Here is a 121,326-nt window from a genome sequence, read left to right on the forward strand (position 1 = left end):
ATTTACACCCACGGAGGGCAAATCCGCACCTGAGCCCCGGAACCTCCTCCCCCGTCTCCGCCTCGTCGTCTGGATCCTCCGCAGGTGCGTCGAACCGTCAGTGGTGTCGATGCCTGACAGGGGCCGCGTCCGACCGCACGCACATCCCGGGAAACACGCCGAATCACGCCCGAAGAAAAGCGTCTCCGCGGGGCATCGACCGTGGTTGGGTCCGCCGCTCGAGGGGAATCCTGCACCGGCGGCTGTGAGTGCGGGCCGGCGCTGCTGCTCCGCCTGGTCTTTGCTAAAATGGAGGCTGGGATCGGAGACAAGCCGCTGTTGTTCTCAATGGCACAGCCAGGGGGCGCCCTAAGCGGCAGGCCTTCACAATAAAACACTGATGTTGAAGATGCAGCTTGAAAGTGCGCAACGCTGTTTTTTTGAGGAGGGTCCTGGTCCATCTGCAGCCGGTAATTTCAGACGGAACGTAAATCCAGACAGGAAGTTGTTTCAGACGAGTGATTTTTTTAAACAGCGCCATTTTTAAATACCTGTTTGCGAGCATGATTTTAAACTAATCTGTAACATATGTAAATGGTAAACATGATTTTCATCGAACGACAAATCGTGATTAAATTTAATTAAACGTGGAGTTAGTTGAACGTTCAACACGTATTTAGTTTATTTATAATTAGAAACAACACAACAAGTTAGTAAACAGCGCTTTAAAGATACTTCTGGCAGATAATGGATGATATAATGATACCTGCTACGTAATGTGACTTAAATAAAAAATAACATGTTTTGAAAACTACCGCGCATGACAGGCACGTATCCAGGTGTGACACGTTCCATTTTTGTTTGTTTTCGTTGTTTATGTCCTGCAGCAAGGGTTACAATAAACAAGTACTTATTGTATTGCTATGAACTATTCACTCACTTGTTTATTGTTACCATTAAAGAGAATCCCTAATGTTTTTTTAGATTAAAAGTTTTGGCGTATTGTCTCAAAATCAAACATAAGAGTGTTTATTGGTATAAAATCCTGAACAGACACTGGAACACTGAACACAATATCTTGTCATTCTTCGTATCTGAATAAAACCTATATAAGGCTTAAATATGAGACACTTTCAACAGTAGTTCTCATCTGATGTATTAATTTTTGTATTGCTTTGAAGATTCATTTAGATGTTAACGACACATATATATTAATGACATTATTGAAAGACACACATAAAACTTTATTTACATAAAACATCCAAACAACAAAAAGGAACAAACAAACATAACCCAAACTATGAAATAAAAAACAAATCTCTCATCATGGTTTTCTGTCCTGCAATGATCTGGTTAGACGTGGATTCTTCACACGGTAATTCAATGTTGTAGGACTTTCATGGAAGTCCCCAAAGTTCTCCCTCAGAACCAGGTCCACAATTTCCTGATTGTTGGAAGGTCAGACTGGAAGACAAATATGTATTGGAAGAACTCAATGTTTGTTTGAGAAAACAACAGAGGTTAATATTTTCATTTGCACATACTGCATCGAAGGTGTTCGGTGCAGCAAGGCGTACTTAAAAAAAAACACTAAAAAAGATAAATTGGAAACAAGTTCAATGATAAACGTGTTAATTAGAACCCGCATTTGAAATGCTTAAACCATATCTCACCATCAGCATGAAGACTCCACAGTCAGGCCCACCAATTTGTTTGTGGAGTGTCCTATATAAATATATTGAAAAATATATATTTTAAAAAAGAAAGAAAGGTAAATGATAATGTGAGCTTTACCACACTTTTATTTGCCAAACCTTGTTTCACATCAACTGCCAGAACATACTTCGGATGATCTTACTGCAAAGACAACAGATTAGTTTGTTAGTGTTGTCTGCAAAAGGTCCATTGAATTTTTAGTACCGAACACACACCAAAGAGTATTAATACTGAATACATGTTTCTATTATTCAACATGTTTTAAAGATACAAACATCCATGCAACATGCAACCATGACAGCTGTATCGCCACAATACCGACAATAGTAGTGAGGTTCATCTGTGTATGGTACAGTCTGTCAAACATAAAAATGGTTAGACTTTTATGATGCAACATATGAGGAACTAACTAAAGATATACTAAACACACCTCCATGATGATTGCCTTTCTGAAGTGGCTTTGTATGTGCTGTTCAATTTTGTCCATCCGTGCTGGTCTGAATTCGCTGACCTCTATAAAAGGTCAGTGATAGAACAAACACTTGTTGCATTTCTCAATGGTCATTTGGTTGTTCATCTGTATTGATCTGTATTATATATAATGGTGTGTATATATATATATATATATATACTGCTTGAACCTTAATTGATTTACAAATAATAATAAGTCACTTCCTTGCAAATTAATAAACAAAAACAATGTTGTAAACCTACATTTGGCTGGGGTTATATATCTAGAAAAACAAGTAAACAGAAGTATTGCTGAAACTACGTGAAAACGTTATGACATGAAATGACGGTAAACATTTTAAAAAGCGTAAAAATAGTCAGTTAACTACTTAAAAAATCTGACATGAAATGACAATAAACATTTTAAAAAGCGTAAAAATAGTCATTTAACTACGTAAAAAATCTGAAATGAAATGACAACAAACATTTTAAAAAGCGTAAAAATAGTCATTTAACTACGTGAAAACATTATGACATGAAATAACAGTAAACATTTAAAAGAAATTTGAAAATTGTCATTTGTTTATTTTACCGTGTTGTCCGCGTGGTTGTCACAGTTTTAATTGTTTTTGTTTCTTGTACAAATTCCTCCATCTTCGTCTTCGATAAGTCTTTAGCGAAATAAAAAAAAGGCGTAGTTAGTCTGTGGCTACTTCCGGAATTGGCCACGCCCCAAATGCTCGTCTAAACCAACTTCCTGTCTGAATCGACGTCGGTCTGAATCCTCTGCCTCTGCAGCTGGATATACTTGGTTATTTTGTGACCGTTATTAGTTGACACTTTTCAAAGCTTGTGAGTTCTAAATGAATTGATTTTTTTTTCACAACAACACACTCAAATAAATTCCAGTTTGAATTGGAAGTGGTATTAATATCGTAAGAGTGAGAAAAACAGTGAACGTTGAAATAACCTAATATTATTCTTTATCATCAGAGTGATTTTCGTTCTGTTCATAGGTTTCATTTTCATCTTTATCATTATTTTCATCTTCATCCTCAACTTTATCACTTTCATCCTCTTCATCACCATTTTCATCATGATTTGGCCGCATTCAGAAATATCGGACTCTGAGATCGAAAAATTGAAAATTTTGCATTAGGCAAGATAGAAACAGACGTGTTACTGGCAGTTAATGCAGATGCCCAGTAGGATGACTAAATCATCCAGTACTACAATTCATGTGGTGCTGGTGACAGATAAATCCAAAATGTCCAATAGTAGGGTTATTGATTTTGGGCTAAGTGACCACTCCTTCATTTTCTATATCTTGGATCCAGAAACCAGCTCTTTGTCACCATAACTCAGTCAGTATGAGATCAATGAAGTCTTATTGTGGAGTGGAATTTAACCAAAAACTGTTGAATATGGATTGGTCTCCGGTCTCAGGAGATAACATCCCAGTTAGATTATCAGGATTTGAACCATCTCATTCTACAGACACTTGTCTCCTGTACTTGACGGACTTTATTAGAAGTTAAATAGATGATGGTAAATATTGTGGGATGGTCCTGTTGGACCTCCAAAAAGCATTTGACAGAGTGAATGTTAGAATTCTTTTGTTTAAACTAAGGGCCTTGAGATTCAACGGTGCCTCTATACAGTGGGTCAGGTCTTAGCTTGAAGAGCGTCATTGAACTTTGTAATTGTTAGGTTAGTTTATATTTTAATATTGTATTTTATTGATACTGGACTTTGTAATTGTGTTCTTATCCGAACAACAGTGTGGAGACACAACCACATATTCCCCCACTTGACATCATACACATGCACTTGCAGACACACACACACTCACACACACACACCCCCACACACACACCCCCACACACACACACACACACACACACACACACACACACACACACACACACACACACACACACACACACACACACACACACTCTCACACAAAGGGACCACAATGGAAATCAGCATTTGCTTTCTTGTGTTTTCATCCCTTTGGCAGCAGGTGTGTCTATGTGTGTTCAAACATTGTACTGTTGTCAATGAAGATCTCAATCAATCAATCAAAACTGTTTGTCTCAAAAGTTGGTCAATACGTTCGTTGCTCTTTCGCTATTTAAGTTCTCGTAAACTTTTAGGGGCGGAACCGAACAGAAAAGCTTCAATATTCATACCCGCCCACAGTTGGAGACATCACCGTATAAGAGCATCGGGTATGTTCCGGGTTTAGGGTCGTGATGGACTGTTGGTTTGTTGCAGTGTCTCTCGGGAGCTGGACTCTGATCGCGTGCGCGGTTGCTTTCCTCCACAGACAGCAGCGGATCCCCGGGAAGTACGGACGATACGTGGAGCCCGAGAGCCGCTGCTGTCCGGCCAGACTGGGATGGTTCCTCCAGGAGGTCCCGTCCTTCTTCTTGCCCCTGGTGCTGCTGCTCCTCACTGACGGGAACCGAGGAACCACTGAGGCGGATCTGGTTCTCTACGCCTTCATCCTGCATTACTTCCAGAGGTGACACAAGTTTAAGTTTAGAGTTGAAGTGCTCTCTAGCGCCCCTAAGTTGTTTTTTTACGTAGCCCAAGGGATGAGAAGGTTAAAAAAAAGGTAGTAATGGTGGAAGAAGTAGTGATGGTCAGATGAAGTTTCATGAAGAAGTGTCATTGTTTTTAAGAGCCCACTTGATGGTGGTCTCTGCACTATTCTACTTTGTTTTTGTATCATCACATCATCACCACCAACAGCTGGCGCCACCTACTGACCTGTAAATAACATGACTCTGTTTTCATGAAGGTTCATCAGACCTTCACTGTCTGGAAGTGCGAATAATCTTTGGTGAAACAAGTTGCAGTTGTGATCAGGGTTGTGTGATAAACATAAAGCCGCTCTAGAAGACGAAACAGAATGAGAAACTTTTCCTACCAGTGTAAACACAGCATAGGATTTTTTTTGTGGTGTCAGTACAGAACCTGGACATGTGTTTGAACATGTATGATTCGTGCATTCTCTTGTGGGGACGGGCTCTCTCACATTGTCTTGTCTTGGTCTGATGAAAGGTTCCGGTGGGGTCGTAGGTTTCCCCACAGGCGCAGTCTGTTATTGACAAAAAAAAGATGTCAAGAGGTTTTGTTATTATTACTCTGAAAGAGGAGCTGTGGTGGGATTAAGTTGTTTCATGTATGAGCTTTAAATATATATGAATAAATAATAAATGACAATAAACATGTATAACTCAAGGTTTTGTTGTTCAACCCGCTGCAGAGCCTTCATCTACAGCTTCCTGACTCGAGGAAGACCGATCCCTCTGTTTATAGTCTTAAGTTCAGCGATCTTCTGTTCCTTCAACGGCCTGCTGCAGGGTCACCACCTCGTCCACTGCTCGCACCTAAACCACCAGCCCTTAACAGGACCATGGAAGTTCAATGTCCGGTTCACTGCAGGTCAGTCATGGTCCTGATGTTCTGGGACAAACAGCTTGGATCGCAGAATAGTAGGTCAGTAAACTCAACATCTTCCACATGACATGAAGCTGAGATGACGGTAATTATTCATAGGGTTTATCAATCGAGCTAACTCGAGTGTGTGTGTGAACGGTTGTCTGTCTTTGCGTGCCCTGCAACAGACTGGCATCCTGTCCAGGGTGTCCCCTGCCTCTCGTCCTATGATTCTGTGATAGGCTCCAGTCTCGCCGCAACCCCGACCCCGGGATAAAGCGGTTGTCAATGAATGAATGAATGAAATCCGCAAACGTGCAGCTGCAGCCTTGAGTTCAATGTAGTCGTGGAAGGTGAACCCACAATGGATGTACTTCGTCTCCACAGGGCTCCTCCTCTTCCTCTGCGGCTTCATCATCAACATCCACAGTGATCATGTCCTCCGCTGCCTTCGCAGACCCGGAGAGGAGGTCTACCGGATACCCTACGGTACCAGAATATGACTCCTGAAGACCTGGCACCATGTTCACGACTATCTACATTTTAGGCGGCATGTTCCAGTGGGTTTCGTGTGCCAACTACTTTGGGGAGATAGTGGAGTGGTTCGGCCTTTTTCTTGCTTCGTGGTCTCTTCCGATCTTCGCCTTCTTCTTCTTCACTCTGTGCTCCATCGGACCGCGGGCTGTCCAGCACCACCGGTCAGTCCTACACAATCTCATGTGAAGATAAGATGAATCTCATTTGCGTTGCTCCTCAGGGACTACCACCGCCGGTTCCCGGACTACCCGTCACACAGAAAGGCCTTTTTGCCGTTCATCCTATGACATGCTGGCTCTGACGCTTTGGCTTCAACAGCCAATCAGCAACACACAATGTGCAGACGTTCAATGTTTACTTATGTAAACGTATGTAAATGTATGTCTGGATTTTTCTTCAAGATTTTTTTTCTCCATCATGAACAGCCACTTGGTCTTCGCTTTTTAGCAGGTTATAGGATAAATAAAGTTTACAATTACACTGTATTTTCTTTTTATTCTCAAAGAACTTTATTAAAATAAATACTATCATTGTAGTTACATAGTCGTTAACGTTGTATTCAAAGTAGGATTAGAGTTATCTCACAGTAAGAAGGTTCATATTTTAACACTGGTATCTGATCGGCATCAGTTGATACTCAAATTGTATCTCTACAATTTTTATTGTAGAGAATTTTTATATTCTAACATATTTTGATCCAACAACAAATTCCAAGAGGTCAAATTTCATTTTTTTTAAACTTGTGGATTACATATCCAAAGGTGTGTGTTATTTTTACAAAATGTCTTTGAACCATTTAATTTATTTTTCACGTATTATTGGCAGCTGTAAACCAGCAAGTACTCATTCAATAAGCAATAGAAAAAGAGAATAAAGCCCCGAATCAGCCATTGTGCGATCAGGAAATTGTGAAATTTTTGCAAAAGCCCGGGGAAAATAGAAAACGCTATAAGTAAACGTCCAAAATACGGAGAAAAAAGAGAAAAATATTAACAAGTAATTTAAGGAGGTGTTAGATACATTTGGATTTCAAATGTATATTAATTAGACATTTCAGTGAGAATGTTATGATTTGGTACCGCAACATCTTCGGCGAAAATAGTTTTAAAAAAGGAGTAAATAACGAGTATACTTTATAATAGCCTATTTATATTACTAACATACTTAATTACTATTAGTAAATGTGAAGAAAACTAGTTCTATGCAAACTCCATACCAGTAGGTGGCGGTAATAAAGCAGTATGTTGTTTGCTAACCGCAATTAAACAAGAAGAAGTGTTTTAAGTCTGAACAAATCTTGCGAAACTAACCCGGATGAATACGACGATATCTCCACATTTACCTGCTAAGCGAATTAATCTTTGAGTTTTATATTCTTCCATAAGTAATTAATTAATATATTAACTTGCCCGAACGTGCTTTTTGTTCTGAAGACAAGTCTGCACCTACGTCATCGATCTACGCCTTTGCGTCATCAAGAGTCACAACAAACATGGCGGACGGTGAGTTCATTGTCACCAATATCTCTTTTTATTAATGCATTGTAAGATGCCGGGGGTCTGTTTCGGGTCAGGTTCAGTGACCTGATCCTTGTTAGACACCCCTTTCCTTTACGTCACGCAATTGGCCTCCTGTAAATGGAAGTGAACACGGATGCTAGTTAAGTTAGCTTCTTCATCCAAAGCAGCGCCAAAATGATGACTTGATGGAAATGGCTTTAGTATTTGAAAAAAAGCATTTTATTTATACATGGAATTATTACTTTTTGCTACAAGTTGGAACCACTTCCTCTCACACTACGTTTGATGGAGTCTTCTGACTCCTACAAGTAGCATCTTAAGACCCTTTTTATTCGTCTTTTCCTAATTTTCTGGGACTCCTGTGTTTGTCTCTATGTTGTCTTGGCCGTTAAGGGTTTTTAAATCTGTATGTATCTTTAACTGTATATTGCTTTTGATTGTTCAAGCGCTTTGTGACCCTGGTCTAGAAAGGCACTTTACAAATAACTGTTACTTACCAGTTTGCCCAACGCTTACCTTGTGTGGTAGAACGCAGAGTAATGAGTATAAACATGACTAATCTGTTTGACATTTTTCTGGGCAACGCACACTGCAAAGAGAAAAGTTTCAGATATTTTTAGCGTTTAAATAAAATGTATATCTTATTCTAGGTGTTTTGTATCTACTCGCCTTTGATGATTCTAATATCCATGCTATCGGCAAAGTTATTTGGTTTGTAGATGCAAAGATAAACAATCAAATATAGGTTTGATTTTAATTCTGTTCCTAATGTGGCACCATTACAAACTGGTTGTGTTGAGCTCATGACTGATGATGATATTGTGTCTCAGATCACACGGATGCAGATACGCCCATGGAGGGACACGCAGCGGTGAGTCACCTAGTGTACTCGTAGTGTGACGTATATTTTTATAAATTTTTTTCCAAACATCCATTTGTACAGGTGACGGAAAATACTGAATTTAATCTTGCGGAGAACCTTCAGGTAACAAACACACACAGGCACCCACAGGATGCAACACGTGACTCACTCCCATCATGTTTTGCTTCCCAAGAGGTCGGTGGACGGTGAGAAAAGTGTTGAAAAGAGCTTGAAGCAAAAGTTGGACCTGCAGGCTCTTCCCACGCGAGCGTACCTTGACCAGACGGTGGTTCCAGTGTTGCTGCAGGGTCTGTCGCTGCTGGCAAAGGAGAGGTCAGTCATGATCACGTCGACCTGAGTGGCCTGTTCTGGACGTTAATTTTTCTTTTCACGTTTCAGACCTCCGAACCCCATCGAGTACCTGGCTGCATTCCTGCTTAAAAACAAGGGTCAGTTTGATGACCGTAGCTGATCGCACAACACACACAAACACGCCACGAAGAGTTTCTTGAATCATGTGACCACAACTGTTTTTAATGTTACAAAATAAAAATTTGGAAAAGCTAGTCATGTTTTATTTTGAAATACATAAATCTTCACATTTCAAGAGTCTGGTGACTTGAAGTTTCAACTTATTCTTTCATTTACCCGGTTGTCTTTCAACCCAGAGACACTGGTTTAATCTGGATGATCCAAAACTATTAGCATAGCATTCAGAAAATTGAAACTTTATTCACGGCCATTCGATAAAAAACGTCTACACTCTCAGCTTTACCTCTGGGGAAATTGCTGTGAAACATCTTAATGTGTTTTGCAGCTACAGTAACAATGACATCACTTCCTGTTTGACTAAACAAACACTGCGCCAAGCCAAAGTTGAAGAAACTTGTCAGATGTAGAACTGGTTGTCGGCCAGGTCATCCATGAACGGTCGCACCAGGAAGTCGGTGGAGAAGTAGAAGATCAGTCCAAAGGTGATGGAGATGGGGAGAGCTGGGAGAGCTTTACGGAACACGGCCAGGAGGAGAAGCGTAACACACAGACCCTAAAACACACACAGGTTCTCATGAAAGTCATATCCTTTGAATTAAAAAAAAAGAATCGAATGACTAAAACTTTTTAAAATGTACCTGGGTACAGTATATCATTCATATCATAGTTAATTTATGGTTGATGCGAACTTTGTTTTTTGATTCAGTTTATTTGCAAATAAAATAATAAAATATTCACAAGTTTTTTCACTATTGTGTTGCACTTAAAATTTCGACCATTAGATGGCAGTCATTAAGATCAAGGCGATGAAAGGGTACAGTCGACTCAAGGAGTTTTTAAAGCTGATTTTGGAAATATTTTGATTTGAAAATAAAATAAAAGCAGTTACGACTTGGTCAAGAGTTATGTGGTCTGTAAAATCTCAACACAGAGTCAAGTACTCAACAATACTACAAATATATACTTGTTACTACAGTATCACCAGCTCGGTCTCTGAGGTCTGTGGATCAGAATCTACTTATGGTTCCACGCACACGGCTCAGGACCAGAGGAGAGAAATCTTTTCAGGCTGTTGCTCCTAAGCTTTGGAACAATCTTCCTCTCTCTTTGCGCTTGATGGAGTCTACTGACTCCTTTAAGAAACATAAGACGTTTCTATTTGTTCAGGCTTTTCCTTGAATTTCTCGAACTCCGGTGTTGTTCTCAGTGTTGTCTTGATCTTTGAAGTATGTACTGTTTTGAGTATTGTTTTGATTGTTAAAGCGCTTTGTGACCCTGGTCTCGAAAAGCGCTATATAAATAAATATTACTTACTTACTTACTTACTTACAATATATCGTATAATATTGCCAGATTCTTGCCAATCCCCCCCCCCCCATTATAGTTGTTTTTGTTGTAAGCTCTGGTGATTATCCATGTCTAGCAGGCTTACAAGCTAGCTCACAACATAACAAGAGAGGTTTCAGTAGCATTTCTTACAATAAGAATGGCGACGAAGCAGGCGAGTGTTGTGTTCCAGTCGCCTCCGTTAGCAGCAGCTTTTCCCACAAGGACGCTGTAGAAGATGAAGTCGCCCAGACCAAGTTTGACACCCCCTGAGAGAGACAACACAGCTTTGTAGCAAACACAGGTGTTTTGGCGATTCAGGAAGTGACATCGTGGTTCGGTAAACCACGCCACTCACGGTCTTCCTCCTCTAGCTCGTCGTCAGGAACACTTCGAGATGGCGCCATCTCTCTGGCCTGCTCTGCCTCTTCATCTGAACATAAAAGGAATTTTGTAAAAGTCTGCCACTCAATGTCGAGCTGACGTCAGTACCCGGCTCTGGTTCTGAGTGCGGAGAGTCCGTCTGGCTCGCCATCGACACCGTCCACATCATGGCAGCTGAGCATCAGGAAAAACTATGAGACAGGTAGTCACGGGGAACAGACCCCCTGCACGGCACTCACATGAGTATATGAGGGCGGGGAAAATGGGCTCATTCCTCTCCTGAGCCGTCTCGACCAGCTGGCGGAGTGGACCTTTGGGACTCAAAACAGCCACCAGGTCTGCATAGAAAAATGAGTCACATGACGCAAGCCAACATGTAATCAATCAATAATCAATAAATGCTGACCGTAGACCGAGATGGATCCCAGGATGACCCAGGCCGACCATTCAGGCAGGTACTTGATGAAGACCAGGGCCATGAGGGCACTGATGAGCACCAGGTAGACCTGCTGCAGCTGCAGAGGACCCTTCCAGTGGATGCAGACCATCCCAACCGCCCCAAAGTTCCAGATCACCATGGCAACAGTCGGGTAGTCCATGGCCACGTTGTAGGTCTTAAAGACCTCGCTGGTACAAAAATAGAAACCCAGTTTAGAGAGCCGGACTAAACTCACAAATGTTTGGAAAATATGTGACATACAACACACACAAAGACACAAAAATGATACTGAAGCACAACTGTGAGCGACAAAGTCTTGCTGGACCTAACTCACCTCAAATACATAAAGCTGAACCAGAACAGCAGCAGCAGCGACGACAGAATTAGCCAGCCGTGGATGAACTGAAACAAAAGCTCAGAGGTTGTGACCCCACACACATTGCAGGTGAGCGGTCAAACAAGAGGAAAAGAGCAGATAAGGGAGATGACAACTGGAGAAGGAGTGAAGAAGAAAGGAAAAGATGGAGACTAGAGAAAAAGATGGAGAAGAGAGGAAAAGATGGAGATGAAAGGAAAAGATCGAGACAAGAGGAAAAGATGGAGACTAGAGAAAAAGATGGAGAAGAGAGGAAAAGATGGAGATGAAAGGAAAAGATGGAGACAAGAGGAAAAGATGGAGACGGGAGGAAAAGATGGATAACAGAGGAAAAATGGAGATGAAAGGAAAAGATGGAGACGGGAGGAAAAGATGGAGACGAGAGGAAAAGATGGATAAGAAAAGAAAAGATGGAGACGAAAGGAAAAGATGGAGACGGGAGGAAAAGATGGAGACGAGAGGAAAAGATGGACACGAAAGGAAAAGATGGATAAGAGAGGAAAAGATGGAGACAAGAGGAAAAGAAGGAGAGGAGAGGAAAATAAGGAGACTAGAGGAAAAGATGGAGACAAGGTGAAAAGACGGGGACGAAAGGAAAAGATGGGAGACGAGAGGAAACGATGGAGACGAGAGGAAAAGATGGAAACGAGAGGAAAGATGGAGACGATGGGAAAAGAAGTAGACGCGAACAGAAGGAGACAAGAGCAGACAAAAGCTGCAGTTGTGATCTTTAGGCTACAGGATGTGACCTCATCACCACTTCCTGTTAGCTGAAAGACTGTAGTACCTTGTAACAGCGATTCTTGTACAGGACCACGAGCAGCACGGTCAACACCACGATGACGCTGATCATGATCAGTGAGTTCAGAACAGAGTTGAGGAGGCGACGGCCGACAGACGCCGTGTTCTCTGTGAATGGCGTGTAGATGCTGCGAGGACAGGGAGTGTTAGAGGTCGAGAGGTTAGGGGGTATGGGACTGTATGGGTGACACTCACAGCTGCTGGTCCGTCTTCTCGCTGTAGAAGCTGACCGACTTGATGGTGGTTACCACGACGACCATGCACAGCGTGACAGGTACGAACAGCATGATGACGTGTTTGGCTCCATACTTCAGCGTCAGCTCCTCCTCATCTTCCTCAGGCTCCGCCTCCTGGTTCGGTCTGGGCTGCCGACCCTGCAGAGAGGTACGGTCAGAGCCAGAACCACACGTGACACACAGACTCCACATACTCGCTTGGCTTGGGAAAAGTTCTGGACGTCTGGCTCGGGCCTGTAGGAGGGCAGCGTTGGGTTCTCAGACTGGACCAGGGCGGTCCTCTCTGTGTAGAAGTCCTCCTCACTGTCCGACACGTTCATGGTTCTGCCTGCAAAGATAATTATGTTTGAGTGACAGCTGACCTTAACCTGGACACCTGTCAATCACAGACCAAACACTGCACACGCGCGCGCGGGCACATACACGCACCAAACGAGGATCATTGAACACACAGTTTTAAGTTTGGACCTTTTTGGTCTGGTTTACACGAAGACACCTAGTCAAGGTTCTGGGAGAACCGGATCTGCGGATCTGAGGCAGGAGACGTTAATTCATCTCTTTTCTCACCGGAAGGAGTTCTTACGACTTCACCGTGTCGAGCAGCAAGTCGCTCGCCAACAAAACGTCCAAAAGGCGGATCTCTGAACCGAATCAAACCGAGTAAACAACAGGCGAAACCAGGAAGTTAGCAGTCAGCTGACCGGCAGATCGCGGGTGACGTCACACCAACGTGACCTCGTCTTTTTTTTTTTTTTACCAAACAAGTTATTCGCGTTCAACCAAAAAATACCACACGTGACTGATTCAAACAGAATCGGAAACATATTTCATAAATTAGAGAGTTTATGAGGTAATGTACACACACTTGACATAAAGACAGTTCGACTCACAAAGGACGAGGATTTAAATGTCTTAAATATTCCGATGTTTAGAAAAAGTTCTTGCCAAGTAGAGCTGGAGGTTTTTTGTGTTTTTATCTGTTGTGCTTCTCGTTGCTACCATTGCCTTCAAATAGTGGCTGATCGATTAAAAATAATTAAATTCTTAATTCTTCATTTTTTAAGAGCGAAACTAAATTCTTTCTGGGATTTTATTATTTATTTACAACTTACGCAAATCGTTCATTCCATACAGATCTTAAAATAAACGCACACCTGATCCGTAAGCTGAATATTTCCTTGTCCCGTCCCCATCAGTCTCATCAAATAATTTCGCAGTTCTGAGTAATAATACGGTAAAAAAAAAAAACTCTACATTATTATAAAGTGTTATCTCACGTTCAATAATCTATAATCAATGAAAATTTCAGACACAAGTGAAACAGCAAGAGTAACATTTTAATAATAGAGAAACATCTTTTATTTACTAAGCATTTCAGAGGAAAAGTATTGGATTTAATATTGGAAATAATTTACACATGTAAAAAACATGTGTGTGTTTTGTTTTCTCAAGATCGTTCCTACATTTACATAAAACAACTCAATGTATAAATAACCACAAGCTTTATGTTTTAGGCAGACAAGAGAGAGAGCAGATGAAGAAGATGAAATATAGGAAACAAGAGCAGATGAAGGAGATGAAATATAGGAAACAAGAGCAGATGAAGGAGATGAAATATAGGAAACAAGAGCAGATGAAGGAGATGAAATATAGGAAACAAGAGCAGATGAAGGACATTAAATATAGGAAACAAGAGCAGATGAAGGAGATGAAATATAGAAACAAGAGCAGATGAAGGAGATGAAATATAGGAAACAAGAGCAGATGAAGGAGATGAGATATTGGAAACAAGAGCAGATGAAGGAGATGAAATATAGGAAACAAGAGCAGATGAAGGAGATGAGATATTGGAAACAAGAGCAGATGAAGGAGATGAAATATAGGAAACAAGAACAGATGAAGGACATTAAATATAGAAACAAGAGCAGATGAAGGAGATGAAATATAGGAAACAAGAGCAGATGAAGGAGATGAAATATAGCAAACAAGAGCAGATGAAGGAGATGAAATATAGGAAACAAGAGCAGATGAAGGAGATGAAATATAGGAAACAAGAGCAGATGAAGGAGATGAAATATAGGAAACAAGAACAGATGAAGGACATTAAATATAGGAAACAAGAGCAGATGAAGGAAATGAAATATAGGAAACAAGAGCAGATGAAGGAGATGAAATATAGGAAACAAGAGCAGATGAAGGAAATGAAATATAGGAAACAAGAGCAGATGAAGGAGATGAAATATAGGAAACAAGAGCAGATGAAGGAGATGAAATATAGGAAACAAGAGCAGATGAAGGAGATGAAATATAGGAAACAAGAGCAGATGAAGGACATTAAATATAGGAAACAAGAGCAGATGAAGGAGATGAAATATAGAAACAAGAGCAGATGAAGGAGATGAAATATAGGAAACAAGAGCAGATGAAGGAGATGAGATATTGGAAACAAGAGCAGATGAAGGAGATGAAATATAGGAAACAAGAGCAGATGAAGGAGATGAAATATAGGAAACAAGAGCAGATGAAGGAGATGAGATATTGGAAACAAGAGCAGATGAAGGAGATGAAATATAGGAAACAAGAACAGATGAAGGACATTAAATATAGAAACAAGAGCAGATGAAGGAGATGAAATATAGGAAACAAGAGCAGATGAAGGAGATTAAATATAGGAAACAAGAGCAGATGAAGGACATGCAATATAGGAAACAAGAGCAGATGAAGGAGATGAAATATAGAAACAAGAGCAGATGAAGGAGATGAAATATAGAAACAAGAGCAGATGAAGGAGATGAAATATAGGAAACAAGAGCAGATGAAGGAGATGAAATATAGAAACAAGAGCAGATGAAGGAGATGAAATATAGAAACAAGAGCAGATGAAGGAGATGAAATATAGAGACAAGAGCAGATGAAGGAAATGAAATATAGGAAACAAGAGCAGATGAAGGAGATGAAATATAGGAAACAAGAGCAGATGAAGGACATGCAATATAGGAAACAAGAGCAGATGAAGGAGATGAAATATAGAAACAAGAGCAGATGAAGGAGATGAAATATAGAAACAAGAGCAGATGAAGGACATGAAATATAGGAAACAAGAGCAGATGGAGGAGATGAAATATAGGAAACAAGAGCAGATGAAGGAGATGAAATATAGGAAACAAGAGCAGATGAAGGAGATGAAATATAGGAAACAAGAGCAGATGAAGGAGATGAAATATAGGAAACAAGAGCAGATGAAGGACATTAAATATAGGAAACAAGAGCAGATGAAGGAGATGAAATATAGAAACAAGAGCAGATGAAGGAGATGAAATATAGGAAACAAGAGCAGATGAAGGAGATGAGATATTGGAAACAAGAGCAGATGAAGGAGATGAAATATAGGAAACAAGAGCAGATGAAGGAGATGAAATATAGGAAACAAGAGCAGATGAAGGAGATGAGATATTGGAAACAAGAGCAGATGAAGGAGATGAAATATAGGAAACAAGAACAGATGAAGGACATTAAATATAGAAACAAGAGCAGATGAAGGAGATGAAATATAGGAAACAAGAGCAGATGAAGGAGATGAAATATAGCAAACAAGAGCAGATGAAGGAGATGAAATATAGGAAACAAGAGCAGATGAAGGAGATGAAATATAGGAAACAAGAGCAGATGAAGGAGATGAAATATAGGAAACAAGAACAGATGAAGGACATTAAATATAGGAAACAAGAGCAGATGAAGGAAATGAAATATAGGAAACAAGAGCAGATGAAGGAGATGAAATATAGGAAACAAGAGCAGATGAAGGAAATGAAATATAGGAAACAAGAGCAGATGAAGGAGATGAAATATAGGAAACAAGAGCAGATGAAGGAGATGAAATATAGGAAACAAGAGCAGATGAAGGAGATGAAATATAGGAAACAAGAGCAGATGAAGGACATTAAATATAGGAAACAAGAGCAGATGAAGGAGATGAAATATAGAAACAAGAGCAGATGAAGGAGATGAAATATAGGAAACAAGAGCAGATGAAGGAGATGAGATATTGGAAACAAGAGCAGATGAAGGAGATGAAATATAGGAAACAAGAGCAGATGAAGGAGATGAAATATAGGAAACAAGAGCAGATGAAGGAGATGAGATATTGGAAACAAGAGCAGATGAAGGAGATGAAATATAGGAAACAAGAACAGATGAAGGACATTAAATATAGAAACAAGAGCAGATGAAGGAGATGAAATATAGGAAACAAGAGCAGATGAAGGAGATTAAATATAGGAAACAAGAGCAGATGAAGGACATGCAATATAGGAAACAAGAGCAGATGAAGGAGATGAAATATAGAAACAAGAGCAGATGAAGGAGATGAAATATAGAAACAAGAGCAGATGAAGGAGATGAAATATAGGAAACAAGAGCAGATGAAGGAGATGAAATATAGAAACAAGAGCAGATGAAGGAGATGAAATATAGAAACAAGAGCAGATGAAGGAGATGAAATATAGAGACAAGAGCAGATGAAGGAAATGAAATATAGGAAACAAGAGCAGATGAAGGAGATGAAATATAGGAAACAAGAGCAGATGAAGGACATGCAATATAGGAAACAAGAGCAGATGAAGGAGATGAAATATAGAAACAAGAGCAGATGAAGGAGATGAAATATAGAAACAAGAGCAGATGAAGGACATGAAATATAGGAAACAAGAGCAGATGGAGGAGATGAAATATAGGAAACAAGAGCAGATGAAGGAGATGAAATATAGGAAACAAGAGCAGATGGAGGAGATGAAATATAGGAACAAGAGCAGATGAAGGAGATGGAATACAGGAAACAAGAGCAGATGGAGGAGATGAAATATAGGAAACAAGAGCAGATGAAGGACATTAAATATAGGAAACAAGAGCAGATGAAGGAGATGAAATATAGAAACAAGAGCAGATGAAGGAGATGAAATATAGGAAACAAGAACAGATGAAGGACATTAAATATAGAAACAAGAGCAGATGAAGGAGATGAAATATAGGAAACAAGAGCAGATGAAGGAGATGAAATATAGCAAACAAGAGCAGATGAAGGAGATGAAATATAGGAAACAAGAGCAGATGAAGGAGATGAAATATAGGAAACAAGAGCAGATGAAGGAGATGAAATATAGGAAACAAGAACAGAAGAAGGACATTAAATATAGGAAACAAGAGCAGATGAAGGAGATGAAATATAGAAACAAGAGCAGATGAAGGACATGAAATATAGGAAACAAGAGCAGATGGAGGAGATGAAATATAGGAAACAAGAGCAGATGAAGGAGATGAAATATTGGAAACAAGAGCAGATGGAGGAGATGAAATATAGGAAACAAGAGCAGATGAAGGAGATGGAATACAGGAAACAAGAGCAGATGGAGGAGATGAAATATAGGAAACAAGAGCAGATGAAGGAGATGAAATATAGGAAACAAGAGCAGATGGAGGAGATGAAATATAGGAAACAAGAGCAGATGGAGGAGATTAAATAAGAAAGGAAGGAGACAAGACCAGATAAAGAGTTGAGAGGATGGAGTGAAGAGCAGACCACTTATTACCTAATAGAAGAAAGCTCGGGTTTGGATCAGGCAAAGGATATTGAGGGAAACAAACAGCTGATAGAATTGTTGTGTTTATTCAGGTTTATACTTCAATTATTACAGTGTTTAAGTGAGATAAGATTTATTTTTTTTAATAGACAAGCGTCAGTGGCTGGTCTGTGGCATATCACACTTCCTGGTTATCCGAACCTTTTAGAATCCTTTGATGTGGCAGTACGCCTCGAGGGATGAGAACACAATGTACATGAGCCACAGACTAAAGAACAGACCAGTGGTCAGGAGCTTGGGAACTCTTGGGCCGCCCAGCTCACCGCCAATGGCAGGCCTACGCCGGTATAAGAGGACAGCGAAGCAGATGAAGGCGAAAATGGTGAAGAGCGTGACAGAGAAAGCCAGTGTCCCCGGATCTACCCGGAAGTCCTGGTTCTGGGTGTAGTGGTACACTGCTGCTATGGACCAGGCGACACCGATGCCCAAGAAGACATTGACGGCGTTACTTCCGGTAACATTGCCGATGGACGCATCGGCATACTGGTCCTGGATGGCGGCCACTTTACTGGCAAACGTGTCTGGGGGAAACAGAAGAACCTACTGAAGTCTGTGTTATAACACTGTGTGAAAAGCTGATACCTGGAACAGATGTGCCCAGAGCGACAAACACAACGGCTGTGACAGAGTCTTTGAGGCCCACAGTACAGCCGAAGTACGACGCCAGGTCACCGATCACCGCAGTCAGAATGCCGATGACTGAGATGGACACACAGAAACACGCCCATCCGCTCCAATAATCAGTGGGTGGCACCAAAGCAAAAAGGACCTTCCAGAAGACAGTGAGGAAGTGGATCACGTAGTCTTTAGCTGTCAGCACTTTTTCCTCCTTTTCATCTTCATCATCATCGTCACCTTTGAGGAGCATCACTGTCATCTTACTTGCTGCAAATCACAACATTACTGCTTCATCTTTACCACCGCCAATGGTAATGGCATCCACAAACTGCTGCCTCCAGCTGTTTGTCCCAACCAGCAACGCCAGATTGGTCTTCTTTATCACTTTGTCAACCACGTTCTGAAACACAATCATCACAAACTTTTAACTTAGGACATCTTGCACTGACGGGACGAGAGGTTCAGTTTAAGGGAAGCAGAAAATGTAAGGCGCAGGTTGTTGGTAAGGAAGAGAGGGGGTTACTTGTAACTTCTTTACAGTTGCAGACCCTCAGGGCAAGCCAGGGATTCTCTGCTGGCCTCAACATACTCAGAAAAGTATATGTATCTTGTTTGTTATGTCATATTATATCCACTTGGATGTGCTGTTTACAGTCTTAAATATAATTTTAGAGTTTTTATCCAATCCTTATTTCTTCTAGTGAGTGATGCCACTGACATTTATCCAATCATGTTCCAGAATAGCTCCATCACCTGTGAGGCCAGAGTGAAAGTTGCTGCCGTACCTGTACTTAAAGTGAATGGAGACAGTCAAATCTGCGGGCTGACACCACGTAAAATGAGATTTATGTGTTCTGTGATTGTATACGCACTTGGTTGGCGCCACACAATATTTCAATATACACACCATGGCTGAAGGAGGAGAACTGATAGTTTTGGTAATGTATACAGAAAAATACTAATTCATAGATGAAAACAGATAAAACGTTTAACAGAGAAATGGATGTCTTGAGAAAAAAAGAAGGATGTATTTTACTTTTAAGAAATCAGGTGATGTGCACTAGATCCATGTTGGTTAGTGCAAGCATTTTATTTGTTTTATTGACTTGGATCATCATTTACATTTTTCTTTAGCATTTTTATCATTTTATTATCAGTTTGTTATCGCCTTGTTCATGTCTTAAATGGCGATTATGTGCATTTAATTTGGACTTTTGTTTGAGGTATCCCTTGTGTTCAACTTGACCCAGAGGTAACTCAAAGAGTACCACAAACAGATTTGTTTTCGGGCCACCGGGTCACCTTGACCCAGAGTTAATACAAAGGTTAAGCTCACATAGTTATGGTGGACTCATTTAATCGACAGATTTATTTGTGTGTGTATGTGTGATTCTGTATGATTCTTAAACTGGGGTGTCATATTTAAGATACTAAGATGTGGATTAATTTAGGTTGCACTAACTATGACATCACTGGTGGCCAAGTGCTGAAATACAAGGCCTGCCACTGCTTTTTTCCTGATGTGTGTCTTCAACACTATCCAACCCACTCTGCTGCAGGACAAACTGACTAAGATGCATGTGGACCCTGGTCTGGTCTCCTGGATTACGGACTATCTTACTGATCGACCACAATATGTCAGGCTGAAGGACATCAAGTCTGACACTGTGGTGTGCAGTACAGGAGCACCTCAGGGGACAGTACTGGCCCCTCTCCTCTTCACCATCTACACTTCAGACTTCTGCTACAACTCAGAGCTGAGTCTCGTCCAGAAGTATGCTGACGACACTGCTATTGTTGGATGCATCAGGGAAAACAGCGAAGACGAGTATAGGAGTCTGATAAGTGACTTTGTGGACTGGAGTGAGAGGAACCACTTGCAGCTGAACACCTCAAAGACCAAGGAGCTGGTCTTGGACTTCGGGAGGTCCAGGACAAAGCCACGTCCAGTGTCCATCAGAGGCGACGAGGTGGAGATAGTGGACAACTATAAGTACCTCGGTGTGTGGATGGACAGTAAACTGGACTGGTCCTGCAATACAGACCATGTATATAAGAAGGTTCAGAGTAGACTGTACTTTCTGAGGAGGCTTCGATCAATTAACATCTGCAAGAAGCTCCTCTGCATGTTCTACCAGTCTGTGGCCAGTGTCATGTTCTATGCTGTGGTGTGTTGGGGTGGAAATGTGTCCAAGAGGAGTGTCAACAGGTTGGACAGGTTGACCAGGAGGGCTGGCTCTGTTGTTGGAATGAAGCTGGACTCACTGGTGACAGTTGCTGAGAGGAGATCATTGAACAAACTACTGTCCATCATGGATGATGACAGTCATCCTCTGAGCACTGTCATCAGTGAGCAGAGAAGCAGAATGAGTGCACGAATGCTCCTACCCAGGTGCAAAACAAATAGACTCAGGGACTCATTCATCCCTCGGGCTATTAAATTGTACAATTCTGTATCTGGATGTTCTGTTCTATGTTAGTCTTTGTATCCTTTGTCTTTGTTGTTTTTCTTTGACCTATGTTCTTTGTCTTTATCTTTAGACTTAGATTGTGTCATCTTGTTCTTCCTCTTTATGTTCTTCTTATTTTATTTTTTATGTATTATTTTTTATTGTTTATGAAAAATTGCTGGCTATTGGTAAAAAACAATTTCAATCAATAAAGTTGAAAATAAAGTTTTACCTTACCTTACCTTACCTTACTAACTATGACATCACTGGTGGCCTAGTGCTGAAATACAAGGCCTGCCACTGCTTTTTTCCTGATGTGTGTAATGGTTGTTATGCTACTTGACATATTACTGACACTGCAGTGGAATAATAAACTTTAAAATCAACCTTCACTTAACCTTAACACTTGAACCTCCTGTGGGGCAACCTTCAAATCCTGAAATAAAATACTCGCCTTAAACTCGTACGACTCCTCAATAAGGACTTCCACTCTGACGTTTTCGCCCAGACAAGGTCGACCCAGTTCAGCCACACTCCACTCATGCTCAGCCTTCTTCCTCCAGAACGCCACCTCCTCCTCTGAGAGACAAGAAGGTCACAGAGTAATGATGAAGATGAGGATGACAAAGAGGTTGGTGTACCTGTGATGTTGATGACTGTGCAAGGGTCTGGGTTTTCTCGCTCCTGAACCCTCCTGTAGCGGTTGTTGGCTGAAAATCACACAAAAATTCACAATACACAACTCTGGCATGTCCTGGTCGTAATGGTTCAGTTTCCTGGTACCTGTTCTGATGAATCCACCTGGAATCACAGAAAAAACACCTCTTGAAAATGGGACGGTACTGTGTGGCACCATATGGAAAGACACAGAAATGAACCTCACTATTTGCGTGACAGAGTGTGAACTTACCGACTTCCTGCAGCAACAGTGCTAAAAATGACAAAAAGGAAGACAATCACCTGACTGGTTAAGGACAATCACATTAGCCTGGAAACATTCTTGAAAGGACGCAGGGATTTGTGGTGAGTGTTGGGAGGGGCTGAGAACTACACTGGTGAGGTGTCATGGTTAATGTCACACTAACAATTGGACTGAATGTTAAAAAAAGTGGAGCCACACAGCAGGACGGGCCACCTTTCCTCCGACTGATCTCCAGAAGTTTGGGTTCTCCAAGTTCCACAAAGAACTTCTTGTTTTTGTCATACTCCTCGTCGTCGATCAGGTTGATTTGAATAACTTTGCTGGACAAAGATGAAGAAATCAACAAGCACATCTACTTCTGACTACCCTGTACAGTGTTATATACGTACCAGATCTCATTGTTGTCAAACTCCAAGACTCCAATGGTATCTTCAAAGTTCTTTCCACCTCCTTTAGCAGTCCCTTCTATGGTTCTATATGGCAGCTGCACAGCACTGCGCATGCCGTTGACTCGGACAACTTTCACCTCCATCATGCCACTGTTCTTAGTCACGGTCAGCGTAGCCTCCTCAAACATGAAGATACCTGAATGGTCGTCATCATGAATTGTGACGGTTGTAGTACAGGACCGTCCTAGACCCATGACGACACCAACCTTGTTTATCTTATCTGATCCCTCTGGTACCACCTGGACCCCACTGAGGTGAACCAGGAAGTGTTCGTCCTCTTCAAATACGTCGTCATCAATGATTTCGATACTGATATTCTTCTCCACCTCGCCAGGCAAAAACACAAGGGTTCCTCTGATAAATCTGTAGTCTGGCCCAGCTAAAGCGGTCCCATCTTCTGTCCAGTAGTCAACCGTGATCGTGCTGGTGAGGTCAGTTCCCCGCCGAACCACACGGAGCTCCACTGTGCCACAGTTCTCCTGGCATTGGTAGGAAGGGGGGTCAAAGAAGACCCTGCAAGGGCAGTCGTTTTCTGTAGCGTTAATGTTGTTCTTGACTTCAGCTACAATAGATCTTGGTTCCTCATTCCTGAAATCCTGTTGTGTATAGCTGAGCATCTTAACGTCCATCTTAATGGTCTGAGGAGGACTTGACTCGCCCTCTGTCTCGATGATTACCCCCCTCCTCTTCCCGACGCGATACCTCTTCTGCACATACTTGTACAGTCGCCGATCTGCAATATATGCAAAACCCACACAAACTGGAAAGAAGGCAAGTGTCACAAGTCCTTCCCATATTTTGACCACTCCAGGAGAAAAGACAGCCAAAATCAGGTAGAGCCATAAATATGCAAAGACACTCCAAGTGGCAGTGACAAAAAAGACACGCAGGTGCTTTACTCGCCGTGTGTCACCGTCAGGAATCACATAAACGCACAAACCGATAATGACAAACATATTGAAGGCTGCACTCCCCACAATGGTGTTAGGGCCCAGCTGACCAGCCTCAAAATTGTGCCCACACACCTCCACGACTGAAAGCAGGATCTCGGGCGCAGATGACCCCAGTGCCATTAGGGTCAAGTTGGACACAGTCTCATTCCAGATTCGAACTGTTGTGGTGACCTTTTCTCCGTTCGGTCTCTTGATAGTGATGCGTCTCTCTTGTGAGGTTATGACCTCTATAGAAGCCATGAAGCGGTCAGCTATGATTGACACTCCTAAGAACATGTAGGCGAGTCCAAGGAAATAGATTGTGGCCCGGGCAATGCGTTCTGGGAGAGCGGGATCTTCTGGTAGCCACACAGGTAGGATGACACCTACTGAGCACTCGGTGCTACCGCCACATTTGGAGGTGCTGTTCAGTGAGCTGTTGGAGGAGTGAGCTGGAGCACCCCATGCTGCTGAGAGATTGGACAGTATGAAGAGACAACCAGGGGCTGTTAGAAGGAGCCTCATGGTTGCAGTAGGTTTTTACCTGCAGGAAGGTGAACACTCAGAATTAGACCCATTTTCACAGACAAATAGACCCTTTTTTTGGACAAAAAAGTATGCATGGACAAACAAGCACTCGCTAATAATTGTATTTCCTGATCACAAATACAATTCATTCAGTCATGATGGCCAATTAATAAAGTGTTTGTGTGTGTCTGTGTGTGTTTAAAAATCTCAAAACATTTTTCACTTAACTGGTGATGAAGATGAAGACTTTAGGGACTCAGACTCGCGGACTTCAGGATCCCACTGGCTCTGCAGCAGAAGAGACGATGTTAAGAGAGCATGTGGTTTTGTAAGTGTGGGTGTTTTAAATGATAACAGGAGGCTCGGTTCCAAACTTGGTTCCAAAACTGGCAACTGGTTCCTTTTTATCAGCTCCCAGAGGACCCCGGGCCTTACAAGGCAGCAGGGGTCCCGGCCAGTCCAGCAGCTCCTCAGCCTGGGGACACTTGAAGAGATAAGGAGGTGTAGAATGTTGTACGGGTGACATGATTCCCCCGGTTCTACCCCCTCACCTCCCAAAAAACTGTTTGAGGAGCAGGAGCGGAGGTCCACAAGAGTAGGTGTATGTGTGAAAGAGAAGTATATGAGAAACAGAGAGGTGGTGCAGGAGTTATTAATGTCCAGATGAAAAAGTCTGAGGGAGCAGAGGTAGAGGCACAAACATGTTTGAGGACAATGACATCTGTGTTTTTTTATTTATTCAGAAGTCAATATCTCCAGTTAAGTTTTTCTTATACTGCTCCCACACGAGGACTCTGGTCCAAGGGCTGTGCTGACTAAGTTCTGGTCAATGGTCATAATGTTATGGCTCACTGTGAAAGTCCAACAACACAACACAGTAACACTTCACTACACACAAACCATAAAATGCAGTAGCTGGCACTTGTTGACACTGTTTTGATCCACAAAGTGCTTTTGTATTTTATTGTTTCGATCCTGGAGAGGCACATCTGTAGGTGTCTGTGTGCGTGATTGTGTGATCTGTGTGTTTTATTTATTGATATAATCTTGTGAGCATTTTTTTAATCTTTTTGTGAGTGTTTCTTTGTGTTTTCTGTTTATTTTATTTTGTGTCTTGTGTTGCCGTTGTTGTGATTCTTTACAATCAGAATCTTTGGAAGTCGTTTTGGTCTGATCCATCCTAGACCTGCTTGAGCTCGAAGTCCACCAGAGGGTCTGAGCGTAGATGTCTGTGGAGGACCAAATCTGGTTAGAAGGATTCAGGTGCATCTAGGCTTGAACTGTGTTGTGGTTCTTACATCCCCTCCTCAACGTCAAGCACATTCTCGGGTAGTGGAACATTGAGAGTCTCTGGCAACAGGAAGACAAACGCCCCACTGGCCACGCCCACTGCAGCAAATATTAGGGGTGGCAGGAGCATCCAGAAGTCATCCAGCAGCATGATGACGGGCGCCAGAGAGCTGCCTATTCTGCATACGCAGGAAGTGAAGCCCAACCCGCTTTGCCTGATGATACAAACCAAACCTGAGCTATTGATCTAAGAGTCAAGTTCTCTGAGTCTAACCTCAGGACAGTTGGGAAGAGTTCAGATGAGTAAAGAAACGCTGTGGTGAATGCGGCCTCTGAAAAACCCTTTGCCACCACGGCGATACTCGTACGAACCAACCAGAACTCTGTGAACACATTTCAGAGTTCAGAACAACATCATGGTAAACAAGGTTTCAGGCCCAACCCTCGTACCCAATGGGATCATGGTATTAATCCCGATCAGCACACCAGTCACAATAAGGAAGCACGCTTGACCGTTTCTGCGTCCGATCCAATCCAGCACAAAGAAAGTAAGAATCTTAGCTGGAACCTCGATGGCGCTGTAGATGAAATGCGTGAGGTAGATGCTAACGCCGAAGCCGGAGATATTGAAGCTGATCCCGTAATAAAGGAAAGCCACAGCAAACCTGAGGAGACGACACACAGACAGTCAAGGATCAGGACGCCGTTGCTTGCCAATCTAGTACCAGAAGAGTCCAGAGATGAGTGTGATCTTCCTGAGCTGAGGAGTTTTGACCAGGTCAAGGTAAGAGTGCGACTTCTTTCCAGCCTCCGTCATCGCCACCTTCACCAGTGTCTGAGAACCCGCAAGGATATTGTTGTGTTTATTTGACTGATCGTACATACTATATGATAGTTGTTATGAAAGGGACTCTCAGAAATATTTTGCTGCACCATTAGCTCATGACTAGTTGAAATCAGGTTGCGTAGGATGGACACACCTCTGTCCCCAGGTCAACGTCAGTTCTTCGATTAATCCTGGCACATTGAGCTAGGTACTTCTGGGCCTTGTCTGTGTGTCCGTTGGCCAGCAGCCAGCGAGCAGACTCGGGGAGCCACCTACGGGCAGACTTTCATGTCATCACCTATCAACTTTACAGGAAATGGTCCAGATTTCTTACCACCAGGTGGCAATGGAGAGCACACAGGGGGCGGTCACAGCCAGTGTCAGGTGTCTCCAGTCCCGGATCAGGTAGGCGAGCAGTGCCAGCAACATGTTACCCACACTCCATGACAAACTCATGACAGTGCCAGTGAAGGTCCGGTGCTGCACATCTGTCCACTCGATACCTGAGAGTTGATTTTTAGGATTCATGATGTTAAGTTTGTTGTTTATGTGTGTGTGAATGTATGGTTACCAAGCACAACACCAATGATTGACAGGCCACTTAATGCCGCTCCACAGAGGCACCTGGAGATGGCAAACATTATGTAGGAGGTGGAGTAGGCGGAGCTCAGGCCAAGAAGGGAGGTGGCCACCAATGCCACCAGCAGCATCATCTTACGTCCAAACCTGAGTGGGAAAGAGCACCGGTTGGTGTGCGGGATCGACGTTGGACAATGATTTTTTCTTGGGTGTAACTTTTTTTACTCTATAAATGTCTGCTCTTTGAGGAGCAATGTTTCTACTCTAAGTCTTTAATGACTGAGCCTTAAAGAGAGAATCCATATGGCAGAAGACACAGAGTCACTCACCCTTGAACAAGACAGTGAGATACTTGACCTCCTTTACCTAGACTTAAATTCCTACCCTGGTCTTCCTCTCTGTCCAGTGAGCAGGGTAGTAGGTGGATTTTACCAGGCTAACATTAAAACTATCTCATGAAGAATCAATGTTGAAGAATTAGATTTGGCCGTTGGTCAGTTTAATCATTTATCCTTCACTGAGCTAATGCTTTTTATTCGGGAAGACAATCAATTCAGTCATTAGTTTGAATGTGTGTATAAAACTGTTTACTAAGACCTTCAAACAGCAGTATTTACCCTTCTTCCTTTTCCAGACATGTGAGTCTCGATTGAATTAGATAATTATTGAGAATTCTAGGTTGAACGCTTGAATCTGACATTTCGCTGCCTCCTCCCATTCCCATGGGCTCCTACGTGCCGCAGCATCAGCCCTGTCCTTCCAGGAGTCCTACTTACTTATCAGAAAGCTGTCCAAAAACAACGGCTCCCAGGGTGACACCCAGGAAGAAGAAAGTCGCTAGGATCTTATTGTATCGCCGGTCCTCACACACGAGGTCCCACTGTGGACAATGAACAATGCATTAGCATGGACAAGGTCCAAAGCTGTGAAATCTTTCAAGGATGTCGATTTTTGGGATTTGTAGGATGAATTTTCTGCTACCCCAAGAGCATGTCTCCCTCATCATCATAGTGTCACACTAGAAGAAGAAAATTAACCACAGTTTTTTCTTGAATCACCATCACAGTAACATCATTTCTATGGAGGATCAGAACAACTGTGTCAGTAGGTTTAATGCTGGTGATTCATAACAGGCTCTATTGGAGACTGTAATTATTATCTGTTTGTTTCTTCTCTTTTAGACTATTGTAACAGTTTATTTTGGTGTCTTAACAAGAAGGAGCTGTCTCGCTTGCAGTTAATACAAAACTTTGCAGCGAGAATTCTGACCAGCTCTAGTAGAAGAACTCACATTTCACCAAGCCTTAAAACTCTTCACTGGCTGCAAGTTTCTTTCAGGATCAACTTTAATTCTAGTTCTTATTTTCAGACCTATTCATGGTCAGACCTTCTATCACTGATCTGATTTAGCCTTACACCCCAGCTCGGGCTCTGAGGTCTGTGGATCAGAATCTACTGATGGTTCCTGAACACGCTTCCGGACCAGAGGAGAGAAATCCTTCTAGGCTGTTGCTCCTAATCTTTGGAACGATCTTCCTCTCCCTCTGTGTTTGATGATCTACTGACTCCTTCAAGAAACATCTGAAGACATTTTTGTGTTTTTCTCTGATTTTCTGGTTTGTGTGTTTGTCTCATGTGTCTTGGCCTTTTAAAGCATGTATTTTAGCTGTATATTATTTTTGATTGTTAAAGCGCTTTGTGACCCTGGTCTGAGTAAGGAGCCTTACAAATAACCATTACTTTACTTATTTACTTACTTACTTACTTACTTACTTACTTTACTTACTTAGGCAGCAGGGGGAGAACAAACATCCATACTTCTTTATTTTCGGTGTATCCTTTTGAAACCAACTGTCTTCAACTGCAGAACAGTTTGAACATTTTAGTCCTCACCACCTTCAGAATATCTCCATCCCTAGAACCTCATCAATTCATGGGCCTTACCCTCTTTAAAACCTCTCCTACCCAATAACCTGATGCAATGTCAACTTTCTGGCCCCGGATCACCTGAACAACTCCACACTCTTACAATCAGCACATGTGAGTTTTGGGGGCAATCAAGTCTATATTTATAAATGCCATTGCCAGACAAAGTTTCTCAAAAAGTATCATCGACAACAGCCACTTTTCTTTTAAGTTCATCCTTTTAAGCTGGTGTGGACCAACGGAGGGAGTCTGCAAACTTTTTTAGGTCCCTCCACGGTCCCATTGCCAGAGCAGACAACATTAACCCTGACAGTCATTCTGCTGAATATGACCACAGCTCTCTGACCAACCGTTTAAGCTCTTAAATGTCTGTAATGGACAGGTTGTCTAAGGGTCCAGTAAGATGGCTCATCTTGAGCAAGGGTCTCACCTCTGTAGCTGTGGTGGAGGAGAACTCTTGCCGGTCATAGATCCACCCATCAGGACATGTAGTGGTCTTGTTACCTGAGCTGAGGTCAAAGGTCAGCGGGGGATCGTAGATCCTGCAAGAGCTCAGAGATCCATCGATCTGACGAGGTATGTGCAGCAGAAGTTCATCCATTTCCTGACTGTCATTGTCACTGGTCCCCAGGGCGCAGCGGTGGGCCGGGGTCACCGAGATGAAGTTGTGAAGGAGGAAGTGGAGGGGGAGAATTGCCCGAGGGAGGCAAAGGATCAACAGAACCAACGCCTGGAACCTGGAGAATCCACCAACATCGTCCAGCACCTCTTCAAACCTCATGGTGGCAGATGAACGACTCTCCGCTGTCTCACTGTTTCTCCAGCGGTTTATACTGAGGGGAGGTGCCTTCATGTGTGGAGGAGATTCTTTTGGCAGAAAATGTTGATTTCACTGAAAACCCCCCCTCAGCCAACACAAACACACAACAAACTATTTGACGTAGAAAGTATTTGATAAAATGCCAATCTTTCAGGTTTTCCAGGTACTGTCCTGGTATCTTGTTTTTAATTAATTTTTAATTATAAAGTTTTACTGTTTGAAAGCAAAATCTAGTTTTAACCTTTTATAAAAAAAATTCTGACAACAAAAGAACAGACATACAGCATACTTTGTTCCTACATTTTCATTTTTTTCTACAAAACAAGAACCGAACGAATTATGTATTTTATAGGAAAATGAAAGAACAAACAACACTTGGATTGTATGAAGTTAAGTGAAAACACGTTTTTTTTAAGTGAAACAAATTTCCTTAAAGCTTTAAAGTTGTTAAAGTGAAATAAGATAGTCAAGGGTTCAACTGAGCTGCTCTGAAAAGTTTTAGATGAAAGCAGCAAATAACAAACACACTGAGAATAAACATTGCATTCTTAAACTTGTGATCAACAGACGGGGAGGCAGGGGTTAGATCAGGAGGAACGATATTACCAAACGATATTAGAAACAGTTCTGCTGCTGTCATCTGACCTCACTTTCGCAGTCTTCATCACCTCCATCCAAACATCATCTTCCTTACAAACATGATCATGACAAGATCATTGCTAACATCATCATCACGACCAACATTGCATTTTGTGTTTATTTTGTCCATATATGTATTATTATGACTATCTTACAGCTCCACTACACAGAACAAATAGACATCAGTGCATGGTCACGTCATCATAACATTTTAACACAACTACTACCCAATTTTAATATTACAGAATTATTGAAAATGGGTTCATTTTAAATATTTTACTAGCTTGTGATTGACGTAGGACAAATGTAACACAATGATACGAACACTAGTAGCTCAGTTACACTTACGACTACTATAGTTTTGTAGCACTTGAGTCTTCAAAACCACACTATATCTGTAAATGAAAATGTAAAAGAAAACACACTGTACATTTTTCGGCGCACAGCTGTCAGACACCGCCAGGTTGAGTATGATTTATTAACCAATCAGAAGCAACATAAGGCGGGTCTATCTTTCTTTACAGCATCTCTAATGTTCTAACACTGATAACAACGTGTGATCGAGTCATCGTAACCATCATTTTAATACAAATACAGCGCTGACATCATAATACTGTCAAGGCTAACCGGGATTTTTCACTATTGAGCCAAAATACAATCTGGAGAGTTCACACTGAACTTTAAGGTAAATTCCCTAAACGACATTTAATAGAAGAAAATAAACCTTAGACTTTCAAATTAAGAGCATTGAATCAGCTGCGTCTTCCTTGTAATCCTTTATTATGACGGTTATACTCTATACTATTAAATCCTCGTTTGCTCAATTATTTACAAGTTCCTTAATTTTCTCTTTTGACAATTTTCTGTAACTATTGATTGTTTAAAACGAATTTAGATTTCCAACCAATTGAAAGGTCTCAGATCATCAAATATGGCAGGATTTAAATAATGATTAGTTCATATCATGAGACTGCACTCGTTATTTTTTCAAAATTTCCTCTGAATTCTTTTAAATCAATATTTTTCCATGAACATTTTGTAATAACTCTTCAATAACAACTCCGATGGTCCCTTATGGAGGACATTCATATCATGTTATTACACTTTTATAAAATGCTACTTTCTTCTCTTAAAGTTTTCCATGAACAGGTTGGATTAGGTGTGATGTCACTGCTGGTTGGAATTCTATTTTCATTTCTATTTTCTGCTTCCTTATGACCGTCACTGAGGTGAGGTCACAGTCCTGGAGCAGCAGCTGCATGGAGGGAGTCTTAAGGTGCGCATCGACATTAAAACATTTTTTATTTTTTATAATCAACCAGCTCAGGATATACATCTCACTCGGTGTCATTTTCTGAATCTTCCAGCAGCAGTCCGTGCTCCGTCGCCCCCCCTCCGTCAACAGCGCTCGCTGCAGTGACGATCGCTGCCCCGCTACTCCAGTCATTACGGCGCAGCAAAAATGGCGATATCTGTGGACCTTCGTGAGTTTTTTTCCTCTCATTTAATGGCAGAAAAACAGAGCACTAGTGACCTGCGTTAAGCGTGTGCTTCGCTGCATGTCGTGTGTCCACCGAGGAAGCATGTACAGTAGTGACGGTTCGGTTCCTTTCTGGTGTTAAGAGTTGTTTTCCCGGAAGTGTTACCTGGACTTGTAACATTCACGTTTATTTAGTTCGTCGTTGAGTAACATGCTTAAACGGCCACGTCATTGTAGAGAAAATACCTGTGGCTATTGAATCCACCATTTAAGTAACAATAAAGCTTTTTAAAAAAAAAAAAAAAAAAAACGTTAAATGGTTCACCTATCAGTCGACTGCAGTCAGGGTTTAAACTAGTTGGTATGTGTGTAATTTTTTTCAAAGATGAATTGATTTGACACCAGTGTCATCTGAAAGGTCTTTTAGAGACGATCCCAGTGATATATGTATCATTTGAGTGATTGATATTAAGAAAGTTGTGGACTACTATAACCCGTGAAAATGCACTTATTTCTGGTCAGGCTCAAAACAATTTTTTAGGTGTGACCTTTTGTTGAACTCGACTTTCAACGTGTCATAACTTGCGCAATATTTATAAAATTTTAGTTTTTTAATTATGATGTAAATTATTTTTAATCAATTAATTAACGTTCAAGTAGAAAAAATTGGCTCTAAAAATATACATAGAAAAGATTGAACAAACACACCATAAGTTTAAATAATTACACTGTATATTTAAACGACTTGTACGGTGTACTGAATCGATCAATTCAAAAGATACTTGGCGGTCTCACAGATAAGTATATCCTTTATAATATAATAATGGGGGTTCCAAAGAATATTTGATCAAAGTTGTTCGGCGAGGTTTTGTCAAGTGGAAAAATGGAAAATGTTGTGCCAGGTTTACTTGATAAGTCAATATTCTACATAAACCACGACGTGTGTTCTACGTCATCAGCATGAATGACTAGTGGTGACGTAAACAAGGCGAACGCAGTTGAACTGTGAATACAGTGATCCGGCAGCTATTTAGATCAAACGTGGAACGCGCTGATCGACCACTCGATATCCAGGAAGCGGAATATACACACATACCTAAAACTACCAGAAGTTTCCCGTCTGTTTCATTCACTTTCCCTTCAAACTTGACAGTGATTGTGATCATAGGTATAAGGCAGTGGCGGGCCGTGCATTTCACACCTAGGCCTTCACTGGTGTCCAACATGAACTAATCCACCTCTTAATGCCATCATTATGACTCCACGGCTATAGAAACCATCAATATTACACAGAAATGCAGTATAACAGGGCGTTGCGTCGCAGAAAGGTATCTCATGTAGCAAGAAAGAATGTCATTAGTAAAGCAAGAAACACAATTAGGACAATTCATCAAGTCTCTTTTCACTGTAGCCACAGCTGCCATACATACATCATCTCTAGCAGAAACATCAATATTAACCTAATTAAATGACAAAAATATTAAAACGTTTAAATAAAATGCATTACTCACCAAAACTACTGAATATTTGTAAGCAATATTCCATCCTCCTTTCTTTCCTGAAGAAGAGTTTGATTACTCTGTTGTACAGTTTATCTGACCGTTCTTCACAATGTCCAGTTTTTATGGAAAAGTCCGTCTTGAAAATGGTTTTGTGAGCATAAGTGCGACCAAATCAATTTCTTCTCCTCCGTCAGCCATTGTGGGTTCTTTAAAAAGTTATGAAATCCACTCGCAAAATATTTTAGTTCGTGCCGTTAGCTATAGATGCTTTGCTGGCTCTGACTAGTATTTCTCTGACCGTCCAATCAAAGGACGTGAAAATGCCGACGTCACTGGACGCCTGCTAGATGGCCTAGGTGTTGCCAACTAGAACTCTGATTGGTTAAAGCAACAGCGTCATTGCCACTTACTTTAAACTACAGACGCCAGCACTATCGATTCTGAAGGCGTCAAGGCAGATTTTTGACCCGGGCAACAAATGATGGCTGAAATATGATTGGATAAAAGCTCTAAAATAAACATACACTAGTGGAAGCAGCGCAACCAAGAGAAAAGCTATGAAATGAAGAGAAAGACTATTGGAAATAATTTAATACATATTCACGGAAAAAATATATTAAAACATAAGTCAGTGATTCTGTCTGATAGTGTTTAGGCCAGCAGAGAAGGCCTTGCTGGACCTGACAGCCCACCACTGGTATAAGGCGATCAAGCTATTTAGTAATGGTGGTATCAATAGGAATTCTAATGCTAGACATGATCAGGTTGAAGGTGGTCATAATAATAACTATGAAGATGATGGTGTGTAGAGTGAGGAAGGCGATGATGATGATGATGAGGAGTCGTAACAAGTTCTATTTTCCAGGTCATGCAAGGACCGGGTGGGTGCGTCATCGTGCCTACTGCTACCAGGTCTCGGGTCCACTCTTGTCCAGGGTGCCGCTGGCACCATACATGCGGCGGTCCAGTGCGGTGGCTCAGGCGCTGGCGGTGTCCGTGGTCACCTTCTGCGTGCTGCTCCCGCTCGGCTGCCACCGCCTGCTCTACTCCTACTTCTTCCTGCGCTCCTTCTACCTGGACTCGATGAGCGAGGAGGTCTTGCATAGCAGTCTCCAACGTGGCCAGGACGCCCTGCGCTTCTGGCAGACGGCGCCCCCTCCTGTGAAGGAACACAGAAATGCCACACAGCGGCCAGAACTGCTGGTTTCTGTGGTCAGCTCTCGGCGTGGCGAGGGCCGAGACTTCCACTACCTGCTCCAGGTGATGCAGCGGCTGCACTTGCTGCTGGAAGGCTGCGAGAGGCACCCCTGCGCAGAGGTCCTGATCTGCGACGTCGAGAGTGGTTACCATCAGAACTCGGACGCTAAACTGCTGGAGCGTCACTTTCGGGTCGTGCGACATCCCCCTCCGAGATCCCGGGACTATGTTAACATCTTTGAGAAGGAGAAGCGGGACTACGTCTTTTGTCTTCGCCGAGGTTGGGAGCTCCTGAGTCCCCAAAACATGGTGGTTCTGGAGGATGATGCTCTACCCGGCCCGGACTTCTTCTCTGTGGTTCATAACCTACTCGGTCGGACGTTTTCCTCCCGGAGCCTCTATATCAAGTTGTACCACCCTGAGAGGCTACAGCGCTACTGGAACCCAGAACCTTACCGCGTCCTGGAGTGGTTTGGGCTTGGAGCGTCCCTGGCAACGACCCTTCTACTCACTTGCTCCTCCTTCAGCCCATCCTTGCTGAGACTGTCCCCGGGCCCCCTCCTCTTCTTCACCCTTTACTTCATGGGCGTGGCTGAGCTGGTGGGACGTCACTACCTTCTGGAGGTGCGACGCCTCTCCCCGCAGTTGTACGCCGTCTCGCCCGCCACCGAGTGCTGCACCCCGGCCATGCTGTTCCCCGGCAACTCCTCCCAGCGGGCTGCAGAGTACCTAGACGGGTCCTTCTGTGTCAAAGGCAACGCCAAGGACACTGTGTTGTACCACATGGCCCGTCGGGTCCCGGGAGAGAGGGCGCACAGCGTGGAGCCCAACCTCATCACCCACATCGGAGCCTACTCCTCAGTCCGGGTCAACCCTGCAAAACCCAAACTTCTCTGACATGAAACCCCCTGAAGGGGAACCAGGTGACTGACAGTCCACTGCCTCACTCAAGTCAAGGATGAGGACCATCTCTAGTGCCCTCTTCAGAATGACATTTGCACCAGCGGGCCTTCAATCAAGTTGTAATGCATGTCTTGAGTTGCTGTTAAATGACTACTTGAAGTTTGATATGATCTTTTATGAATATTTAAAGTATATATATTGGGTTTGTTTAGAGTGCACAGCGCACTCTGTTGAATCTGATGCTGGAACGCTTGTTTGTGTATGTTTATTTACAAATCATATCGAAAGAAAACACTATCAAAAGAAACTTTATATACATAAATATATATACCAAGTTACTGTTTACATTGTGATCACCACCAGCCAACTATAGGAAATATACATGAGGATGTACTCACACTACAAACTTCTGTCGCAGTTCCACTCCTGATCCAGTTAATGCAGCGAGTCAAGCATGTGGTCATAATGTTTGCAGTGCGTAATTGAATAACACACTCTGACAAAAATACCTCACATGCTGCTGTTGATTTGTGATGTTGTGTTTGCCGTGAGAATCGCAGTGATGCAGTTTACAATAAGTCGACGTATAACTTTCGAAACTAGAGCTAACACACCGATCGTGCCTTTATTTATTTATTTGATTCAAATAAATCACTTTGGCTGAATATTGTCTGTACCTTTTGTCACCACGTTGGTCAAGTTTTTTTTTTTAAACATTTGCTTGTGTGACGTCTCCATCTCCTCAGACAACCATGACATTCCCAGGCTAGAGTGGGAATCTTCCTCTGAGATTTTGATTTTCTGTAGAACCTTTTTGACGAATCTCTCTTTACCTTTTGGTTTCCTTCTAACATAGGCATACCTTGTCCAGTTTCAAGCATATTTTCCCACAGTGTTTCCACACTTTCCCCCCAAAAAAATAAACGTACTTCGTTTGCAAGAAGTTTTAACGAACAAGAAAGTAAATAAACAGTAGTTGAAAAAAAATCTAAACTTCAGTGAAGGTGTCTAAGGTTAGTGCGCTCTCTAGCGGTAGTTTAAGTTACCATCACATGTGATCGCTATTCAAGAAAGAAAGATGATTTACTAAAGTTTTAAATCAAAACGAAACAATACTTCAAATTTGTACTCGTTTGTTTCGTCCATAAACGCACCACCGCGTCCACATTCCCGCACCCCCTTAAACGCAGCAGCAGCAGCGGTCTGCAGAAGGAGGAGCAGCCGAGGAGGAAGATCCAGCAGAACCGAACTTCAAGCAAACCCAACACTCCACCGGGAGACCCAAAAAGCCCGAGCTCAGGCTCACAACTCAGACCCGGTGCTTCGTGACAGGAGCCCCGGTCCGACATGGATCCCGGTCCTGCGGTGAAGGTGGAGGAACTTCCAAACGGAGGGTATTCGGGGAAAACTGAAGAGGTGAGGAACTTGTGATCACGTGACATGTCCAGAACCGAGTCAGCTTTATTGTATACGCTTGTTTTTTATGGTCACGTGAGGGAACAAAGGTTTAAAACGTAAAAAAGGAGTTTTGTAAACTTTCCTCGAGAAAAACAATCAGCGATGGACTAACCAGAGAAATGTGGGTTCAAATCCCGCTGTACTGGGACTGAACGTTCAATAAAAACGTTGTACTTCTGGAATCCGAGTATTCCTTCTAAGCGAGCCCTGCGAGTGTCAGACAGATGGCAGGTCTCTGCTGCGTCTTTTGGCTCAGCTCACAAAAAGGTAAGTCACTTTAGGTAAGTTAGAACTCCAGATGGTGACTCCAAACATGGATGTGTTGATTTATTATTATTAATATCTGTCTAGTTTATTTTACCAAATCCCATATTTTACCTAATAGGTTTTTTTCCAATCAAAATAAAATCGAAAACTATTCAAAACTTTAAAAAGTAAAACCAAGAGAGTTAAATGCTGATTAAGCAGGTTTGTTAAATAGTTACACAGGAAACAGTGTTCAGGGCATAAGTTGAAGACGTCAGTGGACCATGTCCACACGTACTTCCTCATTTCTGTTAAAGCTATTATCTTCCAGTTTGCAGATAAAACGTTGTTTTAAGGACAGTCGGATAGAAATATGAAAATATTTTCAATGTTTATGTGTGACATTTCTATCCATCAAATGAAGTATATCTGTGTTTGAGCTGACTCAGTGTTGCTATTGTTAATAAACATATGGTCAAGGAACTGATCCAAGACCCAGAATTGAATATAAGAAGATAAAATGTTTACCAAACCAGGTCCTGCTCATCTGAAGGTTTATCGTTGTCATCACCAGCATCTGCTTAAATCAACAAACATGGAATTGAATGCTGCAATTTCTAGCCATAACATTTTGGGATGAAACATCACACAACCTTAAAATAACTTTAAGCACTGGCATTTAATATGTTCTTTGGAAAATTATTTTTAATCTGCAAACTCCAAGAACCCTTTCACCAGTTTAAACCACTGACAGAAGTTAATGAGCATCATCAAGAAAGCATGTGTGCATTTACACAGATTTGATCTGAAACGTGTACAGAAGCCCATAAAGCTCAGGAAATCACTGTTGGTTAATGTACTATATATGATATAGATTTATTTGAAATTGGACCTACTTAAATTTCCGGGGGCTTATACCTAACAAAAAGGTTTTGATATTCTGGCAATCTTCCATAATTAGTATATGGAATATGGTTTAAATCAGACCTGGGCAAAGTGCGGCCCTTTGATTGTATTTATGCGGCCCTCGTAATGTCCAAGTTTGATCATGTATAAATGGTTCTAATGCATTAACAAATGTATTTTGTATTTATTATTAATTAGTATTTTCACATAGCGCTTATTTACTTTTCCTCTCCTTTTTGTGTGTAATTTTTGAGTATATATTAATCCCTCAAAATGTTCTTATAAAGTTAGTTGAAGAAATGTTTTGAAAAAAACTCGTAGATACAAGAATAAAATTGCAGTTTATTCAGCTTAATAAATGTCACGGCCTAATGACGAATGTCGTTTTTTTTAGGGATTTTTTCGTTTTTCTTTTTGCTCGACGGCCCCTAACAACATTCACATAATTTAATGTGGCCCCTTGGAGAATTATAATTGCCCACCCCTGGTTTAAATGGTCACCTCAAAAACCTGCTTAATTTCTCTTCATCAAAATTGGATGCATTCATGGGTGTTATCTTTGTCAATATATATTCAATACAGTATATATTTAGGGGTCTTATGCCTCCTTACAATTGACTGGCATTCTAGAAACATCCCTTACTTTGTATGCAATATATATTTCGTAAATCTTATTGAACTTGGACATATTTGAATAATCGTAAAACCTTCACTGAAAGTTATCAACTTGCCACAACTATCTTTTGAATTTTCATGGGAGTCTACCGCCCCTTTCCTGCCCCCCTTAATAAACACAATGATTAATTGTAGGAATCTCTCTCTGACTTGGTATGTTTTACATGTGGTTTAAATTAAACAAAAATTGACATATTTTAAAACTCAAAGATGTCTTCTTCCAACCCCTTCACCTTGACCTGATCCAGTGACAGAGAGGTCAGTAGTCTACATGATGAGTTCAAGGACCTTCTGTCAAGTTTTTGGAGGTAGAAGTGTTGGGAAGTGGTATCAGGGGGACACAGATTTAGTTTATAGATGTATCTTCAAATGAAGAATTTGAATTACACTTTGAAATGAACACATTTGAATAGATTGACGCTAGAAATCTACTTCATGTTTCAGGACCTCATCTTGGCATCGATTTATGTCTCGGACGCTCAGTACAACAGAAACATCTTCTTCAACACGTCGCCACGCGCGGTCAGGTGGTATCTGTGGTACAACCACTGGTTGGCTCAGGTCCTGGTCTATGTCTTCATCCTGGTCAACTTGTCGCTCGCTCTCTTCGAGGAGCCCGCCCTGCTCCCCCTTCCCAACTGGGTGAGTAGTTGTGAGTCCCCGGTCGCACAGACGATCCAGAGTGTGTGTGTGTGTGTGTTCAGAGCACCATGCTGCTGGAGCTGCTGTGTGTGTTGGTCTTCACGCTCAGGATGGTCCATTACGCCACTGTGATTCCAAGAGACAAGTTCTGGAAGGACGCCAAGAACATCTGCATCATCGTGGTGCTGATCGTAAGTGCTGCCCCCTGTCTGTGACGCAAACACAAGCTACCAAACTGGATCTAAATCGAAAACACTGAATTTGTCAACGGGCACAGAAACATAAGCAACACGTTATAATTGTGCTGTCACATCTTGATGATGTCATACATCCAGCATGCTAATGCTAGCAGTGTTAAAAGTGCAGATCCTACCGACTTCAACTTCCTGGTCACTTCCTTAAGGCAACTGAAAAAAGTGCAGAGTCAGTCGTTGTGAAACAACCTTTAGCCGTTGCAGCGTCAGCGCCTTCCTGGACAAACGACTTCCTGCTCACATGTTTTTCAAGCGTTGTAAAAACTCCTGGGTTCGACCTTGGATTGGGGGTTTTGGCTGCAGCGCCCTCTAGTGTTTGACAATGTTTGTGCTCGTGTGCGTCAGCTGACACTGGTGGACATGATCGTGTACGGCGCAGTGAGTGCCGCGGACCTTCATGGCGTCCGCTGGTCTCGGGTTCTACGCCCGCTGCTGCTGGTCAACGTCACAGAGGGGCGACAGGTGAGGCTTGTCCTCAGGTGCCGGGTCACGGACCTCCCATCACGAGCGTGTGTTTAGTTGCGCAGGGCATTCCGGAGCATCAGGAAAGCGCTGCCTCAGATCTTCTACGTCTTCCTGCTCTTCATATTCAGCATCCTCATCTTCTCCCTCATGGCCCTCAAGCTGCTCGGCAAACGGTGAGTCAGCGATCGTTCTAGCTTCTCATGACGTCACCTGTTTACCTGTGTTTCCTTATGTTTTTAAAATACAATATAATTTTTCTATCACATAATATCACATTTTCTGAGTCTTTACATGTTTCCTTTGTGTGTACAATTTTTATTTTTCAAATGTGTATTTCATGTTGTTTTTGTGTATGTACAAATATGTGTTTATATTTTTGTTATACTAATGTTTGTGTCTATTAATTTTTGCATTTTCTTTTTCGTGTCCCTGTACGTGGGTTGAAGTGGTTAGCGCCATTGCCTCACAGCAAGAAGGTTGCTGGTTCCCATCCTGGTTAAGAGGGAGGAAACTTCTGACCTTTCTGTCTGGAGTTTTAATGTGGGTTTGCCTGGGTTTACTCCGGGTGCTCCAGTTTCCTCCCACATTACAACTGGCATCCATGCGTTTGTGTCTTCTCGCCTGGACTATTGTAACAGTTTATTTTTATGTCTTAACAAGAAGCAGCTGTCTCGCCTGCAGTTCATACAGAACTCTGCAGCGAGAATTCTGACCAGCTCTAGTAGAAGAACTCACATTTCTCCGATCCTTAAAACTCTTCACTGGCTGCTTGTGATATAATTCATGGCAGTGCTAGAATTGTGGTGCTGATGTTCTTGTAGCTGGTGGACTGAAACTGTAACTCTGTAACTCTGAAGCGAGGATTCTGAGCCGCTCTAGTAGAAGAACTCACATTTCCCCGATCCTTAAAACTCTTGACTGGCTTCCAGTTTCTTTCAGGATCAACTTTAAAATTCTGGTTCTTACTTTCAGATCTATTCATGGTCAGACCTTCCATCAGTGATCTGATCCAGCCTTACACCCCAGCTCGGGCTCTGAGGTCTGTGGATCAGAATCTACTGATGGTTCCTGAACACGGTTCAGGACCAGAGGAGAGAAATCCTTCTAGGCTGTTGCTCCTAAGCTTTGGAACGATCTTTCTCTCCCTCTGTGTTTGATGGATCTACTGACTCCTTCAAGAAACATCTTAAGACGTTTTTATTTGTTCAGGCTTTTCCTTAATTTTCTGGAACTCCTGTTGTGTTATCAGTTTTATCTTGAAGTATATACTTTATTGATTGTTTGATTGTTTAAGCGACCTTAAGCGTTCTTTGTGACCCTGGTCTGGAAAAGCGCTATACAAATAAAAATGACTTACTTACTGTCCAGGTAGTCCCCCGCCTCTCCCTCATAAGAAGCTGGGATAGGCTCGCCCCCCTCGCCTGTGCAAATGTAATCCGTGCACGTTGATTTTATATGTGTATGTTTTTCTATATTGCTTGTGTTGGAGAGTTTTGTGTTTACATTTGTGGAAATGCTTACACTTACGTATTTATTCATTTTTGTACTTTGTGTTTATTTTTTGTGTACTTATTGTTCATAGGTTTTTCCATGTGTTTTATAAGAATTAGTTTTGGTCATACATAAGTTAAGTGTGTGTCTTCAGTCAGCTGACCACGGTGGGCGGGGCTCCATACTTCACCAACTATCTGGAGATTGTGTTTGAGCTTTACGTGCTGGTGACCACGGCCAACAGTCCTGACGTGATGTAAGTCCATCTTCACCGTTTCACTTTACCTGAAGTAACCTCGTCGTCGTCGTGGTCAGGATGCCAGCGTACAATGCCAGCTCCATGTTCGCCGTGTTCTTCATCATCTTCATCCTCATCAACACCTACATCTTCATGTCGGTCTTCCTCGCGGTGGTGTTCAACAACTACAAGAAGAACCTGAAGGTGAAGTCCGGCGCCCCCTGGCTGAGCTTGGGAGGAACTGATCGGCACGGACTTTGTTAATGTGGCAGGAGGAAGTGCGGCAGCTGCTGGTCGCCAAACGGCACAAGATGGTCCGAGCCTTCGCCGTCCTGCAGGAGCCCGGCGGTCCGGCCGGAGAGCTTGTGGTGACTCGTGACACCTGGAACCGTCTGGTGCGACTGGTCCAGTCTGACATCAGTACAGCGCACCGAGAGCTGCTGTGGAGTGTTTGCGACCACCAGAATCAGGGCGCTATTGGTACGTAGCTGGCTGTCTGTGGCCATCGGGTCATTTTACCACCTCTTGACCCCCAGGTAAGGTTGCGTTCATGCAACTGGCTGACCTGTTGAACATCGAGGTCATCACGCTCAAGTCTAGGCCACACCCACTTCTCCATATGGTCCCCGGCATCTATCAGTCGGCCCCGAGCCGTCTGATCCGCCTCGCGGTCCAGCACCGGTGAGTGCTGACCCTCGCCGCAGGAGCCGGGTCGACAGGATTTGAACCTTCAGCTCTGGTTTCAGAGCGTTTGTGATCATCTATGACGTCATCATCCTCGTGAACGCCGTCTTCATCGGGCTGGACGAGGAGAATCCAATCATCGGCAACTCTGAGTGGGTCTTCCTGGGGCTGTACCTGATGGAGATCCTCCTGAAGCTGTACGTGTTCGAGCCCCGGGCCTTCTTTTCCCGACACCACTTCTGGAACTGGTAGGTCCCACGTGACTCTCTGTGACTTCTCGCTGTTGATGACGCAGATCTCTCTCTCTCTAGGTTTGACACCATCATCGTGGTCGCTGCCCTGGTGGCCACGATCATCAACTCCACGATCACATCAGGTGATCAACTGACCGGACGACACATTGTTTTTTTTAACTTTGTTTTCCAATCATGCTCCTCTGTTGCTGTAGCGGGCGACTACACCAGCCGCCAGGTTCTGGACATCGTCTTCATTCTGCGGGTCTTGCGACTGATCCGAGTGGTCGACAGCATCAAGAGGTAGCTGATCAATGGACGCCCCCCCAACAGGGCCAGTGTTTTCACGACACCATGCTACTTTGGGAGTAACAAGGATCCTTGTTATACAGGTTCCGGACCATCATCAACACTTTGGTTCGCATCGGTCCTGCCATCCTGACGTTTGGCCAGCTAGTCCTGGTCAGTTTTTATGATAACATGTCAATATTATCGTTTTGACTTTTCAAATACTGAATATTTTTAAGGCATTGACTTTTTTTTTGTAATTTAATTTAATAATTACTACGTAAATATTATAGCAATTCAAAAACTTGCTTATTGAAAGGTTGAATTTTCTTCATAAAAATTAAACAAAGAATAGTCAATAGTAATTTGTTTTACACATAATGTAAGTATATACATTTTCTAACTCCATTTTTTTGTAGATTTACAAAAATGTATTGTCTGGTTTTATAAATAATATAATGTATTAAAATGATTGAATTTAGGAAATGTTGTTTATAATCTAAATTAGAATAACAAACTCTGTATAAAATAAAACGGTTTTTTTTATATATATATATATTCAATTATTTAAAAAAAACAACTCTAAATCTTTCAGTACACAAATTATTGAATTATTAACTTAAAATAATTCAGTGCTTACTTCGGTAGAATAGAATAATCAAACTTTCAACATTTAAACGTTTAATTTAACTATAGAATATTCTGATAGCAGTGACATCCATAAGTCTTTCTGGTCCTCCTTGTCCTCAGGTGGTCTATTACGTCTTCGCTGTTGTCGGCATGGAGCTGTTCAAGGGTAAAGTGAAGTTCTACGGCGACAGCTCCGACCCGGCGAAGTCATATTGCGGGAACCCTGACCTGCGTGGAACTGCCTTCGCCCAACTCAACTACTGCAAGAACAACTTCAACGACGTGGTGTCATCGTTTGTCCTGCTGGTGGAGTTGACGGTGGTGAACCAGTGGCACGATATCCTTTTGAGAAGAACATGTCACATGATCACGCCGACGTCCGCTCGAGTTTCCCTTAACGGACATCACTTCTTAGCAGCGGCTTCTCTGCCACAACACACGCGTCAGCCAGGATCTTCTTCGTCCTCTTCCACATCATCGTCGTCATCATCATCCTCAAGTGAGCGCCTCAGATGTGGTTTATGTGGTCAGGATTCTAGGGTCTAATTGGTCGGGTTTGGGTTGCAGCATCTTTGTGGCTTTCGTTCTGGAGGCGTTCTACGTGGAGTACTCGGTGGAGAAAGGAGACCTGCAGACGTCTCTGGAGAAGAAGATCCAGGACCTGGAGTTAGGGGTGGAGCAGTGAGTCCCACCAAGTCTGCCCCACGTAGAACTGGCCTAAAGGTCCTTTATTTTTAAATCCAGGGACAAGCTGGAGGAGAACCTGGTGAATGCCATGGACAGCGATAATGTGGCGGCGAGCTGCACGGAGAACAGTCGGCCGTCGTTGAAGTTCAAAATTGCTTCCAAGAGTAAGACACGCGCGCACACACACACACACACACATACACTGTGAGGGTCCTGGTCTCATCGGAGCGTCTGTGTCTCAGGATATCGAACAGTGGACGCTCTGCTGCAGCGGATGTTCGAGGCCGACCTGCTCGACGACCTTGGTGACGGTGAAGACCAAGGTGGTGGGAACTTCTCCAATCCAGCGTTTGACTCGGCACAAAGGGCTAATTGATGACGTCATCGATGACATCATTCTTGTACAATTGTGGGCGGAGCTGTTGGAAGACTGAGGGCCTTAAACACACCTGAGGAACTGAACCTGAACGTCACCACAGCGCTGAAAATCTCTGCCCCTGTGTTCTTCTGAATGTTGAAATAAATATTTTATAATAACCTTAGTTACTTTTACACACACAGAATGATGGATAGAGGGAGGGATGTGGGATGTATGGTTGATAAAAGAAGATCATTAATCATATTACTTTTTTTACAACTACTAAAAGTTAAATCGTTTCTTCTTTAAGTACATTAACAATAAAGATTTCTTATTTTTGGATAGTGGGCGGGGCTTCGCTGTGAACCGCAGAGAAGCAAAGGAGCCGTGTTGGTGCTGATGCTGAGCGGGGGGGGCGTGGCTCTGGCAGATTGACAGCTGCGAGAACAACACCTAGGGTGCGCGTGCACGCGAGTTATTCTTGCGTTCAAAATAAAAGCTTCCTGGAATCTTCAAACTGATCGATTATTTGGTTATCGTCGGTGCGTTTACGGCTCGAACGGAACCAGAGTGCCTCAAATGAACCGGAAAAAAACCCACGCGAGATCGTCACTTCCGGCTAAACCAGTTGATGATATAAAACCCGGTAAGTCACCATGTTAGGACATAAACAAAGACGTCAATTACTTTACAAAATTAAAGGAGTTATAAAGTATTCATATGTGGTCTCCGTTGATTTAAACAGTTGTAAGAAAAGAAGATGAAAAAGTACTTTTACTGATTCATGATCTGAAGGAAGCGTTAGAAAATAAAAGACGCGGCTTTTAAGGCTTTTAATTTGGAGGCAGCAAACGACCGGATGTGGAGCGTGTGACTAAAGCGGATTTGACATCTGGATGCGGCGCTGCAGTGCGGACAAACAGGCAGGACCCGGACCCGGACCCCTCTACTGCACCGCTGCACACCGGGCCGCGGGATCCGCCTTCCCGTTCACGGTAGCGTACCGTGCTCCGTTCCATGGTCCAATAGCATCGGAACCAGAACCCATCGCGAACGAAGAGGAGGGTTCGGCCGCCGCCTTCAGCGACACAGACCCGCGGAGGAGGGACTAGCTGCTGTTTGGACCACCTTGGGAGTCGAACCCGGTCGGTGAGTCCGGGGATGTACAAGGGGCGTCAATGGTCGTGTAGAGCGACCGGACCAGGCCCGAACCCCGGCCTCTGTTTGTAGGAACGGTGGGTTTTTTGGACCGAAACATAATCCCAGATGAAGATTCCCAAAAGGCGGAAAAGGAGCGGACGGTGCGCCAGGTAGGCCCGACCAGCGTGCGTGTGTGTGCGAGCGCACGCGCGTGTGCGCTTGTGTTCATGCGTGTGTGTGCATCTGTGTGCTGCAGTGGCCTGCTCGTGCAGGTGGGTTGCAATGGTTTGCACCCTATGACCAGACCGGAAGTGTGTTAAGAGCAGAACTGGTTATCCGGGTGGAGTCTCGGCGCTGACCCGGGCCGATCCGATTCGATTTAATCGATCAGCGGAGTGATGGGCTTGTGCGCATGCGCAGTCGTGACCCATGACTGTGCAATGCAGAGAGGAAGAGATGGAGGAGGTGGAGGGGGGCGACGACATAAAAGTGATTCCAGGACTTGTGATGGTGTTCTGTCCGGTCCAAACGAGTTGGTTAACTGTGTGTCACTTGTGTTGTGTCTAAAGTGGTTCTGAAGAAATGGATTAACTAACGCTTCCTCCTGGAGTCCTGTGTTTACATAGCTCTGTTGATCCAGTTCTGGTGATGGTGATGATGATGATGATGGTGATGATGGTGATGATGACGAAGGCAAAAATGATCCAGTTTATAAATTGTCGTTTTGAATCCTGTTACTGGAGATTAGGATGAGGATCAGAAAATTGGTCTAAATTGTCACGACGGTGTTGAATGATGAAGGTGATGATGATGACAGTGGAAGTGATATTTTTAACATTGCGAGAATTCTTTATAAAGATGATGATGAATAATGCACAACTGAGGTTGATAAAGTTCATGATGCTCAAGGTGAAAATATTGTAGGTGATGATGATCTAGTCAGTGAGGGTGATGATGTATGATTATAATTAGCTTGACTGTGAGATAGACGATGATGATTATGATCAAAGTGTAAGCCAAGGGTGTCAAACTGGTCCAGAAAAAGGACCGAGACGGTGTAGTTTTTTCTTCTAACCAGTCGAGCACAGATAAGTTATGAAAATCAGATGCCCTCTTGAAACCACCAGCACCTGACGGACAACCATCTGAGTACCAATGAGATGAGCATTTTAATAGGTAAAGAGTAAAACTGTGCAGGTGACAGTGATGTTGACGGTGGTCATGTTAAGGGACTAAGGTCACTTTTCTGATAAGATAGACGATGAAGAGGATAGTGGATGTCACGACCACAATGGAGGCTATAAAACATGTGATTGAGACTGTCCTTGGTGTTGGTGATGACATTGAAAATGTAGGTGACCAAGGTCAGGTGATGGGTTAGTGTAGGGTGATAATCATCATCAAGCAGAACCTGATGAGGAGGGTCAGATGAAGGTGATGATGGCAGGGATTACAAGAGCAGATACAGTTAACAATCATAATACAAGCTAGTGATAAACATGATGATGATAAATATAGTGAAGATGATTATTAAGATAGCGGTGGTTTAAAGTTCAACTAAAGTGTTGATTTAAGTGTCGCTTAAATAGATCTTGGACCTCTATTGTATCATCAGTGTCTGTTTGTACAAAACCCTCTTTTCGTTGAAATATTTGCATTGGAGAATGGGCCTAAGCCCCGCCCACTGTTTTTCTGGGGAGGAAATCTTGTTTACCATAACCACACCCACTCTGCTGGGGTCAAGGATCAACGTTTGTGACGGTGTGTTATTAAATCCGGAAGTCTCCACCTCCAAGGGGCTCGTTCTATAAACAAATCGGGGCGTGATTACAGATGGCTGGAGGAGGAGTGAAGCCATTATTACATCATAATGGACTCTGCTCTCGTAACCTCTCAAGATTTCAGACGGGGGAGAACTTTATAAAGTAATACGTTTAAAACATGGTCCTGATGAGGGACTTGTGAGTCAGGAGAGTTAGGTTTTCACATTATTTGTCCTTTAAAGAGAATTATCCAGTATGGGGGTGGCTTGCTGCAGCTGAGTATCAGTGTTGTTCCAGGCCTGCTGATGCCATCTGCTCAACTGTCTGAAGTGACAAACTCGGCATGTGACAATGTCCGGGCAACACCCTTCGGTGACGGCACAATAGGTAACTGTGCCCTGTGTTTCAGCTGACAGGCTAACACAGGAACAGGGAGGGTTCTGACCCGTTCAGGATTGGTTGTGCGGTTTTCCTGGAGCTCGGGACGATGGTGAGCTCGCTGATGCTGACCTACTGTGGTCCTCAACTGGAATGATGCTTCTGGCAGAGCACTCCCCCACAGAGTCCCCCCCTCTGCTGGACAAACACCCGTTAGTACACAACACTGACATTACACCTAGAACGCAGCAGAGGACCAGGTGTTTACAGTACACACAGTTTTACACATCACAGTACTCTTGATAACACCAGTACCACATACTCTATCCTGGTGCAGGGGGGAACTCTGTGGCCCCGCCCCTCCGCAGTGATTGGCGGCATGGTGGAGTTTGGACTTCATCTTCAGTGACGACGCTGTTCCACTGCAGGCGCCCCTTCCCCTCATCCCGCTGTGCGCATGAGTGTGTGTGTTGGATAGCTGATTGAAATACTTTTCAAGTACTCACATGTGTGTATCATGAGGTGTGTGTTCGGGTTGTTGTCTGTTAGATAGGTATGTTTACATCAGAAGTCTCCAAATAAAGGTGTGTAAGAGAGAGTGTGTGTGTGCGTGCATGTGGGCGATGGGACACTAAACTGTTCGCGCAGACGCAGCTGCAGACTGCCTGAGCTCTGCATGCACTAAGGCTGGCTGGAGCGTCTGCATGCACAGCAGCATGTTTGGACCCAACCAAGGTCAAACAGCCAATGAGGTTCATGTCGGTCTGTGCTGTTGACGGTTCTGCCCCCCGACACTTGAATGACCCACCTCCCTTCAAATGATATCACTTCCTGTTAATGTACAACGAGGGCGCAGTGCTTTTCAGTGAGTGTTCTGGTGTCATCGTGAGAAATAAACGAGACACTAGTGGGCGCCTGTTCCTGGCCACAACCAACACTGTCCTGCTATACCAGGTTGTGGTAGTGGTAAAAATTGGTTGACTCTGCTTCTCCTGCCTTCATGATATTTATGGAAAATATCACCGCTCGCCCCTCTCACACTCCTGTCGGTCCTGGTCCAAGATTTTTGACTTTTGTCCACAGATAAATGGCTCGTTTAAGCTGGGAGCTGCTCGCGTCCTCTCCGGCTGGCAGGTTCAGTGTCTAGTCCCCGGTCTCCAGGACAACGCCAACATGAACGGGACATCGGAGCAGGTCGATATCCTGCCGCCCAACTGCATGGTCAAGGACCGATGGAAAGTGGTGAGTACGACACCGCTGACTCGGCTCACCTGCTGCTCGGAGTTTCAGACGTTTTCCTTTCCTTGTGTGCGATCAGCTGAAGAAGATCGGGGGAGGGGGTTTCGGGGAGATCTACGAGGCTTTGGATTTGCTGACTCGGGAAAACGTGGCTTTGAAGGTCGAGTCGGCCCAACAGCCCAAACAAGTGCTGAAGATGGAGGTGGCGGTTTTGAAGAAGCTTCAGGGTGACGTCACACTCCTCAGCCGACTCATTAACATGTTGCCTAATATTGAAACAAACTCTCACTGCAGGTAAAAACCACGTGTGCAAATTTATCGGCTGCGGCAGAAACGACAAGTTTAATTACGTGGTGATGCAGCTGCAGGTCAGTCTGGACACCCCTTGGTGTGACCGGAAACCAGAGTCACTTACAAGTCTCCGTTGCAGGGCCGTAACCTAGCTGACCTGCGCCGCAGCCAGCCAAGAGGGACCTTCACTATGAGCACCACACTAAGACTGGGGAAGCAGATCCTGGAGTCCATCGAGGCCATCCACTCTGTGGGCTTCCTGCACCGTGACATCAAACCGGTAAGACTCTTTGCTTTTCTGGACGCCTCCAGATGTTACTCAGATGTGATACCGAGGTTCCCTTTCCAGATGTTTTAAAATGGTTCCAGATGTTCCTCAGACGCACCTCAGTTGTTTCTAAATGTTCCTGGATGTTCTTCAGATGTTTCCAGAAGTTCCCGAGGTATTTTCAGATGTTTCAGACCTTCTCTTACCTTGACAGTCGAACTTTGCCATGGGCCGACTTCCCTCTACCTTCCGAAAGTGCTTCATGCTGGACTTCGGTTTGGCGCGACAGTTTACCAACACCACTGGAGAAGTGCGACCGGTGAGGCAAAGCCCCGCCCCTCATACCACCACCACCCCTATATGTGTCATACTTTTATTTATTTATTTTTCCCTTTATGTCTTGCAGCTTATAAGTTTCCATTGATTTTGTTTTTTCTTGCAGTTCCTTTGGGCACCGTATTATTTGGACTTTTGATTTTGACGTGCATGCCTCCTGTCTTCACCATGGTTACGCAGGATGTGAGTGGTTCCTATGGCAGCGGCGTGTTGTTGCCAAACTGGTGCTGTGGTCACCACTGAGTAGACAGTTTCCATCAGCATGCTAACTGTGCAGCACCTGTTGATGATGTCATCACTGTCTTTTTTTTATTTGAAGTTTTTCCTACCGTTGCAAGTCGTTTCCGTCTCGTCTGAGCGGGATTGCGATGCTAACACTTGTGTGTTTGGTTTGCTAGCCGCGAACAGTGGCGGGGTTCAGAGGGACCGTCCGCTACGCATCTGTTAATGCCCACAAAAACAAGGTATTAAGATGAGCTGCTATTTTTTACCTGGTTCCTTCACTATGGGATGTCGTTCCCCTTACAGGAAATGGGTCGCCATGACGACTTGTGGTCGTTGTTCTACATGCTAGTCGAGTTTGCAGTTGGACAGTTGCCATGGCGGAAGATCAAAGACAAGGTCCGTATCAGGACAAGGCTCCCTCCTTTATTGCTGGGTTACATTCGGAAAACTCTGCTTAGCATTGAAATCACAGAAGCTAAACAACTGTGTTCTATTGTGACGACAATGTATTGCAGGAGCAAGTGGGCCAGATCAAAGAACGTTACGACCATCGGATGTTGCTTAAACACATGCCGTCTGAGTTCAATGTGTTCTTGGACCACGTGCTGACCTTAGACTACTACACCAAACCGGACTACCAGGTACCTTTACTTCACTTTATCAGACTCTCATTGGTTTTCATGTGTCTGAGCCTGTATTTGGCCTTAGCTGCTGATGTCGGTGTTCGAGAACAGCATGAAGGAACGCATTATCACGGAGAACGAGCCATTCGATTGGGAGAAAGCCGGAAGTGATGTCACCATGTCCACCAGCGCCTCCACCCAACCACAGCACAACACTCGGCCAACTGCTGCCATTGTCGGGTAAGTGGACTTAGCATTCAGCACCAGTCAGATGATGCTTTGAAACCTGACTGTTCTTCTTCCCTGCAGAGCTATCGTCACTCCAGTTCCTGGAGATCAGCAGCGTGAAAACACTGATGATGTTCTCCAGGATGAACACCTAAGTGACCAGGAGAATGCCCCACCTGCTCCTCCGACCTCTCGGCCACCAGGGGAGGGTGGTGGGGACCCGGCAGAAACCTGGGAAGATACAGACTTTAACCGCAACAGACTCCGGATAAGTCTCAACAAGGTATGCGTCGATAGCGGATCAGTTGTTGCTCATTATCATGGTGATATCATTTCTGGTCCGCAGGGCACTCCAGAGGAAGAAGGTGGACGGGCGGTGTCGCCAGTCAGAGGGGGCGCTCCAGACTCGCCAACGGGTCAAGGTCGTTCTCTGCGCTACCGACGTGTCAATAGCCCAGAGTCGGAGCGTCTCTCTGCCGCAGAAGGACGTGGAGATGCCTATGGTCAAAGGTAACAACCACTGTCCTTCTGATGAGTATTTGCCTCCACATGTTGACATGTCACCAGGAGCGTTGGCCCTCATGTACATGCCAACGCTGATTATCTTGAGGAATGTTAGCCAACACATGCTAACACATACATGTCTCTAGGTCAAGGGTAGACGCTCTTGGTTCGCCGTCTCGTCACGTCTACTCCTCCCAGCCGGCCCAGATGCTGTCTGTAGACCCCGGGTGTCGAGGTGACCGGCAAGCCAGCGGGCGCCAGGAAGTGTCGGTGGCATCTGCGGACCAAGAAGCACACAGCAACGCCTTCATTCGCTCTGTCCCGTTGGCGGAGGAGGAGGACTTTGACAGCAAAGAGTGGGTCATTATTGACAAAGAAACTGAGCTTCGTGACTTCCAGCCCACCACATCTGGAACCACCGACGAGGAGCCAGAAGAACTCCGTCCCCTGGAGGAGCAAGAGGAGCGCCGGAGGCTGCGGGCAGCAGGTACGTTCTATTCTAGAAGGAAAAGGAATTGACAAGTGCCTATTATTATCTTCACCATGTGCTTAACTGTTTTAGGCGGCGAGTTGGTAGTCCGACCCAAGACCCACACCAGGGAGGCCAATCGAGGAATGCTAACTCTAGCAGAGGAGGATGGATCCAGGAGGAGCGCCGGAAGCCCCGCCCAGTCCCCCTGTCACTCCCTACCATCAGGACGGCCGCGCAGACGAGAGTCTGACCCAAATGGACCTCAGAGACCGGTAAGAAACACAGCAAATTGGAGGGACAAGTCTTGTGTGAGCACAGCATGGGGGGGAGAGAGGGTGAGACAGGAAGTGAACAGTGACACTCTTGATGTGTGTCAACATGAGTAGTGCATCTAGCGGTCTGTCATGTTGCCCTGTTTTTACCCCTCAATTTATTTCAGTCATAATTCAGGATTATTTAGTTTTCACCTCAATTAGTTTGGATTAGCTTTGAGCTAGCTCAGAACTCAGAACACTCTCTTCCTGTCTCACTCTTTCCCCACATGATTTCAGTCTGAAGGCTGCGCTCACACAAAGATTTGAAGTACTCCTCCACTGACATGGTTGCTAAGCAGCAGAAGCATCACCATGGCAACAGAATTTAAAACAATTAACACGATTATATTCATAATCAATATTTTTTAAATCCAACAATCCGTTCGGAGTTATGGACACTTCCTGTCTTTCTGCTGCAGAGCAATGTTGTTATTCATGTTTTGTTTGTTCATGGAGATCATGTTTGATGATGCATGTCATCACGCACACATATGGCGCAACACAAACATACATATGCAAACACACACTTGAATGTGCATATAAAGCTTTTCATTCACACACATATTGACACACTACATGTTAACCGACATAAACACACGGACCCACACACACACAGTTATTGACATATGTCCTATACTCAAACTTATGTATGGACTGTATGGACTGTATGGACGATTTACAAATAACCTTTACTAACGCACAAAACAACACACACACACCAATAGAAATCAATGTCACCTACACACAAACCTGCACACACACACACACGAAAACATCTGTACACACATTCATGTAAAACATCTCTACAGATAAATCTGTTCACACACACGTAAACACATGTACACACACACGCGCACACACACAAACATCCGTACACAAATACCTGTACAAACACACACAGGCAAACACAGATGGAAACCTATGTAAACACACATGAAAAACATCTGTACACACAAACGTGTAGACATCTGTTCATATGTTAACATGTGCACACAGATAAACATGCACACACACACACACACACACACACACAAGCTTGCATGCATATATTCAACAAATACAGAAACACATAAACATGTGAGGTACCAACATAAATATATGCACAGACATGCACGATGTAAACATATGTACACACACATATACTCAACGCATGCATAAACGCATACACACGTAAACAAATACTAAACACACACACACACACACACAACACGCTCGACATTGATGGGATTGTGCGCTGATTACGTCACCACACGTGATAAAGTTGTTTGTGCAGCAGTAGCGACCTCTAGTGTTAGCTGAGTGGTCTTCAATGCAGACAGTGATCTTGTGAGACGTTTTCTCTGACTGTGTATTGACGTTATCATGGCGACTCATTTATAACATTAAGATTTTGAATCTTGACGAAATCGTACGAGCTGGTTCAGAGCGTTGTGTCACTTCCTGCGGGACGTTCATGTGACAGAGACGAGACTTCAGAGCTCCATCTCGAATGGCCGAAATGTCCCTGTCACTCAGAGTCTCACTTTAAACAGAAGAATATCTAAAGCTTTTACATCACGACCACCTGTGGGTTCAGAAAAGTGGGTCACCTGCGAAGGCTCTCTTTTCGTGGCTTTCTAGCGAGATGAGGTCATGAGACGCTGGTCATGGATGCGACATCAACTTCGTGACTCTTCCGTGCATCTATCTTGATGGCCACTGTCCACTGCGAGGGCACAGGTGTGGACTAGGCAGGCGGTCCTAATGTGCGTCAGTCTCACCGCCTTGGCGCCGCGCGTTAACCGCTCCCCACAGTTTCTTTGACGTCGCCGACTCATTCGTTGTTTCTGTTGCTCCATCTGTGACTCCGAACGACTCGTCCAGCTTCACACGGCGAGTCCGACGAGTCGCTCCTCCATCTTTGGCGGCTGCTGCTCCGGCCCGTTATATTCTAGCGTACGCCGCCAACCATCGAGGACCGCCATGTTTTTAACTCCTCTCCAGCCCCTTCCCCTCCCACCCCCATCCTATCTATGGCTGTGAAAAGTGTGTGACTCAGCGAGGAGAGCGAGGGAGCCGGTGGGACGAGACAAGAAGAAGTAAAGTTGTTTCAGGGTAAGCACAGTCTAGGAGATCTTGTGTTCTCTCACTCCGCCCTCTCCCTCCATCTCTCCTCCTCCATGTGGTGTGTGTGCGCGTTTGTGTGTCTGCCTGACCCCCTTGACCCGCCCCCCCCTTGTGTCCCCCTTTTCTTTCTGCATCTCCACCCTGAGGCTGTAGTGTACTCCCCCTGCTGGTGCCAAGGTGTGTGACACCCTGACAGTTAATTTAATCGTGTCTGTAAATGTAGCTAGTCCGAGTCTCTGCTCAGGCTTCGCCCCCTCTCCTCCTCCGGCCACTCTGACGGCTGAGGGAAGGTGACGGAGAAAGGAGGCAGACAGAGAGCTCGACGTAGCTGTAGGGAAGCGAAAGGTTCCCCAGTCAGATGGTGCTAACTGTCCCCGCCCCTCTCTCTGATTGTTTGCAGTTGGATGACGAGCGGCACCACCCGCGGCCCAATCAGCTGAGGAGGCTGGCCTCCTACGTCTTCTCCTCCTCCACCTTGGAGACGGAACAGTACCCCCATGCAGGGGGGGGCTTCATCCAGAGGAGCCGCTCGGCCGAGAGCAGCCCCGCACACTTTAGCTCCGCCTCCCTGCGGCGGAGACACGCCGGGACGCTCCCGACCCCCGGAAGTCCGCGGAGCCGACACTCTGTGCTGAACGTTTCCAGATCGCAGCTGCAGCAGATGTTAGCCAAGCTGATGAACAAGAACCACAGCTGAACGAACACACTGACTCTCACACACAAACACTGTCGCACACGATGATATACACACTAGACTGTGATACACACGCTAAACTCCAAGACACACTGATTCACACATGAACCCTTTACTCCACTGCGTACTTTATCATGACACATAGAGATACGCTGAAATAATTGTTCTCATACACAACTTCACATGCAAAAACACACACATAGCTACATATACACACAAACATACATAGATCAATACACAACCATATACCACAAAACATATAGAAACCATATACACAAAATGACAAGCGATAGCCCAAATTAGATACTGAGACACAGACACACAGACACACACACATGGAGAAAAACATACACAGGTAGATGACGGCACCCTTTTAGACCCAACAAACACACTGAAAGATACAGGTAAAGATAATAAAACACACAACTACTCAGAAACACACATATGCAGCCACTCAGAGACACACAAACACACACACTGTGACACACGCATACAGAGACACACACAGGGTGGACATGGCTGTGAATATCTTCATGCAATAAACTTCGGGTCGACGGCGCCGATGTTGCACAGACTCGTGGATCCAGAAAAGCCCGTTATGTTCCTGCTCTGATCGTCCAGGAATGCGGGTCGTCCCGGCGATCGCTCACGTGTTTCCCGCCGAGCAATAACCTCGTTTTTCTCATACACGCTGCGTTTACTGTCGCTCGTTTTTTCTCCACGTCACTGAAGACCGAGGAACATGCCGCTCTCCTGGAGGAACCCCTGCTTCTTCAAACCAAAAATATCAGTTCACAGAAATGTATTGACAACCGTTCTTTTCCGTCACAACAGGAAGTAGACAGACGTGACTAGCTGAGAATATATCAATGTAGCAGAATATCTTTTCTAAAAAAGAGTTGTTCGTGTACAGTCTTGTGTGATTGACACTTCGTACTGAGCACGCGTTGGCGCTGGAACAGGGTCAAGCAGGAGGTGAAGTCTGGGTCGCATGGTCTTTCTCGCGGTTGTGGTCTGACTTGGTGACGGGTTAGGTTTTGGAGGATGGATTGTCTTGATGTTAGTGAGCTAGCGTGTGGCTTTTAGCTGTCAACATTGACCTATGTGTCGCCATGGTAACGCTGACTCCTAGAGGAAAGGGGCAGAAGGATGTTGTGGATGAGGGAAATATATTCAGGAGCTTCACACATGGACGCAAACCTCAGCAAAAGAGTAATGCATGAGCGGTTAACTCTGGCAGGATTGATCATGTGACCTCGTAGGCTAACAAGAATGTTGAGTTTTCAAATTCCGCTACCTAAGAACCTATTCTTCGTCCAAAGTTGTGTTTCCTGGTGTTGTCTCGCAGACAGGCTGTGTTATTCTTGATTTAAGGGCTATGTGAATAAAAAGGAAAAAAAAAAAAACGCTGACTCATCATCAGGCGAAGTTACTGTAACACTTTGCGAATGTACGAATCGCTGCTAACTTTGTTTTTGCACATCAACAAGATTGTCACTATCGCAAGTTTCTGTTTATGAACCAGTGCACTGTCGCATGACTGAGCTGTCACAACCTCATATGTATCACAGCTAACGTGTCCACCTGGTGGGACCAGGCGTCTCATGGAATCTTCCATAAAGAGTTTCTTTGGACTTGTTCACATTTTCTAGTCTGGAAATGTCCGAATAACGACTTGTTTCAATATTTATGAGTTCTTGTTTTTACAACCACAATTTATTGAATATCTCAATATTTGGTCAATATTTAGACTTATTATACCCTAGTAGGGTGTAATAAATCATTAACGTTTGTTACCTTTTAGCAAAAGAATAAACCTGTCGAGGAAGAGTTGTAAATACAGGCGCTGCTCCAAATGGCTAGCTGTAGGGCTCGAGCCATGCTAGCTTTGTTTTGTGCACATTTTCCACGAGGGACTTTGCAATAAAGGTTTGACAATAACAAAGTGTCACTTTACGTTTGAGACACAGGTGCATGTGGTTTCCACGACAACTGTAAATATATATAAGCATAGTTACTCTGTCACAGCATGAATAACTGGCGGGTTTAGTTTCTCTTGGACGGACGAACACTTGAAATTCACCTGCGAAAACTCTGCGATGCATTTTTGTGCCTTTTTTTACAAAAATATGTATCTAGACAATCCTGAGACGCTTGTACGACAAAATGTCAATAAACTGTTTTCTGGGCAAATGTCGAAGTCGAGGTTTCTTTGTTGTCCTCCAGACAACTTGGTGAAAAGCAGGCCATCTTTCTCGGAATCACTTCTTCTGCATCGTGTTCGACAGTCAAAGGGAAATCTTAAGTTCTGTAGTTCTTTGTTGTGCACATTTAAACGGCATTAAACTACATTTTGTGGACCACTTAAAATGGCTCGTATAGGTGTATCTTGGAGGTCCTCTGGTGTCTGAGGGGTCAGAGTTGTGTAACCTTGTGTGTTTGTCTCCAGGTCTCTTCACCTCCGGGTGCCACCGTGGAGTCCCCAACATCCCCGGACTACCGGACAAAGAGCCAAGGCGATGAGAAGGAACACTTCCACATCCTCCCGCAGCTGCAGGCCAAGAGGGCCGACTTCCTGACTGGCATGCTGACTGGAACTTTGCCTCAGCGTCGTTTCGCTGCACCCGATGAAGTGTCCGAGCCTCCTGGTCCGAGGGATGACGACGTCACCAAGAGCGAGTCCAACAGCGAGGCGAGCCAGAGGAGCACGGAGCGCAGTCAAGATGCAGCGCCGTCCACCCTCATGGCCGAGGACCAGCGCGGTCAGAAGGAGAACGCCTCCGCTGCTGATGCGGACCCGGATCTAGAGGACGCTTCCAAGACCCTCGTCCTATTCTCGCCCGGAGACACTCGCAAGTCTCCCTCCGGAGTGGAGCACGGCATCGAAGGGGAGCTCGCTACACCGTGTGGACTTTATTCTCGCAATGATCGCCTCCTGGTGGGAGACCAAGCTGATCCCACAGAGACTGGACGCTTGTCTCCAGCACTCCGCTTTGACCTGAGACCGTCGACCCCTATCACACCGGCTTCTCCACCCTTCACCAGAGTGGAGCGCACGTTCGTGCACATAGCAGAGACGTCACACCTGAACGTCATGTCGTCTTCGCGAGAGAGCGACAGCGAAGTCACGCCAAGAGAAGCGATGGTGGCGTCAGAGACGGATAGCGCACCCTGTGACAAACCCTTGAACACTCACAATGGTCCCTCCGCTGTCCTGGTCCTGCCTCTGCCGACAGTCCCACAAGTCCTGACACCATCAGAGGCTCCAGATGTCCAGCCAGAACCAGAGTCAACATTGCCCCAAAGACTGAAAGTCCGTAGTCGCATTCCAGTGCTGATGTCTGAGGAGGACTCTGGCTCCGAGCGCTCGTCCTCCGCACGTGCTCAGCTTCAGCATAGGGCCAAGCAACTGGACTTGGCCCGTCTGGTGGTTCAGAAGCAGCAGGGCCAGTGGATACGGAGGAGGATGCTGTCTGCAACATCTTCATCATTGTCTTCAGGGGAGGATGAGCGGCTGCGTCCGTCAGAGACTCTGTCCACAACCGGCTCGGAGGACGACGCTCACACTTCGGACGATTCAAGGAGGATGTCACGCCTAGAAAAAACCGAGGAACAAAAACTCAGCAAGAGCCGCATCCCCAGACCGGTCACTCCTGTCAACAGACCCTCCCCTCTGAGCAGACCTGACCCGGAGAACCCCAAAGCCTCTACCGTCCGTCCCGGGTATAAGTGCTTCTTTATTAACACCTGAACGTGACAACACTGTAGGCATCTGCCTGTGTTTAGATTTGTTATTTAATTTCAGAAACGATTATTACCAAGGTGATGAACTTAGTTATCAAATCAACGTTTTTATACGTGTCTCACTCTTGTAGACAGTGGAAGCCAACAAAATCATCAAATGTTGTCATTTTAATAGCTTTGATTTTCTAGTTAAGATTAAACAGTTGCTACAGTATAAAACATAAAATTAAATTCACCAGGAAACCAGTGCTGCAGAGACTTAACTCAGTTAAAGAATTACGGCTGTGTTTAACAATAATCTTCATATATTGAATATATGAAGATTATGGTTTACAGTGACATGGATAGAAATGTTTTGGCAGTGATATAAAGTTATTAAAGTGCGAGCCAAATGGTGGAATGTTTTTGGTGAGTTTGACACGTCTAACCTTCTTGTCTCTTGTGTCTTCAGCCTGAACAGACTTCCTCTCAGCACTCACCGCAAACCTGCCGCCACCAGGTCCGCGTCCACCTGCAGTCCCCGTCCCGTCACCGCACCCTCTCAGTCCGGCAGTCCCAGGATGCCTCTCCGAGTTCTGTTCGGAACCCACCGCAGCCTCAGCTCTACCCCCGGAAGGACCGCCAGCCCGTCCCCCCACAGAGTGTGTCCGTCACGACAGCCGCTCTCGGTGCGAGCGCCGACCGTCCCCGTCCTGCCTCCCAGGACCACCGTGACCATGCGCCGCAGCGTCTCGCAGGAAGCCACGACCCAGTCGTCCTCAAGTACCTCGAGAAACCGACCAAAAGTATCCAAACCCAGCAAGTCCAGATCGGTGACCAGGGAGAAGGCGGAGCCGGCTAGATAATACAAAGAGACAATGGTCTGATGATGCCGCTTGGACCCTCGGGAAACAATCTGTCTACGGGCTTCCAGGATTCCTTCTTAATCACACGCAGGAGCATCTCTCTGGTGCTACACATCCTCTGCTCTGCCCCAGTTAAATTATGATCCGGCCCAATACTGACCCCCCCCACCCCCCGATCGCCACTGTGACTCTGAACCCTCCCTGCATGGGAAATGATCTCACACCTGCTTTGAATTAAGCAAAATAAATATTTGTAGCTTTAAATAATCACATCATAATCGCTCTTCCTTTAGAATCATTAATACGCCTTAAATGTGGAGAGCCCCTTCGAAGCGTCTCGGTAGAAGCTGTGGTGATCAGAGGACCCACCATCCCGTCCTGCTCTGGCATGTGTCAATCATTAATATCCTGGATTGTATGAAGTGATTTCGTTGTCCGCCCTGTGGAGCGATGAACATCCCGCACCTGTTTTTTTATACGCATGAGAAAACAGGTTGTGATCTTGTGATGGACTTGGATGTGAAGTAAAGTTCTGGTCACGAGGAGATGAGTCGTTTTTTGGGAATTTAAGTGTTTTTCAGCGGATATTTGTGATGTTTGTATCATATTTCCAGGATAAACATGGTGTATCAAGCAAATGCACAAAAATACATTTTTAAAAACTAAATCAAATCTGATTCTGGGAAAATATATGAGAAAAAAAGCCTTTAAATAAAACCATATAAACATTCACATTAACTAAAAACGGCTTGTAAATTGATTATTTTGCATGTCATTTTTACAATGACAAAGGATAATCTAGCTGTGAAAAAAGAGGGTAGTTTAAGAACGATATATTTAAAATATATCAAATTAATTTTTGTTTGCATGAACTGTAAAAAAAACAAAAAACGTTGGCCGTTTGTTTCCAAAAAACAAATTCGGTCCTAATTTAGTTAGAAGTTGTTCAAAACCGGTTTGGTTTATTTGTCGAATGCTAAACAGCTAACGTTTTCCACCAGGAGGCGTCCTTGTCTCTTAGCGTAGAAGTAGAAGACTCAACATGGCGGCGCAGGTGGAATTGTGTTGCCTGGAAAACAACTTTCCATCACACCTGAGTCCTCTGGAGGTTCTGATTCGGAAGCCTCATCTGGACTCGATGTTGCAAAAGAACACCGACCTTCCGACTGTCATCCTGACCCCGCGGCGAAGTCCGGACCGCCAGAGAAGTGGACTTTTATTGCGCGTCCACTCGTTGACAGAAGAAGAGGCTTCAAGGGTCGCAAAGTTACCAGAAGAGGATCCAGAATCAGCCCGAGTCCACATCTTCACCAGCCGCTTCTTCCTGCAACACCACCGGCTCGACCTGCACGGATGTCCCGTCACGGTTCGGTCCATGAGGCCGGTGCCCCTGGAGAGGGTGACTCTGGGCGCCCGCAGCAGGGAGGCTCTCCGCTGGGCGTCAAATCGACGCTTCCTCGCCGGACTGCTGGAGCGCTGCGGTCCCGGTCAGTGGCTGGTGGTCCGGCAGGGAGACCCGCTCATGCTGGGGGGAGACTTGCAGGTGAGAGATATTATAACAGGTAAAGGTGCTTGAATAAATGCAAAACAATGACAGAAATGGTAAAACGCATTATTGATATGTGAGTGAAAAGTCATATTAAAAGTGTTAACTGTTGTGAATGGTATATAATGACATATAAATATAAATATTTCCATTCATTTTTATATTAATATACACATATCTTCATTAAAAGTCTCTTTGATGTCTTTTTGGAAATCATTTTCAATATTCAAATTTGACATTAATTATTATATTTTATTTCATTTACATAGAAGCATGTTTAAAACAAAAAAAGAAAAATATAATATATATATATAATTGTGTGTCCTGCAGGTTAAGATGCCACTTTATATATTCAAAAATGTACTATTTTATTTCAGGGAAAAATTAAATGTAATTGGCTGAAAGTTCGATAAAGCAACTTGGTAATCTTTTAGTATTGTCTGGTGGCACTTTTAGTAAAACTACTAAAATAGTTGAATTATTGTAATAAAAATATCAAACTGTGTTAGACCAAGATTAATGCATTTTAACAATATTCAGGTTTTTATTCATGCTAAAAAAAAAATTAATTTTCTGCCACTTGTGTGTTAACATTTAAATTTAGAAATGATTGAATTATGAATTATTTAAAAAAAAGATTCAATGAAATAAAATTACAAAACATTTTTATATAAAAATAGTTGAAACATAATTAAATGTAAAATTCAATATTCTACTGGATGATGAAGTTTATTGCCCATCTACATAAGTAACCCTTGGTGTCCCTGTATTCGTCACAACTATAATGCTGTCGACAGTCTGACCTGCAGGTGCTGGAGTGTCGCCCAGTGGCCCAGGGCGTCATCACTGCTGATACCTCACTGGTTCTAACTGACTGCAGTGACTGGTTAGACCAAGTGGACTCGGCACCTTCAGAGCCGGTAGGGATCAGCAGGCCACTGAGCTTGTGCGCCTCAGACTTTGCCCAGTTCTCAGAAAGCCTCAGAATGGGGCGCTCTTTGCTGGACAACAGGAATCTGTTGGACCTGTGCAGCGTCCTGGAGGCACTGGAGTGTCGCCTGGATGCTCGTGTGGTGGACTCTCGGCGTCTAAAGGAGGCCAGTGCAGCAGGACTGGACTTGGACGGGTGTGTGTTTGTGAGCAGGAAGCTGCTTGTCACTCTCGGACTATTCAACCAGGAGTGGGTCCGACTGTCGGCACCAGGAGCATCGGGCTGCAGAGAAAGGCCGGTCACCGTGGCGACACTTGACAATGTGACGCAGGATAACGAGGCGCTGATAACTGACACACTCTGGTTTAATCTGACGGGAGGAGAGGAGACCCGAGATAGCAGCCTTAGGATGAAGGTGCAAACTTTTGATCTCTGAGTTCTTCTTTAAAATATAGCTTTGAATCAGTAAATAAACATTTTTAAATTAAATCTGAAAAAGTGTGAAACTGTCAACTTGATTTCAGTACCAAAAATAGGTTTTAGCAAAAAGTTTGGCTTTTGAACTTTGAATTATATTCCATGATTATCCTGCGCTCACTCTGGTTGTGTTGCTCACAGAGGGGTCCGTCCAGTGGGATGCTTCCGGGTCGCTCTGACAGTTTGTGTCGCACAAGCTCGCCGCCATTTGCCACAGAACTTCACTTATCACCAGTGTCGTCATCTCTGTATCATCACCTCAACCTCCAGCACTGCCTGGACAACCTAGATCCATTGGACCAACTGCTTAAGGTCCACTTCAGCTCACCCAAGTGAGTGCGTGTATGCATGTGTGTTAAAACAACAGGCATTTATGTGTGTTTGATTGCAGGTTGGTGTCAGTCGGAGACGTGCTTTCCATTCCAGTCCAGAATTTTCCAGATCTAAAGCCCTACGTCAACGATGGCGTTCACAGGTGTTCATTGCTCTTATGTTTAAGTTATAGTTCTACTCACCCTCATGTTGACTATGAGTTGGAATTATGTTCAGAGTAATCTGTTACTTTTTAGAGTTATAGACAAAAATGTTTGTTCATTTTAATGAAGCGACTTAAGTGAAAATCGCTGTACAAAGAAAACAATTTAAAACATCCAAACGCTTCTGTGGTGCTCGTCTGTAATATTCCTCGTTATCTCTCGACAAGAGGAATTGTTTCAGGAAAAACATAAACAAGTCTGTATTATGAGCCGTTTTTGTAGCATAAGTTTAAACAATAACATTCTACACAGACAAGTACTTTTGAGCGAAAGTCGCTGTTTTAAAAGGAAACATTTTAGTCCATAACTCTAAACAGGAACACATTGCTCTGAAGAATCCCAACCCTTAGTCGATATGAGGGTGAGTAGAAAATGACTGAAGTTTGAATTTGGGTTGAACTTAAAGACATCCAGTTTATTTACGTGTGACCTTTAACCTGGCAGTTGCCCGGTGCTGTTCTTCAAAGTAGAGAAGGTCTGTGGAGCGACAGAGGTCGGAGCTTACCTGGCTGACACATGCCACTCCTCCCTCTACATGGTGACCTGTGAACCCTCTGACCCCTGCTGGAGTAGCTGAATGACCTCTGACTTCTCCTTAGGATCCCTGCGTCCAGAGCAGAGTCCCACACTGCTGCCATGAGGGGGGTTCTTTGTGGACCAGTCTGACCCCTCCAGGGCTTGACACGGCAGTGGACGACCTCAGCGCTGTCCTTCGTCCACACTTTTACAGGTGAGTCGTGAGCTCAAGCGTCTGATGGCGAGATCTGTTCATGTAATATGTGTTTCAGTGACGCTCTGTCCGGCTGCACGGTTCTCCTCCACGGTCCAGCAGGGGGCGGTAAACTGACGGTGACCAGTGCTGCCAGCCGCAGGCTCCGCCTCCACCTGCTGAAGGTCTAGCTCCTGGAGTGAGATGCGGGTCAGCAACTGACCTGCAGTTGTTGTTGTGCAGGTCGACTGTGTGAGCGTCTGCGCAGACACCCCCGCCGCCTCCGAGGCCAAGCTAGCGGCCATGTTCCTGCGGGCTGAAGAGCTACAGCCGTGCGTCCTGCTGCTCCGGAATCTTAACCTTCTGTTTCCTCCTCGGGAAGGGACCAATGACAATGGAAGAGTTTCTGCAGCGCTATGTCAGCTACTTAGCAGCGCCCCCAGCAGGTGAAGTCGCAACCTGTCGTGAACCTCGATGTAGGTAGACTGACGCTCCCTTGTGTTCAGGGTTGCTGTGGTGGCGACGACCTCTCGACCCAGAGAACTATGTTCCAGCGTCGTGGCATCATTCGTCCACCAGGTGGCATTAGAGAGCCCCACAGAGGATCAACGGCGTGCTCTGCTGGTTGGCCTGAGTGGAGACCTTCCTCTAGGGAGGGATGTCCAGCTGGAGAGTCTTGCTAAGATCACCACGGTAACCACACTGACTTTTTCTTTCCAATGTAACCGGAGGTTTGAATAGTCTAGTCAGAACGAAACCTTGAGGAGTTACAGACATTTGCAAATGTTGGATCATGCCAACATCATCGGCCACACGTTCTTCGCTGTCATGCTAACATCTGAGTTCCTTGATGGTTCTTCTACCTCCTCAGGGGTTGGTTTTGTCCGATCTGCAGGCTCTGCTGGTCCAGGCGGGTCGTTCCGCCTACAGGAGGATCCTCCAGACCTGGTGTGTTTGCTACTGAGTTGGCCAGTCCTGCTTGTGGTCTGACTTTCTCTTTTTTCAGTCATGGTTGGACTGAGGATGAGCTTTGCTGCTGTGGCGTCACCATCCAGAACCAAGACTTCCTGTCTGCCCTTGAGACCCTTCAGGAGGCCCAGTCCAAGTCTATTGGAGCACCTGAGGTGACTCTCAAGACTTGTCTCCAGGCACCTCGCTGCTCAATTTGTTGACTGTCTGTCCAACCGCAGATTCCGAGGGTCCGTTGGGAGGATGTTGGGGGTCTCCATCAGGTGAAGCAGGACCTCCTGGACACAGTGCAGCGCCCCCTGCAGCATCCAGAGCTGCTAAGTCTAGGACTCACTCGGACAGGCATCCTACTGTATGGACCTCCTGGCACTGGGAAGACCCTGTTGGCAAAAGCTGTAGCCACAGAGTGCTCCATGACCTTCCTCAGGTACACGCAGCAGCAGCAGCGCCCCCTGCTTGTGACTCAACCATACAGCAGTCGTGTGATCAGAACTTGTCTGTGTGCAGTGTGAAAGGTCCAGAACTTATCAACATGTACGTGGGCCAGAGTGAACAGAACGTCAGGGAGGGTGAGTTATTTCTTGACGAACAATGAAGAATAAGTATTTTACGAAGGCAGAACATGAAATACAATATGTGCTGGGTTGACGTGTCGGACTCAAACAGGCCCAGATGTTTAACTCAATTGAAGTTGTGAGTCAAACAAAACATTCTGTCAAACCGACGGTACAAGAAAACTGTAAGGAAACGCAATATCATGTATTTTGATAATGGCGGCTAATTTTTCATTAGCTTTAGCTTGGATGTGCTTAGCCACTAACTTGTTCAAGAGACGCTTGTCTCTGCGGACATTAATGTCTTCTGCTTTGATAAAGGTGGGTGGATCATTTTGATTCAAAGTTTGTTTCGCACCATGTCTGTGTCAGTGTTCAGCAAAGCTCGGTCAGCCGCTCCGTGCATCGTCTTCTTTGACGAATTGGACTCTTTGGCTCCCAGCAGGGGGCGCAGCGGGGACTCTGGAGGTGTGATGGACAGGTGAGTGTGTTCTCTGCTTCTCACATGCGACTGCGGAGTCTAGTAACTGTGTGGTCCAGGGTGGTCTCACAACTGCTGGCGGAGCTGGACTCCCTTTCCACGTCAGCCGCCGTGTTCGTCATCGGTGCCACTAACCGCCCAGACCTGTTGGACCAATCGCTGTTAAGACCTGGGAGGTGAGTTGACACAAGGATGGTGTGTTAAGACTGTTGCTGACCTCTGGTGGTGCTGCAGGTTTGATAAACTGGTCTACGTGGGCGTGAACGAGGACCGGGGTTCTCAGCTGCAAGTGCTGCAGGCGGTTCTCAGAAGGTACGCTTGGCGCCCCCTGCTGGTGCACGAGTTTGTTGAGAAAATCGGAACACGGCAGTCATGTGATGTTTCTGGTACCAGGTTCGAGCTGGACCCTGCAGTGGATCTGCAGAAGTTGCTAGACAGATGTCCCGCCCACATGACTGGTGCAGACCTCTACGCCCTCTGTTCTGACGCCATGACGGCTGCTGTGAAGAGGAAGATTGCTTTGATACAGGATGGTGTGTGTGCGCATTCGTGTATATCTTGGTTTTTGTTTGTATGCGTGTCATTTTGCATCTGTGGTCCACAGGTCTTGATGTGGAGGAATCCTCTGTGTGTCTCTCTGTGGACGACTTCTGTGTTGCCCTTGACAACATGAAACCCTCCGTGACCCAGTCAGAGCTTCAGAGATACAAAGACATCCAGCAAACACTGGCGGCACACTGACTCAACTGTAAATAATACGGATTAATAAAGTTATTTATGACAACAAGAACCCTCATTGGACTCTTTAATCGGAATCAGTAACTTTTATTTATGCCGATGTTGAAAAGACAACATACGATATTTTGTGGGGGCATTACGGAATAAAATAATAAAAATGAAAGGGATGAATAAAATAAAAAATAAAAAATTAAAATAAGAGACATATGTGTGTAACACAATAAAATGGAACAGAATGGGTGGATAAGGTCACCTTTTTAGTACAATATACGATTTATCATACGTAATGCCTGAATAACTCATCAATTGTTTTCAAAAGTTCCGCCTTGCGTGGGTCCTGAATAGTTTGAGGAAGTAGTAGTCATAAGGAATGAAACCAACCAAACCGTCATGGTAGATAACTCCAAAAAATAAAATGTTTAACAAATGATCGGGTTTTTTTTACTGCGATGTTTTTTTTTTATATTTGTGTGCTTCACTACAACTATGATACGATTTTGATCAGGCACTCACCTGAACACCTCGGTTACGACAGTGTTTTAACATGGCTGCCACTGAAACGGTGAGAAGGTGAAGTCAAACATCATCTGGTAAGTCTCTCATTTAATTTGTTGCCTTTTTTTTTGACGAGATCTTATGTAGTTGGTAAACTATGATCAGTTCGTCATCCACGCGTGGAAGTGCCAAACCTCGTCTGTGTGGTGTGCAATGTTAGCCACAAGCTAACTAGTGTCAAATCCTGTTGCCATTACTTAGTTTAGTTTTTCTTTGTAAACACATGTAGCATTTATTCCAATGGATTTGACACGTCATATGCCTAATGTGTTGTTTTTCTGTAAAAAACAAATATAGAATTACATTGTCATAATAAATATCCTCCCACAGTCCAAAAACATACAGAGGTCGATTGAGAGGGTGCGTGCGCTTGTGCCCTGCGATAGACTGGCGTCCTGTCCAGGGTGTCCCCTGCCTCTCGCCTGATGAAACTGGTTTAAGCTCAAGTCTCCCCGCGACCCTGATAAGGGATAAAGCGGTAGAAAATGAATAAATGATAAACAAATCCCATTGTTAATAATTTATTTTTATGGTTTCTGTAGTTCCTTCCACATGAATATCTCTTGTATTCAATACAGAAGCACATGATGGGTATACGACAGTTCTGGCGTCGATACAAGGTTCTGCTGGTAATGGTTCCAACTCTGGTGCTGATCCACTGGAGCTGGCGATCCCTGAATGAAATCCGGCTTGAATCTCAGTCCAAAGACAACAAACTCACGGCACCCGCCACCATCAACCACGTGACACAACCTTCTGCTGCTAAGACAAAGTTATGTAGGTGCACTTTCATTGAACCTTTTGTCATTACACTTATTCAATTTAGTTTCTTTAGAATTATTTAAAAATAAATCAGTGTTGCTATCAATATCCATTATTCAAAATCAATGTGATCAACTGTTTGACAGTTGTGTGGATGTTTATACTTTTTAACACCGCAAGAAGTGACGTGAATTATATAACTCTTGAAATCTATTATTTTAAACTAATGATGCATTATTAACATTATTATATACTATATAAACATTGGAACAATGCTGCAGGAGAGTCTTCTGCTCTTTCCTACCCACTGCATTCAAGCTATTTAATTAAGATTGTATCTTCTGGACAATAAAGGGAAATGACTGAAGTTAATTCTGCACTTGTTCTTCTGCAGAAGTGATGCCCGGGCCTGGCAGGAAGTGGTTGTGGATTCTGGGTGGCAGCGCCATCACGCTCCACCTGGGCGTCTGGTTGATGCAGAACTTGACAAAGAACGCTGCCCGCAAAGGCTCAGAGACCCCAATCAAGGGGAGTCCCACCTTCAACTGGACTGAAGTGGAGTCTCCGCGAGGCTCAGACTAACATTGTGACCACTGTGCGGTTCATTATATGTCGCTGAGAATTGATTTTCTCACATTAAAGGTAATTTAATCAACCTATGGCTTTATCCACCGCTCACCATCGACATTTGGTTAAACCAATTGTTGATCATTTAAATGATCAATAAATTGATGATGTACAAATATTGCACTTTTTAAAATTAAGTCGTTGTTCACTGCAACAGTTCGAGGTTCAGGGTTCCTCAGCAGGTGTTGGACATTCATAAAGGAAGTAGTGCAGCATGAGCCACCACTGCTGTCAGTCGTCCACTAGGTGGAGCCGGACCTGCAGATTCTGGCGTCGTGTTGATGGACAGGAAGTTAAGATGCATTCAGAGATCTCATCACGGTTTCCTCCCGTCCTGACAGTGCACAAATGCGTCACCAATCTTTGTCAGCTTCACCTGGGCAGCACCTGTGCCTAGCTCTTGTGTTGGGCTCTGATCTACACGCTGGTCATGACCACCTGCCTCGCCGGTCACCTCCAGAGGCACTTGGCGGCCATTGTTGTTCCAGGTCACCTGTGACGAGAGCGAGCTGGCTCCAACACTCCCGTGTAGGCGAGTCCTCCAGCACCACAGCAGCAACACTGCCGCCGTCAGCACCCACACCACCACTGCTGTACAGGCCAGCAGCACCACCTGCTGGTCTGCAGAGGAAACCGTTCAATCGGGAGTTTTACGGACGCAATAACTCATCTGTGACTCACCGCTGTCAGTCTCAGATCTCTGGATTCGAACTGCCACGATGGCATCTGCTGCGGAACCCTCCGAGTCTGAAGCCTGGAGCGGGAAAAGCTTGTGCGTCAGATTGTGCATGAACGTGAGTTATGTTTGTGGACTCGCACCTGGCAGTGACTTCCCGATGTTCCAGGAGGACAGACGCAGCGTTCACCGTGGCAACGACCACCATTGATGCAGGGCCGTTTTAAACACCCGTCAAGCTCACAGCGTTCGCCGCTGTGGCCGGCCGTGCACACACACCTGTAACCCCCCTGTGGTGTGGCCTGGCAGGTGGCTCCGTTCAGACAGCGCCCCCTGCAGATTCTTAAATCTAAAGAGACAATAATTATATTTGGAGCATTTAACTTTTATTGTTGTTGACGCGGCAAATTCTTACCCACGTCACAGTCTGGCCCCGCCCACCCAGGAAGACAGTGGCAGAAATATCCTCCTATCAGGTTTCGGCAGGAGTGGGCGTGGACACAAGGGGCGGAGTTACACTCGTCCGCATCTGAGGAAGAGAATTAAGCATGAATGATTGACAGGTCAATTCTCGGTTCTCTTAAGGTGTTGGACTCACCGATGCGGCAGGTGCGTCCGGACCACTGCGGCGGACAGATGCACTTGAAACCGGCACCGACGTTCACACACGTTCCACCGTGAGCACACCGATTTGGCGAACACACACCTAAGAAACGCACACGTGAATACACACATACGTGAATATACAAACAGTTAAAGGGGTCTCACTAGAGGAACAGGTGGTTCCGGTCCAGCCGGCGGGGCAGAAACACCGGAAGCCGCCAAGTGTCTCATCACAGGTGCCACCGTTCGCACACGGTGAGGACCGACACACTCGTTCATCTGCAACACACACGTCAGCGTTTTCCCCTTGAAAGTCCACAGATGGTGACTCCCACCTCTCTCACAGCGAACGCCCGAGAGCCCGACGGGACACGAGCAGTGGAACTTATCCGGACCCGAGTTACTACAGGAGCCGCCGTTCAGACACGGACGCAGCGACGAACACAAGTTCAGGTCTGCAGACAGTGTAGTGTGTATTGGAGCTTTTCAGTGTTTTTTTTAACAGTTGAATTACTTTCATGATCAATATAGAATTTAATTTATTGAATAACTGAATTTTAAAAATGGAATTATTTACAACATAATTAGTTTTACATGTGGAGGTTAAAATTGACTAGCTGGGTAATCTTTGGGTATTGAAAATATTACAATTTCTTTAAATCAATTGTTGGAAAAAAAAAAATCAACATAGAAATGATTGAAATTCAGTTCAGAATACTGGTATACTTAAGTATGTGTACCTTTTTCACACAGCTGTCCACCAAAGTTTGGGTCACACACACACTCCCAAGGTTTCACACAGTTGCCGTGAACACATCCAGGGTGAGGAACACACTCGTCACAGCGTTCGCCTCGCCAACCGTACTGACACCTGGAACACAAACAGTACACACGCATGTCAGTGCAAAATCACGTGCGTGCACGCGTTCTATGGAATCTGACCTGCACTCTCCAGGACGTCTACACGATCCATGTTCGGCACTGCAACCCAATCCACACAAAGCTGCAAAGAGACAACTGTGAACACACGCATGTTCATAAAAACACAAATGTTGCAATGAGCTCTGTTGGCTGACCAGTGCTACAGTCCGGCCCACTCCAGCCCACACGGCATGTCTTGTTTCCATGGCGATCGCAGTCGTAATGTCCGAACACATCGTCTCTTGGTCGACAGAACTTTGTGCAGCTCAGGCCAAAGTAGTTCTGGTGGCATCTGAGCCGAATCTGAAACAGGAAGTTAACCGTTGCCGCGTCGTGTTGCAGACGCTGCCACGGCTGACCGGGCCGGATGATTCCGGTCCGAACCTTCTGCTCCACCAACACAGACCCACCTTTTGAAATATAATGGAGGTCCCTGGTTAAAATCTCAGTTCAAAATCTCACCAACATCTCCATCAGGGGTAGACTGCAGGTGGTCATAATGTTTCTGCAAACAAATGCTTACCATCTGAAGAATCAGAAAAGTCCAACGCCTCCACCAACAGCGTGTACCACCTCTGAATACACACACACCTCAGCACAAAAAAACAGAACGTAGCACCAGAACTCATGGACTCACGGGCCAGCTGAAGTTGATGGGCAGAACCACCAGCACCTCCTCGCTGCTGCGTGAGTCCAGCACCGGCGTGGAAGCCGACCCGAAGCTGCAGGGGCCGACTGGGGACACCGTCACCTGGTACTCTTTCAGACAGACCCGGAAGAACATTTTGCACCTGCCAGCGGGACAGAACCGGACTGCATCGGACCCACTTGGGTTCATCGATGAGATCTGAAGCTCAAATGAGGCTGAAGCTAATGCGACCTGCAGGGGGCGACAAACACCAGGTATGCATGAGCGTATACTTAAGGCAAGTACCACCTGTTATAACTTTTTCCACGTTTCAAGAATGTCAAACTTAATTTATGTCTATGTAGAATTTCTAGAACAATTCCTAGTACAAATACATACTTCAGTTTCATCAGAGTCTTTTTATGAAGCCAGTGAAGTCGTGATTAAGTGAACATCAGGGGAGGACGCTGAACATCCTAAAGTGCCGTGTTATGAGAAGCAGTTAAGTCAAACCAACAAAGAAAAACAGCTGGAATGTTATGACTAGAATGAAAAATCATAAATCATAATAAATAATATTCCAAAGCTTGATTTGCAATAAATAAAGCACCAATTTAAATTGTAAAACATATTGACAAAATGTTTAAACAACACAAAAAAATCTCATGTAAAAGGATTTTCCTACAATAGATTTTTTGGAAATTAAGTTATTTTTTGGAAGAGAGTGATAATAAGAAGTATAAAATGTATGTTTTTTTGTCCGAAACATTTATACTGAACTAAAATAATCAAATAAAAACATTTGATTCTGCCCAGGTCTAGATTAAACGTCCTTAACTGTACATTTTATAACAAAACCCTTGTAGCGTCTGCAGTACAACGTTTTTTGTTTCGGTCTTAAATAGTACTTTAGCCGCACAGCACAGCACAATATGCGCAGTATTGTGGTTCAATGTAGTACACGCAGTGTGTAGCAGACACACAAAGCTCACCTGCAGTCCGCAGCAGAACATCAGCAAGAGGGTGAGTCCTGTATCTGGAGTCATGGTTCTGGTCCTAGTCTCTTCTGAGTTCTGGTGCCATTCGGTTTGAAAGGGACCTTAAAAAAAAAAAAGGTGGAGGGTGGCGCTTCCCTGGCAGGCCACGCCCCTCATCCCTATGCATGGTTCGACAGACAGTTGCTGAAGTGAGTTCACACTCGGGAGTGACTCCACTTCGACACGTGCGCGATAATTCTCTACAAATAATTTGGAAATTCCAAAAAGTCACACAGACGCGTCGCCCACCAATGAGACGCCACCGTCCGGAGCGGCGAGGAAATCTGTCATAAGTATATGAACACCTGTTAGTAGTTCCGTGTCTGCTGCAGCTCCCGGTAGTCGGGAGGTCTGAGGATGTTCCGGTGAGATCGCCAGCTTTTTTTAACAAACGTTTTATTTTAAAACCTTCGTGTCTGTACAGCCAGATCTGTGCCATCAACACCAAAGTTCTGTAGATTTGTTGAATCTTTCCAACGAATCACAGGTTTATCGTAACAGCTTTTAGTAAAACTAAAAGTCATAAATATGAAGCATTTCATTCATGATATATTCACAAATTAAAAGTTAGGAATCATGCTACTATTTTCAAATCAAGATTTTCTTTATCTTTACTCCATAAGATTGTTGGTCAGAGACATTGAATAACTTTTTTTTTTTCAAGAAATGTAATTTCTTTGTATAAATAATCTATTAATTCTTAATCTATATAAAAAAAGGATGCACATTTTAAAGGATTAAAAAAACATTTATTCAATCACAAGCCCATGTAGGTAATATTTGTATATTGCTTACAAATAATAATAGGTATAACTTGTAAGTATGTTACAAGTTCAAACGTTTGCGACACATCTCAATGCTTTTTTTTCGTGAACAGGTTTTAGAATTCAAATATGTTTTAAAAAGATCTAGATTTCCTTACTCATGTCCCAACCCTCATGAAACTGAATCAGAAAGAAAAGTTAAATAGTACCTGAAAGTCTTGACGTTAGTTCCTGGCATCAAAAAAATCCATCATCACGTTGATTCAGGACATAAACCAAAGTGGTTCTGAATGACTCCCCCTGCTCAATCACACCAGAGTAAAAAGGGTAAAAGGGTGTATGATAAAGATGGCGGATAAAAACTGTTTATTTTAATTTCACAGTAGAAAACAGAAATGTACTTTTATGTTTACAAATAAACTAAACAACCTTTTTACAGAAAAAAAGTGGACATGGTTTGCCCTGAAGTATTTCTGTGAGAAGTCCTTTAGTGTGTGTCGAGTGACCCGGAGGTACCTCAAGACGACACCGACCCGCTCTCAATCATTTGAGCTCCTCTGTTTCGGCGGCAGCTTCCTGCGATCTTTCCCAGCGTTCTTCTTCCTCTTCTTGGTCAGGTGCTGCTCAAGTCGACCGCTCGTCTTCAGCTGCTGGTACCGCTCGGCCAAATGGATCTTCTTCTTGTCCGCTGAGATCAGAAACAGCAGTTTTTTTTAACAAACCCACACTTTGATTGACAGATTTTTTTCCCATAAAGTTTGGATTCTTGTGTCATTCTATACAATCCACCACTGTTACAATGAGTTTTGAATTATGGTTTGTTTACTTCACACACGAATCATCAGTTGTTGCACAGATTAAGTAGTAAGAATCAAAACTCACAATTCTTGAGGAAGTACGGTCGAGCTCCCTGACTGGCTCGTTCTCTTTGCTCCCTCTTGAACTGCAGCTCTCTTTCTCGCCGCTGCTCCTCGCTCTCCCGCGCCCTCTGCTGGTTTTTCTGCAGAACGCAAATTAAAAAATGGAGAACCGACACTGGAACTCTGCGAGTAAGGGCGTGGAGGTGAAGACTCACCATCCTCTTGAGCAGAAAGTCAAGTTTCTCCTTCTTCTGGACACCCTTCGTCTTTTTCAAATTTTTTTGGACCACCTTGACGAGACAACCACAAACTGTTATTTTTAAACGTATTAACGTATTGACCTGTTTCTCTGATAAAGATTTTTTGGATTCTGTCCCAGAGTAGCAAAATTGGCTGATAAATAATCTCTCATTACAGATAAACACTATTGCAAGCTAGCAATGATGCTAACAATTAGCTAACCAATAAAACACAGATTGTTGATGACAGACACGACAGAGACTTGTGACCTCTGACCTCCATCTCTCTGCGTCTGACATCGTCGATGAACTTGTGCGTCTTCCAGAAGATGTCGGCTTTGTACTCCCCCGACAGGTCGTCGAACCTGGGGTCTCTGTGTATCTGCAGACACGAGACGTTCCGGTCAAGCAAAAAGGGGCGGAGCTTCTCACACCAACAATCTGATTATTCACCGGCTTCTTGACGGGGACGACTTGGCGGATAAAGGAGACGGGACGCTTAGAGGAAACCTCCATCGGCCTGAGAGCAACGATACATAGAGACGAGTCACTTCATCAAACTTCTTCACAAGCTTTCCTTTAACCTTCATGATCGAACCTCCATCATCACACTTGAATCTCATTAATGAACTAAACAATGAAACCAACGGCATCACTTCCCGAACCATGAATCGTTGCACCTTCTTTGTCACCTTCCGCTCGTATGACTTATCGTTATATTCAATTATCTTCATTATTACACCCAATCTAGTCGCTACAAGCTTTTTAAACCTATATCATCAAAGCAGGTATATGTCAATATTTTATCTGATCAAATTTATTAGACCTAAATTATAAATAAAATACATTATCAAACACATTACTTTCCAAACACTTCATTACCTGTTTTTGTTGAGCCGCTTCATGGGCCGTTTCTTTTTACCGTCTTTGTCATCTCCGTAGGCCACTTGCTGGTAAGCTTTAGTGCCGACCTTGTTCTGAAGTTCTATCAATTCCTCGAACGACATCGTTGACAGTTCTGCAGCGACACCAGAGAGACTTTTACTAAATGAGTTCGAGGAGAAAAAATCTACAACGTATGAAACCTTTTTTAACGTCTTCTCTGGTTTGAAGATTACTCGAGCCGTCATCAGTACCACCTTCATCATCATCATCGTTGTCATCATCATCTTCATTGTTGTCATCTTCATCATCATCGTTGTTATCATCATCATCATCATCGTCATCTTCATCGTTGTCATCTTCATCGTTGTCATCTTCATCATCATCATCATCATCATCATCGTCGTCGCCGGCGTCGTCGTCGTCGTCGTCGTCGTCGTCGTCGTCGTCGTCGTCGTCGTCATCATCATTGTCTTCATTGTCATCATCGCCTTTGTTGTCGTCGTCTTTCTTCTTAACATCATCACTCTCTGAATCTTTTTGATCATCCTCAAGATTTTCATCTTCAGCTTCTTCGTCGTTACCACCATCATCACCATCCTCTTCACCATCAGACCCCTCTTCCTCCTCCTGGTGCTCCTCTATCCTTCCCGCCCTCTTTCCCTCTGTCAGCAGGACGAAGTTCTCCTCCATATCAGAGTCCTCCTCACCTTCATCACTGCTCTGCTCTAGTCCTCCACTTGGCTTCATGACTGACTGCATGAGAAAACAGATGAGGAACTGTGAGAATTGTAAACAGTGATCAGTGACAACAATTAAACGTTGAAAATGGTCTAAAAGTCTTAAACATGATTTTATAAAATCTACAAACGATGGCTCTGGTCATTCATTTCATCATCTTATACCGAAGATGAGAGTAGATAGCATTAGCAACATGCTAACCTAGCCAGAGTTCATAAAAACGTTTTTATTTCTTCTAAATATTCGCGTTACGCTTTCATTGTTTGGCGCCACGCATGTGTTAGTTATTCAGTTCAACCTTCGGCTTTAGTTACATTTTCTACAAATCCAGGTTGTCGTATAAGATAAAAGTATGTTTACCTGACGTGTAGAATACCGGACGTAGCTGAAATAAAACAATCCGATTAAGGCGAAACTGATCTCGGTAGTCGAGCCTTCAGATAATAGTCGACGTACTTTATGTCGCAAATATCACATGTTAGAAGTTCCGTGGTCGTCTGTAGCACACGTGTTGACAAAACATTTGCACTTCCGGTTTCGCAATAAAACATCCGGATTGTTATTATGTGTAAACGTGAATTTTTTTTTTTAATACGTGTATAGCAATTATTTAGATGTATAGTTGTCGCTCCTTTTGTGTAACTACCTTAAAAACGGATGATCCAATGAGGCCAATATTTTGGTTATCACGACACACTTCCGGTCCTGGTGAGACCAGAAGGATATCTCCGAAAATGCTTTATTGAGATAAATTGTTTTTGAAAAGATAATGTAAAATATCATAAAAATTTTTAGCTGTTATATATCTATTTGAAATTAAATGTGCTACTTTGGTGTGCTGGTGGCAAACGCGTGTTTGTTTTGAGCTGAAACTGTCGGCGGGTGTGGTCAGAAGATAAGCACCGCCCCCCTCCGCGCTGCAGGTGCTGCCTCACTGTAACCAGCAGAGAGGAGACCGTCCGCGCAGGAGGTGCGGTTGTCCCGGCAGCGTGTCGATGGACAGCAGGATTCGGTCTATGTGTGGAGCCCCGTTGCAGGAGACAATGATGCCGGTGAGTTTCTGGTCTGGAAATACTCAAGTAAACACGCATCCTACGAGTTCAACAAGTTCTACACTTGCGGGGTTGAGGAAGATGAAGAGATGCAGCAAATCTTCATCATGTGTGTGATGATGATGAGGAAGATCATCACCAACAGGATCAGACCGCAAAATGTCTGTGTGCTGGTGACAGAGGAGTGGAAACTTCAGCTAATTTCTAATGTGTTTTCCACACGAGAGACCCCAGTAATCTGAAGCAAAGTGTGTGTGTGCGGGGGTGTGTTTGTAATAATCTGGTCACGTGACCTGGTCCAGATGGCTCTGTGACCTGCTGCTGCCCGGAAAACACACAAAAATCTGTTGTTTGGGCTGTTGTCTGGAAAAGAACAGTTATGTAAACACAAGATAGTATTGATCAGATTATTGATCCACTAATTCCCTGATTGACAAAATGTTAATATTTTCATTGAGATGATAATCCAGGAGTGAAGACTCTGGTGAGAACCTGCTCAAGGAGTGTGTTAAATATTGTGTGTGTGTGTGTGTGTGTGTGTGTGTGTGTGTGTGTGTGTGTGTGTGTGTGTGTGTGTGTGTAATCTCCTGAATTTAATCCAGGCTGGATTAAGATCTTCAGTTGAACAAAGAGACAGACAATAGTCTGTGAAGTTTCATCGATTTATCTGTAATCTCTCCATCCCATCATACTCTGCATGTCAAGCCCCTCTCCATTAGTCTTTTATTAATTCCAAAATAATCGATTCATCCATTTATCCGCCCTCGCTGTTAAACATCAAATGTTCATTTTGTTTCATTGCAACAGCCACTCATCATCCATCGATCTGTCAATCATAGACATCTATTCATAACCTGTGTCAATCTAATCAGCATCCTTCCATCTATCTCACATCCTTCCGGACTTCTACATCTCTACCAGCATCTCTCCATCACCTCGTCATATCCATTCATCATTCGTCTCCCATCCATCATTCTTTCCTCATCACACATGTCAAACATTTTCATCAAATGAGAATTTCCTGGATCATAGCTAGAGTCCTCCAGGACCAGATTCAGTCAGGTTGACATCTGGTCCTTCTGTTAAAACACAATAGCACATTAATCATTTGAATTCAGGACATGAGCTGGTCCAGTTTTGCTGGTCCCAGAGGACTGAAGATGTTGACCCAGTTCCCCTGATCCACTTTCAACCTGAAGTTCTGTTATAATCAACTTCTTGTGTGTCTGTGGCAGACGCTGCTGTCCGTGTATCTTAGCAACAGTGATCAGCACTTCAGCGAGGTTCCCATCACACCTGAAACTCTGGGCCGGGATGTTCTGGAGCTGTGCAGGCAGGTTGGGGAGGGGGAGTGTTACTTGGCTGAGATGTTGAGGGGCGCCGGTGAGTCCTCTGCCGCTGCTGTCTCTTGTGATAGTTATCTGTTCATTAAATTTCTCTTATCCAATCAGAACGCGTGGTGGACGACAATGAGCAGATGTTGGAGCTGCTGAGGAGGCGGAGTCACGAAAGTGACGAGGTCCGATACCTACTGCGACACCACAGACCACCAAGACCCTCAGGTCACTGTTGACATGTGTGTTGACATGTGTATTTGTGCTAATGTGTGTCGGTGCATTAATTTCTGGAAAATTGTGTTTGGTTGTGTTTCCAGGTGGAAACAGAGAAAAGGATCATGTGACCTGCAGAGACCCAGTGATGAACAAGAACATGGTGTGGTGCAGAACCCCACTGACTGATGAAGTTACATGAGTTGTGTGTAGTTGTGTGAAGTTGAGTTTGAGTTGCAGGAGGAGCGTCTGAGGAGCCTGAAGGATCTTCATCATCAGCAGGAGTCCGACCAGCACAAGTCCTCGGAACTGCAGCGGTTCCGGCAGCTGCAGGAAAACGCTCAGAACCAGGAGGCCCGACTGAGGCGGGTTCGAGCACTGAAAGGCCAAGTCGAGCACAAACGGAGACACAACACCAAACTGGGTGAGTCAAATTCGCAACATCATTACCATGGCAGCCAGCAGGGGGCAGAGTCACAGTGTGTGTGTGTGTTTGTGTGTGTTTTTGTGTTGAACAGTGGAGGAGGTGGAAGTGGTCCAAAGTCTCCTTAAGCAGAAGCAGAAGGAGCTAGCAGTAGCAGCATTAAGAGCAGAAGAGCTAAGCGACCAACTGGAGGAGCTGAGGAACAGCAGAGGAGCGACGCCGCATCAAAACCGACAGAAGTCTACTGAACTGGAGCTTCTCTGCAGCAAGCTCAAGGTAAGAAGGGCAAAGCCACTTTACTTGAATCCTTAGACAGGTTCTGAAGCTAGGTGTCAGATGTGTCCATTATTTATCCGGCAGCTAAGAAATCAGCTGAACTTTGATCAGAACCGGCGGCTTCAGCAGCGCCGAGAAGCTTTGAACAGCACAAACCTGGAAGCTGCAGCAACAGAACGGCGACTCGCTGAGCTGCGTCTACGGCTCTGGAGGAAGAAGGCGGGACTGCAGCAGAAGGAGAATGTGCCGGTAAGAAGCACTTTTACACTGAACTTCATCTGAGCCTCTTCTCTTCTCATTCTCTGTGCACCACGGTTGACAGGTCGCATGTGATGGCGCCCTCGCTCAGTCTAGAGTGGCAGCAGTGGGTCCATACATCCAGTCGTCTCCGGGACCCCCTCTTCCCCCACGCCAGGAGGCTCTTGCTAAGCCAGCCTACTTTGATGGCACCTTCACCTTGCCCATGTTCGGCTCTTCCCTCAAACCACCACCACGACCGGCCAAATCCAACAGGCCTGCTGAGGGTAAAATGAGTGACTTCCATAAAGTTGGAGATGGCTGATGCATGTTTTTGGCAGGTGGTAATGTAAACAATAACAAATCGTCCAACTGGAGCAGCATGTTTTTAAGGTCTGGTTCAGGACTCAGCCATGCTTCCACACTTCCACGCATGTCCCGCCTCTGTGGTCGGAACTCGGGTGAGTATAAAACATGAGTGCTGGACGATGTATCGGAAAGAAGGTCCAACAGCAATATGGTTGGGACTTACTGGCTTAACACACTGTTGCAGGTGCCCAGAAAGACCAGGAGGACTTTTCAAACTCTGATGTCCCACCTCAATTACCTTCTCGTACACGACGCAGAGAAGAGCAGGTACCACATCATTACCCCCTCCATGCTGAGGGTGTCACTAACAATGATTTCTGTCTGTTTGAAGGGTTCAACTGTTGCTCCTCCTCCGCTTCCCAGAAAACCCAGTTCGTCATCACTTTCTTACAGCACTGGGACGCTCCCTGGGAGGTTGCATTCTGAATGTCTTCCTGGGACGATGGGAGGATTCAACAATACACTCCCCCTTAAAAAAAAGCAGAAGCCTCCACCTGCTGTGGCAGTCTCCCCCTACAACCCTGAGACGCCAGACTTTGCCACCTTACCGAAGAAGCCCCAGACCCTTACGACCTCTTCAATTTACTCCATGTACACCCAGAAAGCATCAGGGATGCGGGGCAACCAAACTATGAGTCAAGGCGGGATGATGTCCAGCCAGCCAGGTAAGCATTTGTTTAGTGTACTTGTATGTGCGAACTGAAAGTTTTTGTGTTTTATATGTTCTAGTCTATGGTAAGCCCGTCTTCTCAAGCATTGGAACCCTTGGAGACTCTGACTCCGAAGTGGGACACTTAATAGATGGACGTCTAGACGATAGTGTGCACCCAGACTTTGATGAGTGCTCCAGCCCTCGACTACTCAGCCCTACAAAGCTTCTTCCATTCCAATCCCACCTTCTCCGAGGTTCTGTTGATGACACCTCCGTTGAAGCCCAGTGGCGTAAGATTCACTCCCATGCACCGCGACCACTCAAGAAAAGAAACTCTATCAGTGAACCAGAAGCTCCTGGGAGCCCTAACATCCAAAAGCTGCTCTACCAAAAGACCACACTTGCTGCCATGGAAAATTTGGCTCCAGGAAACTGTCAGTCCACTATTGCAGAGGATGATGGGATTTCAGCAAGAGATGACCAACTGTGTGCAACGACTCCTGAGGAGAGATTAAATCCACCTCCTCTTCCTCCACGTTCTTCCAAGCCAACATATCAAGAGCAAGGAGCCAGTCAACCATCTTCTCTACCTCCAGAATACCGCTCATACCCACCCCCACCGTACCCCGAAAGCATCGTGGTGGAGCCTCAAGGCTTCAACCAGAGCCCAACTCCCCCAAAGACCTCAGAGTGGAGCTCAGCTGTATGGGTAAGTCTGTACAAAGACTCCCCCACTAGCGGAATTTCCATTTACACTAAACAGGGCACCTTTAAAATATGTTGTTGAATTAAGAAAATCTTAGTTTCTGGGTGGTGAAGTAGAGATTCATTTTTGATAATTAATTGTCTGTGTGTTTTTAAGGTTCCAAAGTCAATCCTCAGCAAGCCTGACTCTGATCGGCGTCATCAGAGAGCAAAAGTCCGGTTCAACCCACTGGCTCTGCTTCTGGACGCCTCTCTGGAAGGAGAGTACGACCTGGTTCAGCGCGTCATCTACGATGTGAGACTCGGACAACTTTAAATCCCAAATGTCCTCATGGTTGAGTGTTTTGATTATTTTAACCACATAGGTGGAGGACCCCAGCTCCCCGAACGATGAGGGCATCACTCCGCTGCACAATGGCGTCTGCGCTGGACACGCCAACATCGTGCACTTTCTGGTCCAGTTTGGTGTCAACGTTAACGCTGCCGACAGTGACGGCTGGTGAGTGAGACCCGCTCAGAGTCGATGTCACCCTAAAGGTCTCTCTGCAGGACGCCTCTTCACTGCGCTGCCTCGTGTAACAACCTGCCGCTCTGCCGCTTCCTGCTGGAGTCCGGAGCTGCTGTGTTTGCCATGACACATAGTGACCTTCAGACGGCGGCGCACAAGTGTGAGGAGCAGGAGGAAGGATACGCTGCCTGCTCACAGTTCCTTCAAGGTAACACCAGGGGGAGATAGGAACCTAGAGACAACAGTGTATTTGCTTTACATTAGACTGAACCTGTGCTGATATTAACGTTATGCCATCAATGCGATCACTTGTTTGATGAGAAAAAAAAAATTTAGGGTTAGGGTCAGTTTCTCCTATATAAACTGTTGTTACACAGTCATAAACTTAGCAGGGGGACTGAAGTGTCCACTTGGCTTTGATCGTGGCAGGTGTTGAAGAACAGTTTGGACTGATGAATAGGGGCGTGGTCTACGCGCTCTGGGATTATGAACCGCAAGCCGACGATGAGCTTCCACTGGCGGAGGCGGACCTGCTGACCGTGCTGAGGAGGGACGACGGCGAAGAGACAGAGTGGTGGTGGGCCAGATGTGGGGACAGAGAGGGATACGTCGCCCGAAACCTGCTTGGAGTAAGTTCAGTCATGTGACCACAGAGATATATCGGCTGACTTTTTTTTTTTTGTGCCACTTCCCCAGATGTCTCCGAGGGTCCGGCCCCGACAGAGAAGTCTGGCCTGAAGCGTCTTCTACCAGGACAAACTGTTTACAACTAGTACATTTGTGACACTGACATGATCCCTGGTGCCTGGCTAGATACAAAGCTTGTGTTGAAGCAGACTGGTTGTCATGGTAACACCTTTATTTATCTGAACAGCAAAACACAGCCATGACGCCATGATGGGAATGAAGTAGCTAGAACTTGTATAACTGAACTTGATGTCCGGAATCAACAAGCTGAACACACAGTGGCATGATTCTTGGCCCACTCTTGAACACGTCCAGAACTGCAATGTTCTCTGACTTATGCCCCACAAGGGTCTGGCCATCTCAATAAAATGTACTTCAATAAATAATTTGGGATTTCTGTTTTTGGATTAAAACCAAAAATGTCTTTTAAAATGTTTCATGATTTGGAGAGGTCCCGGGCTAAATCCTGCAGGTACATTTCTGATCAGTTCTGGTTCTTCAACCCTGAATACAGAGCCGTAACAAGAGACACGTGATCCTCAAGCCTCTTGCAGGTTCTGATCCAAGGAGTCGGGCAGCAGACGGGTCACATGACCGATCCCTTTGGTGACCCCTTCTCTGAACAGCAGCTTGGCGCCGACACGCAAATACTCGGGGTGTTTGATGAAGCGGAAACGAACCACGGCCCGCTCGCCGGTTCGAAGTTCTTCCTGTGGGAGAGACATCACGGGAGCTCACGTGGACCGGTGACTTCACTGTGGACCTACCTTGCCCTGGAGCCGCTCCACAGTGACGGTCTGTCTCACGTTTCCAACATGAGCGGTGACTTGCGACCCACGACGGAACGTCTTGGCGTGAAAGAGGAGAACGATGGCTGCCTCGAACAGACAGCAGATCGTTGGGTTCATCTTTGGACTCACCAGAACCATTCCCTAAAGTCACATTACCAAAGGTGAAAAAAAATGGCATGAAACTCATTTTTCTTGTTTATGTATGTCCCCACAAAAATACTAATTTCAGACATAATTGTAGTTTTTGTTCATTTTTTCTCACATAGAAAGAACATCCATTTATCTATTATAATATTAGTAGTTTTCAACCATTTGCTGTATTTCTTAAAAACATTTTCAGAATCTAAATTCTTCTTTCCCTATTTATTTAAATGTGCATATTTCTTGAGTCATGACACCTTTCTCAGCAAGGAGCGGTCGAAGCTTCCCAGCGCTAGCGTGGCCGCCTGCCCGGCTCTCAGGACCCTGCAGGCTGAGCGGTTCCTCTGGATGCTGCCCACCTTCAGACGCAGGAAGCGACCCTCGTCAGTGGGTCCCACGACCAAGCGCTCGCCCTCCCGACACACTCCGCTGGAACACACACAGCAAATGAGCAAAACAAAGATGGATGGTTTCCTACAGAGAAAACATGAAGCACCTGTACAGAGTCCCACCCACCACCGTCCCCACATCTGGAACTGAGTAGATCTCGTCCACCTGCAACACACGACTTGTGACTCCACACCTGGTGTGTGTGTGTGACTGTGTCTGTGTATACCTGGAACTCTGTCAGCTGCTGCATTAGCTCCTCCTGCTCTTTACTGTTACTCAAAGGAGGAAGAACATTCAGGAAAACCTTGAGCAGCTCCAGACTTTCTCCTGACACATTAGACAGTGTGAAGATGGGAGTAACACTGTAAACACACAAACACACAAAACAAAAAGCATGATCATCTAATACACACTAGAATGTCGACTTGCTTTATTACAGTGTGAAATGTCTGCATCAAACATTTTGCTTTATTTCTACTTCCACACTAGATAAACTACAATTCTCTCTCTGTGATCCACCATTTTAACTTTCCACGAAATTTAGACCCCCTTTTTTTACATGAATCATGGCATTTGAACGTTGATCAAAGAGCATCTTCTTACTTCTCTTGTACAAATGTATTGCACTCACCAGGCGGACTGAGCAAACTGCTGCGCTGCACTCACTGCATCGTCAGGGTTGCGAACCACTGTTGGAACCTTATTACAACCTGGCTGCTTCAGAACACGCTCCAGCTGCCGGACCGTTCTGTCCACCGTGCCTCTGGAGCAGAGATCCATTTTGCTGACCACAATGAAGATGGGCACCTTCAGGGCCATGGCTAGGCCCAGGTGCTCTCGAGTGGTTCCGGCTGAGGACTCGATTCACATTATTTCCTGAATTTGATCAGACACCGCTGACAGTAGCACTCACCGATACCCGTGTTGGCACTGACTACCAGCATGGCGAAGTCCGGGCAGTAGCTTGTGAGACCAAACACGGTTGTCTTCAGGTATTTGTGGTGTCCAGCCAGGTCAATGAAGGTGATCATCTTAGAAGAGCTCTCACAGATCTCCTCGGCCGTTCGTGACTCGCTGTAGTTGACCACCTGAGCCACAAGAGGGAGTATTTATTTAACAGTTGGATCACTGTAGATCGGGGGTCATTTTCCGTGAACCGATGACCTCTCGATCTTGGCGTGGTGGGAGACATTGACATCACATGAACGAGATGTCAAGAGAAGCAGGCGTGTGCTAAATCTGTGATTTATCAAATTTGAACATTTTTCAGATAAATAATGCAACTGAAATCGTATGTATTCTCACCGAATGGCCCCATAACAAATGCGTTACATGTGACATACTCAAGGCCCAGAGGTGAACAGTTTGAATGGGGCCCCGCAATAGCTTGAAATGAATAACTAAATTAAAGAACATCATGCAATAGATAACCTCCCAGTGGTTAAAAGATACGCGTTTTCAAAAATATATAACAACTTGATGGAAAAAAAATCTTTAAAATAATAATCTGCGCATCTCCAAAATGAACGATTGCCTGTCCCACTTAATTTTAAAGACTCGAATGAACGACTCATTCATGGATGACACATGCAGTATTCACAGCGCTTCACCTTTTCCACCTTTTTAATGTTGCAGCCTTATTTCAAAATAGATTACATTTTTTTTCTCAAAATTCTACACACAACACCCCATAATGACAAATTTAAAAAAGTGTTTTTTTGACACTTTCTCAAAGTTATTAAATATATAAAACTTAGAATTCACATGTACATAAGTATTCACAGCATTTGCCATCAAGCTCAGGTGCGTTCCGTTTCCACTGACAATCCTTCTGCAGCTGAATTGGAGTCCACCTGTGATGTTCAGTTGATCGCACATGATTTGAAAAGACCCACACCTGTCTATAGAAGGTCTCACAGTTGACAGTGCTTGTCAGAGCACCAGCCCAGCATGAAGTCAAAGGAACTGTGTGTAGACCTTCAAGACAGGATTGTCTTGAGGCTCCCCTCTGGCTAGGGTTACAGAAAAACCTCTGCTGCTTTGAAGGTCGGGCCTAGAGCTGGACGACCATCTGGTCAGGTGACCATCAGGTGGCCAGGTGACCCTACAGTGAATCATGGTGGTGGCAGCTTTATGCTGTGTGGAATTTTTTCAGCTGCAGGAACTGGGAGACGAATCAGGATAGAGGGGAAAATGAATGCAGCAATGTACAGAGTACAGACACATCCTGGATGAAAACCTGCTCCAGAGCACTCTTGACCTCAGACTGGGGCGACAGTTCATCTTTCAGCAGGACGACGACCCTAAGCACACAGCCAAGATATCGAAGGAGTGGCTTCAGGACCACTCTTTGAATGTCTTTGCCTGGCCAGCCAGAGCCCAGACTTGAATCCAATTGAAAATTACCATCTGACCTGATGGCGCTTGAAGGACTGGGCCCAAGGATAGGTGTGCCAGGCTTGTGGCATCATTTTCAAAAAGAGGCTGTAATTGCTGCCAATGATGCATCAACAAAGTATTGAGCAAAGGCTGTGAATTCTTAGGTACATGCGTATTGTTTTCTATTTTTAGTAAATTTGCCAAAATATCAAACAAAAGGAAAAAAAAAGTAATATAATCCATTTTGAAATAAGGCTGTGAATACTTTCTCTGTGCACTGTAACTGTTGCACATCCTCACCTCTCCCTTGCTGTTGAAGCCGAGGATCTCAAAACTGATGCTGGAAGTGCGACCGGTCTGAATCTCGTGCAGGTGTCGGAAGAGATTGAGTCGGGCTCGCCCTCGTCCATTGTCCAGCTCTCCCTGCGTCAGCACGCCCAGCAGCGTCGACTTCCCAGAGTCCACGTTCCCCAGGACCGCCACGCGCAGGTCCAGGAACTGTTGTGAGCACCGAACAAAAACCCTTGCTGTTTATAGAGTCTCTGTTACGATCCATCTCTCTCACCTGTTGATCGTCTGGGACCTTGCGTACGAGGACCTCTGCGACCTTCCGATTGTTTCTGTCCAAGTCGTGTTCCACCTCCCGCTCACGGAGAAGTGTGATGTCGGCGCCGACTCTGCATATAAAAACAGTGGAAACTGGTTAGGACTGCAAAACAATTTAATATTAGTTAAGAAAGGTCAAGACTGTGAACAAGAAGGTTCAGTTCTGGTCAATTATATTCAGAAGGTTAGAAGAGTCACAGATTAAAATATGAAACTTCCATGATTAGAAGGATTATGAATGAGATGACGTCACCGAGGACATGTGTTGTGGACAAAGTTAAAAGTTACAGTTGTTTGAACACATGGAGACAACAGCGATTCATTTCTCTAACCTCTCCGCCATCCTCTTCAGCGTTTTGATTGACGCCTTCATGTCGGCGTCCGTCAGTCCGACAAGCAGTCCGTTGTCTTCCACCCCGATCTGGTAGACGGCCTCGCCGCGACCCTCCTGGAGCCTCCATTTGAGCTGCGTGGCCAAGTGTTCAAAGCGACTCAGGGACGGATTCACCAGCTTCAACTACAGAAGACAGCGAGTCATAGTGGGACGCTGGGCAGCCCGTGTGAGGAGGACAACAAAATGTGACTATTTGTATCAGACATATTTGAAAGTTACCTTGTATTCAATGTTTCCCTCTTCAGCCTGAAACACACAGAGGTGATACGAATAGAATTGGTTACGATCATGAAACCTTTTTCTGCCCGACTTATTCATTTGTGTGTAATACTGACACACAGCTTGTTCGTAGGCGAATGTATTGATTAAAAACAAATCAGTTTATTTAAAAATGTCAGAACAATAATCGAGGTCTGTGTTCTCTGTCTGGCTAAAATGAGTGTTGTGGAAACTTGGATAACATATGAGCAGATGAACATAGTCACCAGGTGTGTTACAATATTGTTATTTGTGAATGACAAGTGTTTTATTGGTTGAATGAGAGCAGTCAAAGGTCGTGTTTGCGGCTAGGACGGTGCAGGCTAACAGCTAGCAGCTAACGATGGCTACCTCTGGGGGAAGAAACGGAGGAGGAGTTTTGTTGTTCCGGGTTTTATTTCTCCGTCTCCTGCCGCGTTTGTTTCGTCTCGTCCGGGACTTTTTGGACGTTTTCTTCCAGTTGTTTCCATGGCCGTGTCTGCGGTGCCCGTGCGACACTGCGTCACTTTCTAGCATGTCCACCATCGCTCGCTCAAAACGGGATAAAAACAAACAGTGCGACCCGAGGAAGCTTAGCGGCTCACCGGGGCAGCTGCTGGTCTCGCCACCTACTCGGCCCACCACAACATCCAGCCAGGGACACACCCGGCTGGCCCGGAGGACACCTGCCCAGGAGGATGCTCTCTCCTCAGCATCACCAGTCCCATCATTCCAGCCGTGTTTACAACAAGCTGCTTCCGGTTAAGCATTTCAAAATAATACACAACAATGAGTCCACTATTGAATAGATTTTAAAAAATACTGGAATTGTATTAGATTGCAATATACTTCACTCACGTGTGGATGGATTATAGCGTCTCTAGTCAAACAGCACTGTTTGCTGTTTGACTAGAGACACAGTCTTGGAGTTGCGAGCAAAAATGTCAGCCTCACCCCACTTCAACGCCTTAACATTTTGAACTGTTATTTTACATGATTTAATTCAAGCAAGTATATTTATTTGTTGTGTTCCAACTTCCATGTGAGAATAAACGTATAAGAGGAATAATAAAAATATATGCGCAACTTCATTTCATACCGGAAGTAGAAACACCATTTGCTCCATTTTAGCCTGATGCACTAGGAAGTGTCTGTCGGGAGGAAAGTTCTCTGTAAAGATTCGGTTCTAGCTCGGTGACCCAGAGTCCACCAGCAGAGGTCCAGACCCGAGTGTCCGCTCGACTCGTGACAGAGCTCGAACTGACAGGTTCGTCGGACCGACCGTCAGCTCTCGGCTGGTGTTAGCTTGAGCTAACGACACCAGCCCGGTTCTGCGTGGAGGCTTCGACTCGTCCGCTCGTGATGTGGAAGGTGACGGTACCGGCGATCTGTGTTCTACTGTCGGCCTGGTTCTGTGGGAGCTCCGTTCTGAGCTGGTTCGGACAGAACGACGTTCAGCCTCAAACGCAACACAGCAACAAGCAGAGCCAGGATCTGAACCAGGACCAGAGCTGCTTCTGCCACGTAGGTCTCTTAAAACTCTTAAAACCCTGCGTTTTAAAAACAAAAAAGTCTGATTCGTGAACTTAAAACATCCATTGTTTGTTTTATAAACCCATAAAACAAACACGGAAATGTTCCAGCAATTTCTACAGTCCCCTGACGTCACATGTGATGCTAGCAGCGACAGTTGAAAGTGTTTCACGCCCAGAATTAATCATAAACCAAACATATGTATAAAGAAGAGAATAAAGTGCAAATTAAAAACGCATTTAAAGTAATTGTAGGTTTGAAGTTTTATAAATGTATTCATTCAACACATTTGATGTTTATACGTAAGTGAGTAAGTGTTATTTCTAAAGCGCCTATCGACCTTTCAGGAGTTTTTGGTATATTAATAAAAAATTAAAACGGGATTATGTGTAAAATTGTGTAAAAATGTAAGGGCAAAATACGACGCAAGTTCAACTATTCTTGTTTGCAAATAGAACAGCGTGGTCAACTGTGATTGGTCTGTTGCGTGTCTCTCACTTTTTCGGTCTGATGGGCGTTGTAGTTTTCAGGGCTAAAGGTAACCGGTTTGTCAACGGTCCCCCGCTTCGGACTGGACTACAATTATGTGGGTGGGGCTGAATTTTGACATTTGAGGGTAAATGGGCGGATTCAGAACCCTGACAGAGCCGTCTGACGAGCTCGTGCGTGGTCAGATGAAGTCCGACGCGGGGAAAGGATGTTAAAGAAAGTCTTGGTGTTCGTGTCGCTTCTGGAACTTGGTGGTCTTCTGTTCACAGAGGTCAGCTGCGCTTTGAAAACTTGCATAAAGTGTCACATTCGTGTTAAAATATTCAAAAACAGGAACTCAAACAGGTTTTCAGAAAGTAGATAAACTTAACCTGACCATAACATGTAGTGTAGTGATGTGTGTAACTATTTTATTTAAAATGTCATTGAAAATGTGTCACATATATATATATATATATATATATATATATATATACAAAAAAACTTAAACTCCATTGTCAGCCTAATGTCAACTCATGTCATGTAACCAGTTAGCACACAAAACTTACAAAATATCACCTAAAGTGCAATGTAAGAATGCAATTTGAAGAATTTAACTTAATCCATAAATAAATAAATTCAAGAGTTCAATGAAAGATACTTGTGCTTGAAGGAGAAAAGCTTCTCTTTGGAAGTGAAGTTGTGATGTTGTGTGTGTGTATATATATATATATATATATATATATATATATATATATATAAACAGAAAAGTGAGATACTATAATTCAGCGTAAAAATGAATATAAAATAGTTTTACACTGAAATGATGTTCAAATTGCATCGGGTTAGAAATGTTTCTAATGACAAGTTAGAGTTTAAGACGTCTGCTTTAAAAAAAAAACTATAGTTCAGCTGATACAAACAAAGCCACACATATCAGTTTTAATGTTATTCTATTTTTTATTTCTTCACATGTAGAAAATATAAAAAGGAATCAAGATGACGTTTCTCAGTTTTCCGCGATGTAGACGGAGAGGACACTTGAACCAAAGTAAAGTGCACAACAATAATGCAATACAACTAATTAACGATAAACGGAAAACGGCTCGGTGCGTCATCCTGTTATTCACATCACTTTTAAATTATTAATCATTAAGCCAAACATGCACCTTGACGTGCGAGTCGTTGCCTGGAAACGGTAGGTAGTCCTAATACTGACTGATGATGACTGGTGTTAATGCAGAGAAAGTTTGTTCTTCCCTCCGACTTATCTGACCGGTTCATCTGTCTTCATCTACTTTGTCTCTAGACTAACCTGAGCTCTGATGTAACACGAGAAGAAGCTTCTGCAGCAAGTTAGTTGTCAACTAACCGTTGTCGTACCATTTGAATGTGCTGTCCAGTGTGTTACTGACGTAGATTGACGGTCCAAGACCTTCACAAGACGACCATTTATTTGGTCAATAATTCAATTAAAATGTGTTGTATCCCATAAAGCCTTCAACTTAAAATGCAGGAAAAGCTGTTGAGGGATGAGATTAGACTTCAGTAGTTCTATACAAACTGTGGCACATGTTGAAATGTTGAAACAATTGGCTTTGTTTGGTGTTGTGTTTATGGGTGCAGTGTGTTGTGTTTTAGCATCTTCTTAAAGGCTTTGACGGGTGTGTCTTGTTGGTGCTTGGAGGTAGAGCCGCTGTAATTGTTACAAATGTACCTGATGAAATTCACCACAAAATCTGGAAGGTTAGCATGGATAGTGGGGATAGTGTTTTCTTGTTGCGTTTCCTTTCTGTTCTGTTTTTTTTTTATGGTTTTGTACTTCCTGTTCACAGTTTCACTCTGCTTATCTGTGTCTGATGTCTAAGTCCCTCTTGCAAATGTGGTCTCAAAATAAAGCAAGAATTTGAATTGGTAAATCTACGTGGGTTCAGGAAAGGAGGAAGGAAATGTATTTAATCCGGGCCGCAAGGGTCGAATCTGGCCTGCCAGTTCATTGAATCCAGCCTGCGAGAGATTTTACTGAAATGGTTGTTTAGAGTTGATCAAAAGGCACCTCCTGTACATAGCGTTCAGGTGTTGTCATTCCAGAGGCTGTTCTCTGACAAATGAAGATCCAAAAGGAAAGGAAAATGAATGTAGATAAAGGGAGAATGAGTTGCTAGAGAATTGAAAAAAGTTGCTTCATCCTAACATTTAATAAAAATGTTGATAAAGAGAAAGCTGGTTCGATCTATGTTTAACAATTTTGCTCGATAGATGGTGGATAGTATATATTTCCTTCTTCACTTACTTATCTGCTGTCTCGCTTCATGAGTTCCATCCTCTCTTGCAGCTGACCGGGGTCCTGGATGACTGCTTCTGTGACGTGGAGAGCATCGACGTCTTCAACAACTACAAGGTCTTCCCTCGCGTAAAGAAGCTGATGGAGAGGGATTACTTCAGATATTACAAGGTGAGTCGCCCTCCTGGAGTCGCATGGTCACTTCCAAAACCGTTTTTTTTCCACGCAGGTGAACTTGAAGCGGCCGTGTCCTTTCTGGCCGGACGATGGCCACTGCGCCATCAAAGACTGCCACGTGGAGCCGTGTCCTGAGGTCAGCGCCGCTCACTAACCCCTCAGTCCTCCTCACTAAATCAAACGTTTGTGTGTCACAGAGTAAAGTTCCTGTCGGCATCAAGTCAGGAAACTACAACAAGGTGAGAGAATAACAAAACTGGCTCACACCAACGGTCGGCTTGATTTGTGTGTCCATGGAAACCGTCCTGGTGTTATCATAGCAGCTGCTGACTTTCACTTGAAATTTCGCTGATGAGTTGGTTTTCAAGATACTCCTTCTAATCTGTAAAAATAAATGTTAACATGATCAAATGAAAATAACACGTTTCTAATTTTGATTAAAAAATCGTAATAGTTTGTTTTAGTAAAACCACCGCGCTGCATTCAAAGACACTAGAAAGATTCCAATTTACTTCTCTGCCAATTCTTAATAGAGTAATTTATATTCTTCTTCTTCTATTTTTCTTTCACGCAAGCTAATCTCTACCCATTGGCAACGTCACAGACCACTGAAATTATTTGAACAAGTGTCACATGACATGACTGCCGTCATGGCAACCACCTCTCTCGTCAGTATTCACAGGTGGCGAACACCATGTTGGACCTGAGTGAGTGCGAGCAGGTGCAGGAGCTGGGAGCCATCAACAACACACTGAGGTCAGTAACACTGAGCAGCAGCTTGTACGTGTCGGCCGGACTCGAGTGCCACGCTCTGCTGTCACGCACTTTAGCCTCTAGGGGATAACTACACAACACATGCACACGCCACACGGATGTGATGCACAGAAGGTACCAGGCCAAACAAGTTGTGAAGAGTTTTTTAAGGGCAACTAACCCAACTTTCCTGACTCTCTCACATGTTTCAAATGTTGAATCTTCCCTACAAGATGCAGTAGATCATGACCGTGATTTTAAATTATTACTTTATAAAGTTCTCCCCCATATGAAATCTGGGCGAACAAGAGGTTACGAGAGCGGAGTCCAGTATGACGTAATAATGGCTTCACTCCACCTCAAGCCGGCTGAAATCACGTCTGCTTTGTTTATAGAACGAGTCCCTTGGAGGTGGAGACTTTGGGATTGGTGACAAACCTTGACCAACCACAGCAGTGTGTGGTCATAGTAAACAAGATTTAATCTCCATAACAATGGTGTTTTTTAGTGGGTGGGGCTTAAAAATGATTTTGTAATGTTAATGTTTCAATGAAAAGAGAGTTTTGTACAATCAGACACTGATGATACAATAGAGTCCAGCATCTATTTAAGACTTAAGTAAACACATTAGTTGAACTTTTAAGATTTCTGAAGGTAGATCTTTCCGCTAAGACATCCCATGGTGGCGTTTAAAAATCCATTACACGCCACTGCAGTAATGCAGTTGAGTGAGGGAGGGTGAGCCTACGTTTGGGAAGTGTTTAAAAGAAGTGTGGAGTGAGTTGAAGAGTGTTTTTTGAGTTAAAAACACTCTTCTATACAAAGTCTTGTTCCGTGGTACGGTTATTGAGACAATCATTTAGTGACCTGCTTCAGTTGTTTCACTTCCTTTTCACTTCCTGTTACAGCAATCAAAGTAAAGAGGCGTTCGAGGACTGGGCGAGACACGACGATGCTCAGGACCACTTTTGTGAACTAGATGGTAACTCACAAACACACACACACATTTGGACACACATTAATACCTATTTATCAACTTCATTTACCTACAGATGAAACGTCTCCAGACGCAGAGTACGTGGATCTACTCCTGAATCCGGAGCGGTACACCGGGTACAAGGGCCCATCGGCCTGGAGAGTCTGGAACAGCATCTACGAAGAGAACTGCTTCAAGTATGACACACACCTCCAGCAGGCTTTGTGAGTCTGGAGACTCTTGTGCTGATGAACTAACGTCTGTGTGCAGGCCTCGTTCTGTGTACCGACCTCTGAACCCACTGGCGCCCAGCAGAGGTGAGCGGTCACATGACCCCAGAGCACGCTTGTTTCCATGGAACTGATCGACAATTATTTTCCTCTTGTGATTCACGGATCAAATCTGACTGTGTGTGTGTGTGTGTGTGTGTGTGTGAGTGCAGGGGACGATGATGGTGAGTAGACGGTGTCATCAGGTCACATGTTCAGAAGTGATTCACTCCACTGATGAAGTGTGTTGTTTTCAGGAGAGGCGTTCTACACCTGGCTGGAAGGTGAGTCGGTCTCTCGCTCCATCGAGAATCTCTAGAACCACAGTCGACTGTAAGACCTCATGTTGTCGTGTCCGCAGGTCTGTGCCTGGAGAAGCGAGTCTTCTATCGAGTCATCTCAGGACTCCACAGCAGCATCAACATCCACCTGAGCGCCGAGTACCTACTGGACGGTATGACATCATCACGGTCATCAACCGCCGACCACGTGGTCATGCATCGATGTTTGCGTGTCCTCAGAGCGATGGGGTCAGTCGTTGTGGGGGCCCAACGTCCAGGAGTTCCGGCGTCGATTCGACACGGCGGAGACGAAGGGCGAGGGAACGCGGCGGCTAAAAAACCTGTACTTCCTGTACCTGATGGAACTGCGGGCGCTCTACAAGGTGGCGCCGTATTTTGAAAAAACGTTCATCCACTTGTACACGGGGAACGGCGAGGAGGACGGCGCCACGAAGGAGCAGCTGCTGCAGTTCTTCGACAAGATCAAGTGAGTCGACAACAGTTTGCCTATGACTCACAAACTGAGTCGCTGACTCGCATGAACCCTGACTCGCCAGAGCGTTCCCGATGCACTTCGACGAGAAGTCCATGTTTGCAGGTCAAAAGATTGAAGCCAAGATCTTGAAGGTGAGTCCACACTCGTCAGCTGCACGTGTCACGCACCACTGAGGTTCTGGTCTTCTGCCACTGCAGGAGGAATTCCGGCTCCACTTCAAGAACATCTCCAGGATCATGGACTGCGTGGGCTGCAGCAAGTGCCGCCTCTGGGGGAAGCTGCAGGTGCGATTCCACCGACAAGTCTGAGGTTTGATCCACATGAGTAATGCTCTCTGTCCGTGCAGACGCAAGGTCTGGGCACGGCACTGAAGATCCTCTTCTCCGAGAGAGAGATCCAGAACCTTCCTGAACACTTTCCGTCTAAAGGTTTCCAGCTGACTCGACAAGAGATCGTGGCCTTGCTCAATGGCTTTAGCAGGTGTGACTTGTTTCATTGGTCCTTCCACTCCTGGGTCTGGTTTCACCGTGTTACTGATCTGACGGTTCTCTGCTCCCTTAGGTTGTCCACCAGCATCCATCAGCTCCACAGTTTCCGTCAGTTGCTGAAAGACGAAAGGTAACAGGAAGTGAAGCTCACCTGTGCAGGTGGCAGACTTCACCTTAACTGGCCACCTGCAGTGTCCCGTCGCCACCTGCTGCCTACTTCTGGAACTGTACCGAAGTTAATTCTCTTTTCCACTTGAGTTACGTCACCAGTTTTGACGCTGAAGGGCGCAAGTGACTACGCCCCCTGCTAGCATTACATCAACTAGCTCGTCTGACGTTCCAAAAAGAAAATCAAAGCTGCCTGATTTTAGTGTGTGTGACTGTAATTTAACTGTGAATTTATTCACGAAGTTTATTTAAATTCAAGTTTTTATTTACTTCTAATTCTGTTTGTTTCAACAAAATATTCTAAGTTGGTGTTTTCTTGTACAATCGTGGTTTCTTACGCCACAACACAGCCCTCCGCTTACCATGTATCCTCTCGGACCCGGCCTGAAGCGGATAGTTACTGGAAGAATAGTTTTGTGTTCAGCATCTGGAACTTTTTGTGTTTTTGTTTCCGTTAATTTAAGATTTGAGTTTATTCGCTAAATTCTGTTGGATATATGATCTTTTCTGAAAGTGTTTACGCAACGTCAAGAATTAAATTCAGCGTAAATCTAGAAATGGTGTTTGGACGCAGCCTCCAGCTGCTTGTTGACTCTGTCAGTGACCACACGGACCAAAGATTTAATTGTTTGCCTTTGTGGGTTTTGTTTGCTTTTTCAGTCGCGTCACACTTGCCTTGTTTTGTCCTGACAACTAAATTGATTTCAAATTTTGTTGCTGTCCATTTGAGAGGAGGCAGAACTTGTCAAGGGAGGGCGATTGGATCATTTAATGAGTTGTTTTTTTCCAAAAAAGGGACAAATAAATAAAATAAAAATGTTTAAATGCAGTTGTGGTTTATTCTTGCTACTCGTGCAGGCTTTAACTAAAGATTGTCTGACGTGATTGATGCATATAATTCCGAATTCGTGCTCTGTGTCCACAAGAGGGCGCCTCGAACACACTCAATTGCACACTCGAGTGACTTTGTAACCGGAAGTGTGGTGGGCGTGTCGCACGGGGCCCCCCATAGGTGCTGGTCCCGCCCCCCTCGGTGCTCTCAGTTCACCGCTGCTCGGAGCCTCTCATCACGATGATGTCGCGGGCCTGTGCGTGGCTTTTCTTCTGGCTCTGTCTGGGCCCCCAGACCTTCTCCCAGATGGCCCCCCAACCCCTGCGGATCAACCAGCTCTATCAATTCGGGTCAGAAGTTGGAGACCGGCAACTGGAGCCCGGGTCCGACTCCACTGCTGAAGTGCTGCTGAACAGAACCCTGTTCATGTACCGAGAGAAGCACGACCGGGTCTTTGTGAGTAGAACTTTTAAAAACAAAATTTTTTTTTCAGAAGAAAATGTGTTTCTCATTGTTGACGAAAAAGTTGAACAAAAATTGAACCAGGATTTTTATTTTATTATTTACAATCAGGGCTAAAACTTTCCAGTCTAAACTTTCCCCAACTATTGATTGGTTTTTGATCGCATTGAAGACCAACCTTGACCTTATCAATCAATCAATCACTCCTCAACTGTCCTTCTGATTGATTGGTCAATCCACCAATTAAAGCAAAAGTTGTGTGTTTATAGTGTTGCGATTAGACACCCCCTCCCCCGTCACCACGGCAACCAAGGTCTCTTCCCTCGTAAAAGGTTCACGCTGACAAAGTCAACAGTCTGATGAGATCAGAGTCGAGGGAGGGGGCGGGGCTTGAGCTGATTACCTGTGGAGGAATTTTCTGAATTTGTGAAACTTGAATCTTGAAGCTTCCACGAGACCACCATAGGAATGCGGGAAATACAAAGTTGTGCATATGTATGAAATATCAACATTTTTACATATGATAAAGAAGGGAAAAAAATGGTTCACTTGAAACAAAAAAAACTTCGGTAGAACATCACGAAAAATGTACACATTGCTACAAACTTTATAGAAAGAAAATGACCGTTTGATATTTTTACTGAAGGTAAGAAGTAGTAATGGTCAAATGGTGGTCATGTGATTAAGTTGATGTTTTATTTCTATTTTTAATTAAATTAAAGAGTATAATGTGTGTGTGTGTGTGTGTGTTTCTTCGGTCATGTGATCTGTAATCCACATTGGCTTTGTTCTCCCACTCACACACACACTGGTGTTTCAAATATGCTGGTTCCCGCTGACACAGGATCTAATTGGCTGCTGGACGTGTTGAAGGGTCGACAAGTCTTTCAAGTGTAGGCGACCCCTCACCCCTCTACTTACGTCCTCCTCCCCACTAATTAGCCGCCGTCATGCTGCTCTGGCGACCCTCCCCTAACAGGCAGGTAGGCACATCTGGACTGTCACCCTGCTGGGTTCTCTGAGAACAAGAATTCCACATTCTGACTCGCCTGCAGTTAATACAAAACTCTGAGGCGAGAATTCGGAGCCGCTCTCGTAGGAGGACTCACATTTCCCCGATCCTTAAAACTCTGCATTGGCTGCCAGTTTCTTTCAGGATCAATTTTAAAATTCTGGCACCTTACATCAGTGATCTGATCCAGCCTTACACCCCAGCTCGGGCTCAGAGGTCTGTGGATCAGAACCTGCTGATGATTTCTGATCACGCTTCAGGACCAGAGGAGAGAAATCTTTCCAGGCTGTTGCTCCTAAGCTTTAGAACGATCGTCCTCTCCCTTTGCGTTTGATGGATCTACTGACTCCTACCAGGGGTTGGGGTTGCTATGTCTGTCTCTATTGTATCTTGGCCTTTTAAATTATTTATTTTAACTGTGTATTCTTTTTGATTGTTTAAGCGCTTTGTGAGTCTCGTCTGAGAAAGGTGTTTTACAAATAATTACTTAATTACTTACATTTTTTTTTGCTCCTCTTAATGATCTAGGAGGCTTAGACTTCTTCCTGGTCCATGGGGTGTGACATGATTTACGCCCTCCTTGTCTTTCTAACAGATAAACACAAATGGATTTGTGTCGCTGGTCAAGCCTCCGTCAGAGGATGGGTACCTCGGGAAGACTCCTGCTGGATTGAACATCGTGGCGGCCTTGTTGGGTGACCTAGACAGTCTAGGACAGGGGGCCGTCTTCTACAGGGAGGAAAGTAATCCTGCAGTCCTTAATGACACAGCTGAGCAGATTCAACAAGCGTTCCCTCTGGAAAAGGAGGTGGTGCCGGAGAGTGTCCTCATTGTGACCTGGGAGAACATGGTAGCAAGAGGGGAAACTGACCTAGGGTTGAACAGCGTCATCCAGGTGAGGACAATAGTGTCCCCATATGAACTCTTGTTGACATTTCCAATCTTTCCAGAGAAACACCTTCCAACTGGTTTTGGCCTTCATGGCCTCATCCTCATATGCCATCCTCATGTACCCCATCGAGGGGCTGCAGTTCCTCTCCACCACAATAAAGGGCCAGTCTAGGACCATGCTTGCTGGATTCGATGAAGGACAGGTGACCGGCTGGTGGAAGTGGACTTTCAGTCAGGGGGAGCACATGGAGTTGACCGGTGAAGATGAGATCTCTGTGCTAAATCTGGCCAGGTACAGACAGAGATCTTTTTGTAGTTGTTTTTTGGGCTAACTGGCTAATGGTTTTGATGTCTTATAAACAGGAAGTCCAACTCAGGACAAGCAGGAGTTTGGATTTATCAAATTGGAGCATCTTCATTCGAAGGAATCAAGTCAGGGGTGGCGCTGCTTCCTGGAAAAGAGTCCAGTCCTCCTGTGACTATGCTGCCTCGTAAACTAGACCAACAACAGGAAGTTACCTTGTCGCCCACAATGGAACCCACTACCACTCTGCTGCAGGAGACCCCAACACCATCACCAGGGGAGTCCTATCACCACAATTACACATCAGACAACCAGACAGAGTCTTCACTGCCAGACACTTTAGACACAAATGAGTTCCAGACCAAAGAGCCAGAACCAGAAGCTTTTTACTATAACCAAACACATTATGTGGAACAGAATCAAAGGGAGTCCCCCAAACATTCAAAGACTGCCAGTCCTGACCAGCCAGACTCCATGGGGCATAACCAGTCAGAGTCCATTGGTCTCAACCCCCCAGACGAACAGAAGTCTGCTGTTACGGAACAGCCAGATCAACCAGAGTTAGAAGGCCAAAAAGAGATAGATGGACCACACTCCGCTGGGGCAGACCTAGTAGATTATGAAGGCCCCGAACAGCCCCACTCTGAAGAAACTGATCAGACTGAATCTTTTACCCTTGACCCGCCAGACATACCCAAAATAGGCCATAGAGAGCCAGAGGAGCCACACTCTGCCGACACAGCCAAACTAGATTCCAGAGGCCCTGACCAGCCCCATTTTGAAGGAACCAATCAGCCAGACCAGACTGAATCTGTTATCCCTGACAAGTCGGACCTACCAGAGTCTATAGGCCACAAAGAGCAAGATGATCCACAGTCTGCTGGCATAGACCAGCTATATTCCACAGGCCCTGACCAACCTAAGTCTGTAGGACCTGACCATCCAGACCAGACTGAGTCTTTTAGTCCTGAACAGTCACAAAGACGAGGTCCAGACCAGCTAGACAAACAAGAATCCGCTGGTCTAGACCAATCAGTGTCAATTGTCAACAAAGATCCTGATCAGCCAGAATCTTCCGACCCAGACTTACCAGATTCCACTGTCCCTTTCCAACCGAAGGCCACAGGGTCAAGAGACTCAGCTGAGACCCTGAACAGAACACACATTCGCTACTCTATTTATGAACCTTCAGAGCCAAGACTGCCAGAACCTCCCATGCCTAGAAAACCCTCTTTGGTACCACAGTACACTGACCCTGGATTGGTCCCACCACTGCCCCCATACACAGGCCCCCAACATCCCCAGATTATTGTGGTGGATGAAGACCTGGACGTGGACGGTACGGTGTGCAACTAATCTACCGCTAATTTCAGTCACTGACCTTTATGTCCCTTCGCAGTTTTCTCCTACAATTTAGACACGTGTGCACACAGCAGACACAAGTGCTCAGCCTTTGCAGAGTGTCGGGACTACAGTGATGGCTACTGCTGCCACTGCAGACCTGGTTTTTATGGTGATGGGAAAGACTGTGTGGGAGAAGGTGAGAGAAGTTTGGCGCCTCTTGAGGGTGTCTGAGATGTTTACAGACTGATGTTTGCAGGTCGACCTCAGAGGATGACAGGGAAGGTAATGGGCCAGGTGTTCGTAGGGGACGCTTCGCAGCCAGTGACCCTAAACAACAGCGACCTGCACTCGTACATCGTGGCGAATGACGGCAGAGCATATGTGGCTGTCAGCAACGTCAATGGAGACCTTGGTCCTGCCATGCAACCACTGTCGTCTGTGGGCGGAGTCATTGGTTGGGCCTTTGCTCTGGAACAGCCCGAGTCCCAAAATGGCTTTCGGCTAATTGGTGAGTTTTACGGTTAAAGCTAATCGGAGTATTACCCATAAATTATTTGACTTCTTTGTTGTCGACTTCTAATCTGAGGATAACCCATACATTTAAAATGAATTTATGACAGAAGACTAAATAAGTAGTAGTGGTTAAGTAGTTTTGGTTGCTGACCCACAGTCAATATTTCAATATCAATTTTACAATGCCGGAGAAACTATGAATGGGCAGATTATCCCAATTTTTGTTCATCTGTTTCCTTCTTGTTCCAGATATTCACCAAATTAAACATGTACCATATTAAGATTCTAAGTAACCAATTAATTTATGAAAATATGTTTTAAAACTTGTGTAATCTGAAAGATTTTCAACAGATAATTAACATTTTTCAGGGATAATGTAAATGGGTCAATGTCTACAAAATGTATCGATTATGAAATGTTTGTGGAATAATTGTGCGCTTCCAAGTTTGTGAGTCTGAGATGTTCAGAATCTTGGCTTGACCCGTGTCTCTAATTAATCCCAGGAGCAGCTGCTTTACTTGGAGCAGTTTCAGTATTTTGGTCTCTAGACTCTGTATTTTAATTCAAACAAAATGTACATTTAAGAATGGATGACGGATACAAGTGCCTCTGTAATGATGCAAAGAGCCAGTCCACCCAATGGATATGATAGAACTGAAATATACGTTATTTCATTTTAGCTTCACATAAAAGCACCATCTCAGAATCAGATCTATGTTATAACAATGTGTAAATTAACCAAAAAAAAAAATGCTGCTTGATTGAAAAAAGTGGATCAATAATAATAAAAAAAATCATGGTGGTGTCCTGCAGGGGGGACCTTCACCCGCCAGGCTGAGGTCATCTTCCACCCAGGGAACGAGCGTCTGACCATCCGTCAGGATTTCAGTGGACTGGACCAGCATGATCACCTGGTTGTGAGCACCCGACTGGAAGGTCGAATACCCGACATCTCCCCGGGGTCCTCTGTCTATATCCTACCCTACAAAGAGATCTACCAATACGACCAAACCCGTAAGCCACAGGATCTGTGATAGGATAGCAATCTACAGTGTCTTGAATTTTTCTTCCGTCCACAGTCATCTCTTCATCATCCAATCGTGACTATACTATCAACTCCCCCGAAGGGGGTGTTGAGTCCAGAAGCTACCAGTGGCGTCAGACCATAAGCTTCCAGAACTGCCCACACCAGCAGACTGGCAAGGCAATGCTTTCCACACAGCAGCTGAATGTGGACCAGATCTTTGTCATGTACGACTCGGAAAACAGGCTGATCCGTTATGCAACCACCAACAAGATTGGACCAATCCACGGTGAGTCGAGAGGCATTGTAAGGTCTAAAGACTTTTATTGGACATCAGGTCTAGACTTGGTTGTACACAGGGGAGAAGATTTTAAGGGGTTGCAGTGCAGTCAAACTCACTCAGACAAAGGACCAAAATATTTTAGTTCTTAATATAATATTAACCAAACTATCATTTATAGGGAGTGTTCAATTCATATCAAATTCCTTTCCTTCCAGTTTGACTGTTATTGGAAGTCTCTTTTTATTATTATTTTAATTATTGACAGCTATAACTTCTGTTCCATTACTCAGCTGTCCACTTGAAACTTCATAGGTCTTAAATGCCTGAACATGAAAATGTATCCATATTAATTTATTTATCCCTTATTTACTTTGATTATGAGCAAATCATCCGGCGGGCCACATAAAATGACTGGATTTGGCCTCCGGCCTTGAGTTTGAAATATGTGCTGTTTAGATAGCTGTGCCTGGTGAGAGATTGGGTCCAGATGTAGGACTCATCTGCCTGAGACCCCAACAGGAAGCCATGGGGTTGTCAGAGTCAACAGCTGCGACTCTTCTCGGTGTCTCGTGTGTAATTAGGTCCTGGAATGTCTGAAGAAATGCTTCTGACACCCGGAGTTGTCCCGGAACTCCACTGGAAGATAAACAGTCGAATGTTTCAGCAGCTGGATCAGAGACACTCCAGGACTGGGCTGGGTCATGGGTCCAAATACTGCCCTGCAGGATGTGTGACTCAACACACACTCTTGTGAAGTGGTGCATGATGGTCATATGCTGGAGAATATTAAGAGAAATGTGACCTTAGTTAAGGCAAAGAAACTACGTAGCAGGAACCTATGTTAGCTATTAGCTAGCATGTCCCCTCTAAATTGTCTGTCCGGTCCCCCCCGAAAGGTGGCGCTCCGGAGCAGAATCCATGTTTCACTGGACGACACGGCTGTGACATCAACGCAATGTGTCACCATGGCAATGGCGTCCAGTTCCGCTGCGAATGTACAACTGGTTACTACGGAGACGGACGCAACTGCCAAGGTAACTATCCTATTAAAAATACATTACCATGATTAAGAAATAGTTCATAAATGTAACACAGGTATGACAGAATAAATATCAATTTAATAAAGACAAAACGGAGTCATCTGGATAGAAGCCATACTTGTGACAAAAGTATCTTCATTAATAAGGTGTTGAAATGCAATAATAATGTATTGAAAGCATCACAACAAATCGATAATGTTATTCTCTCCCTCCAGATGTGGATGAATGTTCTTCTCGCACCGACATTTGTGGGTCGAATTCCGTTTGTCTCAACCAGCCCGGATCTTTCAGCTGCAGATGTTTGGAGGGCTTTACGATGGATCCTCAAACCAGAGCATGTGTTGGTGCGTGAGTGTGTGCACAGAAATAGTTGAAGTGCTTCAACAAGGAAGTTTAGATAATGTCTCCGCAAACATTTGAGTGTGTGTGTGAGCGGGACATCATCATGGATAAGACCAGAATTTGTGTGCGTGTTTCACATGTTTGGGATGTTCATCTTTAGTGTGTTAGTGTTAGGGCATGTTTGTGTGTATCTGCTTGCAGAGAGTATGAAAGATATGCTTGTCTTTTATTCCCGACCTGCAGCACAGCACCGACCACTGGATCACTGCGCAGCAGGAACACACAACTGCGACGTACATGAACGGGCCCGGTGCAGCTACGTAGGCGGCTCTGCGTTCGTCTGCTCCTGCCTGCCTGGCTTCCACGGCGACGGTCACCACTGTCACGGTAAGTTACAGTTACAAAGCATCACACTTGGACTTGTCGCCTGACTCGCCTCATTTCCGGTGTCCTCCACAGACGTGGACGAGTGTGGTCGGGCTCAATGCCACCAAGATGCCTCCTGCACCAACACACCAGGATCATACAGCTGCCAGTGTCTCCCTGGTTTCCAAGGTGACGGTTTCCAGTGCAACGCCCCAGGTGAGATGACGATGAATGAGGGGGTTAGACGGTCAAGGCACATCACATTGATTGATCTTCTTGATCGTGTCAGAGCGGGAACTTACTCCGTGTGAGCGCCACCGTCTGGAGGCGGAGGAGTCAAGGGCATCCTCCGGGTTCTTCTCTTTCTTCCGGCCAGCCAACGCTCCGCACATCCCGCAGTGCGACCAGCGCGGAGCGTACGAGCCCAGTCAGTGTCACGCCTCAGTCGGACAGTGTTGGTGTGTGAACGCCAACGGTCAGGAGATCCCAGACACTCGGACCACATCCGGACACAGCGCCATGTGTGAGTGTCCAAAACCACATCCGGCCCCCTTGTGTAATTGCTCAAAGAAACTCTTGCTGTGGTACACAGGTATCGACCAGACGGTGACTCCGCCTCCTATAGGTCCCACCCCTCGCCCAGACGTGAGGCCGAGTGGCCCGGGAAACTACCTCCTGTTTGCCCAGAGCGGCAAAATTGAGCAAGTTCCACTGGATGGACACGGGTTAAAGGAAGAACTGGCCAGAACGCTTCTGCATGTACCAGTAAGACCCGTGCCCAAGCTCTGGTCACGTTGCCATCATGACCATCGTAAAATAGCATTAATCATAAATCAGTGTTGAGCATTGTTGTGTGACGGCAGGATCGAGTCGTGATCGCGGTGGCATACGACTGCGTTGAAAGAGCAGTTTACTGGAGCGACATCACAGCGCCGTCCATCAGCAGAGCGAGCGTTAGTGGCGGAGACATCGTCCCCATCATCACCAAAGGTATCACATTTTGAGGACAGAATTATATCATTACATCAGAATTGAAACCCACATCATCTTTTTTCAGAGCTTCAGAGTCCAGAAGGTGTTGCTGTCGACCATTTGTCCCGCCTGCTCTTCTGGACAGACTCCATGAAGGACACCGTGGAGGTCTCATGGTTGGATGGCAGCCACCGCCGTGTCCTCTTCGATACCGACCTCGTCAACCCCCGACCCATTGTCACCAACCCAACCTACGGGTGAGCACAGAACCGATGGCCGCTAGAGGTCCCTAAACGAGGGAGGAAGGGGGTACAAGGAGGAGGTCATGATTGAGTTTTGGGGGGGTGGGGGGGGGGGTAAATGAAGAAGGACTGAGAGTTCATGATGGAGGGTTGCTGTCTTGTATGGAATAATCTAATGTTGGAAGGTCCTGGTGGGGTTTGAAGAGAAAATGACTGGATTTAGGGGCAGGTTTGGCAGGTTAGCCAAGTTAACCACCCTCTTGGTGCTGGTGTGTGCAGACAGCTCTTCTGGGCGGACTGGGACAGAGACGGACCCAAAATTGAGATGTCGAACATGGATGGAACGGATCGAAACATCCTTGTGAACCAAGATCTCAGCCTTCCCAACGGGCTAACCTTCGATCCCGACACCCAGCAGCTGTGTTGGGCTGACGCGGGTAAGATGAGCTCAGAGTGACGAAGAGGTAGTTCCACCTGTACAACTGGTGCTCGGTCTCTGCAGGAATCCACAGGGTGGAGTGTTTAGACCCTCACCGGAAGTTGAGGCGGACCATAGTCGAGGGAGTGCACTACCCCTTTGGTCTGGCCCAGAACGGACAGAAGTTGTTCTACACTGACTGGAGGAGGTGAGTGTCTTCAGAACTGTCTTCATGTCGTCTTTCTTCCTCTGCTGCCACTAGAACGTCTTCTGTGCAGGGAGGCCGTGGTCGGCGTGGACGCTCAGCTGCAGAAGGAGACGGAAGAGTTTCTCCCTCAGAGACGCTCTCGACTTTACGGGATCACGACTGTGACGGCGGAGTGTCGCCAAGGTAACAAACACTGTGTTCATTTTGGGTCAGACACAGATGGTTGTGATCAGATCCAGATGTGCAACCGTGGGAAACTCAGTGGGCTATGATGTCACAGCTGGTCTGCAGCTGACCTGTGGGATCACCGTGACAAACGCCTCCTCACAGGAAGTCGAGCTTAAATATGAGCAAGAAATCTCATTCAGCCAGAGAACAGTAAAGCCTTTTGTTTGTGTATTTGCAAGTGGCTTTTGATTATACTTTTAAAGTTTCCTGGAACAATATTTGTATTTAATCTTTGCTTTTCCGTGTAGCTAATTGTAGTCACTTATAACAACGTGAGAGTTTATCTCCAGTGTTCATTAGACATTTTTAATAAAACCCAACAAATTAGGGAAACCACAGAATAAAATAAAGATGAATAAAATAGAGACTTGCTTGTACATGTTGCAAGTACAGAACACACACAGAAACCCAAACCTCATTCATGTCATTGCTGTGTGAACGAGGTCTTTTATCTCCATCTGTATCTCCTTTTCTCTACTTGTGTCCCTATTTAGTGAGTCATTAATTCCATTTTAAACACTTAATATATAAAACTAGTCACACTGCAAGAGATTGTAGCCTCTTTTTTTTTTAATGTGTCAGCCTTACGTGCAATATTTGGATTTATGCACAGAATGAACAGGAACATGAATTACTTCAAGCACATCCGGCCAATATTTTACAATCTCAGCACTATAGATAAATATGTGAGCATGTTCTACATTGACAGCTATAATTTCTATAATATTGCTGATCTGATGATTGTTACCTGATTTTAATTTTAGGTGTAGGAAATATTCACTTTAGAGTTTTTCAAAAAAATTCCCTCCATAAAATGGGTGTTTTTTTGTTTGTTTTAGTCCATCCTTTCGATTTCACTACTTTTCATTATAATGTTGGTAATTCTAAATTTCTTAGCTGTATAGGCACCAGTTATAGGCTGAATTATGACGATTATTTTTATTTATGCTAGGTTTTATTTATCTAAATGTTAAACAATTGTAGAATTATATGGTTGTTTAAAGGTAAATATAAAGTTTTTGTTTCTTAGCATTATTTTAGATGTAAAGTGCAATCTGTCATATTCATTATCATCATCCAATATATCGCTTCACCTTCATTTTTCCTAACAATCCAGAAAAACAACGGGATCTTCCTATTAATTTCTTTCGTTGAGTGGTTAAATTTTGTTGTTGACAGCGTCATCTTTTTAACATGCCGGCTTCTTTCATCAATGTAGAGCTTTACATTAACTTCTTCTTCCCGCCAGGATACAACTACTGCCTTAACAACGGCGGCTGCTCTCATCTGTGTTTGCCCAAACCCGGAGGCTTCACCTGCCGATGTCCCGACAACACCGGCAACTCCTGCGTGGAGACGCATTAGTGACGGCTGATTTGACGCATGCGTTACAATAAAGTTCACAGGAAGTGCCTTCAAACGACTGAAACGGTCCAAGACAGTCAACTATGCTTCAGCTTGTCCGTTGAAAACAAACAAGGAAAAGTCAGTAAACATATTCAGGGAACTTTACTCTCATATTTCAGGTTGTGTATAAGAATGTGTGTTGTGATATTTGTTCATCTGCGATAGACAATCGCCAACAGACCAAAGTGGAATTTACAAAAATGTAAAAACAGGATTCATGATTTCATATGTAAATAATGTCGGATTGTTTGTGATCCATCCATTTGTCGTTATTGTTTTTCCAATAAAACAGTTTTTTTACATGCATCCTCGTTCATCCTGTCATCACACGTACACAAACTGGTCGACTCCGGGGAAAGGTGAACGACAGTTTAATGTTTGACATGATGCTGGGTGTCTCTGTGTGACAGGTCTGGTCAAGACCAGCGCACCAGTGCCTGGTCTCCGTCCTCCAGCCCGTAGAAGTCCAGAGACTTCAGGTCGGCCATCTCCATCTCCACCTGCAGACATTACAGAGTATTGTTACTCCTCAACTGGGTTTTCTGTCGAGAAGCTTCAAAGCCTGAGGGCAGAATATGGAGCTTTTGTGTAAATATAACTGCAACAGCGGCCTAAACACAGAGCAGTTTCACCTGCACACGAGTAGAGATACTTCATGCTCACTCACTCCTGAGATATTTACTTATTTGTCTTCATATAAAGACTTAAATGTCCTTTTTTTCTTCTTTTTTTGCCCTGTTAAGATCTAGTATTTATTTGTTCTTGACTGATTTACAAGAACGTTTTTTGGTATACATTTATATTTTGTCAATGAGGATAAATACTTTGTGTTTCAAAGATGAAAAAAAAGTTTTACAAAATACTTTTTTTCCCCTTTATTTAACGATTGATATTGATGCCCATGTTTTCTTAATTTTAAATAAAATAATAACACAAAAACAAAACATTTAGCGGGAGTTCTGTTGGAAGAACATTATTCGATTTTTTATCACACCCATTAAAAAAAAACACATGGGCACGGATGAAGCATGTTGGAGACTTTGCGGGTATAATGGAGCAAATCACTGGCATGTCTTTTGGAGCTGCAGTGGAATCTAAACTTTTTGGACAGAGATCCACAGCCATATTAACAACATTTTTGGTGTGAATCTTCCCTGTAAAGGTGAAAACATGTACCTTTACTTACCAATCGAAAACTGGAACAATGGAGACAAGAAATTGCTTTTCATATTGTTGGCAGCAAGTAAAAAATGTATCACGAGGAAGTGGTTACAAGTTGAACCACCCACGACAGAGGACTGCACTTAAACAGATATGGACAAGTTCTACAGGATGTGGACCAAATGGACAGAATATGTCAAACCAATTAGAAGCGATTTTATTTAAGGAGATATGTCATTTTATTTTCCATTTTTCCTCTGTTTAAATGCAATTATTGATTTACTTTTTCTAACTCTTGAAAAATATATGTATTTTGTAGTAACAAGATTGATGGGTATGCTCCCTGGGGTGAGTGTTTTTTTTAATTAAATTGAATTATTATTATTATTATTTTTTTAAATTATTATTTATTTATTTTTCTATTACTTTTACTTTGTATTTCATCTTTCTTTTCAATCTGTACTTTATACTTCTATGTACCATTTTGTTCTGAAAAAATGAAAATAAAAAAATAAAAAAATAAATAAACATTTAAACTCCCAATAATCAAAGGCCTCTTAAAATAAGGCCAGTGTCATTTCATTATTTAAGAATATACAAATTATTTACAAAATTAGAAATTTGACACTATTAACAAAATAAAATAGAATATTTTATTTTTATTCTATTTTATTTTGTTAATAGTGTCAAATTTCTAATTTTGTAAATAATTTGTATATTCTTAAGATCGTTTTTATTTTATTTTGTATTATCTCTTTTATTATTTCTTTTTTCCTTGCACTTTATTATTTTTTTTTTTTCAACTGCGCTGTTGTGAAAGTGTGTTTCCCCTCTGGGGATGAATAAAGCTTTTCTATTCTATTCTATTCTATTTCTGGGCCCTTGGCAGCACTGTAGTACCAGCAGGACACCACTAGGGTCACTACCTCTCCGCGGGTGTAGCAGAGCTTCACATCGGGCTGTAGTTTCAGGCTCCTCCTCAGAAGCGCTTTGATCTTCTGCACCGTCATGAATGCTGCAAACCAAAACAGAGTCATGATTGCTCCTGGAAGTCTAGAAGTCCGTTTATTACCTGGAAGTTTTTTACAGACGGACGTCCGCTCGGGATCATCTGGAAACATGAAGGTGACGTCTGCAGGAGGACACTCGGTTACACACTAGAGACACACAGCCTACAGGAGACTCACTGATCAGACGGTTCTTCAGTGCAAAAGGAACATTTTTCTTAAGCAGTTCTTTGTCGACAGCTCCATGCTCTGAAGAAAAAAATAATCATGAATTGTCACAAACCACACAACGCCCCCCCCCCTCCACCAATCGGGATTCACTCACTCCGGACCAGGTTTTGGTAACTCGGGTGCTCATGCTGGAACGCCTCGCTCAGCGGACCCGGCCCACCAGCCTTCAGCCACTCCTCGCCGAAAGTCCTCATGTAGACAAGCTCCGCCCCCAGACGGTCATCCTGTGAGATCTAGAGGTGACCGTGTTAACATGTTACACTATAGCTACACACCGCAACAGACGCACACGTGCACACACCAGGTTGTTGTTGAGGACCTGCAGTTGCTCCAGTTTGGCCATCAGCTGATCGTTGGCCTGCAGTTTCCCAAAGTCACACAGTTTGTTTCCTTTTATCTGGAGTTTCACCAGACAAGGCAACTTCGCTAGTTCGTTGACCACAAACCACTGAAACAAAACACACACAAGACATTGAAATCCAGATCATTTCAACCAGTCTGCTGTACGGATCATCAATTGTATTTAATTTATTAGTTATTGATCGTACAATGTATTGTAATGTATGTCACGTTTAATTTATTGCATATTGTATTAATCACACTTTATCAAGTGTTTCATTATCTTGTTGTAATGTAATGTTAATACAAAAAAAAAAACGTTTTTTATCAACAACAACGGCAATAAAAGTTAAAGGGCAACTAATGTGTCTCTTAAGTAGATGTTGAACCTCTATTGTATCATCAGTATGTTTGTACAAAATTCTCTATATTGAAAAGTTTACATGGAAAATTATATTAAGCTCCGCCCACTGAAAACTGACCTGAGATATGCTGTTGTGGTCCAGGTGAAGGTTCTTGAGGGATGGGAACATGGAGGTTTGTCCTCCCGGGGGAGCGTCTGAGAATTGAACCACCGACACTCCAGTGTGGGACAAGTGAAGCTCCTCTAGTCTGTGACATTACAGAAGGTAAATGGTGTTGTTTCTTTCCACCTGTGTGTGTGTGTGTCTCCCAGTGCGTTACCTAGGCAGTTGTGCGAGGCAGGACAGCGAGTCCTCCTGCAGGGGGTTACCAGACAGACTGAGGGAGATCAGACTCTTCAGGACGTTCTCCGGCCTGTCACACAAAGCTGTTAAAAAAATGACACACATACAGGAAGTTGGCAGATTCGTACCTCTGCAAGTTGCTGATGTTGTTATTTCCCAGGGAAAGTTTTGTCAGCTGAGGCCACATGGGGGCGCAATCTAGCACCTGAAACACAACAAATGGAAAAGTCTATAAATGACATAGAGCTTTTACACAGTCCCAGCAAAATTGTTGACTTAAATTGTGGGAGACCAGGATTAAAAATTAGCTCCCACCTCTGACCAGGAGAGGGCGCAGCTGTTCAGTGAGAGAGTCTTGAGCCTGCGGAAGGCATGCAGGTGAGCCGAGGGGTCAGCGGGAAGACGTAGTCGGTTGTAGCTAAGAGATGCAGAGACAGAACATCAGAAGGGCCAGACACAACGAGACGTCAGAACGCCAATCTCACCTGAGATCCAGCTCCTCCAGGAACTCCAGCTGCTGTGCGATGGCAGCGACGCAATCCCAGCTGGACAACAGCGTCCGGCACAAATTAAGAAGCTGCACGTCTGACCACCGCGGTTAAGTTACAACACAGACTTAGAATACTGAATGTTCCGCAGAGATGGTGAAGAACAAAGATCTAAGAAAAAGATACTCGGCGTCATCTTCCGGACCGCTCCGGCAGCTCCAGGACTGGAGACATCCTTCAGCCTTAACGACACCGAATCTAGATTCTCAAAACTGCCGACATGTTATTAGGTACCCATTACGACTTCAGGAGGTCATCATATACATACATACCTGCGATCAGGGACTTTCACCCACTTAACCTTCTTGTTCGAGATGGGGATCTCCTGATTCATCACTTCCTCCACGTCCACCTGGTAGACCTGACGGACCGCAGACACGAAGTCGCAGCCGAAACTCACATTTGCTGGACGCACAAACGACCCGCCAGTGGAGTGGCTGACAGGTCACAAGTGGAGGAAGAAGAAGTCCATAAGTCATCAACAATTAACAGCACAATAAGATAGAAATATAGCTATTTTAAGCTTTCCAAAAGTCTTCAAAAGTGTATCAAACAATTGCATTAGTCCACAAGATAGATTCACAAAAAGCAAAAAAAAATAAGATTTAATGGCAGATCAAAAGCCTTGTGAACTCGATGCGAGTGTATCACCTGCAAGTGAAGTACTGGACCCCCTCATGGCTGCCATCATGTTTGCCCCTCTCCGGGTCATCCCACTCCACACCGAGCCACAGACCTGTAAGTAAGTAAGTAAGTAAGTAATTTTTATTTGTATAGCACTTTTCCAGACCAGGGTCACAAAGCGCTTAAACAATCAAAACAATATTCAATAAAGTAAATACTTTAAAGATCAAGATACAACTGATAACACAGCAGGAATTCCTAGAAAATCAAGGAAAAGCCTGAACATATAAAAACGTCTTAATGTCCTAAAGCAGATCCAACTATTGGTTTGATTCAGTTTAACACCGAGTCAATAACACATGTCCAGCTCACCCTTTGTCGGTGGTACCGGTCCCATGTACCGTACTGTGGCCCGGTCCCCGGAGCAGCTCACCCGCCTGCCGACAGCATCTACCGGCACACTTGGTTCATCACTTACGGCGATGACTGAGTCCACTCCGGGCAACTTCTGCTTGTCTTCCCCCATCAAGGCACCGGTGTGGAGGAAACACAGAGGACTCGATGTATGCGGTGAAAATAGCAGTGACTTTAAATCGCCACAATCAGTTTTAAAAACAGTGTCATTGTAAGAAACATCTGCTGCCACACACGCATGACACAACTCCTAAGCTAACATGCTAATAAACCAAAACAACCCGCTAACCCGGAAAGGTTATGGGTTGCACTTATTTCCGGTAGCTAAAACGGTGGAAAAATGTAAAAGAAAACCAATGAACTTTTAGAATACAATTGTACAAAGTAAATCGAGTTCGTTCTATAGTGAATCTTATTAAAGCATCGTTGCAATTTAGCTACGGTTTTAAAAAACTTAATTTAATGCGTTTCGGTTTTCTTGCTCTATTGCAGTTTGTTTCAGGGGGGAAACAATTCAGAGCAGGACTGCTTTTGATTCATACAGAAACGTGCGCAGTACTTGGTGTCGACTGTTATGCGTCTTTAAATGTTCATATATGTGTGATTCGATTACAACAGGAAACTCTTTTCCTAGTGGATCACGTTCGTTGTATTAGTGAAGTTCGACGACGCAGGAAACATGAAGAAGAAAATTAAAAGGTTTGTTTACATTGAAACTTGTTTTGTTTTAACATTACTCAGATGCAATGTGTCATCTTACTCGTTGTATTATCTTACTCGTAAGTGTCGTGCCTAGAATTGATATCGTGTACGTAAAACGCGTTTAAAGTCGAGCGTGATCTTGTTTTACGTGCTAACTTCATTGCAATGGTTCCTTGTCTTGGTATGTGTGTGTAACATTTTAAAGATAGATTGATTCGACAGTATATTCAGACACATCTCGTAAAGACGATTAAATTGATACAAGAATCATTTACCTGTGATAGATATTAAGACAGTTATGGACGATTAAAAGCAGTGAAAATGTACACATTTCTGATCAACCTCCTTAATTCCAAGTCAGTTTAGTTCAATATTTTATGTGTGGCCCTATTTTTTAAATCCCACTTTAAAAATGTCACAACTTGCTTAACAATTACCCTCGTTTTAAAGGTTGTTGTTGTGGAAAGTTTGATGAACAAAGAATCTGGAAACGCATTTCATTGTGCAATAATGATGTTAATCATTTTAATCAATCAATTCATGTTAAATTAGATGACGTGTCTCAAAATATGCATAGAAAAAGCACATTCGAGAGCAGATTGAACAAACGCCATACGTTGTTTAAAACACGATATGGAAACATAAAAGCATTTACTTTGTATTTTTAGTTGCTGAAATTCATGAAGTTGGCGTTGGAAGTGACAGAAAATCTCACTAAACATTAATCAATTTAAAAGATATTTGACAGACTCACGGATAAATGTATATTGAATGTATATGAATATTCAACACGCCTTTTTTGTGCGGGATCAATCTGAAAATATCAATATTCTTGATAAAGTAGGACATGTGTTCTACATCATCAGTATTGTTTCATAGTGGTGGCAACAACAACGCTAACACAGTTAAACGAGGAAAACTGTGCTGCAGCAGCTGTTCAGTTTGAAAGATCAAAGGTGTGATGCCATGAATGACCACTGTTGATACACACAAAGCTGCAAATACACACATACCTATATTGTCATTAATGCAGCTCCTTTTAATGATCAATTCTGCATTTTCCTTTACTTAAGTGACGAGACGGCGGATCAGCAGCCATGTGACTATTTGGTTGGTCAAGTATCTGGGACTTTGTTCCCCAAAAGCTCTTCTGGAACGTTGTCTTCATTATTCACGACAGTGGCCCCTGCACAACCACTGCAGTTCCAGCCAGCACCAGTGGTAAACACACAGATTTAAACACATGCCTACGTTGACTTTGTGATTTAATCTTATTTGGTTGTCATGACAGCCGGTCTACATCCCGCCTGCAGAGAAGCTACAGGGAGAACCAGCCAAGGTCGCCAAAGCCAAAGTGGAAACTGGCAAAAAGCGATCCAGAGAAAAATCGTCTGCTGAGCAAAGTCTGGAGAAGAAGTGAGAAGACAATCAATCGTGTGTCAGTTCTGGTTCTGATGTGGCTGCTTGAATTTCAGAGAGGTCAGTTTAGCTGCCGCTGACGAGGATGAGCAATCGTTGAAGGTTCAGGCCAAAAAGAAGAAGGTGGTACAGCAGGAAGAAGCTCGCAAAGCTCAAACCGCGGACCAATGGCCAGTAGACAGGCAAACGCTGCGGGAACGTCGACGAGTAGAGGCCGAGAAATCAAAGAGAACTGTGTTTGTTGGAAACCTGCCGCTGAGCTGCACAAAAAAGGTGAGGAAGTGAAAGGTGAGGTCATGGTGGGGAAAGTGATGTAAGCCAATAGTTTGCGGCGTGTGAGGAAGAGGATTCGGTGAGGGATGATGACCATACAGAAAAATTGTTGTAAGGGTCATGATGAAGGTCAACATGATGATGATGAGGATCGTAATGAGGGTCAACATGATGATGATGATGATGATGATGAAGACTGTGATGAAGGTCAACATGATGATGATGAGGATTGTGATGAGGGTCAACATGATGATGATGAGGATCGTGATGAGGGTCAACATGATGATGATGGGGATCGTGATGAAGGTCAACATGATGATGAGGATCGTGATGAAGGTCAACATGTTGATGACTACTGTGAGGAAGGTCAACATATTGATGAGGATTGTGATGAGGGTCAATATGATCATGAGGATCGTGATGAAGGTCAACATGTTGATGACTACTGTGAGGAAGGTCAACATATTGATGAGGATTGTGATGAGGGTCAATATGATCATGAGGATCGTGATGAAGGTCAATATGATGAGGATCATGATGAGGGTCAATATGATCATGATGAAGGTCAATATGATGAGGATCGTGATGAAGGTCAACATGATGAGGATCGTGATGAAGGTAAACATGATGATGATGAGGATCGTGATGAAGGTCAACATGATGATGAGGATTGTGATGAAGGTCAACATGATGATGATTGTGATGAAGGTCAACATGATGATGAGGATCGTGATGAAGGTCAACATGATGATGATGATGATGATCGTGATGAAGGTCAACATGATGATGAGGATCATGATGAAGGTAAACATGATGATGATGAGGATCGTGATGAAGGTCAACAAGATGATGATTGTGATGAAGGTCAACATGATGATGAGGATCGTGATGAAGGTCAACATGATGATGAGGATCATGATGAAGGTCAACATGATGATGAGGATCGTGATGAAGGTCAACAAGATGATGATTGTGATGAAGGTCAACATGATGATGAGGATCGTGATGAAGGTCAACATGATGAGGATCATGATGAAGGTCAACATGATGATGAGGATCGTGATGAAGGTCAACATGATGAGGATCATGATGAAGGTAAACATGATGATGATGAGGATCGTGATGAAGGTCAACAAGATGATGATTGTGATGAAGGTCAACATGATGATGAGGATCGTGATGAAGGTCAACATGATGATGAGGATCATGATGAAGGTAAACATGATGATGATGATGATCGTGATGAAGGTCAACATGATGAGGATCGTGATGAAGGTCAACATGATGATGATGAGGATCGTGATGAAGGTCAACATGATGATGATGAGGATCGTGATGAAGGTCACCATGATGATGAGGATCATGATGATGATCGTGATGAAGGTCAACATGATGATGAGGATCATGATGAAGGTAAACATGATGATGATGAGGATCGTGATGAAGGTCAACATGATGATGATTGTGATGAAGGTCAACATGATGATGAGGATCGTGATGAAGGTCAACATGATGATGAGGATCATGATGAAGGTAAACATGATGATGATGATGATCGTGATGAAGGTCAACATGATGACGATCGTGATGAAGGTCAACATGATGATGATGAGGATCGTGATGAAGGTCAACATAATGATGAGGATCAACATGATGATGAGGATCGTGATGAAGGTCAACATTATGATGAAGGTCAACATGTTGATGACTACTGTGATGAAAGTCAACGTGATGTTGAGGATTGTGATGAAGGTCAACATGGTGATGGGGAGTGATGAGAGCTCAGGATCATGATCCAGACGAATCAATTCCCCAAGCAACAAAAGTTTAACTGTCTTCTCGACTTCCTCAGACTCTGCGGAACCTCTTCAAAGGTTCATGTCCAATAGAGTCGGTCCGCTTCCGCTCTGTGGTAAGTATTTATGATTATGTTAACCCAAAAATATTTCTGATAGAGGTTCTGTGATGGTCACCTGACATGCATTCACAGGTCAGAGAGGACCCCAAAATGTCACTGAAGGTCGCCACCATCAAGTAGGTTTGAAGACTTGTCACGAGAATGGTTTAGTGAAAATGTATAAGAATTGATTGTTTTTACAGACGGCAAACTCACCCGAAGAAACAGAGTCTAAACGCATACGTCGTGTTCAAAGACGAGTCGGGTGTTGCAGCCGCGATACAAAGGTTGGCCTTGAAGGTCACATGACTTTTGCAGAACTTGACAGTTTCGGTTACAGAAATGCCACAGAGTTGGAGGCGGACTATCACATCCGAGTGGACCGTGTGACGGCCGAGTCTGTAAGTGTGTGCAGTTTGTTCTGAGCTCTGACCCGACCATGACCTCTACCCTCGCGTGTCTCTTCAGAAAAAGCACGACAACCGACGCTCGGTGTTTGTCGGAAATCTATCGTTCGGTGAGTCAGGAAGATGAGTGTTGCTCGGCGACTCAAAGTAACGGATGGTGTGTCCTGACAGAAATCAAAGAGTGCATTTTCCGCCGGCACTTTGAGGAATGTGGAGACATCGAAGCTGTCCGACTGGTGCGGGACCACAACTCCGGACTCGGGAAAGGATTTGGTTACGTCCTGTTTGAGGTAAAACCAAGAAATCAGATGTAGTTCTGTACTTGTTCAGTCATGAGCCTTCTTAGCAAGTCACTCTGAACATAACAGACTTTCTTTACATCTTACAGAGCGCAGACTCGGTGCAACTGGCTCTGAAACTGGACGGGTCCAAACTGGAGGGTCGGGCCGTCCGGGTCAAGAGGTCCGTGAAGAAGGAAAAGGCAAAATCGGAGCGAAAGAGACCGAAAAATAAGAGTCTTGGCAAGGGTCCTACCGGGGAACCCAGGAAGGGTCCCACGCGAGGCCAGGCATCAGGACGAGGACGCCCCAAGTCAGCAGGTCGACCCTCTGACCGGGTGAAGACGGCACCGTCGAGCTTTAAAGGCGAGATGGCGGATCCGAACAAGAAAGCCAAGAAAAAAGCAGGGAAGAAGAAGCCAAAAAAGACTGTTCACATTTGACGTGTTTTTGGAATCCAACCTTGTGTGTTACAAAAGACTCGGAAGAGGAAAAGTAGTTTGTTTATGATTTATTTCTCTGAACCATTTCAACGTTCGAGTTGCAAACTTAGAAAAAAACAAACAATAAATACTTCTGATCATGTGTCCAGTGATGTCATCAGTCCAAGCTCCGCCCACAGAAAACGACATAAGCAGTAACATAGTTCACTCGATGTCATCCTCGCTTAGAGTCTGAGCGCCAACGATCCGCTGGAAGAACATACAATTGTTAAAGACCAGTCCTGGTACCTCTTGACGCATTCATACCCCAGGGGTAAGAGGGGTTTAATAAGATCAGGTAACTTGGCTGCTCTGGGTCAGAAAGGATCTCAGCGACTCATTGGTCAATACCTGGCTGATGCTGGGCAGTCGGGTCAGCAGCATCTGGAAAACAGGAGGTGGCAGCGTCTGTTGTAGAACCTGCAGGAGCTGCTGGGGCTGACCACACACGGCGATGGCGTTGGTCAGGTGGTCCACCCCCTGATCATAGTCCCCTGTGGACGCAGACACTCATGAGACCGCCACAAAACAGACCAATGGGGGTTTCAAGGGAAGCCGATTTCTCACCTTGAGCCAGGAGCTCCTCTCCCAGCTGGATCTCCTCCAGGAAGAACTTCTGCACAGCCTCGGCATCCTTCAGGTCCGGCAGCTGTCAGACAGAGAACGTGGTCAGCGGCGTGATTGTGACGCCTAAGCCGACACGGGACTCACCTTGGCCATGCCAGTGTTCGCCTTCGCAGCTTTCTGCTGTCGTCGTCCTGCAGAAGACAAAGTCCATCATTGACAGTCTAGAAAGAACCTGGACAAATACCATATGCTTTCCCTAGATCTAGTTGTGTAGAAATGTTTCACTGCTAACTAATACATTTGTTCTTTACTTTGTAATATTCATCAATACTTAAAAAAAATATTCACACCATACAACGTGGTCCCTCAGCAAGTCTGTAATTCCGCAACCATGTTCCTGGCCGCCGATTATTTCAGAAAATCCAAGTTATGGTTTTATATCCGAGCCTTTTATCTCAGCCGTAATGTCAAGGACCACCTCAAGTATACATGGCGAATTAAAACACACCTGCCAGGTACGTTATTGGAAACTTCAGGGCGAAAGCGTCTAAATCGTGCGAAAAAGCCATCGAGGTTTGGGACGGCGGCTCTAAAGGCGCCACGGTCTTGTATCGTCGAACATGACGATAAACTGGACCGAACCGAGCCACGAACCGCCGAACATGAAGATCGAGAGCAACAAGAGGCGGAAGGTCATCGCTTACGTTCTCGTAATCGGTTCTTGAATCCCGGGTCACTCCGTCGTTTTCGGTCGAAGTAGATGCAGTAACCGACGAACAGAGCTCCGCAGACGCCCGCTGCGATCGTGCTGCTCCTGCCGCCCATCATAGCGCACTGTTCGGGTCTCTGGGCGAGTTTTCGTGGGGTCCTCGCCGCGGTTCTGGCGGTGTTTCAGGTATTTTCTCACCGCGATGTGAACGGAGCTGGAGGCTGGCGGAGCGGGGCAGCGGAAAGGGCCGTGGACTGTCCGCGACGGTGCCTGAATAGAAATACGCCTGATTAAAAATCACGTTAACAGGAGTGTGTTGACTTTAATGGTATTTAACTGCATTCACATTTTAAACAGAATTATTTTGGACCAGGTAATTAATTAGATATATGGCTGACTTGACCACCAGAGGGCGCTGTAGCATCCTGGTCTAGTTTAACTATTTCCTTACTATTTAGAACTTCTTTAACTCATTCTGAATTCTTATCTTTTAAAAGATAAAGCAACTTTCCAACCATCCACACATTTGTAAGACTTGAATGCCCATATTTGACCGTCACTTTTATATGTCATTTTATTTTCAACTGAAAACATACTTAGTCTCAACAAAACATAAATGAGCTGTTTACGTCGTCGTCCACCAGCTGGACCGGGTCTAGGCGGCGTAAACATCCCGTTTTGGGATTATGGCTTTTAAGGTCAAAGGTCAGTGAGGTTTAAGCCTCTTTCAGTTTGTCAGGTGACTCCAGGTGTCCGACCCACTGACCGTCTAAAGATGCTTTTCAGAATGTTAAAACACCTCTGACCGGTTGTCTGTGCTGTGCCTGGACTCGCTCTGTTTACCTGGTTCGTCATCTCTCCCGAGGTCCACCCTAAAGTACCCCCCCTAGTCCTAGTCTCACAATCAGCTTTACTCTTCATTTTCATCATATACTGCCTCACGGACTTCAACCTAAATGAAGGTCCAGTTGCTGTGAGTCCTCCACGTAGATCTCGATCTAAACCTCAGTCTTCTCCCTCAATCTGACCCTTGGTCTTCCTCCACCTGGTTTATCGAGGTCCTAGTCTACCACGTGGTACAGCACGTCTCTCCACACAAAGACACTTGATGACATCACTAATTGCGTTGATAAAGAAACCTCTCAGACCAACTGCCCCTAGGGTCAAAGGTCAGACCAAAGTCCTGAACTGCTGGTTGTCATTAAGATGAAACCTGAGGCCTGAGTCCGTCCGGACGACCCCCCAACACACTTTAAGGCTCCATCGACCCTATGAAAGATAGATTGAGCAACAGGCATGTTAGCATTAGCAACCATTTCTTCTAGTTTATTGATCAAGCAGCTGCCTTTCCAGAGTGTCCTGCATCTCTTTTGGTGTCACTAGATTGGTTCGTATTTCAATGCAACCTGTGAGATCCATTCTCACTCACTCCCTCACTCTTTTACTCGCACTGTTTTAAGGATCTTAGGGGCTCTCCAGGTGACTGCGTGTAGCTAAATTTGGAGTCTAAACCCTTTAGTGGATTAGAAGTTCCCTGCAGCGATTTTTAATTGAACGTCGCTTGTGTTTGTCATGGAAGGTAAAGACTTGTAATCCCTGACCAGACGTTAGCTCGCTCACACGCTGTCGCTCCATTCACCAGCACAAGCCTGTGACCGCATAAGCAGGTGGGAGGAGCCAAAGGGGGTGAGGGTGGGGGAGGAGAGTGACTCAGGAATTCCGGCGAGGGGCCCCACAACAACAGAGTCCCCCTCTTCACCTCATCAATCCCCTTCGTGCCGTAGGATGATGGTGAGAGAGCTTCCACTGACCATTTATTTATTTAAATCTGCCAGCATTCCACATTATTGTATTTGTTTAGCTGGCCATTAGAAGAATAACTGAACAGGTTTCAACGGAAATGATAGGAAATGTTTGAATGACTTTACATCCATCTTTGGAAGGATGTTTCAAACTCACTCCTACTGTGTAAAAGTGAGTTTTAGAATAAGGTTTGAGGTTTGTGCTCTTGCCCAGTTACTAATTACAGGGTCAGATTTGGACAAACTTGCGACGTCGAACCCAATCACACAAGCTGCCGGTGCCGTCAACACAATATACGTCATCAGTCGGCCTTTTAATTACTGATGCTAAATTTAGCATGTAGCTTCTCTGTGGTTGAACACCAAAAACATAGCACAAGAGACCCTTGACCAACAAACATACATTGACGCATAAATCTTGACTTGAATTCTTGGCCAATTAAGGTTTAAATTTCCGCTCTGGAAAATCCTTGCGGGTCGTATTTATGGTTTAATTTAGAATACATTGTTATGGCGATATCTACATTACCATATCAATATTCTACAGCCCCGTTTTTACTGATAGTTCTTCTCTGGTTTACTGTTAAAAATAAAGTGTATATATACACACATTTTAATTTGAATGAAATCCTACAAGATGCCGACAATGACTGA

General features: G+C 44.4%; 19 protein-coding genes and 1 long non-coding RNA gene across 26 annotated transcripts in view; 10 read left to right on the top strand and 10 right to left on the bottom strand.

The window, feature by feature from the left end:
* The window catches only part of LOC148088942 (mechanosensitive cation channel TMEM63B-like), a 12,670-nt gene extending 12,355 nt beyond the window's left edge, over positions 1-315 (bottom strand). For 3 of the 5 annotated variants that reach the window (XM_087801587.1, XM_087801560.1, XM_087801551.1), the window contains exon 1: positions 30-315. The gene's annotated coding sequence lies outside the window, so the exon portion shown is untranslated. The remainder of the gene's footprint in view (positions 1-29) is intronic. The other 2 variants (XM_087801578.1, XM_087801569.1) reach the window with 1 other exon arrangement.
* Positions 316-1,523: 1,208 nt separating this feature from the next.
* Positions 1,524-2,549, bottom strand: LOC148088943 (uncharacterized). Its single transcript, XR_015710452.1, has 3 exons — positions 1,794-2,549; positions 1,653-1,704; positions 1,524-1,569 (listed from the first exon to the last, which is right to left on the bottom strand). It is a non-coding gene; the product is annotated as an uncharacterized LOC148088943 (long non-coding RNA).
* Positions 2,550-3,707: 1,158 nt separating this feature from the next.
* Positions 3,708-6,612, top strand: LOC148088944 (3-oxo-5-alpha-steroid 4-dehydrogenase 2-like). The gene is made up of 7 exons (XM_087782532.1): positions 3,708-3,715; positions 4,305-4,379; positions 4,478-4,675; positions 5,423-5,601; positions 5,983-6,084; positions 6,143-6,293; positions 6,353-6,612. Exons 1-7 carry the CDS (start codon positions 3,708-3,710, stop codon positions 6,417-6,419), a joined length of 780 nt encoding a protein of 259 aa, XP_087638658.1. The 3' UTR covers positions 6,420-6,612.
* Positions 6,613-7,432: 820 nt separating this feature from the next.
* On the top strand, positions 7,433-9,080 carry dpy30 (dpy-30 histone methyltransferase complex regulatory subunit). The gene is made up of 5 exons (XM_087801613.1): positions 7,433-7,634; positions 8,483-8,523; positions 8,596-8,637; positions 8,708-8,847; positions 8,914-9,080. The coding sequence occupies exons 1-5, from the start codon at positions 7,625-7,627 to the stop codon at positions 8,984-8,986; spliced, it is 306 nt and encodes a 101-aa protein (XP_087657739.1). The 5' UTR covers positions 7,433-7,624; the 3' UTR covers positions 8,987-9,080.
* Positions 9,019-13,276, bottom strand: psen2 (presenilin 2). Its single transcript, XM_087801600.1, has 11 exons — positions 13,136-13,276; positions 12,763-12,896; positions 12,528-12,706; positions 12,319-12,460; positions 11,490-11,557; positions 11,123-11,343; positions 10,956-11,054; positions 10,825-10,890; positions 10,691-10,765; positions 10,486-10,601; positions 9,019-9,559 (listed from the first exon to the last, which is right to left on the bottom strand). The coding sequence occupies exons 2-11, from the start codon at positions 12,886-12,888 to the stop codon at positions 9,404-9,406; spliced, it is 1,248 nt and encodes a 415-aa protein (XP_087657726.1). The 5' UTR covers positions 12,889-12,896; positions 13,136-13,276; the 3' UTR covers positions 9,019-9,403.
* Positions 13,277-17,929: 4,653 nt separating this feature from the next.
* Positions 17,930-23,851, bottom strand: LOC148088947 (sodium/calcium exchanger 1-like). Its single transcript, XM_087782803.1, has 9 exons — positions 22,584-23,851; positions 22,408-22,514; positions 22,183-22,203; positions 22,056-22,073; positions 21,914-21,982; positions 21,727-21,851; positions 19,123-19,222; positions 18,787-19,059; positions 17,930-18,725 (listed from the first exon to the last, which is right to left on the bottom strand). The coding sequence occupies exons 1-9, from the start codon at positions 23,834-23,836 to the stop codon at positions 18,349-18,351; spliced, it is 2,343 nt and encodes a 780-aa protein (XP_087638929.1). The 5' UTR covers positions 23,837-23,851; the 3' UTR covers positions 17,930-18,348.
* Positions 23,852-25,129: 1,278 nt separating this feature from the next.
* On the bottom strand, positions 25,130-29,505 carry slc22a7a (solute carrier family 22 member 7a). Its single transcript, XM_087782878.1, has 9 exons — positions 29,155-29,505; positions 27,575-27,678; positions 26,791-26,945; positions 26,554-26,722; positions 26,374-26,491; positions 26,119-26,228; positions 25,844-26,058; positions 25,668-25,776; positions 25,130-25,608 (listed from the first exon to the last, which is right to left on the bottom strand). Exons 1-9 carry the CDS (start codon positions 29,503-29,505, stop codon positions 25,398-25,400), a joined length of 1,542 nt encoding a protein of 513 aa, XP_087639004.1. The 3' UTR covers positions 25,130-25,397.
* Positions 29,506-31,407: 1,902 nt separating this feature from the next.
* Positions 31,408-35,930, top strand: pgap4 (post-GPI attachment to proteins GalNAc transferase 4). Its single transcript, XM_087801624.1, has 3 exons — positions 31,408-31,459; positions 31,551-31,667; positions 34,031-35,930. Exons 2-3 carry the CDS (start codon positions 31,646-31,648, stop codon positions 35,257-35,259), a joined length of 1,251 nt encoding a protein of 416 aa, XP_087657750.1. The 5' UTR covers positions 31,408-31,459; positions 31,551-31,645; the 3' UTR covers positions 35,260-35,930.
* Positions 35,931-36,483: 553 nt separating this feature from the next.
* On the top strand, positions 36,484-44,699 carry tpcn3 (two pore segment channel 3). Its single transcript, XM_087801636.1, has 18 exons — positions 36,484-36,681; positions 38,995-39,192; positions 39,255-39,383; positions 39,792-39,908; positions 39,966-40,084; positions 41,557-41,658; positions 41,718-41,844; positions 41,913-42,120; positions 42,177-42,321; positions 42,387-42,572; positions 42,636-42,700; positions 42,773-42,860; positions 42,950-43,019; positions 43,596-43,812; positions 43,884-43,974; positions 44,043-44,156; positions 44,220-44,326; positions 44,405-44,699. The coding sequence occupies exons 1-18, from the start codon at positions 36,613-36,615 to the stop codon at positions 44,536-44,538; spliced, it is 2,286 nt and encodes a 761-aa protein (XP_087657762.1). The 5' UTR covers positions 36,484-36,612; the 3' UTR covers positions 44,539-44,699.
* A 714-nt stretch (positions 44,700-45,413) lies between these two features.
* ttbk1a (tau tubulin kinase 1a) lies at positions 45,414-60,235 on the top strand. The gene is made up of 16 exons (XM_087801648.1): positions 45,414-45,830; positions 48,885-49,043; positions 49,120-49,267; positions 49,335-49,408; positions 49,471-49,611; positions 49,814-49,918; positions 50,334-50,399; positions 50,464-50,556; positions 50,676-50,801; positions 50,869-51,023; positions 51,093-51,294; positions 51,358-51,521; positions 51,662-52,002; positions 52,078-52,259; positions 57,551-58,824; positions 59,297-60,235. Exons 2-16 carry the CDS (start codon positions 48,975-48,977, stop codon positions 59,688-59,690), a joined length of 3,534 nt encoding a protein of 1,177 aa, XP_087657774.1. The 5' UTR covers positions 45,414-45,830; positions 48,885-48,974; the 3' UTR covers positions 59,691-60,235.
* A 497-nt stretch (positions 60,236-60,732) lies between these two features.
* On the top strand, positions 60,733-66,683 carry pex6 (peroxisomal biogenesis factor 6). Its single transcript, XM_087782889.1, has 18 exons — positions 60,733-61,233; positions 62,034-62,582; positions 62,786-62,976; positions 63,036-63,119; positions 63,625-63,718; positions 63,780-63,910; positions 63,969-64,074; positions 64,133-64,335; positions 64,396-64,582; positions 64,761-64,837; positions 64,896-65,013; positions 65,080-65,285; positions 65,366-65,427; positions 65,785-65,893; positions 65,953-66,069; positions 66,128-66,205; positions 66,287-66,426; positions 66,498-66,683. The coding sequence occupies exons 1-18, from the start codon at positions 60,733-60,735 to the stop codon at positions 66,632-66,634; spliced, it is 3,090 nt and encodes a 1,029-aa protein (XP_087639015.1). The 3' UTR covers positions 66,635-66,683.
* Positions 66,684-68,342: 1,659 nt separating this feature from the next.
* On the bottom strand, positions 68,343-73,485 carry LOC148088953 (protein jagged-1a-like). Its single transcript, XM_087801661.1, has 14 exons — positions 73,414-73,485; positions 72,396-72,502; positions 71,413-71,655; positions 71,299-71,350; positions 70,931-71,185; positions 70,797-70,857; positions 70,595-70,725; positions 70,190-70,309; positions 70,020-70,133; positions 69,850-69,957; positions 69,667-69,780; positions 69,395-69,600; positions 69,257-69,329; positions 68,343-69,196 (listed from the first exon to the last, which is right to left on the bottom strand). Exons 2-14 carry the CDS (start codon positions 72,447-72,449, stop codon positions 68,892-68,894), a joined length of 1,836 nt encoding a protein of 611 aa, XP_087657787.1. The 5' UTR covers positions 72,450-72,502; positions 73,414-73,485; the 3' UTR covers positions 68,343-68,891.
* A 68-nt stretch (positions 73,486-73,553) lies between these two features.
* Positions 73,554-76,665, bottom strand: LOC148088954 (ribosomal RNA processing protein 36 homolog). Its single transcript, XM_087801673.1, has 8 exons — positions 76,287-76,665; positions 75,389-75,941; positions 75,186-75,321; positions 74,757-74,823; positions 74,581-74,685; positions 74,280-74,354; positions 74,087-74,204; positions 73,554-73,892 (listed from the first exon to the last, which is right to left on the bottom strand). Exons 2-8 carry the CDS (start codon positions 75,933-75,935, stop codon positions 73,744-73,746), a joined length of 1,197 nt encoding a protein of 398 aa, XP_087657799.1. The 5' UTR covers positions 75,936-75,941; positions 76,287-76,665; the 3' UTR covers positions 73,554-73,743.
* Positions 76,666-76,972: 307 nt separating this feature from the next.
* On the top strand, positions 76,973-82,480 carry LOC148088955 (apoptosis-stimulating of p53 protein 2-like). The gene is made up of 17 exons (XM_087782912.1): positions 76,973-76,978; positions 78,178-78,361; positions 78,430-78,540; positions 78,633-78,691; positions 78,769-78,952; positions 79,047-79,228; positions 79,313-79,477; positions 79,551-79,752; positions 79,807-79,926; positions 80,019-80,101; positions 80,166-80,499; positions 80,564-81,195; positions 81,349-81,486; positions 81,557-81,690; positions 81,741-81,907; positions 82,129-82,328; positions 82,396-82,480. Exons 1-17 carry the CDS (start codon positions 76,973-76,975, stop codon positions 82,435-82,437), a joined length of 2,943 nt encoding a protein of 980 aa, XP_087639038.1. The 3' UTR covers positions 82,438-82,480.
* Positions 82,481-82,537: 57 nt separating this feature from the next.
* Positions 82,538-88,068, bottom strand: gtpbp2b (GTP binding protein 2b). The gene is made up of 12 exons (XM_087801686.1): positions 87,697-88,068; positions 87,307-87,333; positions 87,026-87,210; positions 86,653-86,764; positions 86,388-86,585; positions 84,622-84,796; positions 84,340-84,559; positions 83,935-84,070; positions 83,815-83,873; positions 83,576-83,747; positions 83,154-83,318; positions 82,538-83,096 (listed from the first exon to the last, which is right to left on the bottom strand). The coding sequence occupies exons 1-12, from the start codon at positions 87,868-87,870 to the stop codon at positions 82,926-82,928; spliced, it is 1,794 nt and encodes a 597-aa protein (XP_087657812.1). The 5' UTR covers positions 87,871-88,068; the 3' UTR covers positions 82,538-82,925.
* Positions 88,069-88,434: 366 nt separating this feature from the next.
* Positions 88,435-96,046, top strand: ero1b (endoplasmic reticulum oxidoreductase 1 beta). Of its 3 annotated transcripts, none has more exons than XM_087801699.1 (16): positions 88,435-88,848; positions 91,661-91,780; positions 91,839-91,922; positions 91,984-92,025; positions 92,460-92,542; positions 93,448-93,521; positions 93,592-93,712; positions 93,786-93,832; positions 93,958-93,969; positions 94,042-94,068; positions 94,146-94,238; positions 94,306-94,552; positions 94,623-94,692; positions 94,759-94,845; positions 94,908-95,041; positions 95,123-96,046. In XM_087801699.1, the coding sequence occupies exons 1-16, from the start codon at positions 88,687-88,689 to the stop codon at positions 95,181-95,183; spliced, it is 1,464 nt and encodes a 487-aa protein (XP_087657825.1). In that variant the 5' UTR covers positions 88,435-88,686; the 3' UTR covers positions 95,184-96,046. The 3 variants fall into 3 exon arrangements, with proteins under 3 accessions (XP_087657825.1, XP_087657835.1, XP_087657846.1); XM_087801720.1 differs by lacking the exon at positions 88,435-88,848 and adding an exon at positions 89,494-89,617; XM_087801709.1 differs by lacking the exon at positions 93,958-93,969.
* A 285-nt stretch (positions 96,047-96,331) lies between these two features.
* LOC148088958 (nidogen-1-like) lies at positions 96,332-107,407 on the top strand. Its single transcript, XM_087801736.1, has 20 exons — positions 96,332-96,505; positions 98,119-98,418; positions 98,474-98,706; positions 98,778-100,057; positions 100,118-100,258; positions 100,319-100,570; positions 101,389-101,589; positions 101,655-101,888; positions 102,779-102,916; positions 103,138-103,266; positions 103,508-103,651; positions 103,724-103,846; positions 103,920-104,153; positions 104,223-104,395; positions 104,494-104,620; positions 104,688-104,859; positions 105,124-105,281; positions 105,347-105,470; positions 105,541-105,653; positions 106,948-107,407. The coding sequence occupies exons 1-20, from the start codon at positions 96,356-96,358 to the stop codon at positions 107,061-107,063; spliced, it is 4,542 nt and encodes a 1,513-aa protein (XP_087657862.1). The 5' UTR covers positions 96,332-96,355; the 3' UTR covers positions 107,064-107,407.
* A 53-nt stretch (positions 107,408-107,460) lies between these two features.
* tbce (tubulin folding cofactor E) lies at positions 107,461-112,402 on the bottom strand. The gene is made up of 15 exons (XM_087801752.1): positions 112,095-112,402; positions 111,750-111,834; positions 111,371-111,535; positions 111,225-111,310; positions 111,036-111,135; positions 110,866-110,968; positions 110,679-110,755; positions 110,528-110,620; positions 110,326-110,455; positions 109,806-109,952; positions 109,599-109,737; positions 109,454-109,522; positions 109,339-109,398; positions 109,193-109,281; positions 107,461-107,605 (listed from the first exon to the last, which is right to left on the bottom strand). Exons 1-15 carry the CDS (start codon positions 112,246-112,248, stop codon positions 107,522-107,524), a joined length of 1,581 nt encoding a protein of 526 aa, XP_087657878.1. The 5' UTR covers positions 112,249-112,402; the 3' UTR covers positions 107,461-107,521.
* Positions 112,403-112,682: 280 nt separating this feature from the next.
* On the top strand, positions 112,683-117,697 carry rbm34 (RNA binding motif protein 34). Its single transcript, XM_087801764.1, has 11 exons — positions 112,683-112,835; positions 113,912-114,059; positions 114,130-114,254; positions 114,314-114,530; positions 116,383-116,442; positions 116,521-116,564; positions 116,631-116,714; positions 116,768-116,828; positions 116,896-116,944; positions 117,006-117,124; positions 117,223-117,697. Exons 1-11 carry the CDS (start codon positions 112,816-112,818, stop codon positions 117,553-117,555), a joined length of 1,260 nt encoding a protein of 419 aa, XP_087657890.1. The 5' UTR covers positions 112,683-112,815; the 3' UTR covers positions 117,556-117,697.
* Positions 117,609-119,123, bottom strand: tomm20b (translocase of outer mitochondrial membrane 20b). Its single transcript, XM_087801777.1, has 5 exons — positions 118,866-119,123; positions 118,306-118,352; positions 118,162-118,243; positions 117,946-118,088; positions 117,609-117,804 (listed from the first exon to the last, which is right to left on the bottom strand). The coding sequence occupies exons 1-5, from the start codon at positions 118,987-118,989 to the stop codon at positions 117,760-117,762; spliced, it is 441 nt and encodes a 146-aa protein (XP_087657903.1). The 5' UTR covers positions 118,990-119,123; the 3' UTR covers positions 117,609-117,759.
* Positions 119,124-121,326: the final 2,203 nt, after the last annotated feature.

The sequence above is a fragment of the Callionymus lyra genome, chromosome 1 (genome assembly GCF_982586985.1).
Source record: "Callionymus lyra chromosome 1, fCalLyr1.hap1.1, whole genome shotgun sequence".
In the NCBI taxonomy this organism is placed as follows: domain Eukaryota; kingdom Metazoa; phylum Chordata; class Actinopteri; order Syngnathiformes; family Callionymidae; genus Callionymus; species Callionymus lyra.

Coding starts and splice junctions, on each gene's coding strand:
- LOC148088944 (XM_087782532.1), top strand. Junction 4,380..4,477: donor TCACCGTATAAGAGCATCGG/GTATGTTCCGGG, acceptor TTTCCTCCACAG/ACAGCAGCGGATCCCCGGGA. Junction 6,294..6,352: donor CGGGCTGTCCAGCACCACCG/GTCAGTCCTACA, acceptor GTTGCTCCTCAG/GGACTACCACCGCCGGTTCC.
- tbce (XM_087801752.1), bottom strand. CDS start 112,248: ATGGGGGAAGACAAGCAGAAGTTGCCCGGAGTGGACTCAGTCATCGCC. Junction 111,536..111,749: donor GTCCAGTACTTCACTTGCAG/GTGATACACTCG, acceptor GTGACCTGTCAG/CCACTCCACTGGCGGGTCGT. Junction 109,738..109,805: donor AGGTCCTCAACAACAACCTG/GTGTGTGCACGT, acceptor GGTCACCTCTAG/ATCTCACAGGATGACCGTCT.
- rbm34 (XM_087801764.1), top strand. CDS start 112,816: ATGAAGAAGAAAATTAAAAG. Junction 116,565..116,630: donor CTGAAGGTCGCCACCATCAA/GTAGGTTTGAAG, acceptor TTGTTTTTACAG/ACGGCAAACTCACCCGAAGA. Junction 116,945..117,005: donor TGTCGGAAATCTATCGTTCG/GTGAGTCAGGAA, acceptor GTGTCCTGACAG/AAATCAAAGAGTGCATTTTC.
- gtpbp2b (XM_087801686.1), bottom strand. CDS start 87,870: ATGGTGGACATGCTAGAAAGTGACGCAGTGTCGCACGGGCACCGCAGA. Junction 84,071..84,339: donor CAGTTTGCTCAGTCCGCCTG/GTGAGTGCAATA, acceptor GTGTGTTTACAG/TGTTACTCCCATCTTCACAC. Junction 83,097..83,153: donor TGGAGCGGCTCCAGGGCAAG/GTAGGTCCACAG, acceptor TCTCTCCCACAG/GAAGAACTTCGAACCGGCGA.
- ttbk1a (XM_087801648.1), top strand. CDS start 48,975: ATGAACGGGACATCGGAGCAGGTCGATATCCTGCCGCCCAACTGCATG. Junction 50,400..50,463: donor TTAATGCCCACAAAAACAAG/GTATTAAGATGA, acceptor TTCCCCTTACAG/GAAATGGGTCGCCATGACGA. Junction 58,825..59,296: donor GCCTCTACCGTCCGTCCCGG/GTATAAGTGCTT, acceptor TTGTGTCTTCAG/CCTGAACAGACTTCCTCTCA.
- tomm20b (XM_087801777.1), bottom strand. CDS start 118,989: ATGATGGGCGGCAGGAGCAGCACGATCGCAGCGGGCGTCTGCGGAGCT. Junction 118,089..118,161: donor AGAGGAGCTCCTGGCTCAAG/GTGAGAAATCGG, acceptor CTGCGTCCACAG/GGGACTATGATCAGGGGGTG. Junction 117,805..117,945: donor GACTGCCCAGCATCAGCCAG/GTATTGACCAAT, acceptor ATGTTCTTCCAG/CGGATCGTTGGCGCTCAGAC.
- slc22a7a (XM_087782878.1), bottom strand. CDS start 29,505: ATGAGGTTTGAAGAGGTGCTGGACGATGTTGGTGGATTCTCCAGGTTC. Junction 26,723..26,790: donor AATCATTGGTGTTGTGCTTG/GTAACCATACAT, acceptor ATCAACTCTCAG/GTATCGAGTGGACAGATGTG. Junction 26,229..26,373: donor ACGTTGACCTGGGGACAGAG/GTGTGTCCATCC, acceptor GCGGGTTCTCAG/ACACTGGTGAAGGTGGCGAT.
- LOC148088958 (XM_087801736.1), top strand. CDS start 96,356: ATGGCCCCCCAACCCCTGCGGATCAACCAGCTCTATCAATTCGGGTCA. Junction 100,058..100,117: donor TGAAGACCTGGACGTGGACG/GTACGGTGTGCA, acceptor GTCCCTTCGCAG/TTTTCTCCTACAATTTAGAC. Junction 100,259..100,318: donor GAAAGACTGTGTGGGAGAAG/GTGAGAGAAGTT, acceptor TGATGTTTGCAG/GTCGACCTCAGAGGATGACA.
- pex6 (XM_087782889.1), top strand. CDS start 60,733: ATGGCGGCGCAGGTGGAATTGTGTTGCCTGGAAAACAACTTTCCATCA. Junction 62,583..62,785: donor ATAGCAGCCTTAGGATGAAG/GTGCAAACTTTT, acceptor TGTTGCTCACAG/AGGGGTCCGTCCAGTGGGAT. Junction 66,070..66,127: donor TCGCTGTTAAGACCTGGGAG/GTGAGTTGACAC, acceptor GTGGTGCTGCAG/GTTTGATAAACTGGTCTACG.
- psen2 (XM_087801600.1), bottom strand. CDS start 12,888: ATGAACGTGTCGGACAGTGAGGAGGACTTCTACACAGAGAGGACCGCC. Junction 12,707..12,762: donor ACTTTTCCCAAGCCAAGCGA/GTATGTGGAGTC, acceptor ACCTCTCTGCAG/GGTCGGCAGCCCAGACCGAA. Junction 9,560..10,485: donor GCTTCGTCGCCATTCTTATT/GTAAGAAATGCT, acceptor TGTGTGTTTTAG/GGTCTGTGTGTTACGCTTCT.
- pgap4 (XM_087801624.1), top strand. CDS start 31,646: ATGGCGATATCTGTGGACCTTC. Junction 31,668..34,030: donor GGCGATATCTGTGGACCTTC/GTGAGTTTTTTT, acceptor TCTATTTTCCAG/GTCATGCAAGGACCGGGTGG.
- LOC148088955 (XM_087782912.1), top strand. Junction 78,362..78,429: donor TGAGATGTTGAGGGGCGCCG/GTGAGTCCTCTG, acceptor TTATCCAATCAG/AACGCGTGGTGGACGACAAT. Junction 81,691..81,740: donor GCTGCCGACAGTGACGGCTG/GTGAGTGAGACC, acceptor GTCTCTCTGCAG/GACGCCTCTTCACTGCGCTG.
- ero1b (XM_087801699.1), top strand. CDS start 88,687: ATGTGGAAGGTGACGGTACCGGCGATCTGTGTTCTACTGTCGGCCTGG. Junction 91,923..91,983: donor ACGTGGAGCCGTGTCCTGAG/GTCAGCGCCGCT, acceptor TGTGTGTCACAG/AGTAAAGTTCCTGTCGGCAT. Junction 95,042..95,122: donor TTGCTCAATGGCTTTAGCAG/GTGTGACTTGTT, acceptor CTGCTCCCTTAG/GTTGTCCACCAGCATCCATC.
- LOC148088954 (XM_087801673.1), bottom strand. CDS start 75,935: ATGAAGCCAAGTGGAGGACTAGAGCAGAGCAGTGATGAAGGTGAGGAG. Junction 75,322..75,388: donor CAGAGAAGACGTTAAAAAAG/GTTTCATACGTT, acceptor GTGTCGCTGCAG/AACTGTCAACGATGTCGTTC. Junction 73,893..74,086: donor ACCGTACTTCCTCAAGAATT/GTGAGTTTTGAT, acceptor TTCTGATCTCAG/CGGACAAGAAGAAGATCCAT.
- LOC148088947 (XM_087782803.1), bottom strand. CDS start 23,836: ATGGCTTCTATAGAGGTCATAACCTCACAAGAGAGACGCATCACTATC. Junction 22,204..22,407: donor GGAGATCAGTCGGAGGAAAG/GTGGCCCGTCCT, acceptor TGTCATTTTTAG/CACTGTTGCTGCAGGAAGTC. Junction 19,060..19,122: donor TGCCATTACCATTGGCGGTG/GTAAAGATGAAG, acceptor TGCTCCTCAAAG/GTGACGATGATGATGAAGAT.
- LOC148088953 (XM_087801661.1), bottom strand. CDS start 72,449: ATGACTCCAGATACAGGACTCACCCTCTTGCTGATGTTCTGCTGCGGA. Junction 71,656..72,395: donor TGTTCTGCTGCGGACTGCAG/GTGAGCTTTGTG, acceptor CGCCCCCTGCAG/GTCGCATTAGCTTCAGCCTC. Junction 69,330..69,394: donor CATCGGGAAGTCACTGCCAG/GTGCGAGTCCAC, acceptor TTCCCGCTCCAG/GCTTCAGACTCGGAGGGTTC.
- dpy30 (XM_087801613.1), top strand. Junction 8,638..8,707: donor ATCTTGCGGAGAACCTTCAG/GTAACAAACACA, acceptor TTGCTTCCCAAG/AGGTCGGTGGACGGTGAGAA. Junction 8,848..8,913: donor TCGCTGCTGGCAAAGGAGAG/GTCAGTCATGAT, acceptor TTCACGTTTCAG/ACCTCCGAACCCCATCGAGT.
- tpcn3 (XM_087801636.1), top strand. CDS start 36,613: ATGGATCCCGGTCCTGCGGTGAAGGTGGAGGAACTTCCAAACGGAGGG. Junction 39,384..39,791: donor GCATCATCGTGGTGCTGATC/GTAAGTGCTGCC, acceptor CGTGTGCGTCAG/CTGACACTGGTGGACATGAT. Junction 42,701..42,772: donor CAACTCCACGATCACATCAG/GTGATCAACTGA, acceptor CTGTTGCTGTAG/CGGGCGACTACACCAGCCGC.